Below are 144179 nucleotides of genomic sequence, written 5' to 3' on the forward strand. Positions count from 1 at the left end.
ATGAGCAGACTTTGTTCTTTGCCCCTGTCCACCACATTTCTGAGAGGGTGAGACGGGGAACCGAGCCTGGGAGGACACGGCATCACGACTCTGGTTGTGATGGTCTAGGCGATTTGTACAGGATGCATATCGCCAGAGATCGTGAGACGAGACTCCTATGGGAGTCCTGCGGGCTAGTTACTCTATTCGAGACCTCCGAGGCTATGGTCGCCTCCAGCGGGGGTCACCACGTAGTACGTGCTTTGGTGGAGTTCTTCTGGGACACCACCAACACCTTTCATTTTCCCTGGGGCGAGATGATGGTCACCCCTACAGACTTCAGTCTCATCACAGGACTGGAGTTTACTCCTGTGCCGCTGCCGTTCGACGGCGGGATCGACGTCTTTTCTTCAGAGGTCGAGGAGTTGTTGGGGCCGATTGCTGTTCGGGCCCGAGCTGAGGGCTCAGGATCTTCTTCTGAGGGTGCTCCTGCTGCATCGGTAGGAGAGGCTACCTCGACTTTCAGAGGTGGTGGGATGTACGAGGTTGGCTCGTCATCGTAGCAGCCTCCACGGTCTCAGCCTCAGGTTGATCTTGGCTGGAGTGGTCCTGTCTTGAGTTTTCCTCCTCCTACGGAGACTGGAGCTGGTGCTGAGGCTGGAGCTGGTGGAGAGGTGACTCCTCGTACGACACAATTTTATGGCATGATGGGCCTACGTCCTCTGGCGCCGTAGTCTGTTTCTGTATATGTACTTTATTTTGACTTATAGAACTTTTGCCTTTGACTCATTATTTAGACACTTTTGTATTTTTATGTTATCATAAATTTATTTGATTACTTATTATTATGTTAGTGTATCTTAGTGTGTGCAAAAGAAGTGTGATAACAATTTTGCGCAAAAATTCCGTCATTTTTATTATTGATGGAGGATATTATCCGACTCTCTCCCCCCAAAAAGAAAAAATAAAAAAGGAAAAGAAAACGGAAAAAATGCTGTTTTTTTGAAAATAATATAAAATTAAAAAAATAATTGCTATATTTAATTAATTAAGAAAAGATATTTAGAAAAAATTAAACGGGGCCATAAAGTCATTATCCGACTCAAGTTTAATATCAAAACGTAAGCTGAGCACGCGCGGCTGCCCTGTTGACTTGGCGCCAGCTGGCGCCAGACTGTGGCGCGTGGCGCCAGGCACTACACTTAGCGTGTGGCGCCAGGCACTAGATGGTGGCGCCAATGTCGGGACTTTGACGCTGATTGACGCTGACTCCGTAATTCATTCAGATTGAAATTCTTCGTAATTTGTACATAAATAGCCCCCTGCTCAGCCGAATCTTCTCATAATTCCAGCGAAAAAATTATTCTCCTCTTTAGAAAAAATAATAATCATGTCTTTAGCCACTAAAACCTTCACCCAATACTCTCATGAATGGTGTCGATCTTTTAATGCTAGAGAAAGAAAAAAATTAGATTTATTTCACTTGGGGGGAATTTATGGCATCAAAGGGGTAGATTTAGACATATACTTCATACATACCGCTTTAGAATTTTGGAACACAGATACGCATTGTTTTAGAATAGGGTATGATGAAATTAGCCCTTTGCCAGAGGAATTTGGTGCTATCTTAGGCTTTCCTGCAATAGACCTGGTAGTAATCCCTAGAGTAGATGCATATTACTATAAGGATTTTGAGCGCTTCTTTAATTTGAAGGAAAGGGATATATCAAAAATAGTAGATGGCAATGTAGTTAACTTGAAAGAATTCGCGCGCTATTATTTTGATAAACCGCTTTCTGAATCTTTTTATATATATAGAAGAAGGGCGTTCTTATTTTGCATGCTCAATCAATATTGTCTTAGTAGTGGTAAAAATAACGAGGGTCAATCAATTATAACCACTGTACTAGAACAAATTGAATTAGGGAGAAATCCAATGCCATTGATAGTTGGACAGACTATGATTAGTCTAGATGAATTGAAAAGGGACCCAAAAGCGCCACTTCGCGGCTCTCCAATTTTATTACAGGTAGAAAAAATAATATTTTTAATTACGGAAATCAAAAAATATATATTTTGTATTGTAATAATGATTTATTTGCATTGCAATTTTTTACAAATGTGGCTAATGGAGAGGCTAGGATTAATTAGCCCTCCGGACGACATTAAAAAATATACTCCCACTTGCTTCGTGAGAAGGAAGAAACGCATCCCTAAAATTGGGCGCCATGGGTGGAGAAAATTCTTTGAATCACGTGATTTTGCTATCAAGTGGGTCATCCCATGGTGGGAAATAGAAAGGATGGTTGGTGTTAACAAGCAACCTTTCTGCTGTCTCCCAAGCTTGTCTCGTGTAACATATTATTATCCCTGCAGGGTAAAAAGACAATACGACTTGCTTCAAAATATTCCTTCCGGGGACCTTCGTCCTCCCTATGAGTATCCCGTATCTCAAGAAGTAGATAGATTTGACACTTACTAGAGCGCTAGACCTTTATGGGAAGTGATTACCCAAAAGGTTCCCCCTTCTTTACCTAATGATGTAAAGAAGTGGTTGCTGAAGAAGTCTTCAATTGATCAGGGTAGAACCGATGTGAAGAATCGTCTAGGTGACAGGGTGACACCGGCTAAAGAACGCTTAGGTGCAAGAATTTAATTCAAAACACCTACGTGCTTGATTAAAAGCTAATTATATGCCTAGGAAGAAGAATACTACTAAAGACAAAGGGAAAAGGAAAGCTAACACCACGGACAAAAAGGCTTAGGTGGAAAAGAAGCATGGGGTGCTAGCTGAAGGGGAAACAATCTATTCCAAAATTGAATGTAGGTCCTCTAAAGGATGCTTTAGGGAATAATTTCAAGCTTTAAAATCCCACTAGCTTGAACCCCACTGTGATCATACACTAAAGTACCGTGGCGTCCAAAAGGGAAGAAGATAGAGCAAAAGAGTCGCCAACAAGTTTTTAAGGAACTTGTAAACCATTCACGAGGTGAAGGTTACACCCCTTAACGATCCAAGAGATCGTCAACTCCATAAGGTCATGAACCAAATAAGGGTCCGGGATCGGATGAAGGTACAAATCCAACCTAAAAAAGATTGAACCTGCCCTAATAATAGGCCTCTACTTTATTCTGATCGTATTCATGTGCGCTTTTTAATTAACATGCAATCAATAGGATTAACCCTAAACCTGTTTAATCTATGTTGGTTGAATTTAATGCACAAATAAACTATTATTGGCGATCACTTGAATTATAATCATATTAACCCTAACAAGATTATTAATTATCTTATTAAGCGTGATTACAAGTACCAATTCCCTTTAAACATGCAATAAAAAGGTGATCAAGCAATAAAATAAATATCAAGCAACATCATAATAATAATAACGATGACAATAATAATCATAATCATGAATAAAATAATCATCATCAAAATAATAATAATAATAATAATAATAATAATAATAATAATAATAATAATCATAAATTATAACAATTATAATCACAATCATGTTCATGTTAATATTAAAGCATAATAAAAATAGCAAGATCCTAGGCATGATACTAACAAGATTAATAACAAACCCTAGCATGTCACTAAGCGATAAAAATCAAATCTTTAACCCTAACATGATACTAACATGAATAAATATTAGGAAGAACATAGGAAGCATCGTAACAATCATATTTAATATTAAAATTACCCTAGACATGATACTAGGAATCATAATAACAATATAAACATGATTTCTACATCATAATATCAATTAATCAATTAAAGTACTTACTTTGATGCTTCGTACCTCTTTCTAATAATAAAATACACACGTTAGTAACTTCAAGGAAAATAATAATCAAAACAATTAAATTAAATAATTGAAAGAGAGATTTGGGACCAAACCCTCATAAATTAAAACCTTTCACGTCTAGGGCGAAGGCAACTTCGAATATGGCTAGGTGTTTCTAGATCTTGCGAATGCGGAATTTTGTATTTAAAAGAAAGAAAGAATGCTAAAGAATACTTGATTATGGAGAATTGGTGAATGAAAGATGATCGTAGATAAATGAATTGTAGATGAAAGTTGGTGAATGAAAACGGAGTTTTTGATACGATATTTATAGAGAAAATCATCCAAAAAAGATAATTTAACAAAACAGAGTCTGACGCTCTCAAAACAGCATTGGCGCCAGCCCTGGCTAGTTGGCGCCAGCACCAGTGGCTAGCGCCAGGCGCCAATGGCTAGCGCCTGGCGCCAATCCTGGTTCCAGGCGCCAAGGCCTGGGGTTGGACGCCAAACTGATTTTCAACGCGTTTTCGAAAATATGATAAATTTCCTATACTGAAGATAAAATAATATAATTCCATCGAAAATGCTATTTGATCTTGATTAAAACTCTGAAAAGTCCTAATTGAATTAGGAATGAAAAGAACCTTCTAGAATGTTCTAGAAGACTAAAACCATTCCTAATTGCATTAGGAATGATAAATTATATTAGGCCCTCCCCTAGATCATTGGGCCGTACATAAAGCTCAAACCGGACCCAGTTTAGTAAATTGGCCATAACTTCCTCAATATTCATCGGAATGGGGCTTATAATATATCGTTGGAAAGGTCTTTGAAAGCCCCATCCAACTACACTACTATTGGACCCATATCATGGACCAACCAAAATGGATTGGATGTTTTCTTAAAATAAAGTTTTCAAAAAACAGAGAGAAAAGAAAAGAAATTAAAACTATCCGCAACGCTAGACTTTCCACACTTTCACTTCATTCGATTATGATTCGACGCGAAAGGTACTCATCACTGGGTTTGGTTTTGGGGAGACAAAAATGGGTGTCTACAGAAGCCCCCACTTTGACTGAGTTTGGAGAAACGCAAGTTTCGAAAACAAAAGTCAAAGTATTGATAGGGACGGAGAATGATTCAGAACGTTCTGCGATCCTAAATCAATCTTGTAACGCCGATACCTCCAAAACTAGCGTTAGTTAAACAGATAGAAGAGTTAAGAAACGCGTATCTTCCACCGTCGAGCACACGCCTCTGAAAGTAACCGATTGTTTTGCATCCTTGTTGTTTTGATGACCTCCTACAAGCTAGAGAATGTCATCCCGCTTGAAAACTGATACGCCCGTAACCGCTTCCAAATTAGAAGATTGCTTCGCCTGAAACGATCCTCCTCCGCTTTGATAATATTCCGCGTCCAAGGGAATACTATCGAAGATTATTTCTCTTGAAACAATCCTTAGTTGTTTGTGACAACTTTCCACAATCTAAGGAACGCCACCTTGTTGTTTCGATGTTCACTCGTCTCTGAACAAAGAGCTTCTTTTTTATATGACTCTAATTTCCGCTGTGATAGTCTTCGAAAAGATCACTGCTTCTTAATGTTTGCTATGCCAGTACGTCGGTACTTTGCTGCTTGTGAACCAGTATGTCGGTGCTTTTGCTGTGATGACAATCCTCTTTTCTTTGGGAATAGTTGCCAACACAACTCTTGTATGATGTATGACAATCCGATTTAGGGAAAGTTGTCAATGCCACGTAACAATCCATCCTTGGAAATGTCGTACCTCGGAAAATTTGCCAAAATCCAATTTTTGGAAAAGTTGCCAATGCTTCGTAACAATCTTTCATAAGGACTTTGCTACGATCGACAATCCACATCTTGGAATATAACTCTTGAAAGCAATCCACCTTGGAAATTTTCCAACGCTATGCGACAATCCTTTTGGGAAAATATTGCCACTATTGACGATCCGCGTCTTGGAACATTTGCAAAAAAAAGTCGACCGACAATCCACTTCGGGAAAATTTGCCACTTACTTAAATGAATGACAATCCACATTGAGGAACTTTTGCCGATATTTATGATGAATAGAAACCTACAACAATTCTTTGGGAAATTTTCCATAGGGAACTGGGTTTATGACAATCCAATTTCGGAAAACTTGCCAGCGATGACAATCCGAACTTGGAAAAAATTGCCAAACAAAGAAGGAGCACGACAATCCACGCTTGGAAACTTTGCCAGAGATGACAATCCAATCTTGGAAAAATTGTCGTTAAAGATGATGCACGACAATCCATTTTTGGAAATATTGTCAGTTGGGGATGACAATCCAATTTTTGGAAAACTTTGTCGTTTAATAAGAATGCGCGACAATCCATATTTGGAAATATTGTCGTTTAAGTGCTTGCTTTTGAACCGATTGTAATGAGCCAATGTTTTAGGCGCTTAAGCTAAGTGAGACGATTTTTTGTCAGGTCAATCACTAACTACTATTGTAATCGAGCCGAATACTAATCATGTCAAATTTCTTATAGGGGCTAACTGGCGTACCAAGGAACCCGAAATTGCTGCATGAGGTCGAAATCACCTTTCTGAGAGGCTTTGAGCTCTGTCGTTGCTGAGATATCTCTGGCGCCAAGAATTGGAGTAGGGTCTTCCCTATTCTGCTGCACCTGTATTTATTTTTGACTATAGAACTTTGCCAATTTCTTTAATTATCTTAGGGTGACCTAAGGCTTAATGTTGCTTGACTCATCGACTTGATACGACTCAAGGTATAAACTTGACTCGATATGTTTGACTGAATCGAGGTTGACTCGACTCAAAGTGAAATGACACATGTCGTAGACTCAAATCAAAGTGATATGGTACGACATGACTCAATGTGTACATGACTCATGTGTGCATTGTAATGTGATCGTGCGACTCGAAAAATGCAAAAAAGCAAAAAATTTCCGTCAATTTTGTGGAGGGTACCGACTTTCTCCCGAAAAAGAAAGACGTGAAATAGAAAATCAAAAGTTTGAAGATGCATGTTGAATGAGCTTAGTCAAATGTTGTTTGATACTATCTCTCAAGGTTCAAGGATTAATTCATCCTAGGCTATCTCAACTATTGACTCCATGATGAAAGTATTTGGGTAACTTAGGCACGGAGGCTAAGCACTTCATACTTCGTGATGCAATGACAATTATGAGTGATGAGTGGTGCGACAAGGCATGCTTCAACGTTAAGATTCCATGACAAAGGGTTCCTAAGGGAAATATATTTGGTCATGTATGTGTGATGTGTGTGATAGGGACACTAAATTTAGGCCGCAAGAGCTAAGTATGTGGAAAAATATATTAAAAAGAGTCAAATGGTGGTGACTCTTAGGCTAGGTAAGCTAATAATATAAGGATCAAGCCCCCAAGTCTAGCTCTAAATGAAAAGAGATGAGCATAGGGAATTCCTTGATATAATCATGGTGTAAGTGTGTGAATGTGAATATGAATGCATGTTTATTACGGTCGCACCTCGATGTGAGGTTGCCTACGTATCCGTTAGGAATCAGGCTGAACGTAGCTCTAGCCAAACCTCGCACAAGTGTGTATACCTCAAAAAGGTCTTTTTAAGGGTTGTAACGTGGTTAGGCTAAAGGTTTAAAGAAGAAGGGGATAAAGGCTCAAGACCTTAGATAAGCCCCCAAGGTGTGCAACCTTGCTTTTGAATATTTATAATTTTATGCTTGAGTTTCTACTCTTTTTTAGCTCTCTTTGCTTTAGCATTTATTTTATTTTTATAAGTGTGGGAAATCCCGATCATGTGGTCTATCACTCACTTGGCATTCATGTTTCTCAGGCACGGTACCGAGCACTCGATAAGAGACGCAATCTGAGACATGTTCTTATCGAAGATACTTTCATATCAAAGACATTGGAACACTTACCCTTTTGTACACTTGTTTTCGTTTTTTTATTATTGCTTATTTTTTGCTATTGCTTTCTTTTGAATTTGCTCAAGCTTTCTTTAGAATTGCACAAGTTTCACGCCATCCCATCCCAAGGTTAGGTGGATGTAGGTTGAAAAAAGAAATGTCTATCGTTAGACGAGGCTCAAAGTGGCTTATGAAGAAAGGGTTGTAAATTTGAAAGGCGAAAGGAGATATGATGTGGCTGCAAGGGGTACCTCAAATCATTGGTATACCTTGTGCTTAATTCGACATGGATTTTTTTCCTTTTTTTTTTTTTTTGAATGCGATGTAATGAAATGATCATATATAAGGAAATAAATGCTCATTTTATTAAAAGAAAATAAATAATGATCCTACAAAATAAATCTAAAGGAAAAGAAAGATGCCTATGCTAGACTTATTGGGGAGAGGGTAAAATAAAAAAGAAATAGAAAAAAGAGGTCACGAATTCTTGTCGTTGAAGCTCGCCTCTATCTTGTATTGTTTGCTCCGTCATCATCCAGTCTTCTCGCTAGCTAGAGGCAATGGGATCTTATTTGCCTCTATGAGACCTTGAATGAGGTTTTGAAACTTGTAGCATTCATCAGTGGTATGACCGTTTCCTCGATGGTACTTGCAATCGGAATTTGGATTCCATCTCGAAGATCAATTTTCTGGTGTTGGATCCTCGGTAGGGCCGATAAGTTTGATTAATCCTCGATCATAGAGACGATCGAAAGCAGCATCGTAGGTCATTCCAATGGATGTGAACTCTCGCCTGGGTTTCCTTTTAGATCCTTGATTATCTATGGCAAAGACACCATTATGGTCAAAGGTACTAACATTATTACTAGAGTGGGCGTTTTCGGAAGAAGAAGGATTTTCGCTCTTCTTTCCTTTCCAGCCACCGTGGTTGCTATTGTTAGCAGATTTTTTCTTTGCGAGGTCATCTTCGATCTCGATACCTATGTCATAGACGGCCTTGAAAGTATTCAAGTTATGTTGATATTTTAAGTGCTTTGAATACTTTTCTTGGAGATTCTTGATAAACATCCTCACAGACTCCTTTTCGGTGGGGACCTCAATCATCTTGGTGGAAGTTTCCCTCCATTTATTAAAGAAAGAAGTAAAGCCTTCATTCTCTTTTTGTCTTAGCATCTCAAGTTGTCTATGGTCGGTTTCAACTTGGATATTGCACTTGTACCTATCAACGAAAGCGTTCACTATTGATTCCCAGGTAGAGGTTTTTTCCTTGTCAAGGGAGAAAAACCATTGTTGGCAAACGGTTTCAAGAGATAGTAGGAACAAAGAGGGAAAAACCTTCTTATCGATACCCTTAATACTCATTATTGTTTCAAAAGCTCTTAGATGGAAGTAAGGGTTATCTGTTGCCTTGAATTTAGGGATGTCAGTGGCGTTGAACTTATGCGGAAGAAGTTCCTTGTCCAGCGGGACCCCTTGTGAACTCATGCCCTGAAATTTATAGTCACTAGATAGCTTGCTTAGACTCTCTTGTATGAGATCCATCTGTTGTTGCTTCACAGGATTATCGACCTTAAGTGCGAGAAGTTTCAATGTCTCAGTCACAGTAGCCAATTGGTTCTTAAGATCATTGACTTCTTCTTGAGTTGCCATTATCTTCTTAGCCTTCCTCTTTTGACAAATCGGTTTATCAAAAAGCGAGATTTGAATAAAGAGGTTGTCCTTGATTAATCGCCCTTCTCTCCTCGACCAAGTACTGTGGAAAAGGAATTTGGGGATACTTATTGTTAATTATTTGACTCAAACTCTATTCAACATGCAATGGATGGAGGAAGTGAAGAAATATTGGGATAGAATGCGAAAGAAGATTTAGATGGAGAAATATGAAGAATTAGGAATAGAATGTACCCCCCAACTAAAATGACGAAAATGACCAACTCATGCATGAACCTAAGACATGGTCACGGTGATGTGTACTCAAAGTGTGTGCTAAGACTAGTGAGTGTAGGTGACATGTTAAGACTCGTGTCATGACCATGTGGCTAGACTATGTGACCAAGACTCGATTAATGACTTTACAAGGTGTTATTGACAGCGAAAATTAACCGAATTAATTAGAAAACTGGTTAAATAGACCCTAGGTGATGGCTAGACCAATAATCCGAACTGTCGGCCAAGCGACAGGACTGGCGTAGCACTATGGTGGTTGGCGCCACACAATTTAGTAAATGTCTGGCGCTACACACTATAATGTGGCGCTACAGCTCAGACTTTGGCGCCAATATTGGAGCTTCAGTCTGGGACTGTTTTCGGTATTATTAGTCAACTGGGGTATGCCTAAAGTCGTACTAGGTCAATTCCGATTAAAAAAACTTTATTGACTCAAATTAATTAATTAATTAATTAATTAGGTAAAGTTCTTTAAGTCATTAATTTTAGTCTCAACACAAATCAACAAACGGTTAAGAGAAACATAGAATATATATGCACAACAAATAATGCACAATTAGTCAAATAGGCACAATATGATGCAATGAGTTCGCAACCTAACCATGGCTCTAGTTCTCTAAAGTTCGGGATATGGTTTGGTCAAATAGGGTCCATGGTTAATTGTCCGGATGCACCGCGCAGAAGCCTAACCGTGAAGGGTTAGCGCGTGTGGATGGGACACCGCGAGTTTTTAGAAAAAAACTCACTTCCATGGTTTGGTGAATTCAACATCTCAGATGTACCCTTTGTTGCCAGGAGCGTTCAATCGGGTAGATAGAGCATGAATTCCCAAAGGGTTATGTCCATATGTAGAACACATATGGGTTTCAGAAAAGTGAGAAAAAAATTCAATCAGGAAGCAGGATCGAGCAAACAATACGAAAAACCGGTCGAAATTAGAACGCATATTTCTGGCTCGGTATTGGGGGAAATTGGCGCCAGCAAACAGAGACTGGCGCCAACTTTTAACTTTAGCGCCTGGCGCCAATACTGGCGTCTGGCGCCACGGCTAAAAGTTTGGCGCCAAGCTCTGGCCCCTGAAGATACTTCCCACATGCCTCAGCAGCTTTCTATGCTCAATAAAATCATCCAGTTTCGTGCGGTGTTATTTCAGTCCTAGTCGTGACAGACATTTCTCAAATTTCCTACGTGTAAAATCCTATGTTTTTGACTCATAACGGATGGTCTTTCCAATGAGAACCTTTTTATGCATATGACAATAATGTTAATCAAAATTACGCACATGAAATACTTAGAACTTTTCGAGTCTCATCCACTCATTCTAAATCATTGCCGAAACAAATTCAAGAATTAAAATAGAAATCCTCCCCAGTGGAGTCGCCAAAAACTGTGGGGAATAGTTTCAAGCCTTTAAAATCTCACTAGCTTGAACCCCACTGTGATCATACACTAAAGTACCGTGGCGTCCAAAAGGGAAGAAGATAGAGCAAAAGAGTCGCCAACAAGTTTTTAAGGAACTTGTAAACCATTCACGAGGTGAAGGTTACACCCCTTAACGATCCAAGAGATCGTCAACTCCACAAGGTCATGAACCAAATAAGGGTCCGGGATCGGATGAAGGTACAAATCCAACCTAAAAGAGATTGAACCTGCCCTAATAATAGGCCTCTACTTTATTCTGATCGTATTCATGTGCGCTTTTTAATTAACATGCAATCAATAGGATTAACCATAAACCTGTTTAATCTATGTTGGTTGAATTTAATGCACAAATAAACTATTATTGGCAATCACTTGAATTATAATCATATTAACCCTAACAAGATTATTAATTATCTTATTAAGCGTGATTACAAGTACCAATTCCCTTTAAACATGCAATAAAAAGGTGATCAAGCAATAAAATAAATATCAAGCAACATCATAATAATAATAACGATGACAATAATACTCATAATCATGAATAAAATAATCATCGTCAAAATAATAATAATAATAATAATAATAATAATAATAATCATAAATTATAACAATTATAATCACAATCATGTTCATGTTAATATTAAAGCATAATAAAAATAGCAAGATCCTAGGCATGATACTAACAAGATTAATAACAAACCCTAGCATGTCACTAAGCGATAAAAATCAAATCTTTAACCCTAACATGATACTAACATGAATAAATATTAGGAAGAACATAGGAAGCATCGTAACAATCATATTTAATATTAAAATTACCCTAGACATGATACTAGGAATCATAATAACAATATAAACATGATTTCTACATCATAATATCAATTAATCAATTAAAGTACTTACTTTGATGCTTCGTACATCTTTCTAATAACAAAATACACACGTTAGTAACTTCAAGGAAAATAATAATCAAAACAATTAAATTAAATAATTGAAAGAGAGATTTGGGACCAAACCCTCATAAATTAAAACCTTTCACGTCTAGGGCGAAGGCAACTTCGAATATGGCTAGGTGTTTCTAGATCTTGCGAATGCGGAATTTTGTATTTAAAAGAAAGAAAGAATGCTAAAGAATACTTGATTATGGAGAATTGGTGAATGAAAGATGATCGTAGACGAATGAATTGTAGATGAATGAATTGTAGATGAAAGTTGGTGAATGAAAACGGAGTTTTAGATACGATATTTATAGAGAAAATCATCCAAAAAAGATAATTTAACAAAACAGAGTCTGACGCTCTCAAAACAGCATTGGCGCCAGCCCTGGCTAGTTGGCGCCAGCACCAGTGGCTAGCGCCAGGCGCCAATGGCTAGCGCCTGGCGCCAATCCTGGTTCCAGGCGCCAAGGCCTGGGGTTGGACGCCAAACTGATTTTCAACGCGTTTTCGAAAATCTGATAAATTTCCTATATTGGAAGATAAAATAATATAATTCCATCGAAAATGTTATTTGATCTTGATTAAAACTCTTAAGAGTCCTAATTGAATTAGGAATGAAAAGAACTTTCTAGAATGTTATAGAAGACTAAAACCATTCCTAATTGCATTAGGAATGATAAATTATATTAGGCCCTCCCCTAGATCATTGGGTCGTACATAAAGCTCAAACTGGACCCAGTTTAGTAAATTGGCCATAACTTCCTCAATATTCATCTGAATTGGGCTTATAATATATCGTTGGAAAGATCTTTGAAATCCCCATCCAACTACACTAATATTGGACCCATATCATGGACCAACCAAACTAGATTGGATGTTTTCTTAAAATAAAGTTTTCAAAAAACAGAGAGAAAAGAAAAGAAATTAAAACTATCCGCAACGCTAGACTTTCCACACTTTCACTTCATTTGATTATGATTCGACGCGAAATGTACTCATCAATGGGTTTGGTTTTGGGGAGACACAAATGGGTGTCTACAGATGCCTACTAGCTAAAGTAATGGATGAAGAGGAGGAAACAGAAAAGAATTGGAAAAGAGCTAAAAAGGAGAAGAAAGATTAAAACATTGCTTAGCTTTAGATTTATTAGATTGTTAATTTTTATTTAAAGTTAATTTATTTCAGCTTTGTTTAAATTCCATTAACAATATAATTTTATTTTATTAATGAAATTTCAGCTTTCAATTAAATTGTTACTTTAAATTTATATTATTAAAGCAATGAAAATCGAAAAAAATTAATTTTCCAGAAATTCTTCGAGTACGGAAGTCGAAAATTTTCTAAAAAACACCGAAATTCGCCCAGATTTTATTGCTGAATTGGCGCCAGTAATTGCAGTTTGGCGCCAGCTATTGAGGTCTGGCTCTAGGCGCCTATGCCATCGGCTGGCGCTAATGGCTTCTGGCTGGCGCCAGACTCTGTTCTGCGACGCCAATAATTTTTCGACTTTTTGTTGACTTTTAGTTGATTCTGGAACGCGGAGATGTCGAATAATCAAGTGGCCGCACCCGTAAAGGGTTGCCTACGTATCCTTTCCTAAGGAATCAGGCCGAACGTAGCTCTCTTGAGTGTCCTACTCAAGTAATTATGGGTAGTATTTTTTAAGTTGGTCAAGATTGGTCATGTTTGAGAATTCATTTCCATCCATATCAGTTAATTTTGTTGCACCACCTGACAGGATTGTTTTGACAATGTAGGGGCCGGACCAATTAGGTCTAAACTTTCCCCTTGGATCTAAAACATTTTTCCTTAGTGCTTTTAATACCAAATCTCCTACTTTGATATTTCTTGTCTTGACCTTCTTATTAAAATGACTAGCCATACGAGTTTGATAGCACTGAGTGTGATGTAGAGCTTCTAGTCGTTTTTCGTCGAGTAGGATCAATTCTTCATATCGTGCCCTAGTCCATTCAACTTCATCAAGTTTACTATCTAGTGCAATGCGTAGAGATGGTATTTCTAGTTCGACGGGTTGTACGACATCCATTCCATATACCAAAGAAAATGGTGTATTTCCTGTTGACGTACAGATTGACGTGCGATAACCCCACAGTGCAAAATGGAGCTTGTCAGGCCAATCCTTATAGTTTTCTGTCATTTTCTCGATGATAGTCTTTAAATTCTTATTGGTTACCTCAACTGCTCCGTTTGCTGGAGGTCTATAAGGGGATGAATGATGATGTTGGATACCATATTTATGTAGCAATTCTTCACATTCGGCTTGAAAGTGAGTTCCATTGTCACTTATCATTTCATGTGGGACTCCATATCGACAAATGATATTTCTCTCGATAAAGAGTGCTACATGTTTTGCAGTGAGTTTAGCGTATGATTGTGCTTCAACCCACTTTGTAAAGTAATCAATTGCTACTAGAATAAATTCGTGGCCTCCTGTCCTTGGAGGAGTGATTTTGCCAATTATGTCAATTCCCCATGTAGAGAATGGCCATGGTGATGTGTAAGTGTAGAGCAAAGATGGAGGAACATGTTGTAAATTGGCATAAATTTGACATTTAGGGCATCTTTTCACGTATTGATGGCAGTCCCTATTCATGGTAGTCCAATAATACCCTTCTCGCATTATTTTCTGGACTAACATTTTGCCATTTACATGAGTTCCACAGATTCCTTCGTGGACTATTCTCATTATTCTCTGTGCATCCACCTTTCCTACGCATAGGAGAGCTCGACCTTTAGGTACCCTTTTATGTAGCTCGTTGTCTATGAGTACATATTGAGAAGCCAAAAGTCTCAATGCTCGTTTTGCTCTTTTGTCAACATGAGGAGGGTATTCTCCATTGGTGACATAGTTGAGTAAGTCTGTGTACCATGGTTCTTCTTCTTGTTCTTCTTCTTCGTCTTGGACTGAGTCGTCATCTTCTATAGCCTGTATATATGCTGGTTTATGCCTTTTTCGATAGTTAGAGGCATTTGGTCAATTTCCGTGGGAATCCTAACCATTGAGGCTAATCTTGCCAAGGCATCAGCAAATTGGTTTTCTTCTCTAGGTAGATATGTGTATTCTACCTTCTCTAACTGATCGGTAAGAGTTTCCAGATAAGTTTGGTAAGGGGCTAGGCTTTCGCTCCTTACTTTCCACCTTTTAGATATTTGATTGATAATCAAAGAAGAGTCTCCGAATATCCTTAACTTCTTTACTCCCAATGCCAGGGCTGTTTCAAGGCCTACCACACATGCTTCATATTCAGCAGCGTTGTTGGTAACGTCAAAATCAAGCTTTATTGAGATTGGGACGTGTTCTTCTTTAGGTGATACTAGTAACACTCCGACGCCACATCCCTTTTGGTTTGAGGCTCCGTCGAAATACAAGGTCCAAGTATCATCTTCGGTGACCATCAAATCTTCATCTGGAAATTCATTGTCTTGTATTGGTGTCGAGTCTTCTATTGGAAAGTCTGCCAGAAAGTCTGACATCACAGATCCTTTAATAGCTTTTTGTGGCATAAACCGCACGTCAAACTGGGCTAAGTTGACTATCCATCTTGAAATACGTCCATTGAGTGTTGATTTCTCGAACAAATATTTGAGTGGATCCAATCGGGATACTACGAAAACGGTATGTACCAACATGTAATGTCTCAACTTAGTTGTGGCCCACACCAAAGCGAGGCACAATTTCTCGAGTGGTGTATAGCGTGTTTCGTATTCAAGCATCTTCTTACTTAGGTAATAGATTGCATTCTCTTTGTTTTCTACTTCTTGCGCTAGCATGGCTCCCATTGTCTCTTTGGTAACCGTCAAGTATAAGCTAAGAGGTATTCCGGAAAGTGCTGGCGCTAATACGGGAGGATTTGCGAGATAGGCTTTGATCCTATCAAAGGCTTTTTGACACTCATCATCCCATATTACCGGTACATTCTTCTTGAGCTTTTTGAAGATTGGTTCACATATCGTTGTCAGTTTTGATATGAACCTACTTATGTATTGCAACCGGCCAATAAATCCTCGAATCTGTTTATCAGTCTTGGGCGGTGGCATCGACATGATTTCTTTAATCTTGGTTGGATCTATGTCTATTCCTCTAGAGCTTATGACATATCCCAAGAGTTTGCCTGAGGTGACTCCGAAAGCACATTTTGATGGATTCAACCTCATATTATATTTTCTTAGCCGTTCGAAAAATTTTCTTAAGGCTACTTGATGGCCTGGACGGTCCTTTGATTTTACAATCATGTCGTCGACATATACCTCAACTTCTTTGTGCATCATGTCATGGAGTAAGGCAGTTGCTGCACGTTGGTAAGTAGCACCTGCGTTTTTCAACCCAAATGGCATTACCGTGTAACAGTAAGTGCCCCACGGCGTGATAAAGTTCGTTTTATCCATGTCTTCTTCTGCCATGAGAATCTGATTGTACCCTGCGTATCCGTCCATGAATGAGAGAAGTGTGTGATTTGCTATGTTGTCTACCAGAATATCGATGTGTGGCAAAGGGAAGTCTTCCTTTGGACTTGCCTTATTTAGATCTCGATAGTCGACACACATCCTTACCCTTTCGTCTTTCTTTGGAACTGGGACGACGTTGGCAACCCATTCGGGGTATTTGGATACCTTGATGAAACCAGCAGTTATTTGTTTTTGAATTTCTTCTTTTATTTTAAGTGCTACGTCGGGTTTCATTCGACGCAACTTTTGTTTTACAGGTTTCATTCCTGGGATTAATGGTATAGTGTGTTGAGCTATTTCTCTGTTAATGCCTGGAATATCTTCATATGACCAAGCAAATACATCGATAAATTCTTTAAGTAAGTTAATTAAATCGTTTCTTTCCTGTTTATTCAACGTTAGCCCGATTTTAACTTCTCTTTTATGAGTTGAATCATTCGAGATGTCAACTGTTTCAGTCTCTTCAATTACTGGTGTTTTCTTTTCAAGTGTTTCCATTGCTTTAATAATTTCTTTATCTTTTTCATCGTTAGCTAAGCAATGTTCGTCATCTTGGGTTAAGGAAGAACACGAGAAATAAGGAGAATGAGAAGTATTATTATACTCTGAGATCATTACATCAAAGAGTAATATGTCCTCAGGGACTGGATTACTAACTATCCTAGGAGAAGAAAAAGGAAGGGGAGGAATTATTGCTAAAGACCTAGAAGATTCTAAAGGGAAAGACTCTGACTCGGACTCTGACTCCGACGACTCTTCGAACATTGGCCCTTGCCCTGTCGTGATCGATATCTTCCTTCCACTCGGAGTAGTCACTTTGATAGTCTTGCGCCACCCTTGCAGTGATCCTTCGGCTGGAGTAATTAGCTTCGAGGGGTCAAAGTTTTCGCTTTGTAGGACCGTTTGAATGAGTGAGTAATTATCTTCCTCAAAATCTGGCTCATTCTTTTCTCGCCCAAACAGTAATCCCATGACGTTAAAGTCAAAGCATGGGGGTGCTTTTTCCTTACGAACGGGAGTTGGGATTTCGTCAGTGAAGTAGCAATCCAAGAAAATCTCGAATCCTGGTTGTCGTATGCCATTTACAACAAATGGTTCGGGAAATTCATAGCATGGATAGTCCTCTCCTTCTTTTATAAACTGACCATTAAGCGTAAGAGGGTACTGATCCATTGGAATTGCTTTCTTTTGAATGCGAGCGTCCCTACGTGCTTTCAAATTGTCCTGGGCTCGCTTGAGATCTTTCCGAGTCGGTTCGAAACCAAGTCCGAAAGTATCTAATTTAGGGAGGCCAGGTGACTCCACCGATTTTGCTATCCTCTTCTTCTTTCCTAAGGTCATCCCAGGGAAGTGTCCTTGTTTCTTCAGCATGGTGTTGATAATCATGTTGGAATGGGGGTCGTGGCAAAGAGATGTCCTTTCATCCTCTTGGATTAAGGAGACTTCTCTATTAAAGCCCCATAGGTCTTCGTCATCTTCGTCGTGCTCCATATTGATGATTGGATTTTCTATTGATTTGATTCTCATCGGCGAAGCGTCAATAGTGATTGGAATTCCTCCAACTATGGTTTTCACTTGTTGGTGGAGAGATGAAGGGACGGCCTTTAGATCATGGAGCCAAGGGCGTCCTAACAATAGATTGAATGAGGCTTTGATGTCTACCACTTGAAAAGTAGTAGCATGTTCTATTGCTCCTGCCGTCACATTTAGGGTTATTTTGCCAAGAGCTTGACGACGAGTATTATCGTAAGCTCTTATTCCTTGTGTGGACGGATTTAAATCCTCATCCCTTATGCCGAGCATCCTCGCAGTCCTAAGTGGACAGACATTGATAGCTGATCCATTGTCTACAAGAGTCATGGGAACATTCATCCTTTTGCAGACTACCATGAGGTTTAACGCCTTGTAGTGTTTGTCACCTTCTGGGGGTAAATCTTTATCAGAAAAGGTGATCAGATTAATCGGACTGGGGAGGTCACTTGTGAGGAAGTTAGCTAGTCCCTCAGGAATGGTGTCAGAATCTATCCCAATTTTATCCAAGGCATTCACTACAGCCAACCTATGTTCTCGAGATGTTGCCAAGAGCTTCCATACATTCATCTCAACCTTTGTCTTCTTAAACTATTTAACGATGTCATTGTCTTCGATGATAGGTATGGGAACTTGTTGTACAGTAGGCATAGGTTGTGTTGAAACGGGAGGTTGCATTCTCCCGGATCTTGTGAGGACGTCTATTGATGAGTCTTCTTCAGCCCAAATGTCGTCTGTGGTGTATGATACAGAAGGTGAAGGCCCCACTATGTCCTTTAGGTAGACATCTTCTTCATCACTGTCCCATACTCCATTAACAGTTATTTCCTCTTCTTGTTGAACTTGGATTAACTCCTTTTCATCAATCATTTTCTGCACCAAATTCTTAAATTTGAAGCAGTTTTCTAGGGTGTGCCCTTCTGACTGATGGTACTGACAGTAATATCTATCTGTCCTTTTTAATGATTCAAATGGTCTCGGTTCGAGAGGTTTGACCTTGCCACTCTCGGAGAGCATTTCGAACATTTGTGCATATGGGATCCCAATTAGAGTGTAAACTCTATTGCTCCTCTTGGATTTTTCGGTGACTTGTAAGGGAAAATACTTTGCCTCATAAGTCGTTCCCTTGCTAGCTAGAGGTAAAGAGATCTTATTAGCTTCCACAAGATCTTGAATGAGGTTTTGAAACCTGTAGCATTCATTTGTGGTATGACCGTTTCCTTGATGGTACTTGCAGTAGGATTTGGGATCCCATCTTGGAGATCGCTTTTCTGGTGTTGGATCCTCTGTTGGACCAATAGGTTTGATTAGTCCTTGATCATAGAGGCGATCAAAAGTAGCATCGTAGGTCATTCCTATGGGTGTGAATTCTCTTTTAGGTTTATCCTTTGGACATGGAAGTTCATCATATTTCTTGTGAAGATCGTTCACAACTTTGAGAGTTTCACGTAATAGTTGCGATATCTCTCTCATAAACAGTGTGAGCAATTGTATGTCTTCCCTGTTTGCTGGTTCTGGAAGGTTATCTCCGACATCGAAAAAGATCTCTTCTTTTCCTTCTTTGACATTGGTCGCTTTGACGGGCTTAATGAGAGATGAGGGGTCAACTTCGCTTTCTTCATCGGAGATAGCCAAAGTATGAGCTAGAAGTGCATTGTCAATACTTGGCTTCTTACTGGCAGGGGGCAACGACAGCTTGTTATTGTCAATTAGGTCTTGGATAGCTTCCTTGAGCTTCCAACAGCTTTCAGTAGAATGGCCCCTACCTTGGTGATATTTGCAATGTGCATTGGGGTTCCAGTTAGGCGATCTCTTCTCAACTGGCGGATCCCCGAATGGTCCAATGGGAGTTATAAGACCTTTTGCATTTAATCTATCAAATGCGGTGTCATAACTCATGCCAATAGGAGTGAAGTTCCTCCTAAATGGTTTCTTTTGTCCTTGATTATGGTGAGGACTTCTCCTAGATTAAAGGTGCTAACATTATTTGAGTGGGCGGTTATGGAAGAAGAAGGATTGTAGTTCTCCTTTCCTTTCCAGCCACTGTTGAAATTATTGTTGGCAGCTTTAGATTTAACCAAGTCATCTTCAATATTGATCCCAATATCATAAACGGCCTTAAAAGTATGAAGGTTATTTTGATATTTAAGATGTTTGGAATATTTTTCTTGGAGATTAATGAACATTCTCACGGACTCTTTTTCACTTGGTACCTCGATCATTTTAGCTGAGGTTTCTCTCCACTTGTTAAAGAAAGCAGTGAAGCCTTCATTCTCTTTCTATTTGAGGATTTCAAGTTCTCTATAGTCAGTTTCGACTTGAATGTTGCATTTGTACCTATCAACGAAAGCGTTTGCTATGGATTCCCAGGTAGAGGTCTTTTCTTTTTCGATAGAAAAGAACCATTGTTGGCAAACGGTCTCGAGAGATAGTGAGACCAGAGAAGGGAAGACTTTCTTATCGATACCCTTGATACTCATTATTGTTTCAAATGCTCTTAAATGGAAGTAAGGGTTGTCAATTGCCCTAAATTTTGGGATGTCGTTGGCACTGAACTTCTGCGGAAGAAGATCTTTATCCACCGAGACCCCTTGGGATGTGAGTTCTTGAAACTTGTAGTCACTGGACAACTTGCTTAGGCTCTCTTGCATGAGGTCCATTTGTTGTTGTTTCACAGGATCATCGATCTTAAGTGCGAGAAGCTTCAGTGTCTCAGTTACAGTAGCCAGTTGATTCTTGAGGTCATTGACTTCTTCTTGAGTTTCCATTATAACTCTTGCTTTTCTCTTGCGGGCTATAGGTTTGTCGAAAATTTTGACTTTTACGAAGAGGTTATCTTTGATTAATCATCCTTCCTTTCTTGACCACGCGCTGTAAATTAAGCCAATTTGCGTTTTAATTACTTGACTCGAATCAACTTGACTTTATGGTTTTTTCTTTTAAAAAAAAAGTATGCATATTTTTAGGGAACCATAATGTACATATTTTTAGGGAACTAAGTATTATTATTTATTGGAGGATTAATATCTGACTTACCCCCTTAAAAAAAATGGCGAAAAAAAAGCGCGCACACAAGACTCTCTTAATCATGGTCAAGACACGTGTATAGGTGGGTGTATTGAGTGTAAATGACATGCTTGGACTCTTGTGTAAGACCATGGGACTTAGTGCCTAAACTCGAGCATTGATTCAATTAAGCATTATTGTCAGCAAAATTAACCGAATTAAACAGAAAACTGATTAATTAGACATTAGGTGATAACTCGACAAATAATCTGAACTGTCGGCCAAGCGACAGGACTGGCGTCGCAATATGGTGGTTGGCGCCAGAAAATTTAGTTAATGTCTGGCGCTACACACTATAATGTGGCGCTACAGCTCAGACTTTGGCGCCAATATTGGAGCTTCGGTCTGGGACTGTTTTCAGTATTATTAGTCAACTGGGGTATGCCTAAAGTCGTACTAGGTCAATTTCGATTAAAAAAAAGACTTTATTGACTCAAATTAATTACTTAATTGATTAATTAGGCAAAGTTCTTTAAGTCATTAATTTTAGTCTCAACACAAATCAACAAACGGTTAAGAGAAACATAGAATACATATGCACAACAAATAATGCACAATTAGTCAAGTAGGCACAATATGATGCAATGCGTTCGCAACCTAACCATGGCTCTAGTTCTCTAAAGTTCGGGATATGGTTTACTCAAATAGGGTTCATGGTTAATTGTCCGAATGCACCGCGCAGAAGCCTAACCGTGAAGGGTTAGCGCGTGTGGATGGGACACCGCGAGTTTTAGAAAAAAAACTCACTTCCATGGTTTGGTGAATTCAACATCTCAGATGTACCCTTTGTTGCCAGGAGAGTTCAATCGGGTAGATAGAGCATGAATTCCCAGAGGGTTATGTCCATATGTAGAACACATATGGGTTTCAGAAAAGTGAGAAAAAATTCAATCAGGAAGTAGGATCGAGCAAACAATACGAAAAACCGGTCGAAATTAGAACGCATATTTCTGGATCGGTATTAGGGGAAATTGGCGCCAGAAAACAGAGACTGGCGCCAACTTTTAACTGTAGCGCCTGGCGCCAATACTGGCGTCTAGCGCCACGGCTAAAAGTTTGGCGCCAAGCTCTGGCCCCTGAAGATACTTCCCACATGCCTCAGCAGCTTTCTATGCTCAATAAAATCATCCAGTTTCGCGCGGTGTTATTTCAGTCCTAGTCGTGACAGACATTTCTCAAATTTCCTACGTGTAAAATCCTATGTTTTTGACTCATAACGGATGGTCTTTCCAATGAGAACCTTTTTATGCATATGACAATAATGTTAATCAAAATTACGCACATGAAATACTTAGAACTTTTCGAGTCTCATCCACTCATTCTAAATCATTGCCGAAACAAATTCAAGAATTAAAATAGAAATCCTCCCCAGTGGAGTCGCCAAAAACTGTGGGGAATAGTTTCAAGCCTTTAAAATCTCACTAGCTTGAACCCCACTGTGATCATACACTAAAGTACGGTGGCGTCCAAAAGGGAAGTAGATAGAGCAAAAGAGTCGCCAACAAGTTTTTAAGGAACTTGTAAACCGTTCACGAGGTGAAGGTTACACCCCTTAACGATCCAAGAGATCGTCAACTCCATAAGGTCATGAACCAAATAAGGGTTCGGGGATGAAGGTACAAATCCAACCTAAAAGAGATTGAATCTGCCCTAATAATAGGCATCTACTTTATTCTGCTCGTATTCATGTGCGCTTTCTGACTAACATGCAATCAATAGGATTACCCTAAACCTGTTTATCTACGTTGGTTGAATTTAATGCACAAATAAACTATTATTGGTGATCACTTGAATTATAATCAAATTAACCCTAACAAGATTATTAATTATCTTATTAAGCGCGATTGCAAGTACCAAATTCCCTTTAAACATGCAATAAAGGGTGATCAAGCAATAATAATATAAAATAATATGTATATCAAGCAACATAATAATCAATAAATAATAATCATGAACAATTACGAATAAGAAATTATTATTAAAATAATCATGAACAATAACGAATATCGTAATCATAGCAATCATAATTAATAATAATCATAATAATCATAATTATAATAATATTCATGTTAAAGCATAAAAGCAAGATCCTAGGCATGATACTAACAAGATTAATAACAAACCCTAGCATGTCACTAAGCAATAAAAATCAAAGCTTAAGCCCTAACATGATACTAACATGAATTAATATTAGGAAGAACATAGGAAGCACCATAACAATCATATTTAATATTAAAGTTACCCTAGACATGATACTAGGAACATCATAATAACAATATAAACATGATATCTACATCATAAATCAATTAAAACATTAAAGTACTTGCTTGGATGCCTCGTACCTCTTTCTAATAACAAAATACACACGTTACTAACTTCTAGGAAAAATAATAAACAAAGCAATCAAATTAAATAATTGAAATAGATTTGGGACCAAACCCTCAAATATTAAAACCTTTCACGTCTAGGGCGAAGGCAACTTCGAATATGGCTAGGCGTTTCTAGATCTAATGAATGCGGAATTTTGTATGAAAAAACAAGAAAGAAAAGAATACTAAAGAATTAATGTTTATTAAAAGCTAATTAAAACTACTTGTTGATGAGAATTCGTGAATGAAAACTTGTGAATGAAGAGAGTTGATGAAAACTTAAGAATGAGGAGAATTGGTGAATGAAAACGGAGTTTTGAATACGATATTTATAGAGAAAATCATCCAAAAAAGATAATTTAACAAAACATAGTCTGAAGATCGCAAAACAGCATTGGCGCCAACCCTGGCTAGCTGGCGCTAGCGCCAGGCGCCAATGGCTAGCGCCTGGCGCCAATCCTGGTTCCAGGCGCCAAGGCCTGGGGTTGGAAGCCAGTCTTAATTCCAACGCGTTTTCGAAAATCTGATAAATTTACCGTACTGGAAGATAAAATAATATAATTTCTTCGAAAATGCTATTTGATCTTGATTAAAACTCTGAAAAGTCCTAATTGAATTAAGAATGAAAAGAACCTTCTAGAATATTCTAGAAGACCAAAACCATTCCTAATTGCATTAGGAATGATAAATCATATTAGGCCCTCCCCTATATCATTGGGCCGTACATAAAGCTCAAACCGGGCCCAGTTTAGTAAATTGGGCATAACTTCCTCAATATTCATCGGAATTGGGCTTATAATATGTCGTTGGAAAGGTCTTTGCAAGCCCCATCCAACTACACCACTATTGGACCCATATCATGGACCAACCAAACTGGATCGGCTGTTTTCTTAAAATAAAGTTTTCAAAAACAGAGAGAAGAGAAAAGAAATAAAACTTTCCGCAACACTAGACCTTTCCACACTTTCGTTTCATTCGATTATGATTCGACGTGAAAGGTACTCATCACTGGGTTTGGTTTCGAGGAGACACAAATGGGTGTCTGCACATCCCTTTTGATCCTGAGATCGAGCGTTCTTTTCATAGGCAAAGGAGACTCTATAGACAAATTCTAGCGGGTTCTGAGGAGGACAACGATCGAAGAGATCCTCCCCCTGATTCTAGTGATACAGATATTCCTTCAGATTCATAATCAGAGATGACGGCCCAGAAGAAACTCAGTGATTATTCGCAACCGAAGCTCACAGATTTCCCGCATCTTACTCCTACTCCGGCTCTAGATGGAGTTCAATTTGAGATCAAGCCCCAATTTATCACTATTATAGAGAGGAAGCAGTTCAGCGGAGCTAAGGGTGAAGATCCTAATCTTCACATCGCAGATTTCTGCCAATATTGTAACACCATTAGACAAGCCAGGGTCACGTAGGACCAAATCAGGGAGATTCTTTTTCCCTTTTCATTATGTGGCAAAGCAAAATTATGGTTTAATGGTTTGAATAAAACTACACTTGGTATTACTGACTGGGAAACTCTTGCTTTGAATTTCTATAATAAATATTATCCTGCAGAGAGAACAGCGGTGCTAAGAAGTGTTATTCAGAACTTCGCTCAAGAGGCCGACGAAACATTATATGAGGCTTGGGAGAGGTTCAAGGATCTACAGAGAGAGTGCCCCCACCACAATCTAGCACAATGGCAATTGATCCAAGCATTTTATAATGGACTTGGAAATTCTTCTAGATCAGTACTAGATACGGCAGCTAGTGGGAGGTTTATGAATTTAAATGTGGATGATGCAGGACAGGTTATCGAAGACATGGCAATACACAATTCCCAATATGGGAATCCGAGGGGGTTTGCAAATAAAGGAAAACATAATGTCGATTCCGTATCCTTTTTGCAAGCTCAATTAACATCTATTTGTCAAAAATTAGATAATCTTACTACTGCTCCTAACTCTGTAGTAATGTTTCTGTTGTTTCTAACCATGAAGCTTTTTGTGAAAATTGTGGAATTGTAGGTCATTGGGAGCAAGATTGTAGGAGCTCTATGGAACAAGTTAATGTCTTCCAAACCTATAGGCAAAATAACCCCTATTCCAATTCCTACAATGCCGGTTATAAAAACCATCCTTATCTTTCATACCGGAGTACCAATGTTCAAAACCCTCCACCACCACAACAACCACAACAGAAACCCCCACCACAGCAAAAATATTATCATCCTAATGCCGGCCAGAAAAGCCAAGCATCACCCTCATCATCTTCCGACCCTGCCATGACAGAAATTAGAGCGATGCTAGCTAATATGCAAAAGCATATGGAGAGTGGGATGCGCAAATTGATTCTATTCTATCCCATAATAAAATCATGGACAATCAAATTGCACAACTTTCATCTACCCTACAATCCCGTCGGCAGGGAGCTCTACCATCACAACCTATCCATCCTACAGATCATGCTAATGCAATCACTCTAAGGAGTGGTTCACATTATGATGGACCTCCTATGCCAAAGGAACATGGACCAGTTCCTGATCTAGATTCCACTATACCAAACGGTAATCCTGCTAGCCCTGCAGGGCTACAAAAAGATACTAACCCTACTAATGTTTCTGTGCAGGGTAAATTGCAGGATAAGGGAGGAGATGCGCAGAGCCCAGTTATCAAGCTTCCATTCCCTAATAGACAACTGAAGAGTAAGCTTGATAAACAATTCGGTAAGTTTTTAGAGGTTGTGAAAAACCTGCAGGTAACAGTTCCTTTCACTGATTTAATCACTCAAGTACCTGCTTATGCTAAATTCATGAAAGACATCCTGACTAGGAAAAGGGCCTTTAATGAAGTAGAAACTGTAGCTTTCACAGAGGAGTGTAGCGCTTATTTGCAAAATAAATCCCCTCCTAAATTAAAGGATCCTGGTAGTTTTTCTATCCCTTGTCACATTGGGAATGTTTTTATTGATAAAGCTTTATGTGATTTGGGTGCTAGTGTCAGTGTCATGCCATCATCTATCTGTGCTAAATTAAATATGGGGGAATTAAAAATTACTAATATAACTTTGCAAATGGTAGATCGTTCGGTAAAATATCCCTTAGGTATTTTAGAGGACGTACCTGTTAGAGTTCGTAAATTTTTTATTCCGGTTGATTTTGTTGTTTTAGATATGGAAGAGGATACACAAATACCCATTATATTAGGTAGGCCTTTCTTCCACACTACAGGAGCTATTATTGATGTGAAAAATGGTAAACTAACCCTTTCTGTAGGTGACGATAATGTTACCTTTAATTTAGGGAAGGTTTTGAAAGGGCCTATGTTAAAGGAAAATTGTTGTTATATTGATACAATTGATATAATGGACGATATTTGTGTTAATAGCTTGCCACAGGTTCTTGCGAAGGATCCCTTAGAGGAAGTTCTCTGCGGGAATTTATCTAGCGACAATGCAAGCATTTGGGGTAATGAGGTACAGGATATTGAAAAGGCTCTTTCCTTAGAAGAGTTAAGCCCCAAGGAGACAATGAAGGTAGTAAATTTAGTTCAGGAATCAAAACCTGCAGAGGTCAAGAAACCTGAGCTAAAACCTCTCCCTTCTCACTTGAAATATGTTTTTCTAGATGAACAGGAACTAAACCCTGTGATCATTAGTACTGCACTCACTGAACTACAATCTTCCCAACTTCTAGGGGTCCTCAAAACCCATAAGAAGGCTATAGGGTACAGTATTGATGATCTCAAGGGTATTAGCCCTGATTTTTGCATGCACAGGATTCATCTAGAGGAAAATTACAAGCCCTGCATTCAACCCTAACGAAGATTAAATCCGAACATGCAGGAAGTAGTCAAGAAAGAGGTGATGAAATTACTTGATGCAGGTATCATCTATCCTATTTCTGACTTCAAGTGGGTAAGTCCTGTTCAGGTAGTACCGAAGAAGGGTGGGATGACTGTGATAACTAATGATAAAAATGAATTAATTCCCACTAGAACTGTAACAGGGTGGCGTATGTGCATAGACTATCGTAGATTAAATATCGCCACTAAAAAGGATCACTTCCCTCTCCCCTTTATTGATCAAATGCTTGAGAGGTTAGCTAATCACAAATTCTTTTGCTATTTGGACGGGTATTCGGGATTTTTCCAAATTCTGATTCACCCTGAAGATCAGGAAAAGACCACCTTTACATGCCCTTATGGCACTTTTGCATATCGTAGAATGCCTTTTGGTTTATGTAATGCACCTGCTACCTTTCAACGTTGCATGATGAGCATTTTTTCTGATTTCATAGAGTCTATTATGGAGGTCTTTATGGATTATTTTAGCGTATATGGTTCATCATTTGATTCATGCTTAATTAATCTCGCTAAAATTTTGAAAAGATGTGAAGGGTGCAACTTAGTACTTAATTGGGAGAAATGTCACTTTATGGTGACAGAGGGAGTAGTCCTTGGCCATATTATATCTGATAAGAGCATACAATTAGACAAAGCTAAAATATCAGTGATTGAGCAATTACCTCCCCCAGTCAATGTTAAGGGAGTTAGAAGCTTCTTGGGTCATGCGGGGTTTTATCGCCGCTTTATCAAAGATTTTTCTAAAATTGCTAAACCACTGACACAGCTTTTGCTCAAGGATGCCCCATTTATTTTTACTGACGAGTTTCTTGAGGCTTTTAACAGGATTAAGAAGGCTTTGATATCGGCACCCATCATAAGTGCTCCCGATTGGAACCTTCCTTTCGAGATCATGTGCGATGCAAGTGACTTTGCACTAGAAGTCGTGCTCGGACAGAGGAAGGAAAAGGTTTTGCATGCTATTTATTATGCTAGCAAAACCTTAGATGAAGCCCAAGTCAACTATGCCACCACCGAAAAGGAGTTTCTTGTTGTTATTTATGCTTTAGAAAAATTTAGATCATATCTAGTTGGTTCTAAAGTTATTGTTTTTACTGATCATGCAACATTGAAATACTTGATAGCCAAGGCGGAATCAAAGCCACGGCTACTCTGTTGGGTTCTCTTGCTCCAAGATTTCAACATTGAAATAAAAGATAAAAAGGGAGCAGAGAACGTAGTGGCAGACCACTTGTCACGTATCAGGTATGATGAGGGTAAGGATTCTTTACCTATAGATGATTCTTTCCCTGATGACAACCTGTATGCAGTTGTAGAGCATCACCCTTGGTATGCCGATTTTGCTAATTATATAGTGGGTGGTACTCTACCTCCTGACTTGTCCTACCAACAGAAAAAGAAGTTCCTTTATGATGTTAAACATTATGGGATGACCCTTTTTTGTTTCGTGAGTGTGCAGATGGATTATTTCGCAGGTGTGTTCCCGAATGGGAGGTTCACGGCGTCCTTACCAATTGTCATACTTCACCCTATGGTGGACATCATGACCCCACTAAAACGGTGGCTAAGATTAATGAGTCAGGCTTCTTTTGGCCTACTATGTTTAAAGATGCTAACACTTTTGTGCAGGCTTGTGACTCTTGCCAGAGGACTGGCAACATTTCGCGGAGGCATGAGATGCCCCAAACTGGGATTCTCGAAGTTGAAATATTTGATGTTTGGGGTATCGATTATATGGGGTCGTTCCCATCTTCCAATGGGAATTGCTACATACTCGTAGCCGTTGATTATGTGTCCAAGTGGGTAGAAGCCATAACTTCACCAACAAACGACTCTAAGGTAGTCATCAAGCTCTTCAAGAAGATCATATTTCCCAGGTTTGGTGTTCCACGAGCTATTATTAGTGATGGGGGTACCCACTTCCATGAGAAACAATTGGATAACCTCCTTAAGAAGTATGGCGTATATCATAGAACAGGGCTTAGTTACCATCCTCAAACTAGTGGTCAAGTTGAGGTCTCTAATAGGGAAATCAAGGCGATCCTAGAAAAGGTAGTAGCCAAGTCAAGGAAAGATTGGAGCATGAAGCTTGATGACACACTTTGGGCATACCGAACAACATTTAAAACACCGATTGGTACTTCACCTTATAGATTGGTTTATGGTAAGGCATGTCATCTTCCCGTAGAATTGGAGTACAAAGATTTTTGGGCGATCAAAGAGCTTAATATGGATTCTAAGGCCGCGGGTAAGAAGAGACTCCTTCAACTCAATGAGTTGGATGAGTTTAGATTGTCGGCATATGATAGTGCGCGGATCTACAAGGAGAAGACCAAGAAGTGGCATGACAAGAGGATCTTACCAAGAGAGTTTGCACCGGGCGATAAGGTTCTTCTCTTTAATTCTAGATTGAAGATTTTCCCAGGAAAGTTGAAGTCTAGATGGTCCGGTCCCTTCACTGTCACAAAGGTGAACAAATTTGGTTCGGTAGAGTTGGTGAATGACAAAGGTGAAGAATTCAAGGTGAATGGCCAAAGGTTGAAAGTGTATCATGAAGGTGCTACCATTAGAGATGTGGAGGAGACTCTCCTAACTCCACTTCCAACATGAGCTTCAAGGTGGTGAGAAGGTCATGCGGGACCTAGATAAACCAGCGCTTTGCGGGAGGCAACCCGTATTTCATGCTTTATAGGCTAGTTTTCCTTTTCCTTATATTTTTCTTATATTATTATTTTTTTTAGAGAGGAGAGGAGAGTGATATTTCACCAGTTTTAAGTGTTGTTGTATAGGTATGAATTTGACAGGTATAAAGACTTAGAAAAAAAATTTGAAGAAGAAACGAAATCGGAGAATAAGGGCCTTTCGGGCCCGATCGGGCGCGCAAGCTACCAGAATTCAGCAGCATTTTCGCCCGATCGGGCGACGCAGCCCGATCGGGCGCGAAAGCGAGCTAAAAATCGAAACTAATTTCGCCCGATCGGGCGCGCAAGCAAGGTTGAATTCAGGGACAATTTTCGCCCGATCGGGCGAAGCTTGCCCGATCGGGCGCTTTTTTTGGAAAATCGAGTAAAAGAAAAAGATATGTCGGGCGAGCAACGGGCGAAAATTTCGTTCGCGTTCGCGCCCGATCGGGCGGAGCTCGCCCGATTGGGCGCGCAACTTGAGTTTTGGAATTCCGCACTTTCGCCCGATCGGGCGCGCCTTCAGGCCGTCCCCCCTTTATTTTCCTTTCTCTTCTTTCTTTCCTCATTTTCTCCTTATTTCATCTTCTTCATTCACTTTCTCTCTCTAAAACCTCCATTTTCAAACCTTAAACTTATACTTCAATCCAAGATCTTCTCCAATTCTTCCATCCAAAATAAAAAATTCTTACATATTCCATCTCCCCTCATCTTCCTCTACAATCTATACTAATTTTCCCCAATTTTCTCTCAACTTTTCTCAAACCCTAAGAGAGAGAAACCTCAAATTTTCCACTATTTTCCAAGAAAATGGCCTCCAAGCGTTCAAGGAATCAAAGGGGTGAGAGCTCAAGTGCACCACAACCACCAATCAACCCGGACCTTCAAATTCCGGGATGGGAGGAGGTTGTAATCACCTCGGAAGAGCAACGGGTTCGGATGGTCAACCTCATCGATCGTCAGGTAATTTCTACCTGTTTCATTCATCATCCTACTTTAGTTAGGCCAGGTCTTGACAAATATGTGGAAAAATTGTTCAAGGGCATAGGCATGGGTGGTTTTTTTCAAATGTGCCATGATACTTATGATTATTTAACATTGGAATTTATATCAAGTTTTAATGTTATTAAAATGAATGCACTTATCACTCATGTACAATTTCGATTGTTAAACAACGATGTGAGACTAACTTTAAAAGAATTTGGAAAGTTGTTTGACTTAAAATCGGATAAGCCTATTGAACCCTCTCAAGACCACACCGCCGTGGTCTATAAGAGGTTAACCGGGGAGGATTTGGTGAACCTCCAACATGCCAAAGGGACGTGGATTCAACATCCCGTCCCAAAACTTTGGCAAAGATTTATCGGCCTTACCATTTTTGGGAGGCATGAACCGGCAAATGTTCGGAGGGATGAATTGGAACTATTGGCATCCTATATAATTCCTAATGCTGAAAAATTGAACATACCCCATAGGATAGCCAATCATTTCCAAAGGGCGGCCAATGCGGCCGAGGCTAGTAGGTCTAGAGCACCTATTTACTTTGGGGGGTTAGTGACCCATATTGCTAGGAAACACTTAGGTTGGAACCCCGATGGCCATAGGAAAGTTGTGGGATCGAACCTAATGGACCTGCCCTATTTAGGGAGTTTGAACTGGGTACAACTGGTGGGGAGTGATACTTGGTGGATTGTCCACCGACAATCGGGTAGGAGGGACCAAGCCTTTACCTTACCCAACCCCGCCTTGACCAAATTTGAGAGGGGGAAGCCCTCTTATACTTTCGAGTTAAATGGTCAAGGTGAGGTTCAACCACCTTACCCCTCACCACAACCCCACCAATCCCCCATTCACCACTCACCCCACTACCAACCACCCCCACCTTTCACCTACGGCATGCCCACTTCCTCGATCGATTACAATGTCGATCCCAATGCCCCATATGGCTTTTCGGCTTTTAGGAGCCAATTAGACCGCATTGAGACGGGGCAAGGGAGGGTTGAGGGTATGATGCAAAACCTAGACTCTAGGTTAAGCACCCTAGATGGGCGGGTTGGTCTTATAGAGAGGAACCTAGGGAGGGGCATTTACCCCATGTATGATGATTATGCCCGTCGGGGGGCTATTCCTCCCGAATCACTTACTCCCGATTGGTTCCAATACCCCCAAGGAGGGTATTCTCACCCCGGTGCTTATGGTACTTATGTGGACTACTCTTCGGTCCACGGATATGGGGGTATGGGTGGGAATGTAGACCCTAACTACTATGCCGGTGGTTCGGGGTATGGTGGTGGTGGCTCTAGCCATGGAGAAGCCGGTTCTAGCCACGGCGGGGGTTATTCTAGGATGGATGAGGATGAGGAGTAGGCTACTCTCCCAAGTCAATGAGGGCATTGCTTGATTTGGCTTGGGGGTGTTCTTTCACTTGAAAAATTCTCTTCCTTTTCTCTCTTTATTTGCTTTCTAGTATAGTTTTTATTTGCTTTCCTAGTGTAGTTTTTTATTGTTTTCTTATATATGAAAAATACAAAAAAATTGAAAAATAAAAAATTCAAAAATACGTTCCAATGAATTGTAAATCATACTTCCCTGTGCCCCATACTTGAGAAAATTTGTTTTGATTCTTGGTATTTGATGATGAATTTTGTGGATTTGTTGGTCATGATTTGAAGTTTAATTGTTTGGATTCCTAAACTTGCGTCAATTTTGCCCAACTACTTGTGAATATAGTGCTTAACTAGTTGATTTGGTTAGGAAATGTGTGATAGTTCCATAATTCCTGGTATGTCAATGAATTTGAGTATTGATTTGCAACTATGAGTAGTGTTTCATGACTTATTATTATGCACATGAGGAGGACGAAGGCGTTCATTCTTTTAGGTAGCCTTCAGAGTATTTAGATACATTTGTTCCCTTCTTGTCACCCATGTTGTTGCTTGTGCCCTTTTATTGTTTATAGCCATATTACAAGTCTATTTTGCCCCATTGGTTACTAGTCCCAAGCTTGGCTTGGGGGAGCTATTAGTGAGTGAGGTGAGGGAGTTTGTAGTGTGCACATTATTTGCACAATTTGGGTGGGTTTTGAGAAGTAATTTGTTCTTGATCATATTTTTGTCTTTATGAGTTTGAAAGTTGTATATATTTGAGAAAAAAACAAGTGTGATGGGAAAAAAAGAAGTTCAAAAAAAAAGTGAGAAATTTGAAAAAGAAAGTGAACTTCTAAGAAAAAAAAAAGAGGAAAAAATGTTTGATGTTAAAATGTTCTAAGTGAAGGTTAATCAAAAGAAGAAAAAAAAAAGTTGAGTTTCAATGTAAATATTTCAAGTTATGAGTTCAAGGTTTGTTATTCACTCTTGTTCCATATTGTCATATTTTTATGAGTGAAGTTGTGAGTGTTGAGATTGTTTTTATTGTTTGGAGTATAATTGGTGGATTGTTGTTGGAGTTGGTTATGTTGGAGATGTGTATGATCACTATTTTTGATCATGGGTTTATTAGGATTTGGCTCCCTTAATGCATAGCTTTTCTCTCACATAATCCCAAATTTATCCTACCTTTACCCTAGCCTTACATTACAAGCTTAAAAGACCTTCCGACCTTGTGCATAGAAGTTATGTAAATGTGAAAGTGTTGTTTTTCAATGCAAGTTATGACTTGGCATATTTCGAGTCGACTAGTAGGATGAGCGTTCAATGTTTTTTATACACACGAGAGTGTGAGATGGGAGGGCATTGTTCACATTAAAGGGGTTGGGTGGAGAGCGATCGAGTACATTCTTTACTCGCCACGTAAATGAGAGTCGAGTGTGTGAGCACTAGTCTTGAATTCTATATGCTCTTGTGGTTTGCTCTACTTGACGATTGTTGGGGAGGAAGGGTGATTAGATGAATAAGATTGATTGATGTTGAAGCATGTTCATTTAATTTTACCTTGAATCGTTGGTTTTTGATTTGTTTATTGGGGTGAAGTATGTTTTATATGTTCATTGATGAGCTCTTTGCTTAGGGACAAGCAAAGGTTTGGCTTGGGGGAGTTTGATATGTCTATTTTATATAGTGTTTTACCCCCGTCCCGTGGTCATTATTAGTAGTGTTTTTGGCTCTTTCGGGCCACTTTTATTACTAATTTGTGTGTTTTAGTGTTTTCGTAGTTTTAGTTGTAATTTACAGGAAATTGCACTCTTGGAGCATTTTCCCGGGCCTTATTAGATCGACTACGGAAGCTAGAAGGACACGACCACTTTTGGAGCCCAAGATCGGTGAGAGCCGGTGACTAAGGGCTCGGTTATTTGGATCACGAGGCAATTGGACCATGTATTCGAGACCCGAGAGGAAATCTGGATTGGGCAGAGAAATCTAGCCCAATCGAAGTCCAAGCCTTGAAGATGAAGACCGGGCCCGATCGGGCAAGCATACGCCCGATCGGGCGGCTGCGCGCATGAGTGCCATCAAGGAAAGGCGCGCCCGATCGGGTGAGCGTAGGCTCGATCGGGCGCGGCATATCAGAAGGAGCATAGTAAAAAAGGCGGGCCCGATCGGGCGCGTGTTTTTCCTAGAGTCTGATTAAGTTTAGTTTAATTCTTGTTTTAGGAGAAGTATATATATGTTTTGTACGGAATAATTACTTATCTTTTTTTTTCTCTTAGACTTTCTCTCTCTACTTAGTATTTTTCTCTCTCTTAAATTCTCTCTAAACTCTTGTTCTTAATTCCTCCATTAATTCCAGATTTATTTTGGTACAATTTCTTCCCTTTTTAATTTCAGCTATTTTAAATTGTTTTCTTGATTATGTTTTTATTTATTTATTTGATTGGTTTAGTTATGATGAATAGTGAGTAGTTTAATTCTAGGGTTTATGGGGATCCATAATTAGTATGAAGGGATAGTTTGTTATTATTGATTGTTGATATTGCATGATAATTTCCTATTGAATTGTTTTAATTCTTTGCAATTAGATTATGAATCGAGCAGATGTAATTTGATTGTGAATGTTTAGCAATATTGAATTGATGAATCGAGCAGATGTTGATTTAATATTAAAGGCTATTTTTAATAGGAACTTAGGTCTAATAAATTGCGAGAGCCTGTTAGATCTATGTTGATTAATAAATTGCGAGAGCCTGTCAATCATGTTATCTATGCATTGTTAATTATTAATTACTTCGTTCTATCCCAGAATATTAATTATTGGTGAACCTGTGACCCTATGTTTCCTTATTATTGATTCTTTTCTCCCTAAACTCATTCTTCGTAGTATAGAATTCACATTTAAAATATTGGTTACTTAGATAATTTAGATTATATTAATTAATTAGAATTAAAAAGACCTGTTTCCCTGTGAAGTTCGACCCTACTTCCCTATCTACCTTAGTTAGTGATTTGGGTAATTATTTTTTATTAGGGGATACGACTTTACCCTGTCACTCCTTACCTCCTTTTTTTACGAGGAGACCTCCATTTATCTCCTAGATAAACAAAATTGGTAAATCCCATGGCAAATTGGTAAATAAATGCATATGAAATTGTGTAAGTTATATAAAATAATATTAAATCTGAAAATAAAAAGGAAAAAGTTAAAAAAAATGAAAGACCCACTGACTTAATTAACAGTGTGAACTTTTTGAAGCATGCCGTTATTAGTGTAAAGCCATGGAAGAGCTCAAAAAGGAAGAAGATGACGCCATCCCCCCCGACCTTCACCTTTCCTCTCCAAAATCCATCACAACCATCACCGTCAAATAGCCTCGTGTTCCAACAATTCAGCCACAAACTAACTCCATGACGCCACTTTGCGGAGGCCGGTCGAACAAATAGAAACCCTAATAGCAAAGTGTGTAAAGTAGGGCCATACAAACCCTTTAGGGAAACCATCACCTAACTGCTAACTGCCGCTTTGCGGCTAAATCAGGCAACCATTCCGCCATGAAAATATAAGAAAATGCAGATGAGGAGAGAGAATAAAAACAAACCCCATAACCACCATTTCTACCATCACTATCGTGCATCACCTATGATTGTTGACAGAATTTGCTGACGAAAATTACATTTTGATGATTTTTTCTAAAACAATTGTTTACCAAAGTGACAAACAACATTTGACGAAGTTAAATTTTCAATTAATGTCAAATTTACATAAATAACCCCAGTTTTACTGCATTTTTACGAAAGTACCTTGGGATATTCTTATCATGTTTATCTAGGAGATAAACTTGAATTTCCTCTTTTTTACTTCCCTCACATTCATCCTTACATTTCCACTCTTATTTTTTTTTTTATTTTTCTTGGACTTTTCTTGTATGTAACCAAACAAAGGAAAACTAATCTGCAAACTGCGATTGTGTTTTTCTTTGAAAATATGTTTTCCATAAAAACTAATTTTTCATTAAAAATGTTTTACATTAGGAAAAATTGCGGAAAATAATACAACCTTTGGTCCGTTCTTTTATAATAATACAACCTTTTGATTAATTCTTAATAATATAACCTTTGGGGGGTGTCAATTTTAAACAAGACATTACCCGTTGGTGACCTGTTTTTGAAGGTAACCGTGACACGTGTCATTGTTTTATTGGTTTTTCAATATAATTAATAAATTAAATAATTTTTATTATTAAAGAAATTAAAAAAAAAACCCAAACCACCTAACCACCACCACCCAGCCACCTCCTCTCCCCTCCCCCTTAACCCCGAATTTCCACCTTAACCCCAAACCACCCAACCACCACCACCCAGCCACCTCCTCTCCCCTCCCCCTAAACCTCGACTTTCCCCCTTAACCCCAAACCACCCAACCCCGACGCAAACCACTTCCCCCTTAACCCCCTTTCCTTCCCAACCACCACAAAAACCACCCTAATCCACGCAGCCGCCACCACAAAACCCCCCAAAACACCACAAAAATCACTCGATCCCTTTCCCAGATCCCGATAACCACCTCCCTCCCCTTTCGTTGCTCGAAAACCGCCCCCCTCCACTTCCCCTGTATCGAAAAAAATCCCCTGCATCAGTGTGGTGTTCGCGTCGCGATGAGGCTCGTGTGTCTGGGAAGGGATGGTGCTGGACGACGTACCGGCGCCGATGAGTTCGTCGTTGCGTGTGGGGGAGGGGGAGAGGAGGTGGCTCGAGGGTGGGAGATATGGTGGTTGGCTGGGTCGGGAAGAGGAAGGGGATGGGTGGTTTTTTTTTTATTTTTTTATTTTTAATTTGCTTAAATAATAAATTACAATTAATGTCTTAATTAGGAACTAATTTAATTTTAAACATTTTGTTAAAAATCAAAAATTAAAAGTTATTTATTTTTTTAAAAAAATTAATATTCAGACCAATTACATGACAACACGTGTCATGGGTAACCGGTTTTAAAGGTTACAAGTTTTTTGTCTTGTTTAAAATTGACACCCCCTAAAGGTTATATTATTAACAATTAATCAAAAGATTGTATTATTAAAAAAGAACGGACCAAACGGGGCCTTATGAATAAATAGGATTTCATATACTGTACGAAGTATTAAATCAATGTGGGCTAGCCACGTACAAGTTACTCCCCTGAAAAAACTCACCCAAAAAAAAAAATAAAAAAAAAATCGAAGGCAAGCATCGAAAATAACACCAGTATACAACCACCAATCTTCCACCACCACCAAGCTTTTACAAATCAAACAACAATGGCAGGAACCTCTCATCTTACCAAGAACATTTGTTCATTTTCTCTCTCCTCATCTCGCACTTCTATCCTCTTCAATTCCACCGTATTTTTCTCCAATTTCTTAGCTTGTAAACCTCGAATTAATACCAAAAACCTTGCCCTTAAATTAAATTATTCCACCAATTTTAATTTCAATTCCAATGTTAGAGAACGAACGACATTGGTTCGTGCCATGTCGTCGTCTTCGTCTTCGTCTTCGTCTTCTTTTGGGTCGAGACTTGAGGAAAGTGTGAAGAAGACAGTTACAGAAAACCCAGTTGTTGTTTACTCGAAAACTTGGTGTTCGTAAGTGCTTAGTTTGGATTATTTTTTTCATTGATTTGAGGTTTTTGTTTGAGTTTTTATCAATTTTATGACCATTTTGTTTGATTTTATGAATTGGGTTTGTTTCACAATTGGAAATTTTGATGGGGTTGAAGTGGGTTTTTGGTTCTTATATATTTATGTTTGTGAATTTTTGGTTGAAGGTATTCTTCTGAGGTGAAATCATTGTTCAAAAGACTTGGAACCGAGCCATTGGTTATTGAATTGGATGAATTGGGTATGTTTATTAGTTTATACTAAGTAATTTTTTTAATTTAGCATTAAGTATGAAATTCTATTCAAGTATTGTTGCATCAATTATGTTTATTGGTCTGTTGTTGATTGTGGTTGTTAATTTATTGTACTGGCTTCGGGCAATAGTTACTACATATGAAGAAAATATATACATATGCTCATTGTTAAAATGGTGTTTTATAAGGATGTGATTGTCACTGATTGTGCTTTAGAAATTGCCATATAGGTTCACCTTTCTTTCGAGTATGTTTCGATTTAGTGGCAGAGAATCGTGTAGGCCTGTAGGGTGAGTAGTCTTAATTTAAGGGAATAATGAACGATTGAATGTTTTAGTGAATGCAATCTAATGAGCTATGGCCTATGGGCATATTGGGAAGTGAATTGATTGGAGGAGGTTGTTAAAAGGTGTTGTGATATCAATTTTGGAGAAATGGGTAGTGCGAGACTATAAGTCATATTGTACAATTAGCTTTGAGTATTGGTGGCACTGGCAGTGATTTAGGATGAATGCCAATACTGGTGTTTGATATGTCACATTGCTTCATTGTTTTAGCATGCAATAGGCATGACACATGATTATGGAAGTAGTCGAGTTTAGAGTAGGATGCAGAATGCTGAGTTTAGTTATATGGTTTACCACGGTGCCTTTAAGAGGACATCCTTATGGGTGGAACCTTGGAAGTGTTTTCATGTATCTGTACCAGTTTATTGTAGATCAGCCTGAGTACGTGACAACAAGTCAAAAGCCAAATAGTCAGGGCCAATTTGTCAACAAATTGAATTAGTCAATTTCTGTGTGTGTTATTCTAACTAGTGAATCTTTCCACTTTTAAACTCTAGAGACCTTAGATAGGAAGAGATGAAATAGCATCTTTTGTGATGTACTTGTAAGTAAATCTTGGCTCAATTTTCAAGCATAGTGCAAATTTCTTAAAGTGAATAAAGTATATAACCAGGGGCTGAAACCGTTACAACTGCCCTTTCAGAAAAGGGTATGATTTTTGAAATTTTAGAACCTGAAAAGAATAGATTAAGAAAAACAAGTTAAAGGGGTGGTCTAATAGTTATTGGAAAATATTAGGTGGAGGATCCTGACCTTTAGTTAAACATGGAAGCTCCATCCCGCATCAAAATTCCCCAGTCTCTCAAGTAAGATAAAACGATTCTAATTTAATTCTCAATCTCGAGGATGAAGGAGGAGCTTGAGTGGTTAGATAGTGTAAATAATTGATAAGATTTGATAATTCATAAAGCTGGATTATACCACCAAATAGCAACATTAATATTTCTTGGGAAATTCTCAATTGTGACCCTTTGTGCTACACAAAAATAAATAAATGACCCTAAAATTTTTATCCCAAATATGACATTAATGAAAGTTTTTTGATTAAAAAAAATTAAACTATGAACCTATGGTTAGGTTTTTTTTTTAAAAAAAAATAAAGAAAAACAAAATTACACCCAGCTGCTGCCACCACCTCTACCCTCATCCTCACCCCAACCCGACACCCCCCACCAGACCCAAATCTGACTCCCCCATCAGACCCGACCCTGACCATCGCTCCTCCCACCATAACTTACGACCCTCCCTTTCTATCTCCTTTGAGTCTCTGACCTCTCCGCCAGCAACAACTATCAGCACCCGAAACTACCCCACCTACCCAAATCTGAAAGTGATTTCGGTTCAGGTGGGGGTTAGGGTTTCGGGTGAGGGTGGTTTCGGTTCAGCTGGTGGCGAGTGAGGGGGAGGCAAGAGGGGCTGAAAACGGGTCGGGGGAAGGGGAGGGGGGCCGGAAACGGGACAGTGGCAGGGGCTGCTGGCTGGGTTTGAGTTTCAGCTCTGGTGGGTTCAGGTTTTCGGTAGAGGTGGAGGCGGTGGGGGTGGCTAGGTTGACTTTTTTTTTTTGAAATAAACCTAACCATAGTTAATTTTAACTAATTTTTTTTAATTAAATAAGGTTATAAGTGGGATAAAATTCTTAAATGTGTAATTCAATTTCAAGAGGGTCATCATTTCCGTGTAGCACAAATTGAGAGTCACCATTGAGGATTTTCCATATTTCTTTTATGTAGTGTAGATAAATGCATGAGAGTTGATGTTAAACTTGTGATAGAAGAAGGAGAGAGAGAGAGAGAGAGAGAGTTGTTTTCATGAGTGTTTTTGATTTGTAATGGTCCCTTTATAATCCAAATTTAGGCTTGTGTATATCTTTCTTTTATTAGGATATTTTTATTTGATTTAGGATTTTGTTTTCAAATGTAGGGAAGCATTTGTTGAATTCCTTTTGAGTGTCATTATAAGTGTTTCATGGCTTCATTGTTTGTGAATTCACTCAACTGACTTCTACTTCAATAAAATCATGGAAGTCAATAGCCCAATGTTGTTGAATTGATAGCTTAGTCAGCAGAGGAGGATAGGAAAAACTCTAAATTTTTAAAACATAGAAGGGCTAAACTTCACATTGAACCTATGGTTTTTTTCTTGAATATAAATGCTATCTTTGATGACTAGCGAATGGTTTTCAGATTCCTCTGTTTGGATGGGTTTAGATCAAAATAATTAATCATTAGAAAACATTTAGTTGTTCATGGAAGATATTGTAGATCTTCAGGTGTTTTTTGCTCCTTGGATATTGATGAATGTTTTTTTTTTTTAAAAAAAAAAATTATTTTATATTGGTGGATAAGAATAGGTGTGGTGCTGGAATTTCCTTTTGTTATGAGGTCTAGTTAAGATGATATTGCAGACATTTCCTTTATATGGTCACAAGCCGATTGGTGTAATTTTCTCAGAAAATATTAGGAGACAATTTTTAGGGTGTAGGACTCTAGGTTTTGGCTTAATAACTGTATGTGCTGATGTTCCCATCAGAACTTCAATTTATTCAGTGAGAGCCTTAAACCTAGCAATGTTTTAACACTATTTTTTCAAAGATAAGATCTTATGATTGGTCAAGTGAAGTTGGGATTGAAATTCTGATTCATGATGAAGCTTATTAGTAATATTAAGATGAAGCAAGAGACTTTCAAAGATATCAATGAGGTATATAGGGTTATAAACATTGAAATCAGGAGTTTGAGAGTAAGAGATCTTTTGGAAAGCAACTTTAAAATTTTGGTTTGATGTAAAAGAAATTGGAATAAAGAGTTGTAAGTTTTCAGATTTTTTTGGAGAAGAATACAAGGGGCAGAGATCTTAATATTCCTTTCTTATTAGGCTTTGATTTTGGCTTTATCTTGGTGGATTTTGTGAGGCCTCCTTGCCCTCTAGCTGTATAATAAGCTATATTTTTTTTATCTTGAAAGTAGTTGGTATGAAGGAGTGGATGAGAGTAACTCCAACAGTTTAAGAAAGGAGTTTATTTTATTCTAAGTTGTATATTGAGGTGTACAAGTAAATAATCACACTCTGCTGTTAGGATTGTGAGACTTAGGAATCTAAGGCACGTTCAGAGACTTTTTTGCAGAACTTCTTTGAAAAGTAAAATGATGGCTGCTCTATGTTAGGAGAACTCTTGTAATATTGTTGGCCTTCTCCAATTCTCTTTTGAAATTTGTGTTTATATGCAAAATATTGCTACATGTGCTGATGAGGCATTATATATTTTACTATAAAGAGAAGGGAGCAATGAATGGATTTCAAGTTGGACTATGAAAAGACTCATATAGAGCTAGTTGTTTGTTGAAGAATATATTGTACAAAATTTAGTAATTTGGAGCATTTTAGTTGTTTTTTTTTTGTATTTGTGAATGTGTATCTATGTTTACCCGTTATCCATAAGCTGTTATTTGTGAACTTAACTGGCCATTGCTACATGTGTAATCACCCAAGCCTATATGGGTAGCCGCCCATCACTTGTAAGTTACTAGTCTGTACTTAATATGGCGTTTACTCATGACCTTTCTGAGTTACCAATCATTACTATCAAGTAAGAGCATTGCTAATGTTTAATCATGAGGCTTTCTTATAAGCAAGTGAAAATATCAAGTAAGTAGCTCAACACCAGTGGTAAATAGAAAATAATGTCTGAAAGTAGTATTAGCTCAAACAAGCTGACAGGTTGAGTTTCTTTTTTCTTTCTCTTTTTATCTTTTAATTAAGAAAAGCAAACTCCACTTAATATGTGATATTTGGATTACAAATTTTACTATATTTAATCATTTATTTATATTTTGCTAGATAATACGTGTTATAGCTAAACATTAGAGTACTTAGCAACTTGAAAGTATAGTAGCTTAAAATTTGATATGGGAAGGCATATTTCAATGTATTGCCTTGCTCTAATTTCCCATTACTTACCATGGTTGTTACTTTTGACCTGTGAAAGCAATACCAATGACAAGTTACAAAGCCTACAGTACTCTGGCCTTGCCACATCATAATTTTAAGTTGCTAAACTTTCTTTTACAAAGTACTCTTAACGGCTAGATATTTAAAAAAATTATGGCATGCAATTAAACAAATAAATTAAATAAGTTTTGTTATCCACATGTCACATTTTAAGTGGAGTTTGAGGCTTTGAGCTACTTCTGCTTTCAAAGTACACTTTTTTTTATTTTTTATTTTATTTTTTATTTTTTATCCTTCAATGGTGAGCAACTGAGCAACCTACATGATATGTTATTACTTATTTGTAAGCAGTTTCTAAAAGTAACCATTCGAGATTGACAGAACATTTAAATTCCTTACTATAGGGAATATGGTTGTTCAAGCTCCTTAGAGCGAGGAACATGAGCCTAGTGCCACCTATATGAGCCTTGTTTGCATATCTTTCCAAGTGTCAAATATAAGTTGTGTAATGGTGGAAAATTATGCTTTCTTACTTCTTCGTTTAAAACATTTTGGCTGATTTTCATTTCAAATTCCCTTAGATAGTGTTTGGAATTAATGAATTCAACTATGGAATCTAAAAGCTTGAATTCCAATTCCAAATATGCTGTTTGGGAAAAGCTAATAAGTTAAATTCTAGAATTTTCAAATACCACTGATGCTGTATGGAAGTGGCATTTTAATTATGGAATTGCCACTTATCTAAAGAAAACATTTTCATATCGAATCTTTCACAATACAAGGATGTAGAGCATCATATTCCTAGAAAACAACAAATTTGAAAAAATAAAAAATAAGTCAATATTGTAACCACAATACTATTTGTGAATTGGAAGTATAATTACTCATTAATATGGGTGAAGATGTAGTAGGGTTAAAAGGAGTTCTATGATATTTACTAGCTTTAATAGAGAGAAATGAAGGCATATTTTCTAGAGAAAAATAGTGTGTTATACGAAATAGGGAGGAGAAGCGAACCTTGAACCATCAATGGCTGAATTTAGGGGAGGAGGGAGATACCGAAGTTGCTTCCCATACAATGTGATTCAGGTGGGAGAGAAAAACAGACGAAGAGAATGAATAAAATGTGCTTTTGGTGAAAAGTTTTAAATGACAACAAACAATGTGTCATTGGAATTACATATTCATGGGCTGGTGGGCCTCTAGCCTTAAATATTCAGGCCAATTTCAGAATTGCAAATTCTTTTGTTCCAAAACACCTCAATTCACCCTATTCCAGAAATTTTGACTGAAATTCTAGCATCCAAACACAACATTAGACTAATTTTTGATATATGTTGTTTTGATTTTTCAAGCATCCGCCTGACCAGAGTATATGGATGATTGAGATTCTGCTGCTTTCTCATGCATCTCCTCCAACAATTTGTCAGAGAGTCCACATTCCAAATGGACCAAATCCTTTTCTCTACATTATAAATGATTCTGTCATCCTAAGCATGGCAACGATTGTATTTCACTATGGTTTTTGGTGAACTTGGTACTAAGGTCTAAGGACAGTAAGGCCAAAACAATTACTGGCTTTGCAATGTGCTCCAGTAGTAATGGATCAAGGAAGCACCTATTAAGACTGTTATAACAGTCTTCTTGCATGCTGATCAATTGGTTTGATGTATCTTGATTATTTATCATTTAGTCTAAATGCTATAATGCGTGATGTCAGTCGAATTTAAGTAGCTATTCACTACCCAGCTTTTATAGATTTGTCGCTTCAATATTCTTGTGTGCCTAAAAGATTGAAAGCCGAGGTGCTTGATATATGACAACCAGTGACTTGTTAAACTATCTTTTCATTCATTCAATTGCATCTGATCACAGTACTGTTTTGATTAAACATGACAAAGAATGGATTTACGTGGTTACTGGGCTAAATATATGCATATCCATACCTGCTGCTTTGCACACTCATATTCATTGTGACTAATTTTGTGGATATGGTAAAGCCTAGATCATTGGAAGAGAACACTAGATTTCTTCTTATGTTTTTGCTCTTGAAATAGATACTTTGCTCTAACCATTCTTTATGTCAGTCATCAGTAAAATTGTGGTTATATCTGATGAGAATTATGGGTGCTCTTGTTGAATGAGTACTCTTGTTGAGTTTGGCTGTTATTTTTTGTATCGCAATGAAATGATCAAGTAATACATAATGGAATATTTGCTTCACTTATTGTTGATTATTGCTGGCTGATATGTATATTGCTGGGTGAGGGAACAACCATCTTCAGACTTGTGAGCAAAATTATTCTTAGATATATAAGCTGATAAGCACCTGTAAGTGGTAATTAGTATTGGTAGAGATTCAAACTTTATGAATCATTGTATTTGATAAAACTTGATTTGCTGGCATATTAATCTCTTGATCTGTCAGGTGCTCAAGGGCCTCAACTGCAGAAGGTACTGGAGAGGCTTACTGGTCAATACACTGTTCCAAATGTTTTTATTGGTGAGTGGTCTTGAGATAAATTCTTTTGATCTGTTTCATGATCACAGTATGTCCATTACTTGAGGTACAAGATGAAACATATAGTTTCTTGATTCCAAGTGATTCATCTTCATCATAAACCAATGTTTTGTTGTTTAATGTCTGTGGTTTTGGCCTTTTGGGTATGAAATTATTTTTTTCTCCGCTTTATTTATGGAGGAAAAAAAAAAACTTACACGGAAATTCGTATTTGCATGCATCATTTTTGTCTTTCAAGATCAGCTCTCTAGCAGTGCAGTATTAGACATCTTAGCATAAGAAATTATGTTTGCTTGCAGTCAGCTACACATATTATTTTAAATAGATATGAACTAGCTTATTCAATTACTTTCAAAGGGTTGCATTTGTCGGCAATCACGCCTCACCAAACCTCATAAACATGGAAAATTTTCTTTTTTAGACTGTCTTTCAAGTTTAATCCTTTTTTTTTTGCAATCTTTATCTGATTTACTAATATGATTCAATTGCTTATACATCCTCTTCTATTGTCTGACCAGGGGGCAAGCACATTGGCGGCTGTTCAGGTAATAATAGATTATTATTTTTTGGTTTTTCTTTTTTCTTTTTCTTTTTTTTTTTAATTTTCATTTTAAATTTATTTTTTTATATTTTTATCAGTTGCAATAGCTACGTGTCTTGTGAATTTCTTTTTGGGTTTGCTTGAATTTTGAGCTCTAGGCAGCCTAATTTATTTACCTTGAAACTGATAGCCATCGCCCAATCGTCTGAAATGCTCTAAAAATTTTGTATGCTTCATAACCATCCTAATGTTTCATTGTTGGATGGATGTATTAATTATTTCCTTTATTGGTTTATGCAGAAACTGTGAAGCTTTACCATAAAGGAGAGCTTGAGCCATTGCTTTCTGAGGCAACTGCCAAATCATCATAGAGCTAGCAACTCCAAAGCCCACTTAACCAGAGGCGTTGACCTTTCCTTGCAAGATATGCTCATCTTTGCTCTCTGAGAGCTGCATGTTTTTTCATTCTTGTTGATTTATTTGTGAAAATATAGCTATTGAAACTGTTAGGCAATAATTAGATTTGTCATAGGTATCACACATTACATTTTCAAACCAATTCTTACATGAAATTGAATCATTGAGTTATTGAATATATCAAATAGTAGGTAAAATATGACAGTTTGAAAATCCATTTGAAGAAGCTGATGCTAGGATTCCGTCTGATACTTCTGTCTCTCACTTTCTCTTCACCTTTAGTTGGTAGTCTTTGTACTGGGATGAAATTTGAATGGTGGTCTTTTATCTCTTTCTTTCTTTTGACTGGCCTATTATTTGGTAATATCCTTTAATCAGGGTGCTGGAGCTGCAGTAAATCGCTCTCTTAGCCCTCTGAAGTAGGTCAACATCTTATCATTATCTGGTAAGCTCTCATTGATCTCTGGAACTTGCTTAAATCTCTTGCTCCAAGCCAGTAACTTGGGAAACTCATCAGATTCCAGTAGTTTGATTCCTGCTGCTTCTTGCATTAATTCTAGCCAGCAAGCAATCCATCCTAAGCATATATCAGCATACCCAATTTGATTCCCACCGAAAAAATTCTTCTTTCCCAACCCTTTATCTTCTATTATATGGAGTAGTTCTTTAGCTTCTTTCGCGAGCTTCTCTTGGGCTTCCCCAGCAGCTCGGAAATAAGAATAGAATGTTGGGCTCTGCATCATTTGTAAGATCTACTTAGGTATTAAAATATCTTTTGGAATCTCATGTTTGATTTAAAACAGGTGCAAAAAGTTCAGGAAAAACATGAACTGAATATTAAGTTTGGTTTTTGGATTAAGAAGTGTTATTTATTTTACTCATTTACTATCAAATTGTATTTCTTAATTCTGTAGAGGATGATCTTAGATTATGTTACTATGTGAACACTATAAGTCTATAACTAAGCTGTTAGATTGTTATGTTGACTCCTTGTATAGTTGAGTGTTGATTATCTGAGTTTAATGGTCAGATAAGAGAAATCTTATTTTAACAGAGTTAAGGGGAAAAGAAAAAACAAGAAACATTTGATTCTACCTTATCTTCTAGAAATTCAGCCCAAAATCGCGCTATGGCCTTCTCATAAGGATCAGCTGATAGCAGGGGATTCTGAGGCCAAACCTCATCTATGTACTCGAGAATAATAATTGATTCTGCTATAGGTTTTCCATTATGAATGAAGACTGGTATTCTCTGATACACTGGGTTATGTCGTATAAGCTCATCACTCTTGTTTGCTATATCCTCTTCTGTATAATCATATTCGACACCTTTGAGTTTCAAAGCCCAGATAACTCTATGACAGTAAACACTAGACCAAACTCCCAGTAGTTTAACTTCCTTCATTTCTGTTATGTTGGTGAAATTGTGGATTTTTTCAAATGAAATCTTGGATTTGTTAATTCAAACTTTTTTTTTTCAAGGTAAGCTTATGATCTGAAAGTTCTGCTTTATTGCTGCTGTTTCTTTTTGACTATTTTTATGGCTTGGACATTTTCTTGGTTTAAGAAACTGACGTTTAAGATGTTAATAAATTTTTTTTTTTTTTTTGACAACAGCAAAAGAGACAGATGTTAATAAAGTTAAAGTTAGGTTAGGTGATGCAATTTTGTGGACCACTTGTATTGTTATCTAGTTTCTCTAATGATGTGACAAACAAGGGTTTTCTAATAGGCTACAAGAATTTTTATAATTGAGTTCTTATCTGAGTTTTTTTGCTGAAGTAATAGAGAAGAATTTGCCCTTAATCCCTGAAATTTAATGCTTGTCGTCAAAGCATATTTATTTGGTGGGTTGAAATGCTAGTTTATCAGCAGAAAGCAAAGTTGCAAAGGCAAAAGGCTGGATACTTTTTCGGGTTTACATCCAGAATTAGTTGCTTTCATTGTGTTATATTAGGAATCAGGGTTTACTTTCACTTTATACGTCTCTGATAAATTGATGATTCACTAATTTCTGGTTTTAGTTCAGTTGATACTAAAGGTTCACAGATACATTTTATTCAGCAGGAAATGCAGGACATACATTTTATCCACCTGACAGTCCTACCCTCAGCTGTTGTTACCTGACATAAACATCTCCCTAATATGCTTGTAATATTCATACATTTCTTCTCGGTCAGGCAGGTTTTCCTGGATTACCGATACATTCTTAAAATTCTCTGCCCATAGTTTCAAACGAGGAAAATGGCTGCCTTCAAGTATTCTAACACCAACTACTTTTTCAATTGTTTCAAACCACCAAGCAAGCCACCCACAAGCCAAGTCCATCAGCCCTACCTTGTTGCCGCCAAAGAACTTCTTGTCTCCTAGATCTTGCTCTTCTAAGACCTTGAACAGCTCCTTGCCTTCTTCTATTGCTTTTAGGTGGTCTTCTCCCGAAGCAATGAAAAATGCTCGAAATACAGGACTGATCTGCAATATTTAAGACAGTCCTAACTTCAAGTTTACTAACTTAACACCCGTAATTAAGATAGTCCTAACTTCAGGTTTACAATTTAACACCGAACAAGCTTTTTGATAGAATTTAGTAAAGTCTTAATGAGTCTTCTGTGTTGAGTCAAGATACGAGTTGTGTTCGAATATATAAAGGAAGAAGCTCAGATCATTGGCAAATTTCTCTGATTAGATTTAGTAATTTGACTTAAATTTTGATGGGGTAAAGTGGATTTTTATAACGGATTGAACCGATTTTTGCTTTAGGGTAAGTAAGCCTATTTTTATTTTGTGAAATATACAATAATACTCCCTCTATCCCAAAATAAATTATCCATTCTCTTCGTAATACAATTTCACTATGTTCGCTAAGAATTTATAATTTATAATATGATTAAAAAAATCTAAGAAACTTGAAGGAAAGCACAAATTATAGGGAAAATGGCAAAAAGCAATAAAAGGAAGTAATTTACCGTATCCTCAACAAACTTGGTCCAAAACCGAGCAACAGTCCTCTCATGAGGATCTTGTGGAAGGAGATGATGTTGAGGCCATGTCTCTTCAATATACTCTAGGATAACATTCGATTCCGAGATCGATTTTCCGGCATGAATAAGCACCGGAACTTTCTTGTACACAGGGTTGCTCTTCAAAAGCTCATCACTCTTGTTAGAAAGATCTTCTTCAACATATTCATATTCCACACCTTTGAGTTTCAAAGCCCATATTACCTTATAACAATAAGGACTTGGCCATGCTCCCAAAACCTTCACTTCTCCCATTTTTCTTACTTATTTTTACTTACTTTCTTGATATTTTAGCTTAAATTTCTTTGTAATTTTGTCTTTAATACTCAATTAATTTTGAATTTTCTATATAAGAAGGTGACTGAATTACTTGAGTCAACTTGACTAAGTATTGTTTATTAACTTAATTTGTTGTCTAATTAGTCAAATTTTTTTGTTTGGTCAATAACCCAACGACTTTTTTGCTTTAATAATCAGCCAATAAGAAGTATCAGCTACCTCAGCTTGCCTAATACTGATCAAAGCTTTTTTGGTGCAGCAGACCACACGGTGTGGCCTGCTGGCAAGTCAGTAAAAATAACGGATTATGCGCGCATAACGTGGTTACTGTTTCACTCGTATAACGGAGTTACTGGTTTTGTCAGGGTTACTTGTATTTTTTTTTCAGAGGTTACTTGTATTTTTTTTTCAGGGGTTACTTGTATTTTTTTTTTCAGGGGTTACTTGTATGGATTACTTATTTAGAGGTTACATGTATTATTCAGGGTTACTTGTATTATTCAGGGTTACTTGTATTTTTTTTAGGGGTTACTTGTATGGATTATTTATTTAGGGGTTACTTGTATTTTTTTTTTCAGGGGTTACTTGTATTTTTTTTTTCAGAGGTTACTTGTATTTTTTTTTTTTCAAGGGTTACTTTTATGGATTACTCATTCAGGGGTTACTTGTATTTTTTTTTCAAGAGTTACTTGTATTTCTTTTTTTAAGGGTTACCTGTATTTTTTTTTTCAGGGGTTACTTGTATAGATTAATTCAAGGGTTACTTGTATGAGTTACTTATTCAAGGGTTACTTGTATGAGTTACTTATTCGACATGGGTTACTTATATGAGTTACTTCAAAGGTTACTAGTATGAATTACTTATTCAAGGGTTACTTGTATAAATTACTTATTTAAGGGCTACTTGTCATTTATTCAAGGGTTGCTTGTAAGCCCCATACCAAACCAGTAACACCCTACAAGTAACCCTTGAGCAAAACTAGTAACACCTTACAAGTAACCCCTAACCAAACCAGTAACACCCTACAAGTAACCCTTGAGAAAAACTAGTAACACCCTACAAGTAACCCCTAACCAAACCAGTAACACCCTACAAGTAACCCTTGAGAAAAACTAGTAACACCCTACAAGTAACCCCTAACCAAACCAGTAACACCCTACAAATAACCCTTGACCAAAACCAGTAACACACTACAAGTAACCCCTTACCAAAATCACTAACACCCTACAAGTAACCTACCCCTGACCAAACCAGTAACACCCTCACTAAACCAGTAACACCTAACATGTAACCCCTAACCAAACCAGTAACACCCTACAAGTACCCCTGACTAAGATTCCACGAAGAAAACGAGCTCACATTTCTTTGGTTCTCATCGATTTCACTACTTCAAATGTTGTTGATGATCTTAAGGAAAATTAATCACAATTTTTCACAGCAATTTGACACCTAATTTCTACAATTTTGGGCTTAAATTGCAGCAATTTGGCAAAGAGGAGAGAGAAAATGGGTGGAGTAGAGATATGGTTGTTGGTGATGTGTGGTTTGGGTTGTAGATGAAGCTAAGAAAAGTGGAGAGAGAAAATGGGTGGAGTAGAGATATGGTTGTTGGTGATGTGTGGTTTGACTTGGAGAAGAAGATAAGAAAAGAGAAGAGAGAAGAGTTGTGGTATTTAAAAAAAAAGAAAAAAAATTTGTGGCTGGCCACACCGTGTGGCCAGCCAAATACAAAAATTTGTGAATGTTTTTACTGATTTGAGGCCCAAATATTTGGGCACGTGCAGTATTGGGTAAGGGCACACACTAGTTACTTTTTTAAAGTAATTTTTAACTGTTTCATCTACGCTAACATTATTGTAAAAGAAAGTTTTGGAAATAGCTTATGGAGCTAGCTGAGCTTTGTTGTGTTCATCCAAATATCCAACATATAAAAATTTCTAACACTAGCAGTAGCAGGAATAATTTATTGTTCTCTCCAAGTCCTGATACATGTTTTAAGTCACCATCGCAATTGCTTTAATTTGACTATATTGTGTTTTAAAAATTTCAGAAATGGCTGCTCTAAAAATCCTTTTTGCTGTTTTTCATTCTAAGCCAGAGCAATAGGAAGGGAAAAGGAGATTGTTGGAGCAGACCGTCAGGTATATATATATATATATATATATATATATATATATAGGTGGATTAGGTGGGTTATATTTCAAATTACTATGTACAGGTGAAAAAAAAAAAAAAAAAAATCCCAAACTCTAAAGATGAAAAGTACTTATAAGAAGTAATTAAAGTGTGAAGAAAACATACTTTCAAAAGAGAGAAAGTGGAGAGCGTGTACTTTTTAGAAATAGAAAATAGAGTGAGAAAGTAGTACAAATTTTTAAATGGACTTGGTTCACACTAATTTATTATGAATCATCAAAATTAGTGACAATATGATTGTTTTATTAATAAAAAAAAAGTTACTAAATAAATATAAAGGTTATTATGTTGAAAAAAAAGTTAGTGTGACATTATAAAATTTATAAGAGATTAATTTTTTAATGAAATTTTTAATATAATGGTCAATATGAATAATAAAGATCACTATGTTAAAATTAGGTCACTATTCAACATTATGTTGTACTTTAAGTTCATAATAACATTAAAGATCACACAAATTTTTAAAAACGTGACTATGTGTAGGGAATATTTCAAGCATTACCCCAAACTTGAACCCCACTGTGGTCATACACTAAAGCACGGTGGCGTCCAAAGGGAAAGAAGATAGAGCAAAAGAGTCGCCAACAAGTTTTAGGAACTTGTAAACCGTTCACGAGGTGAAGGATACACCCCTTAACGATCCAGGAGATCGTCAACTCCAATAGGTCTGGAACCATAACTTGTAGTTCGGGGATGAAGGTACAAATCCAATCAAAAAGTGACTGAACCTGCCATAATAATAGGCCTCTACTTTATTCTGGTTGTATTCATGTGCACTTTCTGACTAACATGCAATCAATAGGTTTAACCCTAAACATGTTTATCTATGTTGACTGAATATTAATGCACAAATAAAACTATTAGTGGCGATCACTTGAACTATAATCATATTTACCCAAAACAAGATTATTAATATGTTTATTAAGCGTGATTACAAGTACAAATTCCCTTTAAGCATACATAAAAAGAGTGATCAAGCAATAAATAATAATAAGCATCAAGCAACATAATAATCATAACAATAATTAACAATTATAAAAATAATAATCATAATTAAAATAATCATATTTATCATCACTATTAGAAAAATACAAAAAGACACCGAGCCATGTCCACCGATTTTTAAAAACCGGTGGGGAAAAAATGGGCGGGAATAGGCTTTTTTAAATTGCCACCGGTTCAAACCAAACCGGTGGCATGTGTGATAAAGGCCACCGGTTTGAACCGGTGGGAATTAGCTGTGTTAAACCTAACTCCTGCAGCCCTACCCTTCTTATTTCTCCCTCTTTCCCCTATTTTTTCTTTCTCTTTCCTTCTCGTCCTCTCTCTCACTCTCTCCTCTCTCCTCAATGGCAAAACCAGATCAAACCACTACTCTCTTTCTCTCTTTGCACCATTTTTATTACCTTCACTAACCTCCATTGTTTCTCATCAATGTCATCTTCTCCTTGCTCTTCCACCTCCTCTTCCTTTGATGAATTTGACGACGATTCTATTCTCCTAATTCGAAGATGGCGAACCCCAGAAACCAAGTATATTCTATTATTTCCTTTTAATTGTGCACTTTTGATTAATCGATTTTTATTTTTCGTGTTTTCCCCTAATTTTATTGGTGTTATATGTTTTGATTCTATCAACTGAGATCTAGGGTTTCTGGGTTTCTAATAAGATGGGTGATAGATCTGGGTTAGTTGGGTGGTTTAAGGTGTTTTGGTTCGGATTAGGTGGGTTTAGGTGATAATTTTGGTTAGTTGGGTGGTTTCGGGTTAGGTTGGTTAAGGTGGGTTCGGGTTAGGGTGGGTTAAGGTGGTCGGTTTGGTGTGTGGGTTTGGGTTAGGGACTTAGGGTGGGTCAAGGTGGTCGGTCTAGTGTGTGGGTTCGGTTTGGGGTGGGTTAAGGTTGTGTGTTTGGGTTAAGGTGGTGGATCTGGTGGGTTTAGGTGGTGCATGTGGTGGTTAAGGCGGGTTAGTTGGTTAGACGTGGTGGCTGTTCAGTGAATCAAAAATTCAAAGTCTCCATTCCTTTCCCTGTTCTGCCTCGACCTTGAATATCTAAATCGTGGTATGAATCACATAATTTAGTTTTTATAGGGATTTGGATAATCAAATTAATTGTATTAATGGGAAAGCATTTGTTTACTTCTTGTTTCAGAGGTATTGTCACACTGTCCTTGAAAAGGGTTCAGAAGCTGAGTTTTTTGAAGAGTTGGGTCCTAAAGCTATGGTTGCTTTTGGTAATTTCTGAGTTTAGCTCTATCTTCCAGCATTTGAATTTATGTACTACGCATATGTTTATTTCTCAAGCTTCATAGATGCATCATTTTTGCTCAAATTATAGGCTATTCCACTTATTTGTTCTTGGTGTGTTAATTGAGGGTGGTGGAATGGGAATGGGAGCTGGTCTGTTAGAAAGAGCAATGGGTGGACTTGTTCTTGGAGAAGTGATGGATGATGCTTTTGATGTTGATTGTGATTTCTGATTGCGATTCGATTTTTGATTGCTCGTTTGCTGAAGATCTATCTTTATATGGTTTAGTTTCAATTTTGTTTTTTTTTTTTCATTGTTAATTTCTGATTGTTCTGGTCCAATGACTTTGGACCTTAGTGTATGTTGCATATATTACTGTATTCGTCCTTTAATTTTATTCCATTGTTCTTGTTAAGTCGTTTATTTGATTTGAGTTTGTCCCATGCTACATACAAATGCTCAATAGTCCACTACATTCCTCTCACATTAATTAATTACATATTAATTGTTAATACTTTGCAAAGTTTTAATGTAGATGTTCGGTATAATTAATTGAAAATATGGTAAATTATGGAGTAATTTTTTTCAACCTAGCTAATACATCATTGATTCCATTCTTAATGGCGTAAAGTAGTTATTGAAATATAATTTTCAACTATTGGAGGAAAAAGCCCCTAAATTTAGTCTTTACTTTAGGTTTGTAAAATTGCACTTATGTTGGATTTTTCCGTGATGATCAAGCTATTGTGTATAAACTTAGGTCGGCTCCTCACTTATAAGTATATGTGATTAGCTTGTCTTTTATTAGCCTGTCTTAGTTTACGAGAGAAACATTGATTTGAAAGAAAAAAATCAATTAAATTTGAGAGACGAATTAAAAAGTTGTCAAGGAAAATTTGTTACGATGGATGTTTACAATACTAATAGTAATAATAGTAAGGTGTTTGACGAATTTTACGACATGTTAAAGGTGATACAAGAATCCGGCCGTCAAAACCCCAAGGCGGCTTCCGCGGTGGTCCGTATTGGTGAGCACTACGAAGATATGTTGGCTAATTTACAAAACATGAAGATACCCTTCAGTGGTGAAGAATGCTTCGGACAATACGTAGATTTACACGAGTGCCACAACAGGTTTATTAATTCTAAATTTGGTTGTGATGGTTGTTTTTGTTATTATTAGTTTCTATGATTGGCTTTATCATTAGTGCATCACCACTAAGAAGAATATGATAAAATCAACGCATCCATTATATATAAAGGGCACTCATGTAAAATCATGTCATTACTCCTATAAAGGGTTGAAAGTTTTCGGATAATGTGATTAGTGACAACTAATGTGGTCACGTGGACAATCAACTAATTTAGTTGATTAAAGTCTTCAGGGATAAATCTTAAAAACATGAGATTGAATCCCTTCACCATTATAAAGACATCTAGAGAGGTATTTAAGAACAACTTGAATGCTTTTACCTAAAAAAAATACAAAAAGAACAACTTGAATGCGACAATTTTCTTATTTAATTGCCCTTTTACTCTGTATATGTCTAACCTTTGAAAGGAAAAAATATTTCTTATATCCAATTCAACTACACTCATTGTAATAGGGTAAGCCGGTATGACTCAATTGTAATTTGTGTGAATCTATGTAAATGCTGTATAGATAGTTTTTGACTGACGTCTTCTCGTGAAAAGAATTTTTAAAGAGAAATTTGTTGTGCTGTTTTGCTTACTACTGCCTAGCGATAATCTTTACAGGAGTTTTTACATTGCTATAACATGTCATGATTGGCAGCTTTTTAAAAAGAATTAATGTTTTAGTCTATTTCTGATTCAATTGTGCATGTGTATGTCCATTGTTACACTTTGGGAAATATTTGTTTCTGTGCAAGTTGTTAGTATAGGATTGATAATAACCCTTGCCTGATTGCTAGCTACCAAATCAGCTCGGTCAAAATCTAAATTTAGTGAGCTCGTGTCAAGCTCAAGCTTGGTCTGAGACCGTAATGTACTAAGGCACTAAGCTGTGCACCACTGCACCACTTTGCTAGGCATTGCTCATGAACTGGAATCTATGATTGATTGTTTGAATTTAAAGAGTAGATGAGATATGATTAAAAAAAAAAAAAGGATTTTACAAACTGACTATTCTGATCATCCCTCATTCTGAGCTTCTGACCAGGTGATGCTGTTGTGTGATTATGGTTCTGTTTCTTGTTTCAAAATGACTATTAAGTTCACAAAGTCTAGGGTTGTTTTATTCCAGATCCATGTACATGCACAAGCACAAGCCTTAGAATGACAAGTAGAAAACTCTCATGTTCATTACAATGTACTATTATCTGTCTTTAGTGATAAAATTACGATGTGTAATCGGGTACGATTCTTGTAGCTTTTTACTAGAATGAAGTTGAGGTTGGGGAGGCACTTGCTGAAGCTATTCAAGTTGGGCTTGTCAAAAGGGAGGATCTTTTCATAACCACTAAGGTTAAGTGAGGACAAAATTTCTTATTTTGGGAGGAACTTTGATCATCAGATGACATTTACACTCACTTATCATGTATAATCCTATTGCAGCTGTGGAGCTCTGACCATGGACATGTACATGAAGCGTGCAAAGACAGTTTGAAGCAACTTCGACTTGATTATATATATGGATCTGTACCTAGTTCACTTACCTGTAGCCACAAAGCATACTGGTAAAATTCAAATTCTTGCCTCTTGAATGATGAATTGCAATTTTCTTTTGGAAGTGTATGAGATGGACAAAAGCAATATTCATAGAGTCATAGTCTCATACTTGTATATAAAGTATGTAAATGTTTAGGAGCTATGCATGTCTACTTGTCTAGGATTTTACATGAAGACTTTTTTTTATTAATATCCTTAAGCCAGTAGTTGCTTTGCTCATATACTGACATACTGTATTATATGTTTTTAGTTTTGGCGCTTCAAAGTCACTGAAAAAGCTGATACCGATAATGTTCTTCTCTTGTGGATTTCAGAAGATCATGTAGGAATAATGCAAAAATTTGTTAAACTAAGATATGGGGCTGCTTCTGTGCTGGTGTTCCGCTTCTGTGCTGGCGTGCTGCTCCATATATGCGCTGCTGCTGCTGTTCATCACTTCTGCTACTGTGTAGCTTCATATTTTTTTTACCTTGTAATTTATTTTAAAATTTTAGACAAAAATAGTAATATTACATCATTTTTTATGAAAATATGTAACTTTATATATATATTAGTGTTTATTTATCAATTTAAGTGAAAAAAATGCAAAAAAAAAAAATATTTATTTATTTTTGCCATTATTGGCACCGGTTTTGAACAGGAACCGGTGCCAATAACCCCATAAAAAATCAGGAAAAGTTATTGCCACTGGTTAACCGGTGGCAAAAATATATATTGCCACCGGTTAATCGGTGGCCATACTTGTTTTTGCCACCGGTTTTGAACCGCTGACTTTGCATCAGACTATTGCCACCCCCCAAATGTACATCGGTTCAAAACCGGTGTCATAGGGGGGTTTTGAACCGGTGGCCAAATGCTTTTTTCTACTAGTGCATAATCATGTTAAAGCATAATAATAGCAAGATCCTACGCATGATACTAACAAGATTAATAACAAACCCTAGCAAGTCACTAAACATCAAAGATCAAATATATAGCCCTAACAGGATATTAACATGATATTAGAAGGAGAAAAGAAAGCATCGTAGGAATCACAATTGTCATATTTGATATTAGAAATTATAGTTATTACCCTAAACATGATACTAGGAAGATCAAAACATCATAACATGACACTAGTGTAGACACCCATTTGTGTCTCCCCAAAACCAAACCCAGTGATGAGTACCTTTCACGTCGAATCATAATCGAATGAAGTGAAAGTGTGGAAAGTTTAGTGTTGCGGATAGTTTTAATTTTTTTTCTCTTCTCTCTGTTTTTGAAAACTTATTTTAAGAAAACAGTCAATCCAGTTTGGTTGTTCCATGATATGGGTCCAATAGTAGTGTAGTTGAATGGGGCTTGACAAGAGCTTTCCAACGATATTTTATAAGCCCAATTCCGATGAATATTGAGGATGTTATGACCAGTTTACTAAACTGGGCCCGGTTTGAGCCTTATATGCGGCCCAATTATCTAGGGGAGGGCCTAATATAGATTTATCATTCCTAATGCAATTAGGAATGGTTTTAGGCTTCTAGATTCTTCTAGAAGGTTCTTTTCATTCCTAATTCAATTAGCATTGATAAATTAACTTTTGTTGACTTTTTAGAGTTTTAATTAAAATCAAAGAGCATTTTTGAGGAAGATACGATTTTATCCTCCTGTACGGCAATTTTATCTGATTTTAAGAAAACGCGTGATTTTCTAAATCAGCGCCAAACGCCAGCTGTAGCGCTTGGCACCTGGCGCCAGTAAACCAGCGTTGGCGCTAATTCAATTTTATGTGCGACAGACTCTGTTTTGATATTTCTGAGGGTTTGGTCCCAAATCTCTCTTTCCATTATTTAATTTAACTGTTGTTTATTATTTTCCTTGAAGTTACTAACCTGTGTATTTTGTTATTAGAAAGACGTACGAGGCATCAAAGTAAGTATTTTAATGGTTTTTATTGATGTTATGATGTAGAAATCATGTTTAGGTTGTTATTATGATATTCCTAGTATCATGTCTAGGGTAACTTTAATATTAAATATGATTGTTACGATGCCTTTTATGTTCTTCCTAATATTTATGATTGTTAGTATCATGTTAGGGTTAAAGATATGATTTTTATTGCTTAGTGACATGCTAGGGTTTGTTATTAATCTTGTTAGTATCATGCCTAGGATCTTGCTATTATTATTATGCTTTAACATGATTATTATGATTATTTTTATGATTCATGGTTATTATTATTATTTATTATTATTATTATGTTGCTTGATATATTTATTTTTATTGCTTGATCATGCCTTTATGCATGTTTAAAGAGAATTTGTACTTGTAATCACGCTTAATAAGATATTTAATAATCTTGTTTAGGGTTAATTCGATTATAATTCAAGTGATCACCAATAATAGATTTATTTGTGCATTAAATTCAACCAACATAGATAAACATGTTTAGGGTTAATCCTATTGATTGTATGTTAATCAAAAAGCGCACATGAATACGATCAGAATAAAGTAGAGGCCTATTATTAGGGCAGGTTCAATCTCTTTTAGGTTGGATTTGTACCTTCATCCCCGAACCCTATTTGGTTCAAGACCTTTTGGAGTTGACGATCTCTTGGATCGTTAAGGGGTGTAACCTTCACCTTGTGAACGGTTTAAGTTCCTAAAAAAAACTTGTTGGCGACTCTTTTGCTCTATCTTCTTCCCTTTTGGATGCCACCGTACTTTAGTGTATGATCACAGTGGGGTTCAAGCTAGGGGATTAACGCTTGAAATATTCCCTACAACTAGGGATCAAAATAATAATCTAAGCATGATTTCTATATCATTACATCAATAAATCAATTAAAGCACTTACTTGGATGCCTTGTATCTCTTTCTAATAACAAAATACACGCGTTAGTGTAGACACCCAAATGTGTCTCTCCAAAACCAAACCCGGTGATGAGTACCTTTCACGTCCAATCGTAATCGAATGAAGTGAAAGTGTGGAAAGTAAAGTGTTGCGGATAGTTTTAATTTTTTTTCTCTTCTCTATGTTTTTGAAAACCTATTTTAAGAAAACAGCCAATCCAGTTTGGTTGGTCCATGATATGGATCCAATAGTAGTGTATCTGGATAGGGCTTGAAAAGAGTTTTCCAATGATATATTATAAGCCCAATTCCGATGAATATTGAGGAAATTATGGCCAAATTACTAAATTGGGCCCGATTTGAGCCTTATATGCGGCCCAATGATCTAGGGGAGGGCCTAATATAGATTTATCATTCCTAATGCAATTAGGAATGGTTTTAGGCTTCTAGATTCTTCTAGAAGGTTCTTTTCATTCCTAATTCAATTAGCATTGATAAAAATTGACTTTTGTTGACTTTTTAGAGTTTTAATCAGAATAAAAGAATGTTTTTGAGGAAAATACGATTTTATCCTCCTGTACGGTTAATTGCTATCTGATTTTAGAAAACGCGTTAGAAATTTAATTAGCGTCTGGCGCCTGGCGCTAACTTTTTTTTTGCGCGTCAGAACTATGTTTCGGTTTTCTATCTTTTTGGCTGATTTTCTCTATAAATAGCCTTCTAAAAACTCCGTTTTCACTCATCTAGAACCTTTAATCTACAATCATCAATTCTCTAGTTCTCTAAATTTTTCTCTAAGCTAAAGCTTTTCTCTCTCTTCTAAACCTACCCCCTTTTTTCTTACAAAATTCCGCATTCACAACACCTAGATACGCCTAGCATTATTCGAAGTTGCCTTCGCCCTAGACGTGAAAGGTTTTAATTTATGAGGGTTTGGTCCCAAATCTTTATTTCAATTATTTAATTTAATTGTTTTAATTATTATTTTCCTTGAAATTACTAACGTGTGTATTTTGTTATTAGAAAGAGGTACGAGGTATCCAAGTAAGTGCTTTAATGGTTTTTATTGATGTTATTATGCAGAAATCATGCTTAGGTTGTTGTTATGATTCCTAATGTTATGTTAGAGTATTTTGATCTTCCTAATATCATGTCTAGGGTAACTTTAATATCAAGTATGATTAAAAGTATGATGCCTTTTATGTTCTTCCTAATATTTTTTATTGTTAGTATCATGTTAGGGTTAAAGCTTTGATCTTTATTGCTTAGTGACATGCTAGGGTTTGTTATTAATCTTGTGAGTATCATGCCTAGGATCTTGCTATTATTATTATGCTTTAACATGATTATGATAATTATGATTATTTTTATTTTGATGATTATTATTATGTTGCTTGATTTTATTTATTGTTATTGCTTGATCACGCCTTTTATGCATGTTTAAAGGGAATTTGTACTTGTAATCACGCTTAATAAGATAATTAATAATCTTGTTTAGGGTTAATTTGATCATAATTCAAGTGATCGCCAATAATAGTTTTATTTGTGTATTAATATTCAACCAACATAGATAAATAGGTTTAGGGTAAACCTATTGATTATATGTTAGTCAGAAAGTACACATGAATACGATCAGAATAAAGTAGAGGCCTATTATTAGGGCAGGTTCAATCTCTTTTAGGTTGGATTTGTATCTTCATCCCCGAACTACCAGTCATGGTTCAAGACCTATTGGAGTTGACGATCTCCTGGATCGTTAAGGGGTGTAACCTTCACCTCGTGAACGGTTTACAAGCTCCTAAAACTTGTTGGCGACTCTTTTGCTCTATCTTCTTTCCCTTTGGACACCACCGTACTTTAGTGTATGATCACAGTGGGGTTCAAGTTTGGGATAATGCTTGAAATATTCCCTATAGTTAGTAATTTCAAGGAAAATATAAAATCAAACAATTAAATCAAATAATTGAAATAGAGATTTGAGACCAAACCCTCAGAAAAAAAAACCTTTCATGTCTAGGGCGAAGGCAACTTCGAACTTTGCTACGTGTTTCTAGATCTTGTGAATGCGGAATTTTATATGCAAAAGGCTAGTTTAGAAAAGAGAGAGAGAGAGAGAGAGAGAGAGAGAGAGAGAGAGAGTAATCAAGAGATTCTTTGATGGGAGTTGGTGATTTTCGATGATTGAAAACGGAGGTTTTAGGAGGCTATTTATAGAGAAAATCAGCCGGATATGATAAAAAAAAAACGAACTAGAGTTTCGAAAAGAATAAAACAATGGGCGCCAAACGTTGTACACTAGCGCCAGACGCCAGATCTAGCGCCAGACGCTAAGCATGGCGCTAGGCGCTGGTCCTGTCGTCAGACGCTGGAAACAAGTTTCCACGCGTTTTCTTAATTTGATAAATTTTAGCCGTACGAGAGGGCAAAATCGCATTTTATTTTAAAACACTTCTTTTATTCTGATTAAAACTCTAAAAAGTGAACATCCCATAAAATATGTTTTACTTCCAGTTAGGCCCTAGAAGGTTTCCTCGTAAAATCTTGTTGTGTTCTTTAAGTTCCTTTTATGTTTTGTTTTTAATTTCCGCATAAGTTTCATAATTGGAACCTACTACTATTCACTCCCCTCTCATAGTAGTTCATCTAAACTAACATCCCATAAAATATTCAGTTCAGTTTAGCTCAGTTCAGTCAATCAGAACAGACCCGAACTTTCATTAATTTATTGTAAGACGGATTGTTTGGTTCAGTTGAAAATTAGAACTTCCCATAAATTGTAAAATTATGGGAATTAAATTCCTATAATCAAATTCATGGGAATGTTAAGTTATCCTTATAAACTACAAAAGTTATCGTTTTTGGAACATATTTTCCCTTAAACAACACTTATAAATTAATCATATTAGTTATCATATCAAGTGTTAATCATATTAGTTATCATATCAAGTATCTATTAGAAATTACATATTAAAATACAATCCAACTCGTTATGAATTAAAAATTACCCTTGAATGGATTAAAGCTAGTATTAAAATTGTTAAAGCTAACTTCAAATTGACTATCATACAATGAAGTTAACGTAAACACGCCTTAAACAAGATTTATTGACTTATCATTTGCGAGTATATATGTAACTGTTAAGGAGATTCATTGCAAAAAAGTAACTTTGCAAATTTGATAAATGTTAGTTTTGTAACATGCAAAACCTATCAATTTGATACATTTATCAAAACTAGGGGTGCTCCACGCGCGCGTTGTGCGCGAAGCAATTTGATAGAACCTTTATGAAAAATAGGATGATTTAGTTACGTTTGAGGTTGGTGCACACCTTGTAATAGTTTGGGTCACACACAAGAGTGTGTCCCAAACTCCCAATGTAGTGAAATGTACTGAATTTATTTGCTTAGTCGTTTAACTTAGATTTAAATTAGAAGTGTATATGTAGCAGTGGCGGATCCAGGAATTGTACCTAGGGGGTTCGAATTTTATCAAACACCCAATGTCCGAATGCACGGATATAAATCGGGTATTCAAGTATAAAATAAAGTGTTTAAATCAATAACTATATACTAAAAGACACACCAACAATGACATGTGTCGTCTCCTGGTGTGTCTTTAATTTTTTTTTTGAAAAACGCTAATTAAGTAAAGTTTTAATGAGGTAAAAAAATTGACTAATAGGTCAATTGCCTTAATTGTAAAAAATTAATTATTGTCTAAATCTTTACTTTTAGAAAGAATTAAAAAATCAATCACAACACTAGGAAAAATATCATAAATTATAATACAATCCATAATAGTAATAAAAGATTAATATAAATTATTTTTCCAAGCTAATTATCTTAATAAACAATAACTACACACGAGTAATAAACATACCAGTAACTACATGATATATCGATTGATTACTAATAATTTTTTTTTAATATTTGTATAAGATATTGCCAAAACATAATTAAAACATACCGATATTCGTTTTTTTTTAAAAAAAAACCCTACATTCAATTAGAGTTCATAACAAGAAAAAGATTGAATAAAGAAATAATACATTATTCAAAAAATATAGATTAATATTGTAAATGGCTTGATTTGAGATAAAATAATATCGTGATTTTAGTAGTGAGTACAAAGGGAATTGAATTATTTCACGAGATAGATCTATAGCTTTAAAAATTTATTTAATTGAAAAGAAAATAACGGCATCCCACTAAAATATATAAATATAATTATATGATCAAATGCATAAAAGCTAATTGGATCTTCTGAGATTATTTCAATAAATATTTTGGTAGTTTATTTCACAATATTAGTAGACAATGTTTTTTACATTAACTAAAATAGTGTAAAATTGCTGAGTTGATATAATAATAAAAGTTACCGTGCGTGGCACGGGCTAACCTAGTAAATACCAATACACAAGTACACAACACTACAATAATTAAAAAAAATTGGTGATTTTTTAGATTTATTCCAAAAATGCTCCAAACTTTTTATGTGGTCACATACTACAATAATTAAAAATAAATAAAATTCAGGAGTACTAAACTGCCCAATTAAAGTTAACAATATAACAAAACAACAAACAAAAACTCACAAACAGCATATTCAGTATTAAATTAACATTATACAATTGAAAAACAATGTATAATTGACAATAATTCAATTCATTAATCAAACAACTACAACAAATAACAAATTTACACTTAAAAGAAAAAGATTAAAATTGAGAAATTCGAAGAGCTATGCTGCCATGGCGGATTTTCGATTAAAAAAAAAACAAAGAAAACAGGGAAGATGAAAATTGAGAAAAAAAAACTTAGAATGCATCTAATGTCTATACTAAGTCTCGAACACAAGACCTTTTGTCCAAAACTAATTAATCATCCAACTAAGCTGCGCGGTTAACTTGTTGTATGATTGTTTTGAATATTATTTATATAGTTTTTCTGTTAGTTTTTTTTAAAAACCCATTTTTTCCCGGATCTAACGGGGTTCAGTTGAACCCCTTGAACCCCCGCTAGATCCGCCACTGATATGTAGCTAATAGGTTTAATTATTGTTTATTGCAAAATACTTTTAGAGATGTTTTTAAGTTTAGATTTTGTCATATACGAAGTATCATTTTAGAAATATATTTTGAATGTGATTATGTGAATATTTTTGTTCATTCCAAATTAGGTGGCAATTCTTAATAGTTTGTCTATTTGGCCCGTAATGAAGTCACGTTCCAAGCTTTCAATATTTTTGACAATATGATAAGAAACATCAAAACAATTAAAAAAATGCCTTGTTTATTACGAAGTAGATTGTAAAATATGAATGGAAATCAAAGTAATAGTAGTATTTTAAAAGTGTAATGTGTTTGAGAGGAAACTGATGTGCTATTTAAATTAAGCTATTTCCAAAGAAAATTAAAAATAAAAAAATGCATTGCCTCTCTCCCATCTCTGTCTCTCATTCGTTGAGTCAAAAAAACTCTCATTCTCCTTCTTGGTCTGATGTTCAGAGAGTGAGGTTTTCCCTCAATAGTTGCATGATAAGAGAGCAGTCCTTTTAAATTTCTTCACCCATAGTATGTGGCTTCTTTAAATGCCTATTAATATATATAAATTTAGTGAATTATTAGATTCTCTACCACATGGAAATTGTCAAATTGAAGGCATCAGTATATAACCAATGTATAGCAATTAGCAACACCTAGGAATAAAATTGATTACATAAACAGACATACAAAAGCTAAGCTAAATTACGTGAAATACATTCAAGGTTCGCAAGACCTAATCTGATGGAATAAGTTGGTGGCAAATCTGTATGAGCAATTTCCTAGAAGCGTCAAATAATAAGCTTAATACCATACTTGCTACTTAAAATATAATAATATATGCCTACATATTTTTAAAAAATGCCTAAACCAAAACCACAATGGTGAAGAAATATCTTCAGAATTGCAGAGAACTCATGTACGTACGTAGAGCAAGAAGAACTACAAATTCTCATACGACACGAATTATATATATGCTTGTTTACACAAAATAAATTATCTAATTTGTCGAGTCTCAAGGGGATTGTTATGTACATCTTTAATAATTCTTGAACGAGACACATTGAAATATAAATGCATGCGATGGCGTGATATTAACTATCTTAATCCGTTTAAATTTAGGTGATACTTTTGTGACTTTCTTTACCATACATATTTAGTCACTCATAAAAATCTCAAAAACTAATTTTCAAAAGAAGTCATATCTTACTAATAAGTCCGTAACGAAAAGATCATCCTAATGATCGATCTCACAACTTCCTTTATATACACATATAATTAACTTCATGAGATGCAGAGATGGTCTAAGATACTTTTCCATGAATATGCATGCACTTTTACAAACTATATTGGTACATGCATATGCATGTTCAAGTATCTTGATAAAATCAACTTTAACCAACACGTGCATGGCAAATTGGCAATGGAAAACCAAAAAAAAATCCCACACTACTTGAGTTCAAAGTAAGATATAATCCAACATATTACTTGGGTTATAGATTGATTAAGTTTCTTATTTCCTTTAAACGTGGTACACATAATACTCACACTTGCACTTAGTAATTTATCCTCAAATATAAGTCTATACATTTCTTCTTGAACCAAAATGGATAAATTAAACGATGATTTTTGTCTCTGTTGAGCAAGCTCTACGAAGACACCAACGCCGGGCCTTAGCTTAGCAATACAAGTCCTAAAACAAACAATGTATATCAAATGGCACATAACAACCACATTGAAGCTAACACGGATATCAATTTGTAAGAATAAATGGAGGAGAGACAAGATATATATAAAGAAGCTCGATTGGGCCTCTAAACAATTTCAAGTTAGAGCTAATGTTTAGTGTAATGTTTAAATAAAAAGGTCAAATTTGATAAATGTAATATTAATCAACTCTCATGGATGTTTATAGCTTTTGGGTTCGACTTATGGATGTCAATAGTTGTTAGGTATGTTTTATGGATGCAGGAAGCTTTTGGTCTCACTAATGATGTACATAGATCTCCTTGTAGGAGACTAATTTCGGCTGTATTTTTGGCCTATTGCATAGGCTTATTTTGCTGCAACATCAATTTTCATTGTAATTATTATGGGATGTTTGATGTAAATATTAAGGCTATAGCCTTTTAATCTATATATCTTCTAGTTATGTTAAAAAAACATTAATCAACTTTGAACAATGAATCTCCTTATTTTAGTCAATTTGGTGCCCAATCTAACTACAATAAATTAAGAAGCTTTGTTTGTTATACTTACATCAAACCCTATATATCTCATATTCTGAACCTTGCATTTTTTACTGGTTATTCACCCACACAAATTGCCCAATATTCCACGAGGAACTAGAAATGGAGGAATGTTATGTATTTGTTGGTACATAACATGATAATTCGTAAATATTTTAAAAATTATTGTTAGTACCACTAAGATGTAAAATGCATCATTGTTATTACTATAATACATTAAATTGTTAAATTAGACTAAAGATTATTACAATGGTATATTTTTTAATCTAATATACGTACCACTAGGTTGTGAAATTATGTCATTGAAGTGCAATGGTATAATAGCAGTTGTAACAGTATTTAAATGACTATAGTGGTACAATAAAAACCTAAAAAATTAAAGTGATGTTATGTAATCTCATCACCTTTTTGTTGTACTAAGTTATCATTATTCCCCTATTATATACCAATAGGTACATAACTTTCCTCCCTTTAAAATGTCTCACTATTATACTATGGAACTTGACACACATCGTGTATTCGTGTATATACATCTTTCGCCACGTTAAACTCCTTGAACACATCTTTCCTTTTTATAATAAAAGGCCTCCCCTCTCTTCCAACTCTTGAACGAATAATGGGCACCTTTATAAGTTTCCATTCTCATCGTTACACAAAATCACTCATTTCTGTTGCTCACTTAAACTTAGCCCAAACCACCCTCAAACAAAGCCCCAACATTACAATCCAAATCAAGCCTAACTCCACACTCCAACACAAGCCTAAAACCGTACACTCTTCTCCATCCTCATTAGTCATTTTTTTAATTCTACTCCCTCTCCTCCTCTAGCCTAAACATATTTTAATTTGCCTACCACTAAACTAGAGGTAATCTTGGGCAAGCCGAGCTGAAAGGAAAAAAATAAGCCTAATATGTTGGGCTGGGCTAAAAAATGCTTGTCCAAAACCTATAAAACAACGTAATGCTCTTGTTTTACGTTTTTTTTTGGCTAATTTATAGCTTAATTTGTACTCTTAACTTCTTAAGAACTAAAATGACCTTCAAAATTTCACTTGAGTAATTTTCACAGCTAAAAAATAACTACATGCAAATTGACAAATTTGTTAACATATAGGAAAAATTGTCAAAAATAATACAAACTTTGAGTAATCTGTCAAAAACAAATCAAACTTTTAATTATTTTTGAATAATACAAACTTTGAGGGTTACCCGCTTTAAACAAGTTAAAACCTATTAGTTACCTCATGAATAAGTTATATGGAACACGTGACATTGTATTATTTTTTTAAAACTATTGAACAACTTTATAAGATATAAAAAAAATAACCGGTTAAATAAGTTATAGGTAAAATATCTTGTTTAAAGCATATATTCCTTAAAGTTTGTATTATTTAGTAATAATTAAAAATTTGACTTGTTTTTAGTGGATCGCTCAAAGTTTGTATTATTTTTGACGATTTTTCCTAACATATAAGACGAGCATTTATGTTATTATTTTTGCCAAATCCAAGTGCAATTCGGTTTATTAAGATCTGAAATGACCCCAAAAATTTAACAGAAATATTTTTAGCATGTAAATAATAGAGAAATAAAATTTAATAGTTGACCACTGATGAAAACCTAATGAAAAAAGATTACTAGTAATTTTTTTTTTATGCTTTTGATAAAAGTAAAATAAAATGAAAAAGAATTTTATATTGCAAAGGTTCTTCAATATTATTTTAATAATCAATTATAACATACACTTGCTTTTCATGCTTACAACAAATCCGGGTTAAAACAGAAATCTTATATTTCATGTAACATTATGTAGTTACATACATTAACACACAACAATGCTTATCTAATACATAGTACTCCGTACATATTAATTCAATTCGACACTCAACCCCACCCCATCCCTAAATGAGAGGGGTAGGGTTAGGGTTAGAGTAATACAAGAGAACATTAATGATAATTCATGAAAAGATGGCATGGCATCAATAATTAATTAATTAATTAATTTTCTGTAGGAAATGCCTCAATAATTGAAACAAACGCAGGAATTGTGATGATGTTGTAATGAGCAAAGCCAGCTTCCTTTAAAAGTTTGTTCCACTCATGTTGCGTCCTCTCTTTGCCACCAACACAAAGTGCCATCATCAATAAATCACAACCTAACTTTGTTTCATAAAAAAGGCCTCTACCTTCCGGATTTAGAACTATGTCTACTATAATCACCTTTCCTTTGTTTTTGGATACGGCCTTTTGGCAGTTCTTCAAAATCTTGATGCAATCATCATCTCCCCAATCATGCAAAACGGACTGCATCAATTAAGAAAGAAATAAGTTATACAATATTTTAATGAAATAACGGTACAATATCACTCAAACTAAAATACAAATATGATTGGAAGGCTTAGGACTGACTTCCATATTTATTAAGTTATAACTTATAAGTTGTTAAATACGAGTCTAGGTCACACTCTTTTTTAAAAGAGAAAGTTCATTCGCTTTATCTATCTAAAGAATTAACTAGAAACTAAATGGTAAGTAGTCGAAATATATCAAAATAGCTTATAAAGTGTGTTTCCCTTTCCTCTGTTATCGATAAGGGACATTCATAGCTATGCTTCAACAAACTAGGAGTTGCGACTAATATAGGCTAGTGGAATCACAATGAGTTTTAAGAGTGTACCTTGATAAAGACGGTGTCGGCCGAAGGGATCTCCTTGAACATGTCACCACCAAACATGGGTGATACCTTGAAATCGAGGGGCGGTCGCAACAACATGAGGCTGATCAAAATTGATTCCTTTAATATGTGGGTGAGCCTCGACAATATTTGCCATAGCTTTCCCAATACCACCACCAACATCAACTAGGGTTCCTTCAAGTTTACTAAACCCTTCCTTATACCCACTTAAAATAGCGTCCAATATAGTCTTAGTAACGGATACCATTCCTGTATTAAAAAGCTTATTGAACTCATCATCCTTAGATCCCTTCTCCCAAATACTTTCACCGTAGGCTTTCTCGAAAGCGGTCCCACCTTCCTTGATCGAACGACCTATCTCTTGCCACGGGGCCATCATCGACGGGTGGGTGAAGGTGAGAAACATAGGAGCAAGGCTCAACTCATTATCATGTAAAAGCCATCTAGATGTAGGAGTAAGACCATACAAAGCCTCTCCTTCATCTTTTGATGTCGGTTTTCGATTGTAATCAACGGTGAAGATGTTGTTCCATGCTAGTAGTTGCATGAGACGTGCAAGACATGGTACATCAGGAGATGCAGACTCTAGCTTCGAAGCTAGGTGTGACAAGCTCATTGGTTGGCCGTGGGAGTGTATGATATCGGCTATTCGGAGCTCCACGGCCGATTTTATCGCTAGCGAATGGACGAAGCCAAACAAGTGATTGAACACTTGAGCTTGGCCTTCAAGGAGCTCATTAGCATCCTCGTTAACAATGTTTGTGTTTAAGTTGCTCATCTCTCTCTTTTTCTACTCTTATTATTCTTTAACTTGGCTTTTTTTTTAGCAGATGTGTATAAATTATGGAGAAGTCTGTACATTATTTATAGGACAATCTTGCTAACAATATGATGAGTTCAAGCTAGATACATCTTTTTAATGAATTAAAATATAGTAATAATAAAATCAATATGAAGAATTGCATGGATGAAGTTGATAATTAAATAATTCAGTATAATGATTTGGTTAGAATTTTCTAAACTAGTACTGCTTCGAAAATATAAAATTAATCATTCACTTTAACGTTGCAAATATTAATAATATGATAATAGTGCAATTATAATGTGATAGTACTGTACAAATCAGTATTCTAGAATGGAAAGGATAATACATGCATAATTGCATAAATTGATGTTAAATCAAGATTGGAGTGCGCCTTGTACAATAACGTCTTGGTACAAAGATTTTATAATATTAAACAACAAATTATTGTTTTCTTTTGTTTTTGAAGAACAAATTATTGTTTTCTAATACGGCTGCTTGTTCAACGAGGCAACGTTTAATTGTTATTTTTTGTTTTTATTATTGTTTATTGATTTATGTTTTTCTGATGAGACGTCTAATTGAATTCGCTAACGTTATAGTTTGGTCACACCATGTGGTTAACCATTATTGAATTCACTAACTTTTATATGTGATTGGTCACACCGTGTGGTCAACCATCATATGATTACCTGATTAGTTTTATGGGGTTTACTCGTTTAGGGTTATAGACTTATAAGAGTTACTTAGTAATAGAAGGATTACTTTTTTTTTATTATTTGACAAATAAAAAGGTTCGTTTGTAAGTATTGTAAGTGTTACATACTTTGTTATTTAAGGGTTATTCACTAAGGGGTCGTTTGGTTGGGAGTATTTAGGAAAGGGAATGGGAATCAATTGGCCCGATTCCCTTTGTTGATGTTTGTTTAGCACTTTCTTTCATTCCCTTTACCCCCTCCATTCCCCAAATTCCTTCTAAGTCCATTCCCCACCCCCCCCCCTAATTATTTCTATTCCATTCCCTAGCCACCCCAACACCACCACATCACCACCTTTACACCTACCAACACCACCGGAAACCAGCCCACCTACGTACCTGACCATCGCCGACCCTACCCCGACCACTGCTGCCCCACCCCCGATCCTCGCCGCCCTCCCCTTCCCCGCAAAAGCAACCACAACCCCCGCAAAAACAACCACAACCCCCACAAAAATAACCACCACCACCCACCCAGCCCTTCCTATCGCCGTTAAACCGCCGCCTAGCCCTCCCAAAGCCCCGCCCTGCCCCTTCCCGTCGTTGCCCTTCCCCTCTCCCCGCAAATCTGCCCCTCCCCCATAAAACGTCCCATAACCACCGCAAAACCCTAAAAACTCTTCTCCCTCCCCTTAAAGTCGTCAGCCGCCTCTCCCACCACCCTCGAAATCCGTGGGGGAAGGGTTGTCGACGGTTTTTATGGTGAGGGAGAATGGTTTCTAGGGTTCATTCGTGGTTGAGGTAAGTTTTACGGGGCTGAGGGAGGATTTGCGAGGGGCGGGGACGGCCGGCGAAGGGAGGCGTACGGTGAGGGAGCAGCGGCGAGGGGTTTGATGGCTGGGTGGTGGCTGGAAATGGTGGAGAGTGAAAGTGTAGGTGGCTGTGTGGTGGTGGTGTGGTGGTGGGACTCATTCTCTTTGTTGTAAAACAAACATCATACACAATTTTAGGTAATTTCATTCCATTTCTTGTCTTTCCCTTTGTTCATTCCATTCCGATTACCCTGTGCGAACCAAATGGCCCCTAAGTTTATTAAGGAGTTACTCTGTTAGTATAATTGGGGATACTACGTACTCCCTTTTTTTTTACAAGCTACACAGAGTGGTCGCATAAAGAATGTGCTGCTAACTAATATTTTTTTTATGCACAATCAGCGTGTTTTGTGTGTGGATGATCGCACTATGTGGCTGCTTAGAACAAAGTAACCTATATAACATTCATCGAGTAAACCCTATAATACTAATTGGGTAACCCCTATAACATTATTTATGATTAATGTTATGGTTAACTTAATATAAAAAAATCATGATTATCAATGATAATAAATTTTGTTACGCAATTCACCAAAGAAAAAAAATTAAAAACAAAGAGAATTTCTTTTTTTTTTCTAGGAATTGAAAACAGAGAGTATATTTTAATTTTTTTTGAAAAACTATTAAGAGTATATTTTATTGATACTTAATAGAGATACCCCGATTAAATAAATTAAAGCAAATTAAAGAAAATATTCGTGTGAAATTAAATATATCACTCTTATAAAACATACCTTAAAAGAAAAATTTAGGAAGTCCTATGGTTTTTTTGTTTTTTTTTTTTGAAGATATGAATGTAAATTTTTCAATATAAACAAATTACATTATTAAAGTTTTAATTGCAAATATGAGACATACCAAAATGAAATATTTTTAACTATCTTGCTAAAAAAAATAAAAAAATAAAACTCTCTTAGGCCTGTTTTCATCATTGACTGAACTTATCTGAACTGAACTGAACTAAACTGAACTAAACTGAACTGAACTGAACTTAATATTTTATAAGAGAAGGAAATTAGGAGCTGAACTAAACTGAATAGCACTGAACTAAACTGAGCTTAACTGAACTGAACTGAATTTCAACGTATGAGAACGGAACCTTAGTATCAAAGTAAGATATAAAGACATAATAATGGGAGAAGCTATAAAACGATCTTATCACCAAAAATAAAATCTCTAAATCTAACACTCTTGTGAAGTACTCCCTCCGTTTCAGAATGATGTTTCTGCTTACGTTAATCGATGCACGTTTTTTTTCAATTTTTGACCGCAAATATCTTTAATCTCACACTAAAAATAAAAGTTAGATATTAATAATATACTCATCAAGATGAATCAAACGAGATCCCACATGATTTTATTTGTTCTTATATAATGAGATAAATTTATTAGAATATTCTATCATACTCCCTCCATTTTTTAATACTTGCTCCATTTCTCCATGCGTGGAGTTTTAGGAGAAATTGGAGAAAGTAATAAAATATGGAGGTAGTGGGGTAGTTGAGAGAATAAAAACTTGTAAAAAGCAAAAGTAATGGAAGAGTAGGAAAAAAGAGAGTATTATGTTGGGTCCATTAAGTGTGAGAAATGATTTAAATATTGTAAAAACTTTCCAAAAAAGAAAATGGAGCAAGTATTTAAAAATAGCCGGAAAAGGAAAGCAGAGCAAATATTTAAAAACGGAGGGAGTATTTTTTAAAAGTAAAAAATTCCAAACAATAACATCATTGTGGAATGGAAGGAAAATTTTAAGACCCTATAGCAGTAATAGCACTAAGCTTCATCGATATTTAAGTAGTAAAATAGAAGTTATATACCTAGTATAATGTTTTGAAAATTTTGTGTAGAATTACCCTAAAGATAGGGTCATTTGTGAACAACTACCCATTTTTTTTATTTGTTTAGAACTACTCACAAGTTTAAAAACATTTTGATAGCACTACCCATTAACATTTTTCGTCCAATTAAGACATTATCGGAGCCCAATTTTTTCACTATTTCCACCCAATTAACTCTCCTAATTTGTATAAAAGTTTTAATTTACCTTAATTAACCTAATTAAGGTTTTAATTAGAATTCATTTTAGGGTTCATGAGTTTAGTATTATTTGGGAATTTTGAATTCTAAGGTTTGGGGGTTTAATTGAATTGGAGTTTTTGCTTATTTAAGCATTAATTGGCCATTGTAATTGATAAAAGTGAAAAATATAGCCAAAATAACGTTTTAATTGGACGAAAAATGTTAGTGGGTAGTGCTACCCAAACGTTTCCAAACTTGCCGATAGTTCTAAACAAATAAAAAAAAATTGGGTAACTGTTCACAAATGACCCTATCTTTAGGGTAGTTTTACACAAAATTTCTTAATGTTTTTCATAGCTTTTTTGATGCAGCAGGCCACACGATGTGGCCTGCTGCCAAGTCGGTAAAAATAACGGATTATGCGCGCATAACGGGGTTACTGTTTCATTCGTATAACGGAGTTACTGGTTTTGTCAGGGTTACTTGTATTTTTTTTTTTCAGAGGTTAGTTGTATTTTTTTTCAGAGGTTAGTTGTATTTTTTTTTTCAGGGGTTACTTGTATGGATTACTTATTCAGAGGTTACATGTATTATTCAGGGTTACTTGTATTATTCAGGGTTACTTGTATTTTTTTAGGGGTTACTTGTATGGATTATTTATTTAGGGGTTACTTGTATTTTTTTTTTCAGGGGTTACTTGTATTTTTTTTTTTTTTTCAAGGTTACTTGTATTTTTTTTCAAGGATTACTTCTATGGATTACTCATTCAGGGGTTACTTGTATTTTTTTTTCAAGAGTTACTTGTATTTTTTTTTCAAGAGTTACTTGTATTTCTTTTTTTAAGGGTTACCTGTATTATTTTTTTTTCAGGGGTTACTTGTATAGATTAATTCAAGGGTTACTTGTATGAGTTACTTATTCAAGGGTTACTTGTATGAGTTACTTATTCGACATGGGTTACTTATATGAGTTACTTCAAAGGTTACTAGTATGAATTACTTATTCAAGGGTTACTTGTATAAATTACTTATTTAAGGGCTACTTGTCATTTATTCAAGGGTTGCTTGTAAGCCCCATACCAAACCAGTAACACCCTACAAGTAACCCTTGAGCAAAACTAGTAACACCTTACAAGTAACCCCTAACCAAACTAGTAACACCCTACAAGTAACCCTTGAGAAAAAATAGTAACACCCTACAAGTAACCCCTAACCAAACCAGTAACACCCTACAAATAACCCTTGACCAAAACCAGTAACACCCTACAAGTAACCCCTTACCAAAATCACTAACACCCTACAAGTAACCTACCCCTGACCAAACCAGTAACACCCTCACTAAACCAGTAACACCTAACATGTAACCCCTGACCAAACCAGTAACACCCTACAAGTACCCCTGACTAAACTAGTAACACCCTACAATTTTTGACGTAGAATATTTGATCTAAGATTCCACGAAGAAAACGAGCTCACATTTCTTTGGTTCTCATCGATTTCACTACTTCAAATGTTGTTGATGATCTTAAGGAAAATTAATCACAATTTTTCACAGCAATTTGACACCCAATTTCTACAATTTTGGGCTTAAATTGCAGCAATTTGGCAAAGAGGAGAGAGAAAATGGGTGGAGTAGAGATATGGTTGTTGGTGATGTGTGGTTTGGGTTGTAGATGAAGCTAAGAAAAGTGGAGAGAGAAAATGGGTGGAGTAGAGATATGGTTGTTGGTGATGTGTGGTTTGGCTTGGAGAAGAAGATAAGAAAAGAGAAGAGAGAAGAGTTGTGGTATTTAAAAAAAAAAGAAAAAAAAATTTGTGGTTGGCCACACCGTGTGGCCAGCCACATACAAAAATTTGTGAATACTGATAGATTATGTTTGTGTTTTTAATTAAATAGAGATATGGTTTGATTAGGGCTGGAGTATAAATAAAGATACAAGAAATATAATTTCAAACCGGCTTTTCTCAAGATGTTGTTCAAAGCAACGTTTTCGAATGAGCGGTTTCATTTTATATATTGATTGCTCTTTAGAAAATAGGATCTTGCTAACGAACGCCCCCGGGCGTTGGATAAGCATTTAAAATCTTACTTAAAGTGGTATTAATTTGGGAAAGCATGACAAAATCACGTGTCGATCGGTGTAATTAATGTTAATTTTAATTTAGTCTTTCTACTTCTAACTAACTTATTGTTAGCATTTGCCTAGAAAATATGGAGCGAAAATAGCATTTTGACTTAACAAAACATCTAAACTAACCCCAATCCGCTCATTTACACCCAAAATACCCTCTAATTAAACAAGGCCAAAGTTTTGTCATAGGTTGCCTCTTTAGTTTTTAAGCGAAGATTTATGCAAATTCTATCATGTTCAAATTATTTTCACTTATCAATAAAAAATTAAAAATATAAGTTCATATAATTAAGGGTTAATAATTCTAAAAAATCATGAAAAATATAAGTGTAGATAAATTATTGAGAAATAAAGGTTACACATATCTATACAAAATATATAGGTAGAACTGTAGAAGAGTGCAAACCCTAAATCCTCAATTTATATTCATTAAAATTATTTCACATATCCTAATGTATATTGAAAAAATTTCCCACACAACCTTCATTTACTATCTTTAAATTGAGAGGACACAAAATAACTTCAGCTTCTCCTACCTAGATTGTCTTTCTTTCATTCTTTGCAAATTGAATAGTTTTAGTGCATTAAAATAAATACATTCTAGTAAAGAAAATCGTGTTGATAGAACACACATGTATTGTGCTTTTATAGTATTATACAGTTTCTCATGTGTAATTTTATTTTAACGTATGATATGTTATCAAGATTATGCAAGTACCCTATTATGTTAATCACTAGATAACACAATGAAGTTCGAAGCTTAACTCTATCTAAAACTCATACTAATATATCATTTCGAGACAGATGACGTATAATTACAATAAATTTATGGTGATGTCGGCATGTATGATAAGAATGGGAAACTATTGTAAAACGAGTAAACAACATGAAGTGTCTAAACCCACCTTAAGATTTGCCTACCACTATAGAAAGGGCATGACCATTTATATATCATCATTAAAATGTTTGACAAAATAGTAATCAATAATTCAGCTCTCATTCTAGTATTTTGGTATTTTTGGAAAACCTACCACTAGATTCTTCGTAATGTACACATGGTAAGCCCTTAAACTTCCCCTTAAAAATTTACCACTATTTAACTTAGTGCATAGCACTATACATTGTTGAAATTGCTAATCTAGTAACTATATAGCACGTACCATCCCATATCTTAGTGCTTAGCACTAAATATGGGAGGGTTTATTTTAACGAATACGCACTATAAATGGATGAAATTATATCTATTTAGTAATTAGAACATACACGTGGCACTTCAAAACTTTGTCAACCCATAGCTTCATTGACATTATTTATAGATTTGTGTGGGACCTAGTTTAACACGTACTTATGCATGTTCATACTATAACCTTATCTACGTCTCACTATAAATAAGGAGCTCTTGGTTAAGAATCAAGTGTAAAACTAAGCTTTTCTTCTTGCTAGTCACTTCTACATACATTAATTTAAGTTGAAGGAAAGAGAGGATAATAAGCTTAGAAAGAGAGTTATATACATTGTGTTATTGAAATAAACACTCAATCACATAGTTGATACTTTGAAGTGTAATAATCTTGAGAGAGAAAAAAAATAGTAATGGGGAGGGTTTCGTTGTATCTTAACATGCTAGTTGTACTATTATGTATGCATTTTTTGCTTATTGAAATAGTACAAGGAAGAATGGCAAGGGAAGATATTATTCTAAGGAATGAACACAATAGATATGGAGATCATGTAGGAGTATGTGTTGGTAGTGATGGGAAAACAGATGGATGTGGTTACGTAGGTGAAAGTGGTGGTGGAAGTAGAAGAGAAAAAGGTGGAGGAGGAGGTGGAGGATTAGGAAGTGGTGCAGGTGGAGGTTTTGGAGCTGGAGGCGAAGTTGGAGGTGATATTGGTGGAGGCGCAGGTGGGGGTGTTGGTGTTGGAGGTGGAGTAGGTGGTGGTGCTGGAGGCGGAATCGGTGGTGGTGGAGGAGGTGGAGGGCAAGGAGGTGGAAGAGGTGGTGGCGGAGGGGGTGGAGGAAGTTTTGGAGGAGGTGGTAGTGGTTCTGGAGGTGGAGGGGTCGGTGCTGGTGGCAGAATTGGAGGTGGGGGAAGTGTTGGAGCTGGAGGCGGGGTTGGTGGTGGAATTGGAGTAGGAGGAGGAATTGGAGCTGGTGGAGGTGTTGGAGGCGGTGGTGGACGAGGAGGTGGTGGTGGCGGGGGACAAGGAGGTGGTGGTGGACGAGGAGGTGGTGGTGGCGGGGGACAAGGAGGTGGTGGCGGTGGAGGAGGTGCTGGTGCTGGTGGTGGATTTGGAGCTGGTGGGAGTGTTGGAGGTGGAGGTGGAGTTGGTGGTGGTGGAAGAGGTGGTGGTGGTGGAGGTATTGGTGCTGGAGGGGGAGTTGGGGTAGGTGGCGGTGGAGGCGTTGGAGGTGGAGCTGGTGGTGGTGGTGGAGGTATTGGTGCTGGAGGGGGAGCTGGTGGGGGAGTTAGGGCAGGTGGCGGTGGAGGCATTGGAGGTGGAGCTGGTGGTGGTGGAAGAGGTGGTGGTGGTGGAGGTATTGGTGCTGGAGGGGGAGCTGGAGCTGGTGGGGGAGTTGGGGTAGGTGGCGGTGGAGGTGGAGTTGGTGGTGGTGGAAGAGGTGGTGGTGGTGGAGGTATTGGTGCTGGAGGGGGAGTTGGTGGAGGAGTTGGGGTAGGTGGCAGTGTTGGAGGTGGAGGTGTTGGAGTAGGAGGTGGAGCTGGTGGACGAGGAGGTGGAAGAGGTAGTGGCGGTGGAGGTGGAGGCATTGGTGCAGGTGGTGGTGGAGGTATTGGTGCGGGTGGTGGAATTGGTGGGGGTGTTGGCGCTGGAGGCGGAATAGGCGGGGGAATTGGAGGAGGTGCAGGTGTAGGAGGTGGTGCTAGAGCTGGAGGTGGCGGTGGTGGAAGAGGTAGAGGTGGAGGAGGTGGCAGTGGAGGAGTTGGCGGCGGCGCTGGGGTAGGAGCTGGTGGAAGTGTTGGGGCTGGAGGTGGTGGTGGAGGATCTGGTGGTTTAGGGGGTGGAGGTGGAGGTGGTGTTGGGGGAGGAGGTGGTGTTGGGGCCGGGGGTAGTATCGGTGTCGGAGGTGGTGTTGGAGCTGGGGGTGGTGTAGGAGGTGGAGGAGTTGGAGGCAGTGGTGGAGGATCTGGTGGTTTAGGGGGTGGAGGTGGAGTTGGCGGTGGTGTTGGAGCTGGAGGTGGGGTTGGGGCTGGGGGTAGTATCGGGGTCGGAGGTGGTGTCAGTGCTGGAGGTAGTGTAGGTGGTGGTGGTGGAGGAGGTGTTGGGGTCGGTGGTGGTGGTGGTGGCGGTGTTGGAGGAGGAGGCGGTGTTGGTGGAGGTGTTATGTCTAGGGGTAGAAATAGCCACAAAAATGTCGAAGAAGTTAATCCATAAGTGTTGTTATTGCCACGTGTTGAGTTACTACACGTAGCCTTGTCATAGTATTGAGTTACTATACATACCTGATTGTATGTATAAATAAATAATTATATAAATAAATATGGCATACAAGGCAAATTAGATAAAAGTGTTATACTATGTACAATTATTTACACCTTTATCTTTAGCTATTTCAATTATATCATCATATTTCATATGTGTTCATCCTTTACATTATTTTAAATTTTTTTAAAAAAATACTAGATAGCACTTTCTAACAGACTAACATAATTCATTAAACTTCTTCCCTCCAATTTAAAAAATACGAAATATCAATGTATTGTGGTTGATTCAGGATTTTATGGATGATAGGTTATCAATTCACCACGCACCGTCCATCAATGATAATACAAACTACAAAGTATCAATCAATAATAATACAAAATAAAAATCAATACATCACAAAGAGTCATTCTAAGAATAATACGAAGTAAGTATTACCACCTTCGTTTCTTTTTAAATATTTTTTTTTAGGATCGAAAATAAGCAAAAAAATAAAAATAAAAATATTGTTTGTACTTTGAATCCAATCTGAGTGTATATAAAATCTAAATCTTCATTTTGATATTATGCTAATTGTTAGAGATAAAGTTAGAAATATTATTTACCATTATTTATACACCATATGAAAGATATTATTGGGTGTAACTGTATATAACTATACAAGAATCAATCTCTTTAATGTGATATTATGCAAAAAAAAAAAAAAAAAAAAATTGCATCTATAACATATTGTTTTTTATATAGTTTGGGTCATTAGGTTGGGCTTGATACTTTGACTGGGTCTTTTTGAATTTGACTTAATTAGATAAAAACTAGATGAAGCCCGTGCGATGTACGGTTTGTTTGATTTTTTTTAAAATAATTTTTTTTTGTATTAATGTGCTAAAATTTGTTATATATTTAGATAAAATTCCTAATATAAAAAAAATATATAATATTTAATTAGTTTAAACTTAAAAATTGTATTCGCCAATTTTGCTTACGTGAGATTTGAATTATTTAATTATAAAAGAAATATAATAATCTCTTATTTGATTGACTACAACAAAAATTTATAATCCTATGTGGCACTCTAAGAAAATTAGATCCTAAGTGGCTCTCTAAAAACTCGGGAAAAAACTCCCCTTTATATATATATATATTAGATTGTATAACAAGGTTGTCAGAATGTCAAGGTGTCAATTTAGATCGTTAATTTGGGTTTGATTGAGTCTATTTGGATTAGGTCTGTATTGAATTTGAATCACGTTGAACCATATTGATAATACAGGTCGAAATCTAAATCAAATAATTTTTAAGTTTAAATTTAGTTAAGCTAGAAAAAGTCGATCTTTGACACCCCCATAAACTGCATGAACAAAGAAACATGGGAGGACATCCATCGGGGGTGAGCATGGGACATTTACCCGTACCGTTAGTACTAACAGTTCGGGTACCCGATAACAAAAATCACTAAAAGTGATAACTATAACCGAACCGATAAATTTGGGTACCCAGATTTTTAGATCGGTTATCGGATACCCAATAAGATATCAAATAATGATAATTAAGGTTAATAATGTAGTTATTATGATACCATTTAACACTAATTAACAACAATACCACATTATCTTGACCAAATTATTAATAATATTACTAATCATTTATATTAAAGTGATTATGAAGTAAAGTGTAAGAATTTAGATTTTAAAAAATAGATTTAAGTAGGGAAAAAAAAAACAAAAAAAAAAATGCTTATCAGATCAGATCGGATCAAGTAACTGTTAATTTTAAAATGACATCCAATAATCATATCCGATAACAAATTACCGAAATAAATACTTGAATCGCTATGGTTAATGGATCGGATACCCTAATTTTTGGAAGGTTACGGATCGAATTTTCGAAACGGTTATGGATCGAATTTTCGGGTAGTTTGCTCGGCCTTAACATCCGTGGCAAAATTCTAGTCATCAAAAGGATACAAAATTTCAGCCTCAATCTTTCTACCATTCCAAAAATAAACGAAAAACCCCGCAAAAAAAATAAAAAAAAAAATAAAAGGAAGATATGCTCCAAATCAAACTGTTTAACATTAACTTCCACCATTGATGAATCTTCTTTGCTGATGTACTTCACCTTCACTTTATACTCCATAAATCCATGGCTTCCGTGGCCCCATTTACCCTTTTTCTGAAATGGGCTCCCCATAATTTATCTCTCCAAAGTTGTAGGAGTAATTCCTCCAAATTTTCACAAAAATTTCTGGGTTTTGGGAAGGTTTCTTCTCTATCTATTTATGGTAATGGGTTTAGTAGTAGTAGAAGAAGAAGTATTTTTACTTGCTCTGCTTCAAATAATGAATCCAATTCTTCAGATGAAATCAGGTTTTATTTGGTTAATTTTGAAATTTCCTTAATTTTTATTTTATGTGATTTTATTGTGGTTGTGTTATTTTGAGAAATTGTTTTTTATTTCACAGTAATGTGCTAAAAATGTTGGATTATGATGCTGTTTAATGTTTACAGAGAAGGGAATTTGAGATTAATTTGAATGATCATAGTTAAGAAATAATTTAGTGAAAGGTTTAGATGAAGCTTTTGACTTGTTTAAGGTTGTTTGTGGAAATATTATGGGTGTATTGATAATTTAAAATGTCGAAATCTTGTACGTGGGGGACTTATAATAAATTATTGTAAGTTCGCCTCACCTAAGACTTGTTAAAGCCAGCCAAAAGGTGTATTGCATATATATGCTTGCTCTTCTGAAATTTGTATCTTGTAATTTTGGAAATGTTCCATACATTTCTATATAGACAATTCAGAGATTAGTCTCGGTAATGTTACTAAAGCTTCAAAGGGTCCAATATTTCTATGTCAAAAGGTACTGTAAGTTGAAATGATATGGAGATGATTATGTATTAATATGTCTATCATGCCTTACAAGTTACAAACAATAGCCACTACTCAAACAGAAACAACTATGTACTTCCTAGCCATTCCTTATCAGAACCAGAAACCTTCTTCCCTAATATGCCACTGATCTTCTAGTTGATCTGAGTATGGAACTATGGATATCGTGATAAATCACTTATTGTAGTCATTTTATAGATGCGGATTGCATGTCCGATCCCACATGGCTTCATTACAGTCACACTGCATTTTATACAATGTCGCAGCTACAACAGCTGCAGCAATATTTCTTCTGCCCTGGGATCTTCTATTCCTCCTGGTTTCATTTCATAAGCAATTAAAAAGTACTCGTAGTGGTTTCTTCCTTGATTCTTTTCAGCCTAGGACATATGTCAGTCTCACTTGTATGGAGGTGAACCGTGAACTCTTTGCCTACTTCGTACTTTGAAGCCTTCTTTAACATAGCTAGCCAAATAATATATATGTGCCAAGTGTAGAGAAGTGATTGCAAACATACTTGCTCCATTGCAACTTATTCCCAGGACCTAGAAATTTTGTATAGGTTCTAGCAATCTTATACAAAGTAATATTGATCACTAGACCATCTATCATCCCTTAGTGCCACTATCAAATATTTAGATACATTTTCAGGTCCTTGATATAGACTGTATGAATGTAATTGTGTTGTGACATGTTGAGTTCTAAGCTGATATACATGTCTTTCCGACAGTGTTGCTGACTTAAATGCTTGCCCTTTTGTCTAACTTGATTAATGCTTTTCTTATCAGGTTGTGATTTCCAAGTATGGCTTCCCTGTATTCATGATTTTATTTGTTCTTCAGTTCTACAGCCAAGATAAGGAGTGAAGTTCTTACTCCTTTCCGCTCTGTTCGAATGTTCTTTTACCTTGCTTTCATGGCAAGTGGTGGCTTGGGTACTTTAATAGCTGTAACACAACTGATTGGTGCTCTTGCAAATCCATTCAGAGCAGATGAAGTCCCTGAAATTCTCAAGGGTCTTGGCATAGACGTGGCCGCAGTTTCTATCTTTGCCTTTCTATATAGTAGAGAGAACAAGGCCAAAAATGCACAGATAGCAAGACTTTCAAGGGAAGAGAACCTCTCTAATCTTAAGGTCCGTATTGTTGATCAGAAGACGATTCCAATTAGTTCATTAAGAGGGATTGCTCGCCTTGTTATTCTTGCCGGTCCTGGTTCCTTTATCGCTGAGTCCTATAAGCTTAGTGAACCTTTCACTGAGAGGCTTGTGGAGCGAGGGGTACTCGTGGTTCCATTTGCAACTGATGGAGAGCTTCCTACCTTTGAGTTTGATGAGAGTGAAGATATGAAGGATTTGACTAGCAAAAGGAAGAGGCTTTGGCAATTGCTGCCTTTTAATATATCTGAATGGTCCAAGTAAGGATCTATTTGTGGAGTCCATTGTTTTCAATATTTGTTACCCTCCTCTCTTTTGTTTTCTTAAAATTTTTGTTTTTCTTCTATACAGGTGGATAGATGAACAGAAGAAGCTAGCAAATGTCTCCTCTGATTCTCCAGTGTAAGTACTGTAGCACAGAGCCCCGAAGAAAGCTCCCCTCCCCTTCAGACTACATATTCTTGACTTTAGCTTTCTGTTGCAGCCTGCTTATGTTTTTCCTATGTTTGGAACAGATAATCCTTTGTTATTGTTGTAGGAAATCTAAATGCTTTTGCAAACAAAGAGTCCCCCAAGAGGCCCAAGTTGATCCTTTTTTCCTGTAATCATGATCTTTTTGCCCCGATGAACTCAATAGTAATTAATAACTACCAGAATCCACATGAAGTCTTGCTACTTTATGAAAAATCCTACATGGCGTCACCTATCCTACAAAGCAACTTTTCTTAGGAATGTTATCAATGAATTGTGCACTTTAATGGAGTGTTTGTCTTGTTAAGCCACCATACACCAGCTATGTTAATAAATTTTATGAATGAAAGGAATTAGTCAAACTACATAATAAAACTCAGTTTATGGTGTGTAGCTTTGTACTCTTTGGTCTTTGTTAAGCACAAATATTGGTGAACCTGCAAAGTATCAGAACAACTGAACTAGGCAACCCATTCTGTCCTGTATGTACTGTGCATATACAAGCTGATACTATGAGGCTTTGGAAGATTCTATTATTTCTAAATTCTCAGAATTTGCATAAAGGCTTATATGCATCATTTAACATCTACAGGTATATGTCCCTACGCATGGATGGTCGTGTCCGTGGAAGTGGAGTTGGTTACCCACCGTGGAACGCTTTTGTAGCACAGCTACCACCAGTAAAGGGTTTGTGGTCAGGCCTTCTTGATGGCATGGATGGAAGAGTTTGATAGGGTATTCTTATTCTTTGTTTGCAAGGTTAGCTTTTACTTGTAAATTGTATCAATTGGCAACAGCCATTTGTATGTGTCGAGTCTGTACTTCAGCTTGGTAGTATCCACCGCCTGCACAAAACACTAAATGCAACACTTAATTTATTAGTCATTTATTGATACTGGACTCCACCAAAAACAAAAACAAAAACAAAAATCTTTGTACACAAAATGCAATTTGGTCAATACTTCTGACCTCCCAACTGATCTTATAGCTCGTGTATGCTTTCAACAATTTCGTTTTATCTGTGCTATCTGGCTCTATGTTGCAGACTTGCAGTATCTTCAAAGTAGGCAGGATAAGTATATGTGTTTTAAAGACAAAAGAATTATATCAGCTGAAAGTCCTGTAACAAAGGTAGGATGAGATATCGAAGGGTAATTTAATTATCATCTTTAGGAAATTCTATAATCAAATTTCAACTTAGGAAGAAAATATATAGTGGTCTGGATTCTGAAATCTAGACGTACCATGTAATCTGTGAGTAAAATGTTTGGAATTTGTGAGTTCTGGATTATAAAACAGCCAAACAAATTGTAGATATATAATGTTTGGAATTTGAGAATTCTGGAGCTCCTTCATTTTACTCGTATATATCCGCATTTCTGAAGCCAAGATCTTAGTGTAGGCTTGTTACCTCAATTCTAGGATAAATTTTTTGTTATGACATGAGTTTTAGCAGCAGAGCAATGTTACAGAATTGACGATGGTTTTGCCTCTGACCTCTTTTCCTCAAACGAGAACAAATTCGTTTACGAGATTATTAATAAGGGACATAGGGTAACACGAGAATTCTTATGGCCTAGTAACCAACTGTGTGCGCCTCAAGTTACCGAGTTAAATGGCAAATGAGGCTTGGCTCACAGGGGATTGTGAGCTGATACTAGATAAGATCACAAGACTGTTAGTGAGCTTGTTTCTTGTGCACATTGTAATATTTTATGCTAGTCGAATGCAATGTAAATGAAAAGTAAGTGTCGAACTTATCCCTATCTGTGTTGCACTGCTGCTGCTTGAAGAATGCGGCATATTGTGTTGAAAATTCATTAAGATGTACAACAAGAATAAGTGTTACCAGTTTGCTACTGATTTTTTTAGAGTTGCTATGAATACACGGGGAAGTTTTGGGGTTTTCTTGGTTAAATTATGGGTAATTTAGGAAGAAAGATCCCTGAGACTCTGAATTTGATCATCTTTGAGATTATTCCCTGAGACTCTGAAATTAGAAATTGCAGAAGAAGATTTAACTCACAAATTCCTCTGAAATGTATGATATCATTATTCTGCTATGTCAGAATTGTTTTCTATCTGTTTTGCATAATCTTGTTAGTTCTTCACTACTCCTGTACTGCTACTAACTCTGTTGAAATAACTTCTGACCATAAGCTACTTCTACAACTCCGCACCGCTTACATTACAACAAATCAAAACTCAGAAGCAGCATTTATAACAGATTGACAGTTCAGTTCGACTATCTATCGCTTTCATAGGAGTAAATAGCAGCACGCGACAGGTTAGAGATTGCTATAAATATGAAAAGAATATGGTTAATATTGTGGATGATGAGGAGCATATATGAGCAGTTTTCATGGGCAAGAAATTGATATTCAAAAGTAGTAGATTTACATTGGATAGACAGTAGAATAGCTCCTAATTCATCTAAATGTTTGGAAATTTCACAAACTTATAGCAAAAGCACATATATTAATATAGTTTGCTTATGCAACTTCAACTTCTTGAATCTCATCCAGTGCATAGTTGTTGGTTGATACATTCGCGTAGTTCACCTTGTTGAATCTCACCACAACTGGGTATCTTGTTTTTGGGTCCTGCATATTGAAAATTACCTAGTTATATACATGTGTTTTCGAAAAAACTGAAAAACTGCAGTGATACCGAAGAGGCCTGATAATAGATGAAAGTTCGAGGGCAGAGATTATTAACCTGGTCGACAGCAACCACGTTGCCAACACCCTTGTACCAGTATGATTCCTTCCTCAAGATTCTCACCTGCAATGTACCAATTTTGAATGCAGTTAATCATCTCTTTTATGTTCATATATTAGTACACAAATATTTCAGGATGCTTTTTCTTCCTGAGGTAGTTTTACTCCTATTCTTCGTGTTCTGCAAACTGAAAATCTTAGTTTTTCTAAACAGGTACTGAACCATGACAATCAGGAGTTCAAGATGCAGGAACACCGTGAGATCATCTCACTCGAAAACTTATTACTTTTCTATAGATTGTTGTATTGATTTCATATTGGCAGTTACCTCTTTACTTTCAAATTCACAAGTTCATAATACAATATGTTACGAATCAACAACTTAAGCTATTTTAGTTCATAGAATCATCAGGATTAATATTCTTTGATATGTTGTATGGTCAGAAACTAACTCAGCAGTCAGCACCTTTGTTATTATTAGTATAAATCATTCCAAAGATTTATATTATAAATCCAATTTGACAACCGTTTTAAGCTAATTGTTTTTTTTTTGGTTCATAAGATCGAGTAGGATGTAAGCAAACATAATCAAGAGAACAAGTCGAGCCATCTAATACCAATCTGATAACACTAACACTTAACATAGTAATCAATATGTTTATATGATACCGTATCATCCAAACATATTATATATGCGTAGTGACAAGAACAGAATACTAACATGGTATCATAGCCAAAGTTAACTTGATATACAACAACTAATACAAGTAGCAATTAAAAAAAAAAACAATAAATTTACCTTAGAACCCCTCTTAGGTCCAATTGGAGGTGGCTTAGCAGCAGCTTTAGGCTTGGCCTCACCTTCGGGTGTGGCGGGAGCGGGTGCAGGAGCAGCAGCAGCCTCATCAGCTGCCCGAACAACCAACCTAGTACTCCTTGGTGATGACAAGTTTTTGTTAGACAACACAGGAGCAAACCCAAGACGAGCAGCTACTGATGATGCTATACTAGCCATTTTTTTTTTCTTTTTTTTGTTACAAGAAAATAAAATTTATGTAAGTTGAAGAATTAAGTATGTGAAAATGAAGGAGTGCCTTGAACTAGAACTAGTAGTTGTAGCAATGTAGTGGCGTTGGTATTATTCATGATCCAAAAGCTTTTTTCTGTTTTGGATTTTTGTTTTGGATTTTGGTTAAAAGATTAGGGAGGAAATATTATTTCAACCATTGGGAGTTTGCCATTTGTCTTGCCATATCTCATTTATGTGGTTTATCTTATTGCTGTTATCTTTTTCTTTGCTTTCAGTATGGCCACGGTGCTCATTATTATGGTTCAATTTTGTAATTTTAGATTTTTTTTACTTATTTATTAATTTATTTTTATATACAACTTAGGCTTTGTTTACTTCACCTTAAAAAATAATATTCAATAAAAATAATTTCATTGCAGTAAAAATAAATTCAGTTTAACAAAAATAATTTCAGTTCAGTAAAAATAATTTCAGTTCAGTTTGAATACAAATTAATTTTAGTTCATTAAAAATAATTTCAGTTCAGCAAAAATAAGGTGAAGTAAACGGGCCTTTGTCAGGTTTTTTTTATATATATATATATATCAAAATAAAATGTATTATTCTATATTGTGAAAAAAATTCACAAGTTGCACTCACTCCATTCTTGAAAGTTTGACTCGCTTTGCAATTAAGTGGTATCCAATGTGCATTTTTGACCAATAATAGATTTAGATATGTGTAAAAGAGAATTATAATAGTTAATATATAGAGATATTACATTAAGGAGAATCTAATAAGATCTCGCATGCTAATTTATATCTATAATATAAATAAAAAAAATATGGTTAAATTTATTAAGTCTTACCATATAAATAGTAAATGAGTCAAACTTTCGTCAACGAAGGTTGTATATAAAGTTTTTTAGATTAAGTCATAGTAAAATACAAAATATTATATTTCTATTTCACTTTTACAATTTGACTTGGATAGTTGGATGCATAATGCATTATGAAATTTTATATATGTACACTAATCTTATGATCCGTGTGTTAGTATAACAACATAAGTATGGTTGGTTAAAATTTATGTTGGAGTTGTGAGAGCAAGGTACAATCCAAGTATCCAAAACAAAGAAACTCGATAAGTCGATAATTTTTTTTTTTTTTGACCGGTAAACTACGGGGAGGGGGCCCTATCCCTATCACAGGAATGGGGCTGTGAGAAGTCGAACCTTCATCACATGGGGGGAGATGGAGGGACTAACCATCCCTCCATCCCCTCACTCCTCACTCGATAAGTCGATATGCTACAACATGACATGTTACTAACTTACTATATTCATTTTTGGTTGTGAATATGCGAGCCACATCTGGAAAAACCCAACATGACATAAACTAATGAACATAATTACATAAGCACCACACATTTTGATACATTGGGTATGTTTGTGCTTGGTTGCTGCCCTTTTGAAATATTAGGTGCAATGTATTATTGGACTATTCCGTGCCTTGCCTAGACAACCCTAAGGCATGCAAGTTTGGCACGCATGAGCAGAACACGATATAGTCTAGATTTATCTTTAGAGGATAAACATGTGGCAATTACGGTTATTAGCCACAATTTTCATTAAGTATTTCCTTAGATTCTTAGCATTTTGACTTTTGCAATATTCATATATTTTACTTTGACTTTATTTTGTAATATAGTTTCGTGTACTCTAGTACGTTAGCATTAAGTTATACTTTTACTTTTAACAAGTCAACTTCTTAATATTCTATTTAGTGACAATAAAGTTCATCAGATATTAAAATAATGTATATTCACAAGTATAAATGGAAGTGTTTCAAATATTATGAACCGTAGGGTCGGTGTATGCATAATGGGTAGAGCCGTAAAAAACTGACCCGATACTACAATTCTTCAAAAATCAAAATACTGAATCCATAAGTACCATTATCTAATCGATCAGTGTAACCGATCATAGACCTAGTTTGGTGGCTTTACTTATTATGATGGGAGGAGCTTTGGGGAGGGGACACAATTACACAAAGGACTATTGACTTAAAGTATTTGGGTCTTGTAGAATTGATTTTGGATCTTATTTTCCCCATTAAAATTCCTAATATATCAAAGCACTCATATATCTAACTTAGGGTCTGTTCTCATAGACTGACTGAACTCAGCTGAACGAAACTGAACTGAGCTGAACTGAATTGAAATGAGCTCAACTGAACTGAACTGAATATTTTATAAGGGAAGAAAATTAGGAGTTGAACTGAACTAAACTGAAAATAAACGTATGAGAATAGACCCTTAATTAAAATTGGATCCTATTTTCTATGGATTACCTTTGCATTAAATATCATATGAGAAGCAATATTTGTCATCACTGTCATTGCACACAAGAAAGGTGGACAATACTACAAATCTACAATAGTGCGTTTACTTATATAAGATGTTCCTTTTTTTTTTTTTTTGGCTGGCTGCAGATGTTCCCTTAAATTTAAGATGATATTCCACACTCCGAAGTAACCAGTCTTAGATGTATACTTGTATGTATTAAATGGGTCAAATAACAAGATTAACAACAATGCAACTCATTGCCCAAAAATAAAAAGTGATGAACCCTACCCTAAAATGCTACTCATTTAAGTGTGGAGGGTTAAGTTTAAGATGTATTCAAACAGTTATATAAATAATCATAGTGTATCAATTTTGATTTCAAATCATCTATGGAGTAATATCAAATATAGATTTTAGAGATGAAGTGTTCAAGGTTTAAACCCTATATAATTCACCTATAAAAAAAAAAAAAAAACCGTAAAAATAAGTTCAGTTCATTAAAAGTCAGTAATTTCAAATAAGAAAAATATAATTTTAGTATAAGATGAAATGAACGGGACCTTAGACTAGACATTATCAACACTATAAATGTATAATCAATACAGTCAGTCACACATATAATTTTTATCACGTCTATTAATTTCTCAAATGAAATTTGCTACTCAAGTCTTTAAGTACCAATAATGTACCATGTATGAAAATATTCCATCGTTACCGCTCTTTGTTGCTCCAATGCCCTTCATTAGGTAGATTAGACGACTAAAATTTGAAATATTAACTTAAAATAAACATTATTTATACAAATTAATACGTGATTTTGACATGTATTTCAAAATCAATATAATTTCAGAAAAGTATAGTAATTTGTTATCAAACGCCCCAAAATGCTGATTAACATGTTTCTTTATATTGAGTATTAGAAAATTTCTATTTAGGGTCTGTTCACACTTACTTAATTTCTGTTCAATTTAGTTCAATTCAGCTCTAATCAGTTCAGTTCAATTCAGCTCTTAATTTTTTTCTCTCATAAATATTCATTTCATCTCAATTCAGTTTAATTCAGTTTAATTAAATAGGCCATTAATCCTCAGCGCATAACTTTATTAAAATTAAAATTTTATACGTAACCGCTAGTGTTGCCCATTTTTACAAAAGGAGAGTAATTACACCCATGACCATGTACCAAAAAGTCGGACATTCAACATAACTCTCCTCTTTCTTTCTGAGTTTCCCATTGAAACGCACTGAATGTTCTCCATTAGAGCGACTTGTGATATTTGTATCTTCCATTGAAGCAGCTTCTGAGGTAATCATCGTATATCAATTTCACAATCTAGGGTTTATCGTTTATTTAATTCTCAGTATACTCAATTCAGTGTTCTTCGCTTGATTTGATACTTGAATCTAATTTGCCTTTAATGTTAGAATTTAACTATGAAATTGGACCATTTCTCCCAAAATTTGATAATTGAATCAAATTTGACTGCTAATATATTGCACAACCTTTTATGAAATTCCTATGTTCAAATAATATGGTTATTGATGATTAAACTTTTTGAAATTGTAATTGCATTTAGAATGATCACATTGGAAAGTTTTTGATTTTAGGTAATTTCTCAAGATAATGGTGTCTAAGACTGTAATCTTCACATAATATGAATGGAGTATGTAAACTACTTTATTATTCTTGGATGCTTGATACTTTGAATTTCACACTCTACTTTGTTAACGTTCTTAACTAATTGCCTGCTCTGATTCTTAAAGATGGTTTTGTATTATAATTCATGTTAGCCGACCCCAAATCATTTTAGAAATATCGAATATGACGTTGTTGTTGTTGCTGTTATTGTGTTACTAAATAGCTTTCCTATATTGATTTCAATATTAATCAGCAATCACATACATACATTGATGAGATTCTTCTGGAAATGCTTCCTGGTTTAAGAATTTTTCAGCAATCAGGACATTGATTGCTAATATTACCACAGAATATCACGTATTGTCGTTCTGCATATTGAGATAACATATCTTGTTGGACAATGTATGTGGGTAATTGGGGTATAGCACAAACATAATGGTTGTTACTTTGATCTTTCAAATAGAATGAAGGCGAAAAGAGTGAGGTTCAAGGACTCTGAAATTGAACCGGTTGATTATGCAAGCAGTAGATTTGATGCTTGTTCTGCACCATGTGAACCAAGAGAAGACCTGACAATGTATGTATGATATCTAGAAACCGAGTTACTTAGCATTGCTTTCAATTTCAGTCTTCTGATTTTGTGGATGTAGTGAGGCATTTGTGTTGCACCTGTAACACGCTCTTCATCTGATGCATTTAGGCCACCTGCAGCTTCAAATGAACCAAAAACCTCCGAGTTTGCATTTTTTAAGAGATTAAAGAAAGCTGTTGGCCACACTTCCTGTCAAAATACACTGAACAGACACAGCATGCCCGTGAGGAATTGTGGACCGACCAACCACGCTAGAGGTAGCTACCTCACTTATGCCTTCTTAAAAATAGTTAAGAAGTTCAAAACAATGAGCTTGCAGTGGGATCTTAGTAAGCTTTTTCGGTTTTGATGATACCAAATTTATTATATATGATATGCTATGCAGAGTTGGATAAAATGAAACTTACGGATGTAAAATCTTCACAGCACAGTAAGAAGCCTACAAATGGTGAAACTAACTCCTTCCTCTCTTGTAGAGATGCTGCTGTGGAAAGTTCAGGTGCGGGGCATTGAATTAATTTGTTTTTATACCACATTTTGTGATCTAAGCTACTCACTACTCAGTGGTATGTTTTGATAGCTATGCCCAGGAAGGATCGTAGCAATGAGGGATTCAAGTGCTCATCTCCTATCAAAACGCCCACTAGTATTAGTTTGGATTCCTTCCTTTCTTCAACTGCAAATGCCTCTGTGAACCCAGGTAACTCTTTGGAACTGTAATTATTGGAGAAATTGTTCAGAGAGGTAGTTCAGTGGCATTTATGCTGCTCTATAATATTTGGCTGTTGATGATTCATGTGGGAAACGTATATTGAGGTAGTATAGTGCTAGAGATTAGCTTGATTACAGCACTAATAATGGCAGAGAATTAAGAATGAAGATGATGATTATAGTAATAAGATGAGAATTACAACTAATTGAACGATAATTCCACTTTCGAGAGGTGGATTCTCTTCTAATATGAGCTTTTGAGAGGCTCACTCTCTCCCAATAACAAACTTCAACAATATTAACATATCCTAATTCTTCCTAATGAGGTCTATTTATAGAAAATCCCTCTTAACAAATCTTTAACTTATTCCCCAAGTTACTACTAATAGGCTATGACTAACATACCCTTCCCCTAATATTGATTCCTTGCATATAGATGGATGTAATTCATATATTGGTCACAACATTCTTATTGTCCAGAACTCCAGCAGCAAGATGGAGATATATTTTCGTCCAAGAGGCTGAAGTTACGGCAGCAGATTGCCAAGACCTTATTTCCTGAAACATATGAAGTCCCAAAGGAGTTAAGTGCCTGATACATCTTTATTTTTTGCTTTTCGTCTTTTTTTTACATATTTATTTTACAAAAATTCATAGATACTTTGTCAGGTCTCAGGTGTGATTTGGTTTGTCTGCTCCTGAGCCGACTGCTCCCTGAGAATTCTCAAGAAATTGTACCATCCTTGACCTTTACTGATTTAAACTATTGCTTTTACTCCTCTATCCATAAACCCCATCTTGTTTGTTTGTGCTAAGGCTAATTTTTGTGTAACAGCTGTCACAAGATCCACAACAAAGGCTACAAGAAATAAAAGAGAAAAGTCTGTTGGATCTTGGCTCAAATATTCTACTTGAGGAGGCTTCGGATACTTCAAGAAAGGTTGTGAAGGCCTCCAAGGATCACTTCTTAGATAGCCGTGTCTCTTCTTCTCAGTCCCACAGAATCTGGGGAACACATCCTGTTGATCAAATAGATGAATACCTTGATGCCTCTGCAGCTAGAAACTCTTATAGAATGCTTCTTGAGCACAAAGAAGAGAATGAGTGGCGAAGCTCTCTAAATGGTATTGCTTCTGGATGTTGGTTGAACAGATTTGGAGACGGAAATCTTTTGACATGGGATAATGAACTTCATGATTATTCTACACCAGGAAGCACTGTCCATAACATCGTCGAGAATGCAACATTTAAGCATTATCTATGTGATGCATATGACAGTAGACAGTTATGCAGATTTAGAGACCAGAATCATTCATATGAGCTTCTCAATGGAAATTATGACTCCGTTGCAGCTACTGAAAGCAGTGGTAGTCTAACATATGAACATGAGATACATGACTTCAATTTAGATAGAGGAGCACATTCTACTTCAAATTGTCAATATGATTCTCATTCTCTTGACACTTTTAAAAGTTCCAGACCTTCTGTGCTGAAAAATCTCATGGATTGCACTGAACCTAATTATCCGAGTGACTTTGAGATTAGAAGAGAACCCCGGCCTCTTTTACTTGGTTGGGATACTAATGAATTGGATATGCATAACTCGGCCCATTATAGTCATATGGAGCTTGAAGTATACTGTCCTCCATCATCTACATACAGTGAAGATCCTCAGGATAGTCCAGACCTTGATATATGTTGCGATCCATCAACTACATGGAGTAAAGATCATTGTGATAGTCTGGAAAACAGTAATTTGTTGCATTGGTCTACCTACACTTGTCAAGAACATGATTTTCAGGGACATTATTTCCGGCAAAGAGATTTAGTTCCAAGATCACCATATGTCCCATTTAGACTATCATACGGTCCAGAACAATTGAACGCAGATGATTCTGGTCTCTTTAAGAGTCTCTCAAAAGATGGCAGTTTCTTTTTCATCCCTCAGAAGAGTAATTACTCAATGGAAAACATGATTTCTGATAGGAATTGTCCTGCTGTAGAAGCTTTTCCTTTCTTTAAAGACTTAGAATCTGAAGCAGAGTTAAAATGTTAGTCACTAACTGGTATTCTGAAGGAGCAATATGAGTATACTGATTATGCACTTGAGCATTTCAGAAGGGGATATTCAAGCTCACCGTTACTCATTTCCAGTGAGAACAGCCTCACTACTATACAACCAGAAAGCTGGTCCTTGGCTCGGGTGCATGTGCCTATTGAAAGTCAGGAAGATTCACTTCCTTTGCAGGTACATACAATAGGATGGAAGTAACAGAAGTTGCTACTTACAGTGAGGACAAGGGAACAACTACTTGTAATAAACTCTTCTGGTGATTTCTTAACTCAATTAATATCTTTTTTGGTTTCATTGCTGGAATGTACATATCTTTTTCCTCTGTGATTCGCACGTTTTTGAAAGGTATACCAATGTGTTGTGGAGGCCTAATTAGTTAAAACTTCTGGCTCTGTATTTCTGCATTGCATTTGCATCTGCATCTAACAAAAACATATGTCAATTACACTTTGCCGGTTGCCACTTTGGTCATCCTTTCTTCCATTTTCTACTAAATGCTGTGAGGTAATCAATGTGCATATGTCCAGATTTCGAAATATTCTAATGCATCAGGTATAGGGAAGGGGCGCCTCGTGCCCTCGTTAATTATCATTATGGTTCAGTTAGAGGTAGCTTTAGCAAGAAGGAAAATCAGTTAGTCCCTAGTGAAAAGAGAGGGAAGTATATTAATTAATTAATCTTGACTCGTAACGTAGATTTTATTTTACAATATTTTCTGTATAACAAGCACTGAGTTCTCAACCTTGATTCCCTTAAGGATAGATTACTTGAATCCAGGCGAACTTCCTGCATATAAACTAGTATTTGACTTGTGCAATTACACCCTTTACTGTCTCTTTGGGGCGGGGTGTGCTCGAGGTGGCAGATTGTGGTCGATACATGCAGTACAAATAAGATTAGATCTCGAGTACGACGTCCCTAGAGACTTAACTATCTACAGAAAGTCAGAAACTGATGGTCGAAGTTTATAAACTATGAGTACGGGTATATTACTGTAAAGAATACATAGTAAATTATTTCTCTGGCCTATTAATATTATTACAGTATTATTGTTTCTTTCTTCTCAATTTCTTACTTGGGTTGTTCCAATATTTTGTCACTTTTCAATGTTAAAGACAGTGATTTAATCTTTTACATATACATCAGGGTAGTTAGTCTCACTCTCATCTTAACCTTGATCCTCTTTTTTGACAGGTTATTAACCTTAATCCTTAGACAAATACAACTTACTACCTTCGGTTCTGGTTATTCGCAACTAAGGGGTATTATTTGTAAGACATAAAATATTCTTTTGTTGAGAGTAATAATAACTAGAGGTAATATATTTTGTCACTACATTTAACTCACTTCTCACTAGACTCTAAGTTGGATTACTAATGTGATTACATAGGGTTCTAATAAACGCTCTTTTAAATTCAAGCAACCCTGCAACAACAAAAGCCATCTAAATTATTATTTTTTTAAAAAAAAAAAAAAAAAAAAAAAAAAAGCATTTTTGCACATAATAACTGTATCTAAAGTTCATTGCTTTCTCATTAAATACTTGTTATCCTTTTGCTAAAAAAAAAAAAAAAAAAAAAAAAAAAAAAAAAAAAAAACTCTTATCCTTCGTACATTTGATGATGGGCCAAGCTTTATTACGCACTGTCTTCATAAGATGCAAGAAAATTCCAGTACTACTTACTGCCTTACTGCAAGAGATTTTCACTTTTACAGATTTTCTGAGTCACAAAGTGTAATTATTGTTGAATTATGGGTAACAAAAGAAGCTTTAATTCACCTTTCCTTTTCAGTATAAAATGTCTACCTTGTACTTATTTCTTCATACAGCATTGAAGGTAGACATCTCAAACAATACATGTAAGTGTCTTATATTAAAAAATGTTATGAACCTCAATTTTATAAGGCTAAGGGACTACTCCCTTTATTTCTATATGGTTTTGAAGTGGAAAGTGGACACTCATGACGAGTGCGGTCCAAACCCGTTTGACATAGAGTGATAATGTATTAATGGTGGTCATGCTAAATAGTGGCAGATAGTCACACACAAAAAATGCCTTAATGCTTAATCTACTTGTACCTTATACTTCCTATTTGTGAAGTAAATGGTGAAGCATGTGGGGCAATGGAGTATACAAATGTTGTGGCTTTTCTTTTTAGTTTTCTCTTCTTTAATTCCTACTTGCTTCTAAGTAATACCAAATTCTTTACATGTAATTCACTAATGTATAATTAGATTATTTTATGATGTGAGAATTAGGTTCTCCGAAAAATTAAAAGGTTATGGTATGAATCCAAAATAATTACTCCTAGGATGTGTGCATAGAATGTTACCTTATACCAACTACCTATGCATTTAGTTAAGTGTGTGGAAAGGTATTCAATAATAGTTCTAACTTTGAAGTTAAAAGCTTAGTAAATAAACTACTAGTATTCAAAATAAAAATAAAGGTGATCAAAACATACCCTTAGACTATTGTAATTACCTATAATCATATTATTTGATAATAACATATTAATAAAATAAAACACCAATGGAGTATAATTTTGTAATGTGTTATTAAATTACTCAAGGTACAATACTCCGTTACTTACAACACCTACATAGTATAAGGAATGGAGTATTGTATCCATTCCTTTACGTATGTGCTATTTGTTTTGCACAATTTTTAATGCATACATGTTTGACTAAAAGTTTAAAATATCTGTAAACTGTAATTACTACATGTGTATAAGAAATACTAAGTACTCCCTAAATTAAAAACTTTTTTCTCTTTATTATGTGAGTAATAAATGCTATAAAGAGATTTTATATTAAGAGACGAAGGAAATAGCAAGCATTAGTAATTTAAATCATTGAGACAAATCTAACTCAAACTGAAATTATTTTGTATTTTTATTCCAGTACTATTAAAAAAGAGAATAAAAAATAATTAATTAAATATTGTGGGGCTTCGTGATTTGGGAACGTTAAAAGAAAGATCCGTTGGAAGTCCCATCAAAAGATCTTCTAGTTGGAGGGCCTTTTGATATTTGACCAGCCATATTTCCTAATCCAGTCATTTGATCCAAGATCACACCCTTCCTGTTCTACTGATTTCTTGTTTTGTTGCCCTTGATCCTTGATTAATATAAGACCTTGTAACAAAATACAACATCATTAGTTCATTGTGTTGGGTGTGGTTTACATTTTTTTTTGTTCTTATCTCCTGTATCGAAGAGTATGTGCACGCATATTCTAGAATCTTTCGGATAACTAGGAAAGTTAACACGCGTTATGCGCGCGTCATAGCTAGCCTTCTTTCGATTGGCCTTAAATCACAAATAAAATAATGATATGTAAGCAGCTATGTTTAGAAGTATAAATGTCCATGACAACTAACATTAATGAGAGAAAATAGTTAAGTAAATAAACATTTTGGAGGGTATAGTTGTCAAACACTATTCATTTAAAAAAAAACTTGTACATATTAATGAGGGTATAATTGTCAAATGCACAATTTCAAAGGGTATAATTGGCATCACACTATTCATAAGAGCAATCATATACTTTTTATAAGGTAGGGAAGGGATCCAAATAAGGTTAATGCTTGACATTGATTTTCAAGAATTATTTACATGCTTGTATCATCCCTGAATATTCTAGACAATATTTGAAATCGAAAGGAAATAGAAACAATGGCTTATGAAATTTCCAGAACATTACAGCTACAAGAATAATCAAGATAATTAAGAAATTTTCTAGACAATTTTATTTACCCATCCTCAACTATAAATATTGGTGTTGGACGCATTATTTGAGAGCAATCCACCACGAGCCACGATGATACTTTGAGGGTTTTTTACACACAATCTCTCTAACTATTATTCCTATTTCGGGTGCTCATTGTTTTGTAGGTTTTTTTTTTCTAAGTTTTATCACGTATCACGTATGTATAAAAGTCATTTTTATGTAGAATGATATTTGTATGTTAACTAATGATATTTCTTAATTTACCAAAAATGTTTTTTTAAATAGAAAGAAAGATGTACTTGTATTAATTATTTAGCTATCTTACCAACAATAGCTTCACTTTTTGATCAAAAAAAAGTTGTCAAAGTTCTAATCATTTTAAAAGCAAACGTTAAATTTTAATTATTAAAAAAAAAATTGTACATATTAATGAGGGTATAATTGTCAAACGCACAATTTCGAAGGGTATAATTGGCATCACACTATTCATAAGAGCAATCATATACTTTTTATAAGGTAGGGAAGGGATTCAAATAAGGTTAATGCTTGACATTGATTTTCAAGAATTATTTACATGCTTGTATCATCCCTGAATATTCTAGACAATATTTGAAATCGAAAGGAAGTAGAAACAATGGCTTATGAAATTTCTAGAACATTACAGCTACAAGAATAATCAAGAAATTTTCTAGACAATTTTATCTACCCATCCTCAACTATAAATATTGGTGTTGGACGCATTATTTGAGAGCAATCCACCACGAGCCACGATGATACTTTGAGGGTTTTTTACACACAATCTCTCTAACTATTATTCCTATTTCGGGTGCTCATTGTTTTGTAGGGTTTTTTTTTCTAAGTTTTATCACGTATCACGTATGTATAAAAGTCATTTTACGTAGAATGATATTTGTATGTTAATTAATGATATTTCTTAATTTACCGAAAATGTTTTTTTAAATAGAAAGAAAGATGTACTCTGTATTAGTTCTAATCATTTTAAAAGCAAACGTTAAATTTTAATTATTTTGTTAAGAAAATTGTATATGTGGCTAAACAAAATTAATGTCAAATAATCATTTATCTATGTACAAAATTTAGCTCAACTTAAACAGTATTAATATATTTCCTTTTTCTCTAAAAAAAAATATACAAATATAAAAAAATAAAAAAAAATTGATTTTTTTTTTCTTTTTGGTAAAGGTAGTGGTGAGAAAAAATAAGTTGAAAAAGAGAGCACTACCTTTACAAAATATAATGAAAAATTCTTGCGTAAAAAGTTAATTTCATATCAGAATCAATTGAGTTTATTATATTCCGATTCTCTTTTAATTTAATTTATGAACGTATCTCTTGATCGAATAACTTCTCCCAAAATTCACATTGTCCCAATTTTTTAAAATTTTTTAAAAAGAAACATATAAACCACTAAATAAACATATCAGCCAACAAATTTAATAAAACATATAAGCGAACAAAATAAACATATCAACCAATAAAATAAAGATATTAGCCAATTAAAGAAATTTACCAAACAACTGATGTCTGATAGCAACCAACAAAAGGAATTCATCAGACATTAAAAAAATATCAGGTAACATATCAGCTAACAAAAGAAGTATAAAACCAACGTAGAAACATATTAGCAAACAAAAGCAACATATAAGCCAACCAAATGAACCAATTAAGCAACAAAAGAATCAAATAAGCCAACAATAGGAACATATGAGCAAACAAAATAAGGATTAACATGACAGATAAATCATGCATGTATACATTGGTTATATAATATCATATTTTTCTGCTCTACAATACAGAGTAATTTCTGGATTAAGTGTTAGGAATCCATCAATTAGCCCAAATACAATTATGCTCCACACTACCAACCTAAGCCATCATGTCACACCTCTATCAACAAGAACCCATTTCACTTCAAAAATTCCCCTCCGAGTGTAGCTTGGGTCATAACCCTAAATTGCCTTTAAAAATGAAACTTTGAGGAAAATAGTGTGTCTTAAGATCACGATGCGACAACAAATTCGGGTTTGAGGTCGACCGCCAAACTTGTTCGCTAAGCTTGCTAATTTTCCCAATTAAACATCCCAATCCCCCTTTTAACTTTAGTTTACACAACTTTTTTTCATGCTAGACATGCAATGAAGCTTTCTTTCTTCTTTCTTTTAACCCCACCAAAAATAGGAAATAAGAGAGCAAATCTCATCACAAAAGGAGGACGGGAGTATAAAAATATTTATCATGTAAGTAGGGATAGATTGGGTCACTACCTTATTAAAGATTTCCCTACTCGCTTTTGAAATCCCCTCTCACCTTTATAACTTCTTTCATAATTTCTCCTTTATTCCTTAGGTGATGCACTTTTTTGATCTTCACACCACCAATGGTAAACCTAAATATTTGTCATGGATGTCCACATTTTTCATTCCAAACGACGAACCAATAATATGTCTTCTCCCCTCATCAACTAACCCCTCTATTGAACGAAATCGTTGTTTTGCCAAGATTTACCATTTGACCAAAAAACCCTCTCATAGAATTGAAGGACTTAGCTTTTTTTTTTTTATCACATTTGCTTCTTCCATCATGGCTTTACCAAATATGACACAATCACCTACAAACAACAAGTGAGAAACAAAGGAAGCCGAACTAGCTGCAACACAAAGCCCATGTAATGCCCCCATTTCTAAAGACTTCCTTAACAAACCCGAGAGGGCCTCAGCCACCAAAATAAAGAGATATAGGGAGATAGGATCCCTTTTTGAATGCCCTGATCTGACCTAAATTCCTGATCACTCGGTTGCCCGTCCCATTCACCTACACTAAGAACTACACTCGTCGACCGAACTCATTCCTTGACCTATTATCCACCCCGACCCTCTTCAAATTCATCGTTACCAAAAACTCTTCTTGAAAATCCTATTCCACCCTATCATCATAAACTTTCTCCACATTCAACTTGAGGGATAATTACCTTTTTTTAGCCTTAGAAGCCTTCACATGATGAAATATTTCAAAAGCTACTAACAAATTGTCGACAATTAATCTCCCAAGAGTAAAGGCGCTTTAATTTGATTTGCAGTGATAATATCATTAGGAATAATTTTAATCTATTTGCTAACACTTTCGATACTAGCTTATATATTATACATTACACAAATTTATAGGGCAAAAATCGGAAATTTTATAAGTGTTTTTCCTTTTTGGAATCAAAATTATATAAAATACCTATTAATGAAGGAGGGTATAGAATTACCTCGTAAGATATCAAGGACAAGAATATAAATAGATGAAACAACAATGTGCCAATATATATGTTTGAAAGGGATTAATTTTTACAATTATTTGTCATTTTCCGGCAAATCAGCCCAATTATGACATTATCTATCATCACATTGAATATAATCTACATTTAAGCTAGTAAAGAAAATCATTGATAAGTGATTAAAAAATATTAAATGACATAAATTACATTTTTTTTAGCTGATTAATGATATGTCATAAATTTATATTTTTGGTTGATAATATAAGGTGTTTATTAATCAGAAAAATTGTCAAAAATAATACAAACTTTGAGCGGTCCGCCAAAAATAAGTCAAACTTTTAATATTTCTAAATAATACAAACTTTGGTGAGTATCCGCTTTAAGCAAGTTATTTTACCAGCAACCTGAATGACCGATTAATTTTTTTTTCATTTTAATATTTTTTTTTAACAATGTAATTAACTCTTAATAACAACTTTAATTATGGTTAATTAAAAATTAAAACTTTTTTTTAAAAAATTAACAACTAAAATATTTTTTAAAAATTTTCTTAAAAAAAAATCTCCTAATTCCTCCACCAGCCACCCACCGCCGGCGCCCCCAAAACCCTCCTAGCCCCGACGCCGGCCGCTTTCAAACCCTCACTCCCCGATGCCGGCGCCGAATCCTTCCCCCGCGATTCACTACTGTACCCCCTTCCTTCCTCCCTTAACCAACTAACACCCTTCTCCAAAACCCTCCCTCCCCCGCTAAACCACCAAAAACCCATCCCCCACCCCCGAAAAACCCTAGTCGAACCCCTAGAGGTGGCTTGGGAGGTCCGATTAGGGTTTTTCGAGGGTGGGAGATGGATTTTTTTGGTGGTTTTGCTAGGGAGGGACGATTTTGGGGAACGTGGTTTGCTGGTTGTCGGGGAACAGGGATGGGGATGACTAGCGGCAGGATGGTCGGTTGGTCGGTCGGCACGAGGAAGTTGGGGGAGTCTGGGCGGCGAGCCGTCGAATAGAGGTGGAGGAGGAAGGTGCTTGAGGGCTGAGCTGTGGTGGTGGGTCGTTTTTTTCTTTTTAAACAAATAATAATAATAATAATGATTTTTTAAAAAATAGGAGTTTTAATAATAATGGGTGGCTTTTTTTTATAATAATAATTAATATTATTCAATTTTTTTTTCAATATTAAAAACATTAACTAAATTGAAAAAGATAAAAAAAAATTGCTTAACCAATAAAACGATGACACGTGTCCCATACAACCTATAAAAAAAAGCAACAGGTCATAACTTGCTTAAAGCGGATACTCAGCAAAGTTTGTATTATTTAGAAATAACTAAAAGATTAACTTGTTTTTGGCAGATCACCTAAAGTTCGTATCATTTTTGACAATTTTTCCTTATTAGTAAGTCACAAAATGAGATTTTAAAAGGCATAAACTACACTTAATTAAGGTAATTAGTGATGTCATAGTTATGTTAAGGCCCTGTTCTTTTCACCTTAAAAAAATAATATTAAGTAAAAATAATTTCAGTTCAGTAAAATTAAGTTCAGTTCAGTAAAATTAATTTCAGTTCAGTAAAAATAATTTCAGTTCAGTAAAAATAAGTTTAGTTCAGTAAAATTCAGTTTTCTTAAAGAAGAATTATAATAGAAAATCAGTAAAAATAATATCAGTTCAGTAAAAATAATTTAAGTTCAGTAAAAATAATTTCAGTTCAGTAAAAATAAGTTCAGTTCAGTAAAAATAATTTCAGTTCAACAAAATTAAGGTGAATCAAACAGGGCCTAATACAGAGTATATTGGAAAATTGTTGGAGGTTTGTAGATTTTTTTTTTTTTTGAAAGAAGAGGTTTGTAGATTTTAATTATTGTTAATTATTTATTATTACTAATTAAGTAGATCAGAGCAATCCTGTCAGAAAAAAAAAGAGATCATAGCAGAGCAAAGCAGACCATGTCAAAAGAACGGGGCCTAAGTTGTTTTCGCTGGGCTTTGTTTCAAAATCAAGACACCCTTTTTGGGTAATGATTGTAAAATTATCCTAATTAAATTTCTTGGTTCGTGTTTTCCTCAAAAAAATAATCATTTAAAGTTTCATAATATCAATATTTTTATATGTTCTTAATACGTAGTAACATTTTATGTAATACCCGAATATTTTACGAATTTATATAATATATTATATAAAAAAATTATAGTTTATTTTTATTTATTAAATAACTTTATTTCCTAATCTCATATTTTTATTTAGCGTTCGAGAAGGTTGTAAAACCCTATTTTAATTTAAATAGGACAATATATTCGTAAGGGTATATAAACTATTTCAAACCCTAAAAATAGGCTTATTTATTTGGGAAATTTGCCGGGAATAACACCACCTTTGAGCAGTGTTCCAAAAAAAGCACTGCCTTTCAATTATTCCAAAATAAAACGACCTTTCACATACTTCCGCTATAAATGGTACAAAAAACTTGTAACCTGAATTACAGGTTACACCGTGACACATGTCACAATATCTATGGTTCAATTATATTTTTACAATTTTGATTTTAAATAAAACTAAAAAACTTAAAATTTAAAGTTTTAAACCCTTTGCCCAACCCCTCCCCTGCCAGCCCAACCCCCCTTTGGCCCTTTCCCTGTTTCAGAACCTCCCTCCCCTTCCATGCCCCTTCTCCTTCACTGTTCCCGATTTCAACCCCCCTCTCCTCCCCGTAGCAAATTCAACCCTTAGCTTCTTCTCTTCATTGTCTCCAATTTCAAACTCTTCCCCTTTACACAACCATGACATGAAGAATGTAAGAATAGGTGAAATACTCCCTTGAGGATATTGTCATCCTTCCTTCCCTTTATATAATCGTGCATTACAACCTATAGAATCCACTATATATGGAATACAAGATTACACTTAATTACAAATTTATCACTATCAACTACACTGATTTCTAGGCATAAATTAAGGCTTAAATTATTTACATAATTACGGAGTATATGCTAACAGAGTAACAGGGGCCGTAAATGGTAGCGGAAAAGGAAAGGGGGCCAGAAACGAGGAAGGGAAGGAGAATGGGGGGCCGGAAATGATGACGGAAAAGGGTAAGGGTGTCGGAAGGGGGGATGGGGGCTAAGATGGGGTGGTTTCAGGAGGGGTGAGTCGGTGGGGGTGGTGGTTCCGGTGAAAAGGGTGGCTGAGCAGGGGGTTTATTTTTATTTCTTTGATTTTAAGGTTTATTTATTTATTTTTATTATATTTTATTTATAAATCAAAATTGTTAAAAAAAAATTGGCCAGTAATATTATGACACGTGTCATAGGTAACCTGTAAAACAGGTTACTAACCGGTCACGTACCATTTATAGCGGAAGTATGTGAAAGGTTGTTTTTTGGAATAATCGAAAGGTGGTGCTATTTTGGGAAGATTGCTCAAAGGTCTTGTTATTTTCGACAAATTTTCCTATTTATTTAAACTAATCTACTAGTGCAGCCGTGTGAAAATTGTTTTGCTCTTTGGATTGACTTTGTTGTGTTCGTGCGTGAACTAGCTGCAAGATTCCTCTCTTTGATCTTCCCTTTCAATTCCACCCAATATAAACTCCATTCAACTATTAATTCTCCATCAGTTCTTCTTCAATCCCACCCAATATAAACTCCATCCAACTATTAATTCTCCATCAATTCTTCTATAAACATTCAACTCTTTGAGAGGTAATCACACTGACACACTCGGAGTCGTTTGATAGTATTTTGGTTGTATTGCTTATTATGTGTAATCTCACGAAATTTTGGGATGCTTGTATTATATTTCGTATTATTATGTGTGATATGATTTGTTATTTGTACTATGTATTATTATTATGTGTAGATTTTATAATCGTAAATTGTGTGATCAAGGTTGTATATGTATATGATTGATTATTGGTATTATATGATTTGATTAGATATGAGTATCGTATTACTTTTATTGTTTATGATTGATTATTTCTAGGGTTTTAATGTTGTTGCTATAGGGAGTATTGTTTTATCGAGGTTTAGAGTTATTCATGTAAAGTATTATTTTTGGGTTGAGAATTAATTAATTTTGAGTACTAGTATTAGCCCTATAAGAGTTAAGATATTTATGAATCGAATTGTCATATAATTTGGGGCATGTGCCATTATTGAGATATTATCTATTAGTTGTGAATGATTATTTGATCGATGTATGAGATCAAAAGGTTGAGAATTATATTTTGTTCTTGGTTTGAGGCTCGGCGTTACATACCTTAGTCCTTGGCATGTTGGTAAGAGGATGATAATCATGAGTCAAAAAATGAGGTACAATCTTTATTATTTATTTTTCTATGGTCCCCTACAGTGGGAATTGACCTGTATGTGGTCTGGTTCAAGGTGTTTTCTGGTTATTGAGAGTATTCAAGTTTTTATACTTGTTGGTTTGTTATTCGAATTACCCATGTCCAAGGCTAGGTATAAAACAAAGAGCATGACACATTTATTGGTTATGAGTTAATTGCGTGAAGGGTTGTATTATTATTCGAGGTTGAGTTGATAAAGGTTATTTTTTTCAGAGTAGAATGTGTAATGTAGTTTTGAACTACATTGATTAATTGATGAGCTAGTAATGTTGCTTTTTTTTATATTATTCTTCGTACTCTAATATGTGATGATTACTCAGTTATTTTTTTGCTGACGTGTATGTTATTTTGTTGTGCTACTTGTGTTTGCGGCCATGTCTTTTTCTTATGGTGGCCCTGCGACAATCTATTTTGGAATTTGTCCTTAATGGTGAGCAGTCAAGATTGTAACAGGTTGATCAAGAGATGATCGTAACTAAAGGAGCTCAAGTGTTTCGATTACTTTGTTATAACCAATTTAATTTATAGAGTTGTATAAATAGCTCACTTAGATTTATTTGGTTGTAATTATTGAGATTTTTGTAATCTTTAACACTTGACATGTTGTTGAGTGTGGCGGTAATACCTCTGATTTAGGTGTATGCTTCCTCAATTTTATTTAAAGGTTGTTTATTTTTCCTTTAATTCTTGTTTATTATTAGTTAGTAAATCAAGGGTGTTAAATTTTATGTCAAATTATTTTTCCTTTTCTCAGCTTCTTTTTCAAGCCAAGCCACACATCGCCAACAACCATATATCTACTCCACCTATTTTCTCTCTCCTCTTTGCCAAATTGTTGCAATTAAAGCCCGAAATTGTAGAGATTGGGTGTTAAATTCCTGTGAAAAATTGTGATTAATTATCGTTAAGATCATCAACAACATTTGAAGTAGTGAAATCTTTGAGAACCAAAGAAATGTGAGCTCATTTTCTTCGTGGAATCTTATATCGAACATTCTACGTCAAAAATTATATGGTGTTACTAGTTTGGTCAGGGGTACTTGTAGGTGTTATTGGTCTGGTCAGGTGTTACATGTAGGGTGTTACTGGTTTGGTCAGGGGTTACTTTGTAGGGTGCTACTGGTTTTGGTCAAGGGTTACTTGTAGGGTGTTACTGGTTTGGTTAAGAGTTATTTGTAGGGTGTTACTAGTTTTGCTCAAGGGTTACTTGTAGGGTGTTACTGGTTTGGTTAGAGATTACTTGTAGGGTGTTACTAGTTTTGCTCAAGGGTTACTTGTAGGGTGTTACTGGTTTGGTATGGGGCTTACAAGCAACCGTTGAATAAGTAACAAGTAACCCTTGACTAAGTAATTCATACAAGTAACCTTTGAAGTAACTCATATAAGTAACCCCTGAATAAGTAACTCATACAAGTAACCATTGAATAAGTAACTCATACAAGTAACCATTGAATAAGTAACTCATACAAGTAACCCTTGAATTAACCCATACAAGTAACTCCTGAAAAAAAAAAATTACAAGTAACCCCTGAAAAAAAAATTACAAGTAACCCCTGAAAAAAAAATACAAGTAACCCCTGAAGAAAAAAAAAAACAAGTAACCCCTGAAAAAAAAAATAATACAAGTAACCCCTGAAAAAAAATAATACAAGTAACCCCTAAAAAAAATACAAGTAAATCTTGAAAAAAAATACAAGTAACCCTTGAAAAAAAAATACAAGTAACTCTTGAAAGAAAAAATACAAGTAACCCCTGGAAAAAAAAAATACAAGTAACCCCTGAAAAAAAAATACAAGTCCTGAAAAAAAAAAATACAAGTAACCCTCAAAAAAATACAAGCAATCCTGATAAAACCAGTAACCCCGTTATGCGAGTGAATAGTAACCCCGTTATGCACGTATAATCCGTTATTTTTACTGACTTGACAGCAGACCACACGGCACAAAAAAGCTCTCAATCTCAAAAGTTTTTATTGAAACACATTTCCATTTTTACACTCCATAAAATGAAATAAAAAGTCTACAAAACTTGTATCACTCCTTTTCTTCTTCCCCTTATTCCGTAATCAAAATTTTACAATAAATCCCAACTAAACTCATTAACTAACCCCACATCCCTCAAATGATCAAATCCTCACACGTTATATATTTCACTCACAAAAAAACAATCAAATTAATTTAAAATTAAATACCTAAAAAATACACGGTTTATACTAATGTGTTCTCAAAGTAAGTAAATAAGACAAAACCCAAACTTTGTTATTACTTCTATTATTTATTTAATATAAATATTACTTGTAATAAAAATAAAATAATACTCCATAGAAATATAGAATAGAATAAAATAAAATAATAAAATAAAATCAAAACAACCCTCTTTTCTCACAAACACACAAAAAAATTAGGAGAGAGAAAGCGATAAGACTTGTAAGAAAAAGAGTAGTGTGAAAGAAAAACTTAACTTAACCCAAACTATTCCAAATCCAAAACAAATACCCAATTTTATTTTCTAGTTTTACTCTCTTCATTCCTTTTACTACCACCACCATTTCCACCGCCGTGTAATCCGCTGCTACCTACCCACCGGAAAACAATGTTAATTGATTCTTCACTATTTTTCCTTCTAAAAACTGCATTTTTCTGGGTTTTCTGAGAATTTTTCTGGGTTCGATTTAATTTACTCTAATTTTACTGGATTTGTCTTTACTCATCCGATCTCACTTCTAGCTTTTCTGAGGTGCTTGCAGAATCTATCCCCTTTTTAATTTGCATTTTTTTTCTAGTTGTTTAGTGTACTGTCTTTATTTTACTCTTTTTTTGGCTGCTATTTGGAAAAATTCAGCTTTTCTTGTAATTTGCCTTTTCCCCTTTATTTTTTTTAATTTATTAATAATAATAGTTTTTTTGTTTTTTTTGGGCTGGTTATCATTGTATACTTTACCGATTATGCAATTGTGGGTAAAATCAAGCTAATTTTTTCAGTTTTTAGTGGCTAGATTGGAATGCGGGTTGAGTAATTTGGGGATTTCTGGGATTTTTTTTTTAATTTTTTTTTTTTGAGATTTCTGAAATTTGATGTGTAATTTTTACTGGGTATGTTCTTAAATTTACTGGGTATGTTCTTAAATTTACTGGGTTTGTGCTTCAACTCACTCCAAATATCACTGAAAAGGTCTCAATCAACCAATTTTTTACTGGATCAATTCTTTTCTTTTTTCTTTTTAGTTTTTTAATTTTTCAATATGAATAGTATAGTTTGGTTTACTTTTAGTTATGATTTGTTAATGATTACAATATTGGGGTTGTAAAAGTTCCCAGAATCAAGCTAATTATTATTTTTTTCATGGTGGTTGGATTAGAATGTGGGTTGAATAATCATGCTGAAGTTGGGTTTTATTTATTTAAATCTATTATAAATTTTGTAGGATGGTCGTTGATTGATTTCCTTGAGATTTACGCTGGCGGGTAGTTGGTTTTCTATTTAGCTTTGATGTGAAATATCATTTGGGTATACAGTAGAAATCAGTGGATTAGTCCCTATAATTCTGATTAATCTGCAAAATTCTTATTTTATTCTTCTATGCTTTTGTTCCTGTTTGTTCCCTGCCTTTTTTCTGGGAGTTTTATCAGCTGACACTGAGAGGTCTTTGTTGAGGAGGAGGTTTATATGGGGTTTTGTTTTCCTGGATACAAGTTGTGGGCATTGTATTTGATCTTTCTCGAAACTTACCCATCTGTGTTTTGAACTAAATTCGAGATGTTTTACCTCTTATTCTTTGCTGTCTGAGCTGCTGTTTGTTCTTTCATTCTATGCGGGGGATGTCGAGTACATGCATTTGTGATGGAGAAGGTTGCGACTTTGTTAGTACTTTCAATGGTTACAGTTTTTATGTGATACTTGATCTTAGTTATTCTGTGTGTTTTGTTTTGGTGTGCAAAATTTATGTATGAATTGATGCATTGTTTTTCTAAGGGCTGAAAGATCATAAATTTGAATACAATGTGTTAGATGCTCTGATTTGGTTCTTTGTTTGCCCTGTAAAGTGATTTCACATTGTGCTTCGGCTACTACTATCTGATATAGAGGGATTAAGGTTTGAAACATGTTGTGGCAGGTGCTCAAATGAATGGGATTCAACTGAATGGTAAACCTCGTGGTTCTGAGAAACCTGTGCCAGGATGTTTGGGAAGAATGGTCAACCTCTTCGACTTAACTTCCAGCATGTCTGGAAACCGGCTTCTCACTGACAAGCCATATAATGACGGTGATTACTTTTACTCATACTGTCAAATATTGTTTCTTTGGCAACCAACTTATATGTTAACTTAGGCTTGTAAAAGTTTAGCTTGGATGATGCGAAGTCCAAGTTTCTTGGCTTAATTACATGCAGGGGTGCACCATACTGCTTTTTTGTAGCATGCTAGCATCAATTGAGCTATCATGAGTCCATGTCCATTATTTGTAATATGTGTTAATCTTAGTTTATGCAATTATGAAGCTGTTTAAAAAAAAAAAAAAATGAAAATTAGAATTTCATTTGTTTCTTGAATGTTAGCAAGTTTCTTCTTCTTCTTCTTCTTCGGTTTTTTGTAAATAAAAAAAAAAAATATATCATTTAATATCATTTGAACATGCTATATGTTTATCCTGACCTGATTATTTACATCTTCTTCTACTTGATATATATATATATTGTCATTCATTGCTGCTTTTGTGGAGTTTGTGCTGTCAAATTATTATTTTCCTCATAAAAAAGGTTGCAAATCTATATATTGGTTAAAGACTATGGGGCTAGCTCTAATGACAATAAGCTGATTAATTTTCAGGTTCTTTATCAAGATGTCGATCTGATGTCTCTAGGATGTCGAGCATTAACGCAGATGAGATGGAAGATAAAGTGGTAAATAGAATATTTTTGTGATGTTTAATCGATTCATTTTGTTGCCCCAAATTTTTGCATAATTATCATGTGTAGCAGTGTAGTCAAGTTTGTATTCTAATCTTATTATTGTGGTTTGTTTGATTTTCAGATGGTCTCTGACTTAAGGAGGTCTTCATCGAACAGAAAAACTAATGGAACTCCTGTAAAAATGTTAATAGCTCAAGAAATGTCAAAGGACTTGGAATTAAAACAGAAGCCACCTAATGTGGTAGCAAAGTTGATGGGACTTGATGTGATTCCTCAGCAACAGCCTGATTTTGCTCCCCAGAGGATTCAATCAAGAGGTTATTATCGAACAAGTCATTCAGAGATACCAGTAGGATATTGGCAAGAAGAACCAGACTTTCTCAACAAGCAAATTGATAGTGAGGCTTATCCCTATCGAGATCAGGATGAATATAAAGACATATATGAGATCTGGCAGCAATCTCAAAGAACAAACTGTAGAAGAGATAAATCTCCTCAAAAGGGTAGATTTGCTGAAAATGTGAATGAAAAAAAGTTGGCACTCATTCGTCAAAAATTTATGGAAGCAAAACGTCTTTCCACAGATGAGAAGCTACGACAGACCAAGGAGTTCCAAGAAGCTTTAGATGTGTTGAGTTCCAACGGTGACTTATTTCTCAAAGTTCTTCAAGAGCCAAATTCTTTGTTTTCTCAGCAGTTCATTATTGGGGAATCCATCTCTCCATCTCCAGAAACCAAACGTATTACTGTCCTTCGACCTTCTAAAATGGTGGGCGATGACAAATTTGATGCACCTGCTAAGAGGAACGAAAAGCAAGTAAAGAAGAAAGTTTCGTTAAACCAGGTCAATGCATGGGATAACCAGCATAGGGGATTTCCGCCTACTATATCGTCCTGGAAGGTTAGTGATAGTCCTCCTATTCAGCCCACCCGAATAGTGGTGCTGAAACCTAGTCCTGCTAAGGGTAATGAACCTAAGGCAGTAATCTCTTCAACCCCATCCTCTCCGCGGGTTCTACCGAGTGAAAGTTTCTTTGAAGAACCAGAGGATGAGGAGGCCCGAGAAGCAAGGGAAGTGGCAAAGGAAATCACGCAACAGATGCGTGAGAATCTGGCAGGTCATCGAAGAGATGAAACATTACTTTCTTCCGTATTTTCTAATGGCTATACAGGGGATGAAAGTTCTTTCGAAAAATCTGAAAATGAATTTGCCGCTGAAAATATTAGTGATTCTGAAGTTATGTCGCCAACGTCAAGGCATTCTTGGGATTATGTCAATAGATTTGGTAGCCCATTTTCTTCGTCATCTTTCAGCCGTGCATCTTATTCCCCAGAGTCGTCAGTTTGTAGAGAAGCCAAAAAGAGACTTTCTGAGAGATGGGCCATGATGGCATCACATGGAAACAACAACAATAATAATCATGACCAACGGCACATTCGAAGAAGTTCCAGTACGCTTGGTGAAATGCTCGCACTTTCTGAGATCAAGAACTCTGAAATATGTGAGGTTGAGGACAACAATAAAGATCAAGATCCTAGGGGATCAACTTCATGCTTGAATAGCAATATGGATGCAAGAGAATGTGGTTTTGATTCTCCCAAGAATCTTTTGAGATCAAAATCAGTCCCTGTTTCATCTACAGCTTATGGAGAAAGGCTGAATGTTGAAGTTGCCAATCCGGCACATTGCAAGGGGGATTTTTCGAAGGAAATAATGAAGGCAAAGGCATCAAAAACCTCATTCACTGGGAAGGTCACAAGCTTGTTTTTCTCAAGGAATAAAAAGTCTAGGAAAGAGAAGTCCAATAAATCACTTTGTAATGATGAATCTCAACTGGCAGCAGCCGAAACTCCTGGAGTCCTGGCACCTCCTGGAAGAACTAGCAATGATCACTCTGAGGGTGTTCTCTCTCCAACTTCGCGGTTGCATAGTGGGGCTGTTATGACAAATCTTAGTGATACAAGACTTGGACAAGGCATTTCTTCTCAGCAGGTAAATATGATTCCTATATGACTTGTAGTCTTGTATAATATATGCCTTGCTGCTTTTGCATTACCAATGCTTTATCTGAAAGTTTTTTTTTATCTCATGTTTAAATCATTAAATAACTTCTGTTTGTGATTATTAAATAACTTCTGTTTGTGATCTGGTTATGCCTTTGAAGTTTTTGCAATCACAAATAGCATTTTTATAAGTATATTCTGTGGTTTTGTAGGGATTTGCTGTATCCCAGCCAGGGGCACCTGTAACTCAAGGGGAGAATCAGGAACAACAACCTAGCCCTAACTCAGTCCTCGAAGGTCCGTTTGAAGAGGATGACAGTGCCTTACTTGGCTGTTCTCGTAGCATTGATTCTCATTTGCATGGTATTTAGCTTTTCTGTATTTTGGACATGATTTTTTGTGTTTACTGCCAATTATCACTGACCAAAAATTCCTCATTCGTTCATAAAACAGGAGAGCATATTCCTCTGAGTCTTGGCAAGTCTAATTTGATTGATAAATCACCACCAATCGGATCAATTGCAAGGACCTTATCATGGGAAGAATCCTTTGCAGAAACGTCCACCAATTATCCTCTAAGTTCTCCATTTGTATCCCCAGGAGCAGAGGATGATGAGGTCGAATATCTTTACTTAGTTCAATCCCTACTAACGATGGCAGGTCTCAATGATGAGGGACAAGTGGGTTCAAACTTGGCCAGATGGCATTCCCCGGACAGCCCATTAGATCCCCTCTTGAGAGATAAGTACATTGACCTGACCGCCAAGGAGCCACTACACGAAGCGAAAAGGAGGCAGCTAAGATCATGCAGAAAGCTCGTATTTGACTGCGTTAATGCGGCACTAGTGGACATTACGGGTTTTGGAACCACTGCTAGCCATTGGGGTGGATCATGTGTTAGGCCTAGCCATGGGTGCTTGGAAAGTGACACAGGGACAGCATTGACAGACAAGGTGTGGTCCTGGATGAAGGAATTGTTGCCCGGCGAGGTCAAGTTCCTTTCAATTGATTGTGGGGACAACCACAGTTTGGTAGAGAGGCTGGTGAGGAAGGAAGTTACAGGGAAAGGGTGGAATGATCAAATAAGATTACAAGTTGACAGTATCGGCAAAGAAATTGAAGGGAAGCTTCTTGAAGAACTTGTAGAGGAGTCTGTTGTTGAATGGACCAGCTGAGAGCGCGAAGAAGGGTGCTTTTTTCATCCCTCGTTTTTTCCCCGTAATCTTTGTTTATTACATCCTAATTAAATTATTATTCCAAGTTAATTATTTTGTGTATCAATGATAACTAACTCAACATTGCTAATCTGTTTTTACCCCCTCATTTTCCTGATCTGTTTAGATGGAAATTGTTGCAAAAATGTGTATTTATTCTGGGTTAATTATATATCTTTTGTACTTGAGATGGAAAGATAAAATAGAGGTATTAAGATCTGTTTCTTGTCATCTGTCCCCATCATTTTATATCCCTAGCATATGTCATGTTTGGTGGCATTAAATGATCTTGAATTGCTCACTTTTTTTTTTAGTTTTTATTTTTTAAGATTATATCATCTGTTAGATTTATAATTTTCAAAAAAACTATCAACCTTTGTATTCTCCAGGTTCGTGCTGGACTGTTGGGTTACTTCAGGTTCGATACAATAACTTCAGGTCGGGTTGGTAGGCTGGTAGGCGGTAAGAACCATGGGTTCTCTTGGTCTCGCGTCCAAACTATCCAGCTTTGGCTGTGGATTAACCGAGGTCTAATTTGGAGCAGACTTGGACCAACCCACCCCTAGTCGTATAAACCGAATTTTAAATTTAAACTTTCATCATAGTATTACAAATGTGCAATAACAATAAAAAAACAACAAATTGGGTTGGTGGGTTTAGAAGCAGAGTTGGTTCATCAGTATTCGGATTTACTTGTATGAATCTGTGATTGGAATCAGTTGTTTGGTGAACCGGGTTAAAGAAATGAGCGCCTCAAATAAATTTCAAATTATGATATAAATACAAAGTACTATCTCCGTTACATATTATTTGCAACGATTTAAGATAAAGTAGAGAGGAAAAATGTCTAATCGTCACAAATAATATATAACGGAGGTAGTATAATTTAAAGAGTGAAGTTTACCTCAGATTTTGGGAATACTTGGTAAATCTATCTAATAACTCCAGAAATTTGAAAATTAATAGGATTTGCAATGTGTCAATTGGCTTGCTTGTCATTGTGATTAGTGTTTGTCTATTTAACATACAAGTGTGCTCCAAGCGATTTACCAATTTATTTCTTATGATTTTGAATACTCATAAGTCATAACTAATAACTGGGATTTATGTGTGTTAGGAAAAGTTAAAAAAAAATAAAAAAAATAGTACATTTATTTTTTAGAAAAGAAACAAACAAAAGTATTAAGTGTTACCAATAAAATAAAAAGGTTATTTTCTCCCTTATTTATACTCGCATACTACTAGAGGGTGAACCAGATGGAACATCAAAAAAAAAAAAAAAAAAAAAAAAAACAGTATTAAGAATTTAAGATGTAAGAAGTTCTTTTGTCCATTTTTTATAAGTTAACAGTACTATTATAGTATTATGATATCATATACTTGTATATGAATAATTGAATAGAAACACTAAATTTGAAGGGAAATTGTAATTTTTTTACCGAATATTTATTTATTTGAAGGTAATTTGTACGAGTAATTTTTTATTTTTGAAGATAATTTGTACTCCATACTTCCGTAGTAGTGGTAAAGAAAGTGCTTTAATTTACTTATATACTGAATATTCATTTGATTTTATTAAAGTGAATATTCATAATTCATTCATTTGATTTCTTACCTCCCTAAACGAGTAAAAGTTTTTTTTTTTTTTTGAAACAAAATACAGCTTTAATTAAAAGTCTCAAAGGGTCATTATATTCATTAATGAAAATTATGACTTGGACCAAATTAGTTATTATATTGACAGTACAACACTACAACTGTACAGTAGCAACTAGCAATGTTTAATTTAATTTAAATTAATTAGTTACAGATTATATATTGATTGTAAAAATACAGATAGATACAATTTTCTTATTTCAAATTAAATAAATTCAATGCAAAGTTAACTACTACACCGTACTACATTCGTGTGAATACTGACTAAGCTTTAACTTTTTTTTTTTTTTTTTTTTTTTTTTTTTTTTTTTTTTAATGTAAGAAAGTCTACCGTAACCTTCATTATAATGAAACAGAGCAAAAGTCAAAGTTAAAAATAAATTTATTAATAAAAAAAGTGCTAATTGTAGATAGATGCAAGAGTCAACAGCTTAACAAAAGCCAAACAAATGAGTAGTAAATGATTATGTACTTTACAGGAAGTTTATTTCTCCAATCAGAAAAATTATTATATTAAAGGATAAAAAAAAAAAGTTATAAAAATGAAGCCATGCACATGACAATAATGGCCAAATTATTTGGTAGGTGTTATATTGTCTGTGGTTGCATTTCACCACCACCTTATATCTTTCAATAGGAAAATACCTAAATTCTACATTAAGGTTTTTTTTTTTTTTTTTTTTTTTTTTTTTTTTTTTTTTAGCTCAACACATGAACAACAAAATATGCAAAAGATATTGAAGTAGATAAATGGACAAGTCATTACTTTTTATTATTCATCATAAGGAAAATAAATGTCAAGGCGTTATAGTTTAAATTGTTCTAATGAAAAATGTATTTCACATGTGTTAGATTTTTTAATCTTTTTCTTAAATTGTATTTCTATATGATGAGTTACAAGTAAAAAGAAATGGAGCGGAATTGGGTAATAATGAGTCAAATGTTCAATATGATAAGTGACTGTATTATTGCAACTTCTACTACACAATATAATGTGCATGAGATATGGCATATGGGTATGTTTTGGGACCTTCAATTTTGCAAGTTATATCAATAACAAATTTTTTACTGAGGTATGGCTTTAAAATGTTTTGTTGGTAAATTTTGATGTCTCAGAGAACTCTTTGCGCATAGCTGTTTACTTGCCTTGTAAATAGCATGAATATGACAGAAGAGTCGTGGATGATACATGAGTTGTAAATATGAACATAGGTATATAAAATACCTTTAAATAGGTAAATAGTATCATTAAATGTTTTAGGGTCTGTTCACATTTACCGAATAGAGCTGAACTGAACTGAAATGAACTGATTGGAGCTTAACTGAACTGAACTAAATTCAATTGAACTGACTGGAGTTGAACTGAACTAAATTGAACTAAGCTGAAATAAATATTTTATGACAGAGGGAAATTAGGAGTTGAACTGAACTGAACTGAACTGATTGGAGCTGAACTGAATTAAACTGATTAGAGCTGAACTGAACTGAAATTAAGTAAATGTGAACATGCCCTTAGTACTATAAATGTTTTTCCCTTAGTACTATAAATGTTTTTCTAGTGGTACATATAAGTATATAAATTGTACATCAAATATTGTATCATTGTTACCTATAAATATGATTCCTGAGACAACATGTACTCTTATAGTATAATATGCATGTGTAATAGTACATCAAAAATACAAGTGTAACCATAAAAATTACAAATATCATCCAATGTGATACGAATTTACAAGTTAGTTCTCCTATATTTATCCCAAATAAATAGTTGCTATGCGCTTAAGTGCACTCCATAAATATTACTCCGTAGTAAGATAAGTATGTTATAAATATTGTAAGATAGGTGTAAAGTTATTTTCTACTCGTAATTTTTTTTCTTTTTCAAATAATTAATTCGTTAATAAAAAGTTATATGACATTTACAAATGAAATCTAACATCTTCTTTGCATTATTTAACGACTCCTCGTTAGCAAAAGTAAAATTATTTTTAAATGATCAAAAGACAAAACTCACCCAAACATAGTTAAAGCCACTTTGTTTTCTTTAATCCTTTGTTTTTGCTATCCCATTATTTACAGATTTAAGAAATTTAATTGATGGACTAACTAGCAAGTCCAGAATTCATGGAGTATTATTTAATAACAACATGCAATCAACTTCATATGAATTCACGGATTTTATTTTTTATTTTTTATTATTATTTTTTTTTATCAGAAGCCTGACTAGAAGAGTAACAAAAACAATTGAATTAAATTATAAATCACCGATTTTTGTTATCATTACATTTGTTTTGTTGTCCATTTATTTGATTATGCTAAAGTCTTGTAATCTTAGCAAACCCCACCATTTAAAAAAAAATATATATGTATATTTGTAGTGACTTAATGAGTATTTGCCTTTTAAAACTTGGTCCTAAAGTGTTGCCTTTTTACAAGAAACTACCAAATCCATTAATATATATAGGCCTACATTAGTTAATTTTTTTTTTTTTAATTACTTTGTTTGGAATTTTGCTAGTTAATTTAGAGGGCCTACATTAAAACCAAAAAAAAAAAAAATATTAAATGGTAAGAGAATTATCAATGTGTAATTTCATTTTTTATGAGGGTTTAAAGAATGATTATTAATTAATTTGATTTTCTTTTTTAAAATTTTCCGATAATGATTAATTTGGGGTCCACGCTCGAGAAATAGTAAAATTAAAGAAAATGATTCTTGCACGAAATAAAAACATTCTTATGCAAAATGAGCATATAAAAATCACATTATTATTGATTAGAGGTACCAAAGTATTAGTAAATCATAGACGATGTGTTTCGTGCCTTTATGTGTTGTGGTGATGCCGTGATGATTATTGGCGGTCTACTCCTACGTTGTCAAATGATTTTCCAATTTCCATTTAGGTATGTTCTTCATTGATATATCTAATTACCGCCTCATACATTCATTTATGTTGCTTTCTAGTTCTAGTATACCAAACGGCTAAAAAAAAAGTCTTATTTTCTCTTGTTGGTTTTGTTACAATAAATAAGAACATCATTTAAGAAATGCCAGAACAAAGAGTAGTTCTTTAACTAAGAAATAATTTACGTAATTATTACTTGGCATAGAAGTTCATTCACAGTAAACATGTAATTTTTTTTTTTTTTATGATTTTATTCCCATAACTAAGCATCCCTAATTTCGTAATCCTACTAACTAAGTAAACTTTGATTGTGCTTAAGAGTTCATCAAATATTTGTCATAAGAGGGGCATGATCATGTGATACGACTCTACGAGTATGATTTTGATACTTCTAATTTTCTGAATACACAACAGCCTAACCATCGAACTAATCCTGATACATCAATATAAGCAAGACATGCACACGAATCAACTCATCGAGTAACATTTTGAGCCTCTTCAATGTAATAGCCACTCTTCGAAATTATGGTCCCAGAAGAACTAGAAGGGATCTAGAATTAAAGAAGAAAAAAAAAAGCAGGACAAAGTTGCAGGTGCAAAATGAATGTACGAGGGGTTACAGACTTGCAGTACAGTGACTTCTGTGGGCCTATTTTGTTCTGGGAACGATATCATTTCGATGGGCTAACCCAGCTGTCTGAAAGAGATGTATGCAAATCTTGCTTCTTAAGCTAAACATGCACAATTCTATCAACTACTTTAATAAAACCTTAACTAGAATTTGCAGGTAATTAATAGCTTCATAGAGGTTGCTCTTTATCAGGCAAAGAAAGAAACTGACTCGTGAAATTAACCAACTGTAATTGCAAGATTTACAACCAGACTGTTATCGAATTAGTTCTGAAGTTTTTACTCTGCATCTCCATCTATTTGACAAGTTAACAATAGTAGTGATAAGCAGATACATTACAAGCTTAATCAGAGAGTAGTATTTATTCTTTCGTATACCCTGCATACAGTAGAAATCGCTTGATTATATATTTAGCCATCAGGGGGGAAGAGGGGGTGGTGGTTGATCGGTAGTTGTATGGATATAAATGAAGTAATAAAACAGTCTGTTATAATGGTGTTCACAAAGTACATTTGAGTGATTCCAGATGTTCAGAATGAGACTGCTTACCAGAGTACAACCTCCAGCAAAAATTTCTGCGTAGTCTCATAAAAAAAACTTCTGCGTAGTTGATTGATTAAGGACATGAAAAGGAGTTAACAGGATTGCTTAAATAAGGCAAACAATGAATGACCCATGAATTTATGACTTTCCTAGAGTTCATGAGTGTGCGTACAACAAAATACAGCTGCAAAATTGCAAGTCTTTTCTCCCAGAGTCCCAGTTTTTCCCTGACAATTTGCAGTACCTAAAAAATGATTTTTTTTTTTTTTTTTCTTTCTAAAATTCCAAAACTTCACACAGAAGTACTTACGCCGTTCAGTAACTTCAAAAATGGGGAATAGAACACCGCTTGATTAGATTTATATCACAACAGGCCGAAGGCTATTTCCAGGAATCACAAGAAAAAATGAAGGTTATTGGATAACTGTACACTGAGAAGGTCAATTAGCTCTGCTCCGAACATGAAAATTACAACTTTTTTTTTTTTCTTCAGGATGATGCTTATTGAGAATTAGGAGTTTGCACTAGATGATGCATTCAGAGACTGGTTTTGGGATGATTCATTGTTCAGTCCATACTGTAGCACATTAAAAAAAATGATCTTAGTATACCCCAAAATTTAGATGCAGGGACAGCATGCTCCATTGGCAGTGCACATTGAATATAATTCCAAATAAAATAATTTGGAAAGACATTGCGCCACAATACAAGTATGAATAGTTGATACACAAGAGTAGTACAGCTACCACAGTAACTACAACATATGCTTATTCAAGAATCTATATGCTTGAAGCAAAACAAGAATAATGGAATGAAAAACAAGAAAAGATATTCCAAGTATACTGATTTCATCTCTAAACACAACAGGTACTAGTTGTATCTAAACAATATTTCCGTATAGAAAGATATTCATGAAAAATTCTAGAAACATTGCCACAGTTCAGTGCAATATGGCTAGTTGTGAATATTAGCACACATAATAATTGTTATGTGAAGGGAGTTAGCCAGTTAGGAAAAGGGTTTAAAGGACAGGTAAGCCAGGGACAGGAGAAAACTTCATGCCCGGGGGTGCCAATTCATCAAGCATTACCAAGTCATGTATGTGATTAATAATCTCTGGATATATTTTGTCTTGGGAATCCTAATCACATTTAAATGAGATATATATTTGGTCACTTGATGAAGATGGTATCAAACAGGGCAGTTATTAATCAATTTTTTCTATATAAAGCATAATCAAACTCCATTCCTCATATCCAGCATATATTTAGTCTGAAATCATTTAGATAAAAAAAATTGGTTTTTCCATTTCTCATATCTAGCAAATTCAATAGCACTAATCAAGAAGCATCAAAACATGTGTTATACCACTTCAGCAAAAATTATAAAAGGTAAACTCCCAACAGCCTATCACTTCAGAATCTCAGCCTGTCAAGACTCAGGAATTATGTACTCAGAACAACTTAATAAGAATTCCAGTAGAAAAACAAAAAAAGTATCATTAATGCAAAAAACTCATAGCTTCCTTTAAAGCAAGTACCTTCTGTCTTATCCGGGTCGTCCACATGTCAGAAAAAGTTCCCCTTCCTTCACCCTTCAACGACGATTGATTTGATTGAGAGTAAAGTAGTGGCTCCCTTATTCTACCTCTTCCAGCAGCATTACCATCCTCAAGATCAGAGTCTTCTCTTGGAGTATGAATCATAGCTCGTAGGACCAAAGATAACAGGACCGACAATGCCTAAGTAAAATAATAAATGGACTAAACATGGTCAGAGAACTGAAAGCTTGAAAACCAAATGGTACAAATGCAGTAAAGTCCCAAAAGATATCGACATCATATAAAAGCCAAGTATCATTCTATGCAGGACGTCCCAAAATAAACTACAAATTACTGTATTGGACTGTACCCAAAAAAAACTCTGTTTTGGAAAAAGGTTTCAAAGCAATGAGCCAATACGGCTATACACGAGGCTCATCCCCTCCCTTTTCAGCTAGCGCGCACTACATATGTTATAAGCAAATGGTTTAACTAAAATAATATTTTCCCCTTTTATCTCTACCTCAAATCAACCCTGTTTTTTCTTTCTATATCATAATACTTACTGTTCTTAAAGAAAGTGCAAAAGGGAACTAACAAACTTATTAGGGACAGAGAGCGTAGTAATTCCATTTGTATTCAGCTGCACAAGTCTGTTCATGATGTTATGACACGATACATATAGTGACAGTAAGAAAAGAAATGTACAGTTCAATACTCCTTGCTAAGGTTTGAAATCTATTATGAGTTTTGATCCCAAAAAATGATTACCATCATAAAACTCAAATGATTTTTAGATTGCCGCCTTGGTACAAATATGCACACCGATTCATAAATGTCAACAATCATGAGGTGTGTAATGCCATCATTACATGATTCTTGAATTATTCACATCTTGACTATTGGCTAGGAAATATATAATGACAGTAACATTTCTCTTTCCCTTCATGTAAAATTTCAGTTGTATTTCCTATCCTTCCTAAATGATCACTCCCTCTGTTTTTTCTTCAGTGTCCTGCGTACAGTCTGCAAATTTTGTGAAAACTTTTCACTGGTACTTGTTTAAAATTAGAAGTGGTAAATTTCAAACAAAAAAAGGTTTTAATGTACATCAATTTTATAGTACTACCATTCATTGGATAACCTTCATATACAGTTATACCCTTTCCTTCAGTGTGAATCTCAAATGATTTCCTATAAGCAGTCAATATACTGCTTGATTCTATGTTATCACTAATGTATAAAAACATGTGAAGACGGAACATTTTTTTTTCAATCTGAAACTCCCAGTAGCACAAAACTGTATAAAATCATGCAAAAGCTAGTTTCTAGTACATATGCAGTATGTATAGCTAACAACTATGCATATGTGAAAAGAGACCACTTTCTAGTGGGTGAAAGGTGGAAAGTAAGAATCATTGTATACATGACAATTATCAAAATCTACAAGACACAAATGAGAAAAAAAAAAAAAAAACACATAAGGTCTACAGTTACATGATGCAGCAGGACCAATGAAGAAGAGATGCATAAATACAACATGGGAGTATGGGACAGGTCCAACATGCATTGAGGCGGTATCATTGCACATAATTGCAAGCTGAGAACAATACAAAAAAGTATATTTATGATCAATTCCATAATTCCAAAGCACAAGGCTATTAATATTGAGGAATTTTACAATGGTTATTATTTCAAAGGGGGGAAAGATGTAAGAAAAAGAAATCAACTACAGTAGCAGAGAAAGCGCATCTCAAAGAAGTTTCATCATTGAATGCTGCAGGGGCCCAGAAGAAACATTTTGTGTATTATTTTACTACTTCAATGTGCAGTACATAGCAAGAGTATTTAAGAAAACACAGAGTGCTTGGGCCATTTTTTCTTTATTGCATGTCCTCAGTATTCAAGTATCCAAACCTATTCAACATATTGAATGCACAACATTGACAAAAAAAACCATCCTCAAATTCTTCAAGCTTTTTTCTCCTCAGGTAGGTGGTTTTCTACCTCAATTCAGACAATATAACTTGGACACCTCACAACCATGGAACAGAAGCTTTCATTCACTTCTCAGTATACCGATAATGGAAAGATATTCCAATTCCAAAAGCCCTTGGAGTTTCATGTTTGCAGAACTGCCATATTATATTTCCAACTCAAGCCTCTTTCTGCAACACTGGCTCATCCTTAGCGTGCCATAACTTCCATCTTGAATGTTGGACTACTCTTGCATTCCTTTGACAAATGTCTTACTAACAAACAGTATATAGTTTAAGCTCTACACTACAATAATCTATCTCATAGTAAATGCATTGTTTACCCTCTAAACCATAACATAAAACTTTATTCTTAATATTCTTTGTCAATATCTTTAATTATCCAGTGCTCTAGAACAGCTATCCAGATGATTTAACTCATTGAAGTGTCCCATTATGAGAATTCATCCTCATCTTGACAAGTAGGAAGTTCTGACGCATGCATGGCAGCATGGGCTGTTAGCATATATGATAAACAGTACCACAAAATTATAGAGCTCAAAATATGAACTCTGAAGAATTAAACTCTTCTCAATGCAATATATATGCACCATCCTAAATTCTGGTTTATCAACAACTCTTAATCAAAAGAGCTTCACCACTTTCCATTATCATGCCCCCATTTTCAACAAGGAATCACATTTGTGTTCCTTTCTTGATTGTTCACAACTTGTACATCAACTCATCAACCAACTTCACTTCTCAAAGGTGCTCTCACTATTCCATGCTTATTCAACCTCCTTCCAACAGCAAATTTTATTCAAAGAGTATATGCAAGTTATCCAACTTATCCAATTCAAAATCCACAAATACAAGTTTAGGTTGTGTTATGCTGAATAATTAAGCCTCATAAAGAAAGCTTATTGCTGTCAGGGGATCATGTCTTGATTCAACCTCATATTATAATCAAGTTCTCGTTAGAGACACTTATAACTTTTGGTCTTATCTTCTGTTCAAGAAATAACACATCCTCATCAATAAAATCAGTGTAAACTATAGAGACAATACTTTCCTCCCCTATTTCTGTAGTGGAATTATTGAAAATGAACTATGATCCAATTGTCAAAAGAATGATATACCTGGACACTGAGCAAAGTTAGGCCAAGCCACTTGCATATATCAATATTCTCTTTTACAAAAGATTTAAGCTTCTCAAGCTCCCCAGTTGGATCATATGGAAGATCCTGAACAACAAAGAAAGACAAGTAAATATGCTATGAGTATAGACCCAAACAAAAAAGACCTTTAATATATGCATCATACAGGTGCCACTGGTTATTTAATTGTGTTAAATGAACTAACCTTGTCCCAATGTTGATCAATTGCAATAAAAACCACAGCAGCTGCTTCAAGTAATATTAGCAAAATTGAAAGGAAAATGTACTGAGGAATTTAAATGTTAAGGAAATGTCACATAACTACCGGACAAACACCTATTCTATTTGCTTTTCACTATATCGTCTAAATTGTACCCTGTATCAAACAGCAGAGAGATGTTCAAGGCAGTAATGAGTATCACATGCCATTAGAGCGACATATAGTAGCATTGAAGAATCTAAAACATATTATAGAACATTAAATGTTTGACTTATGCCTGCTACAAAACAATTCACCATTTGCTATAAGTAGGCATCAGATTATTTACATTTGTCCAAGGATACAAAGCAGAGGCAACATCCATTGAATCCTTCAGCTGCAATGTGACCAATGCAAGACATGCAGCATAGTATAACACCAACCACCATTAAAAAGTATATGAACCTGCCAAAAAAAAAATCCCGATGAAACCCATACGTTGCTCAATCACTGTGGCTTCTCTATCAATTCAGGGAATACAATTTCATGTAATTAACCAGTAATGACACATTTGAGTAGAATAATTATCTCAAATGAAAGGTATAAACTTATGATAAAGAAAGATGATTACTAATAAAGTAATAATTGTACACTACTGCTTGAAAAAATTGCTCTAGCTTCAACCAACAAATTTCTGTCATTGTTTGATTACAAAAGATTGTCCATTAAAGTGGCTTTGGCAACTTAAAATTGTTTTGTCATCAAACAAGGAAGATATATTTATCATACAATAAGCAGAAAATTCAAATCAAGAACAATGCATGTAACACATGAGCAAAATAGAGGAATACAACTACAAATCTATTTTAATGGAAAAAGAACAGCATTAAAGTAAGGACATTATAAATATTGAAAGAATATGAAATCCATACTGAGGTAACTTTGGTTCCCTTACAGAGTTTACAAAGTTGAGGTACTGAGAAAACCCTAAAGCAAAACTCCCAACCCCTAGAGTTACTAACAGCCAACCAGGCAGAAGTGAGGTATATGTCATTTAATTATAAAAGTCAGAAGGTTAGTATGTGTATATAGATACCCTTGGTAGCAGTGCTATGTACCCTCAATATTCAGAAGAGGCAAACTTAATCTTTTAAGATATAAATGACAATTTCTACCGCCAAGTTGGCCATCATAGAGAAAACTTTCATACTTAATAAATCAGCTAACAAGAATGTTTCTCTTGTTTCCTACATCCCATCTCTCACTTTCCAGCAAATCCGCTTGGCAATGGCAGAAATTTAATGTCGACCCATTATTTCTAAACTTGTCAGAAGTTGATAAGCTATTTATTAGTGCTGCAATTAAGTTGGTTCATTATCAATACAAATGAAAGTGCTCTTTCTGTCATTCCTAACAAGATAAACTGATATACATGCACCAGATATGGTTGGCCAATTTACAATAGGCGTAGGCAGAAGCACTAACGCTTTGAATTGTCCTACTCCCACCTTCCCTTCTAGTACAATCCGACCACCCAATCGTAGAGCCTATAGTTGAATGGTTTCGACTTTCAAGCATTCGGCCACTTATCATAAACTAATTAATGAATGAAAGAACACAGCAATATGCCAACTCCACAGCTTAGAACATGACTATTGAACACCGATAGAAGGAACACATATATAGAAAGAATACTTTAGCCTTTCCCATCAGAATTCAGAAAAAAAAAACTCTGTACTAGTTAAAGTTTTTACTGTTTTCTTGGCGAGAAATTCTTCGGGTCATAAATTTCGGGATACTAGAGTTGATGCATTACTTCTCATTGTGGTACATTACAAGAATTCTCGCTTCCTATTTTTGGGATAGAAGACTTTATGCATACATTATGACAACAAAGCTTAGCACATTGATGAGCTTAACACAAATCAAGAAAAGAGGGAAAACTTCCAGCAGTTCCACATTTCCTCACATAATCTAAATGCATTGTTAACATTTCAAGAACAATTAAATATCTTCTATTAACAATCATATAATAAATTAACAATAGACAAAATGCCAAATTACTGAGGTTTTGAGAAAATTATACCATGGTGCAGGAAGCTGAATGAAATGCAAGTGCGAATCCAAATCGATTTCGGACCCCGAAACTAATTTTACAGCAAAATCAAAAGATTCAATCTGATCAGCAACTTCGAGCGATCCTCGATTGTTGTAAATAGAAGGAAGATAATTCGACGGCAGAGCTGAAGGCGGAGGCGAAGGAACAACCGGAGCTTGATTTTGCCACTGATTTAGCAAGTAAGCGGAGTAGATTACGGTCGAAAATCCGATGAAAAATTGCAAGAAATTGAGGAATTTCAAATTGAATGCCAGTAATTTGTGACAACAATTGGTTCTCATTGTTTGTGTGGTGAAATTTTTGAGGATTTTGAACGAGGAAATGAGGAATTTAGGGGGAAATTGAAGGATTTTTTATTTTTTGAAGAACCCTAACCCTAAAGTTTGGGATTGCAGAAAAAGAGCGCGAGAAAAAGTGAGGAGAGCTTTTAACGAATTTGGGAGTGGAATGAATTATGGTTGAGATTTGTTATCTGGCTTACGTAATGATGACTGATGAGAACGAAGGGCAACTGTTTTTCAAATTTAGGATTTGGCATTAATGTTAAGAGGATTTCGATACTTGGAAATGTATTCATCAATTTCATATTGAGTTTATAAATTGAGTATACTTTTTTTTTTTTTGAACATAAATTGAGTTTAGGGTCTATTCTGATTGACTAAAATGAGTTGAAATGAAGTAATTAGAGCTAAACTGAACTGAACTAAATTAAATTAAATATTTTATGAGAGAAGAAAATTATGAACTGAGCTGAGCTGAACTGAACTAAATTAAATATTTTAAATTATGAACTGAGCTGAACTGAAAATAATCTAAATAGAACAAGCCCTTAGTTGACATATTTGAAAAAAAAAAAGTTTAGTTAACATAGGTATGAGGTCACGAAGAGTATGTGGGAGGTAGAGTGTGCTGAGGCAGCAGCTATGCGTTTTGGGCTCTTGGTGGCTAGGCGCTTGGGTGTGTCGCAGGTCTGGCTAAAAGGTGATTCTTCTTCTGTGTGTTCAGCAATCAAAAACGGTTATAGAGGTTGCTCGCTGATTTGGTTAATTTATGATGATATTAGCATGTTATCTAGTGTTTTAATGCTTTTATTTCATCTCATGTCAGAAGGGTAGGTAACACGATCGTCCACCTTGTAGCAAGATGGGATACTCGTGGTTGCCCTGAATAGCATAATATTGCTGCTTTTCGTTTTCCTAAAAAAATAATAAAAAATAAAGAAAAAGGTATGAGGTCACGAATAACCTAGTCTATATTTCAATTTATATTTGCTAAGTTTGATTTATAAAAAGTTTAAAAGATAAAATAAGTTTAGTCAAACAAAGTTGATTAAAAAAAAGTCAGATTTAAGTTTAATGAGCTTTCTTTTAAGAGCTTGCAAGTTATGGGTGAGATTTGGCAAAGCAACGACTAGCCTTCATAGTAGAAATTATGATCCATCATTATCTGCTATTGAGTTCAGATTTTCTTTTATTTATAATTGTTGCAATCCTAAACTCATCTTGGTGATTTATTTGTTGAATACTAACTGATTGAGATTTCTCATTTTCTTAGGAATGAGTGTTGCAATAATTATAGCTGAATTCATCTTTATATAGGTTAATGAGATGAAATATAATAAGATATGTAAAGATAGTACTTTATTATTTTACTCAAATACAGTAAATTATAACCTTGTAAGAAAATATTCAACATATATTCTCTATTAAAACGATGAGAACTTAACTCTTTTAAAGTTATAGAAAATAACCTAAGCCTGGTCATTGCGCATTAATGAATGTAGCAACTCCTTTTATCTAAATAAAAATACACAATTTTTTTACAAATTACTTGTATATAGATGCAAGGGCTTTTCCTCTCATACATCATCGATCCTTGATGTATACTCACTCTTCTAAAATATTCATATTTTCCTCAAGGATAAGAGTTTTTAAACTAAATATCATCATTCACATCAAGTGCATACAAGTATATTGTGAGGGTATAATAGTGGTGTTAAATTAAGGAAATAAATGAGTGAACCAAATCAATTAATCATAACATTTGGCACTACACAAATATTAAATCATAAGGCTTATTTGAACAAGTGTGTATATATATAAGGCTTTGAGGATAGTTAATTGAATTGAATGGTGTAAGAAAAGAAGCCGAGGAGCGGCCTCTCTAAGAGGTGGAGACATTATGCCTTGATCGGACATAATTGAGGCATAAGTTCTAGAAGTTTTAAAGAGGCCTCTCCTAAATGGTGGAAAGGTTGCGCCATTCATTTAGCTAGAGAGGCCTCTTCTATAAGGTTCCTACAAAAGATGTTACACTTTGAGGCAATAATAACTTCTTTGTCACCATGGAGAGGTCTCTCCAACATGGAGAGGTTGCACTAGTCACATGGAGAGGTCTCTCCAAATAAATCCAGAGTTTCTACAATTTGAAGCAAATATACCATTGATGCGTAACATGCATGTATAATGGTAATGGAGAGACCATGCGAATAAAGATGGAGAGGTCGCGCCCCTTCACATATGTGAATTGAATGTGTTGTTTTGCATACTATATGTCGTGACTTATTTTTATTGTCTGATTGATTTATATTAGTAAGCTTTAAGCTATATATACGTAGTTTAATTTCTCATTGCATTTATTGAAATGTAATCATTATTTATTTTTTAAAAAAATGGGTTAAAAGCTAGGGTTGGATTTAAGAATTAAATTAGTTCGTTCTTCCTTAGCTTGTTACCCTTGTGCTTAAGATCGAGAGAAATTAAATGAAAGAATTTGTTTATTGATGCTCTTATAAGCAATTAGTCATTGTTATTACAACAACAGTCTCATTGCTTGAGTGTAAGTGTGTAACATACTAACATCATATTGTCGCGATGATGACTAAACTTCATTTAATCATGTCATGTACAAAAAACAAATTAAAATAACAATCTAACAAAGCTAGACATGGAATTATGCGGTGGGGTTTTATATACAGCTTGGGTAGATATATATAGAATGATGAATTGATGATTGATATGAATATAAATAGCCCAAATAGGGTGATTTTTTTTTTTTTTGACAATGAGAACTTCATAAATAAAGGCAAATTATAATCTAAGAGATCTAAAACAAGAAATTAAAAACAACAAAACCCACTTAACTAAACCAGTAGAGGGAAAGAGAAATGAATGAATACACCCATTTGCATCATACCAAACATCTCGGAGCCCAGATAACCAAAAGGTTCTTACCAAAACCTTTTGTTGGACCAAAAGTTGCCAAACAAACCAAAACCTTGGAGAAGGACATATAATGCAAGCGAACACTAAAGAAGGGAACCGAAACTTAGCATAATCCTTATGAAAAATCCCGGCGGAAGAAGTGTAGAGACAATACACCCGAAAATCAAAAGCCCCCTGTTGCTGAAAAAAGGACCCATCACCCGACTCCACTCCTAGGGATTCACCTCCTAAGAGTCCGGGAGCCAAACCATGAGAGTCGAATTTTTTCACGACTCTACCAAGAGAAACCTTACACCAAAATGTAGGTTTCTTTCCTGCAATTCTACCTATATAGAATGCAAGAAGATGGAGGACTTTGCTTACCCCAAATATTAAAGATGGGGAGCCTCCTTCAAGATTGAAATAGCCCAAATAGGTTGGACATTAGGATAATGCATCATTGATTTACGCTCAAATTTACTTTAAAACTGTTTTGGAAATAACTTTTCATACCCAAAATGTATGTATGGACTCAGGATTCATGCATGATTGAGTCTATTTCCGTTAGTGAGTACAGTTATAGTGCACAATGTAAACCAACTCATTACGCTACATTTTTTTTTTTTTTTTTTGGTGTTTAGAGAGCCACAAGGATGGATGATAATAATCGATCCCAGAATCAACTGGAATCGGTAGGGAGAAGCTCAAACCACATGAATTATCCCTTACTCTCTCAACGCATTATGCTACATACACACGCCACTTATGCACTAATGATTTCGGAGCATGAATCCAACTATTTATTGCTAACTATTTGAAGGACAGTACTTTGATTCAATTTGAGTCTTGTTCGAGTATACTATATTAGATCGATCATGATATATAAAATGACCTTCATTTTCAGTGTTGATGAAATATTTCCCTTAATGACCCTAATCTATATTAAGCTACATTATATACAACAGCGTATATTATAAAGCTGGCAATGAAATAATATATGTAGCAAAATTGCTATTAATGGTCCATAATGTTGGTACATATAATTGTTGGATCCATCATTATAATCGATTAAATTCAGCAACTAAATTGGAGTACTAATTAATTTTTTCATGAATTAGATTTCCATCATATATCTTATGTCCAAAACAAACAATTATCACTTAGTTTGTGAAGACAACACTTTCAAGATGCTAAGGCAAGCAGTAAACACCGTTGCCTCAACTACTTGACTAATCAGTCACGATGAAGAGCGTAGGGTTCTAGTATATACTTCATACATTTTACTACACCACAAATATTTGTATTTAATGTGTTTGTAATTAATTATAATTTGTACTAGTTTAATGAATTAGGAAATATAGTCACATTTTATAAATAGAAGTAGAACGTGCTAATATTATTAGTCTTGTCTTTCACTTAAGTCTTGCTCTGTTCACCTTATAACTTTTAAACATTGATTTCAATAAAAATAAGTTCATATCAATGTTATTAATTCAGGTTAGATATGTTCAAAAAAACAAAAAAGAAAAAAAAAATCAGATCACATAAAATGTGGTTAGAACTATCTAAGTATAATGCCCTTTTAAGATATGTTTAACAAGTTAAATTAATTTAACTAAATTCAGATAAATTCAATTCACCCGATTTTCAATAATCTAAATTAAATAATGAACTTAATGTAACCTATGTGAACTTATCAAAAACCTTATCAGAACTTACTTGAAAGATAAAATAAATTTGAATAGCTCTTATCAACCCGTATATCTTAAACTTACTAGGAAATTTTGTGAAAAACTACCTATTATAATCCAGAATTTGCGAGAAACTACCTATTAAAAAAAATGTTGTAATTGACTACCTAATTTTCGAAAAATGTTGTAATTTACTACCTTACGCCGGATTATGAAGGAGTTTGACCAAAGTTCTCCGGTGTTGACTTGGTCACGTGATCATCATGTGACACTTAATGACCCTTTTCTTTCACCAAGTGTCACGTGACCAAGTCAACGCCGGAGAATTTTGGTCAAACTCATTCATAATCCGGCGTAAAGGTAGTAAATTACAACATTTTTAAAAAATTAGGTAGGCAATTACAACATTTTTTTTAATAGGTAGTTTCTCGCAAATTATGGATTATAATAGGTAGTTTTTCACAAAATTTCCAACTTACTATATGTAGAAAGATGAATTATTGAACATAGCCTAATTTTATAAGTTCACGTGCACTTGAAAATAAAATTAAGTAAATAGAATGTAGCTTAGTTAGTTGTGATCATATTAAAAATAAGTGGCCTATTAATCAAGGATATTCAGGTTGGTTATGGTTAATCCGATCTAGTGACCATCTCTACCTGGGCCGACTCGCTAATAATGCACTTATCAACCCCGGTTGACTTCTCTTGTGAGAGAGCAGTGGGAAGTGTTGAGGAGTTGTTTGCCGACCATAGTTTCAGTCACTTGAATTTGTTGATGTTACTATTTTGTACGAGTACCATCACTATTTAGCATGAGATATATATTTACATTTTAACTCACGTACATAATATTTCTACTCCGTTACAAAATAGTACTAATAGCTTCCAACTAAAAGGTGACATTTTATTGGAGATTTAATTTCAGTGTACTATATAGTGTCAGTTTTTGAAAATGACATAATTTAGCCAATGTACAAGAAGCTTAACTAACTATGTGGACATTTATAAGTGCTTTTGCCAGAAAATTTATTAAAAAAAAATCAGATGAATAATGATGAGTTGTCATTGAGATCCAATATGATGTAAGCTAGGGGCCATTGGCCATAGTAAAAATTTATTAATTTTTTTCCTTCCAAATTTATGTAAGAAACAATTTACAGTATTTTAAGAGTAATTTTTAGGAAAATGCATGCATGTCCTCATGTGTTAGTTTTCGTAAGAAATAAGATTCCTCTAAAAAAAAGTAAAAATAATTTAAAGAAACTTTTTTCGAGTTATTATCAATAATTTAAATAAATAAATAAATGGAGTCACAAAATTATTATGATGTTGTGTTGATCCAAAATATGGATAAGAAGTTTTATATAAAATAAAGTATAATCCATTCATATTGATTTTAGTGTCTTCTTGAGTCGTAATAACTCAATTAGCTTCATATCTGATTAAAATATTTAATTAGGTATTTGATGATCATATCATAACCCTCACGAATTTTTGCTTGGTCGGAGACTTAATTTTCATCTAGTGAGTCAAGCCTTATTTAGTATTATATAGTGATTTGATTATGTGGTCATATTGTTTAGGTAACACGATCGATACATTACGTAGTATATGCAAAGTGCATGAGTTGTACTACTCCGATCTAATAATAAGAAAAGAAGAATTCATCTCATCTCATCACTCTAAATAATTTAAGAGAAATTGTGGCCTACACATTCATCTCACAACTGTCACAAGAAAATCCACCTTTTAGTTATTCCTATTCCAAGTTCTTTAATAGCAATGTAATAAAAGAATTGAGCGCTTTAAAAAGTTCACATATATGCAATGAAATGAACCTTGAAAGAAAGAAACCTAATAATAAGTCTCACATATAATTGCTAAGAATAATGCTTAATTAAAGTGCCTAAACAGGCTAAACTTATTAGGTAAATAGGTACTACTTAGGGGTCTGTTCACATTTACTGAACTCAGCTGAATTGAACTGAATATTTTTATGAGAGAAGAAAATTATAAACTGAACTGGATTAAACTGAATTGAAATTAAGTTGAAGTGAACAGACCCTAATATTTAAGAGTGCCAAAAATGGGGTTGAATGAAGTAGTGCTCCAAAATGGGGTGAATTGGTTTAAGCAAAATGAAAAGGTGGGAGACAAGAGTAATTTTTAGCTTCCTTAGCTAATAATTATAATTAGAGTGACATTAAATTAAATGACTAACGGCTAGCACCTTAAGACTCAATAAAGATTATTTATTCCCTCACTCGTAATACATCCGGCTTCAACATCTGGCGATCCACCTCACGTTCTTTTAAGGATAATCTTCATTAAAACAGTTGTTGTTTGGTGGTTAATGTTGTAATGTTCGGAGTAATAATTAATCTTGATTAGAGTTAATGAGTTAGCACTTATTGGTTTTAATGCTCTACATCTAGATCAATGATTCGTGAATTTCAAAGAAGAGTCTAAATAATCACCTCATTATTATTACTACTTAAAGGACAGACCAAACATTTTTAGAAACATAGAACATGTTTCCCAAAAGCCTTTCCATAGTTATACATAAGTAGAGATTTTAATTGTGCAAAAGAGAAAGAGTGCGTGGTTAAATAGCAACTATGTAGATTCAATTTTCCAAATTTGTCTGCTCTAAATTTTCATCCATAATAATTCTTCATTTTCTACAAGTAGATGGATGTTCGTTAATTATTTATTAATTAAACATCTTTCGATATTGTAAATATTAGGGTTATAACATATATAAGACATGTAATTAATATGGTATACTCGAGATCTTATATGATCTTTTTATTTTTCTAATAATATTTTTAAATAGCAACTTTTTAAAAAAATGAGATTCTAAAGTGAAATCAGAGAAAGTACTTTAAAGTTCGATTCTAGAACAACAATCTTATGGATAAACATGTAAAATTTTGTTGTATGACTTGTATCATTGGAATAAATTAGGGAATCTTAAAAAATTGTACAATTTATTTGGTCTTAAAGTCTGTCTTTTCTAAGTGTCGATTTCTTACTTAAAAAAAGTGTCGATTTCTATATTGACCCTTAATAAGCTATTTATCGGAAAAAAAAAAGAAGTAGAACATATTGTACTTTGTTAATTTCGTGTACATTCATCTTTATAAAGTTGATTGTTTAGTCCTTTTACGAAACTTTTTATTATTTGCAAGTTCCTCTAACAAGAAAATTATTAAGGAAAGCATGGTAGTGATTTAAACATTTTGTCAACTATGTTATAGCTGCATATATATATGCCCCCTAGTTGTCTATTTCTTTGAACAAAAGTTTACTATTGTGCAATGGCCAATTTATTGGCCAAATCATCGGAAAAAGGGTACAAGCTAATTAAATTGTTGCTAATCTTAGCAACAAAAGTCATAAACAATTAATTTTGTTCGAAATATACCAATAACATGGACATGTTACTTTCCAAATAAGTGATGATCATATACAGCCCATCTTCAGATCATATGTTCATAATCTATTGAGTATTGAGAATAAAGTATTGTTAATCATTAAAGTAAAGTACTTTTACTATAAATACATAAATGGTTACAATATATGCAATCATAGGGATATGTTATGTATGTTCACCAATATTAACTAATACGGAGTATAATCTTAGAACAGGTATACACATGAATGAAATTCGCTAGTATTTAACAATTTTCTTTATAATGCAATATATATTTACAAATTAATGCAAGATTAAAACAAGCCTATATTATTGCAATCATGGAAAAACAAATGAACACAAGTATATTAGATATATATTGAAAAAAACTCCAAAAATTAATTAAGACATGCTAAAAAAAGGTTAAGTAATTAGTGTCCAAAGAATCTCCACTTGAACAAGCCAATACAAACTTACATAAACTTAACACATGGACCACACTTTGACACACACAAACTACAAAGTACTACAAGCAAAATCAAACCCATTGATATAAAAGTAGTACATAATATTAGTGATAATGTTATATTCGAAGTTACCTTTATTTTGGTCACAATAATTTTGGTATATATGTAAATGCAATATCACAATTATGTACTATTACATCAATGGCTTTGAAGAAAGTTAGTAAGAAAATAACCAAATAAAAGTATAACAGCATTAAAATGACAAGATTGTAACACTTATTTATGTCCACAATTTGCTATATACCTATAATTGACCACCTTTATCATTTAATATTTCATGCAATTTTATTTGTTTCTCCCTTTTTTTTTTTATTATTAATTTATTAATTTTCTTCTTCATTTCTCTAGCCCCCCTTTTTGCTACGAAGTTGTTGGCATTGTTAGTACACTATACAACTATGTAGGTGGTAGAGAAGAAGGCCATTTAATAAGTCTCCCATACTTTTGATATTACTATTTCTTATATTTTTCATCTATAAAATCCCACTTAGCTCATAGTGTTACTCCACACTTCAACACTATATTTTTATACAATATAGTTTTTATACATTACTACATATTTATACTAGATAGTTTTTATATACATTATTCCAAAGTGAGTAACTTAACTAGCTTAGCCATGCATTGTGGTGTTTCATTCTCTAGGGTTATGTCCTTGAATGCTATGTTGTGCATTGCAACATTTTTTTTAACCTTGGTTTCAACTCATGTTGAAGCTCAAAGAGCTTTTTTCGTGTTTGGCGATTCACTAGTCGATAATGGCAACAACAACTACTTGGTCACTAGTGCTAGGGCCGATAGGCCACCGTATGGGATCGATTCTCCGAATGGACCGACCGGCCGGTTCTCCAATGGCCTCAACATCCCGGATCTCATTTGTAAGTCATCACTTAGCTAAAAGAGTACAAGTACTATATAGAAACTATCGTTATAAGACTTCTAAAGTAGCATTGCATTGCATGTATAGGCTTTTTCAGGGGTCCCCCCAACAATTTTAAAGGTCTTTTTGAGAAAATAAATAATTGAAACATCTTTTTCTAAGTAGAAAATTCTGAATTTGTTTGTAATGGATATCTTCCCAACGTAGATTTGCAATCATTATACCCTTGTATAATAACTATATAATATCTAAAAATAATAATAAAAAAAAATATTGTTGTAAATTTTGTTGATGTTACTCAAGAAAAAATAGTGCCCATCATACAAATTCAATTCATAGCATGAGCTTTAATATCCATTTAACAATGCAATATAATTTTTAGTTTTATTTTTGAGCATGGACATACAAATGTATAAACTATTTATCAAGCTAGGCTTATTGAATTGCTTTAAATCAATTATATGGAGTAATTATACATAAAATGACAATTATTTTCTTGAAAAAAATTACATAAAAAAAATGTTACTTTATATTTTTTTGTTTTTTTTTATTTTATTTTATTTCTTGACTAAATTTGCTCATTCCTTCTTTTTTCACTCCTTTGGATGTAATCAATGCATCAATACGGTGTTAAATAATGATGATTTGGTACTTAGTATTAAGGTTATAAGTCTAATGCTTTAAATATATAGGGAAAATATGTCATATATTTTTTATTATTATTATAACTACAACATTTTATAATCATCATCAAGTATATAAACTTTTTTTTTATCTTGTTTAAAAGTAGCATCTTACATTCTTTCGTATCATACGTACAATGTATGTATATCATATGACCTTATTACAACTTTTTTTGATAATTCATGACCTAATTAAATAAAGAAAAGTAGGAGCTAGTATTTATGATTATTAAAAAAAAAATGCTTTATTGACTTAAACGTGGTTGATGGAATTGCATTAGGTGAGCAAATTGGAACAGAGCCACTACTACCCATCTTGAGCCCTGAGCTCACCGGAGAAAGACTTCTGGTTGGCGCGAACTTTGCTTCTGCCGGAGTTGGGGTTCTTAATGACACTGGGATCCAATTCGTAAGTTTAAATCCTTTAATTGGATATACTATATGACTACGAAACAAACTTTTCTCATTCCATATTATTCGTCTATTATAAACATCAATGCCCTATCATTGTCAAATGTAAATAATACTCCGTAACTAATACACTAGCATTTTCAAAACACTGAAAAATATACACCGTTAATTAATTAATAAAGTACTAACCGAAGAGTGCGTGACGTGTTTTAGTGGTCTAATTAACATGCTTAACAAAATATTTGCTCTCTATAATTATAGTACAAATGTACAATATTACATTTCTCTCAATGTGTCCAAATTATATGTCTCGCTATTTATTGATAGACAATAATCTTCATTTTTAGTTTTAGTTTTAGGGATCATGTGCATGTGGTGTACGTATAATAATATCAGTATACGTAACTTTCATGCATTACTTTCTTTGCTGCTTCTTTTTTTAGCTAGCTATTTAATAGGGACATTATGGCAATTTACGTTCATCTCACCAGCAAAAAATAGACTAATATAATATGTATATAAATACCAAAATTGCATTTATTAAATGGATCTATCCTAATAAAGTTGTGCAATAATAATTTTGGTGATATATCCTAGCTAGTTGTAGAATAGCTCAAATTCTTTTCCAATTTTCTATTTATCACGGCTATAGGTAGCACTAGAAAGTGACGGCCTCGCTCCCCTAGAAGGATTTTTTTGTAAAATGAACCAATCATATACGTGACTTATTATTTCGAGACATGAAGAATAATTTAGTAATCACGTTATTCTAATTTCTTACTTTCTATATTAATTGTTTTAGATTAGCTTTTGACCTCGTAACAAAATTGACATCATGGTGATGAGATTTCGACTCATCAACCAATCCCTTTGTTGATCACTCGCTCAATCTCAAAACACGTCAATTTCATATCCTATTTCTTAAAATATTGTGTAAATTGACACTTGCCAATATTAATTTAGATAAATAAAATGACATTTTTTGCATATGATTAGACAATTATTGATAATTAATATTCTTTATTCTAAATTGGGAATGCTATAGGTGAATATTATAAGGATAGGCCGTCAATTGGAGTTGTTTGAGCTATACCAACAAAGATTAGCCGGGCTAATTGGAGAAGAACAAGCACAAAGCCGAGTGAATGGAGCTCTTGTGCTAATTACACTTGGTGGCAATGATTTTATCAACAATTACTTCCTCCTTCCAATCACGGCTAGGCGTCTTCAATTCCCCAATCTTGAAGACTATGTTGATTATGTCATCGGGGAGTATAAAGGGGTTTTATCTGTAAGTTTTTATATCATAATAATTGTCCGCTATTCTATATTATTTATTTTATTCATAAGGCAACGAAAAGAAATCTAAATTAAATAATGCACGTGACAATTGTCAATGTATCATTTATGGACGTATGGTAGATTGATAATGTATCATCAAGTGATAACTTTTACTAGGCAATATTTATTGGTATACCGAGATACAAGTAATTTTAGCTAAGTTAATATTATTCTATCAGTAGATCGGCTAAACTTGTGTGTTGACAAATACACAGAGGCTTTATGAGTTGGGAGCAAGGAGAGTATTGGTTACCGGAACTGGACCAATTGGATGTGTCCCTGGTGAGTTAGCCTCACAAGGTAGTCGAAATGGCGAATGTGCCCCTGACCCGCAACGAGCCGGTGCCCTTTTCAACCCAAAGTTAACCCAAATGATTCAAAGCCTAAACAGCGAAATTGGCTCTGATGTTTTCATTGCCTCCAATACCGGTGGAATGTTGAATAATTTCCTTGAAAATCCTCAAGCATTCGGTAAGTTACGTTATCAAATAATGTTATCTATTTGTTTTAGGTTACTAAATTAACCTGATATAAGCATTAAATACACTGTCAACTCGAATATCCAGTTCACTTTTGTATTTTCTATCATAAGAATATTAAAGCATTGTTCTAGTAGGGCTGAAATAATTAAAGGCACATAGGGTTGGTTATGGAAAGACTAATGGCTACGTAGCCTACATTTGATGGGGGTGGTTATAAATAATAAATTCTCTTTTTGGAATTTTGTAGTATAGTATGAAGAACCATCATTTATGAGGGAATATTGGTAAATTTTACTAGTAATAATAACATTCTTTCATATATGCTTGTTCTAATTTTTCTAGAATTAAAATCATATAAACTTGATGTATAATTATATGTAGTTGATATATTACCCATTTAATTAAGTAAAATGATGAGTATGATCACGTATGCTTTTCTATATTATATTAGAAAAAATATTTTATATCATGTAAATTATCCAGTAAATAAATATAACACGCACTTTGAATAATTTTATCATGATTGCTTCATACTGCTTTGATTTTATTGACACGACCTTGATAGATAAGAAACCTTTTTTATCCTCTAATAAATAGCCACCAAAGTTGGTGATTCTACCCCAAATTAAATGCATTAATGAGTAAATTATTTAATTGTGACAGGATTTGAAACATCAAAGGTAGCATGTTGTGGCCAAGGACCCTACAATGGGTTAGGACTATGCACAGTTGCATCAAATGTGTGCCCTGATAGAAATGTCTATGCATTTTGGGATGCATTCCATCCTACTGAAAGGGCTAACCGGTTCATTGTCCAGCAGATGATGATCGGGTCTGTCGACCACATGAGTCCCATGAACCTTAGCACCATCTTGGCTGTTGATGCTGCTAAGAAACCTTAGCTAGCTTAGTGTTGCATTGGTTGCTTAATTGCTAGATTGATAATGTCATTATATTATTACTATTCCTAGCTATATATGTACTTTTGGTGCTATCTATCTTCTTTCAAGTGTAATCATCTATATTTAGGTTGCAAAATTAGTAAACTAAAAGTGGCATGAAAAGTTGTTATATTAGGCATGCATTGTTTGTCGTCCTTCTTTATGGATTGATCGAACTACAATAATGTTGTAATCATTCAACTTTTATTCAATCAAATGTATCAAATTTCGATTCTGAATGAGTTTTGTTACATTATTTATTTTCGTTTATATAATTTCTTTTTTTTTTTTTTTGAATAGATATAATTTCTTTTTAACTTTGTGCAAGTATATTATATTTTTTACACTTAAAGTACTTAAATTAAAACACTTTTCTTACAAAGTACGTATTTGTTTTTAAAATTTGGACCAAAAAATCACAAATATGTTTGTTCATAGAAAAAAAAAATTCTTAATATTAAAAGTGCAACTAAGTTTGGCAGTGTGTTCTATGTCGTATGATAGAAAAAAATAAAATAAAAATTAAAAAATAAAATAAAATAAAATAGTTTTGGACCCATTAAGTGACTTCTACTTATAAAATTTTGTGAGTTATTGCTAAGGTCTAAATCTTATGCGACTAATTAGCATAGAGGTCCTTATTATTAATCATATACAAATATGAACAAACACGATGTACAAATTTTATAAAAGTTTGATCTAGAATGAGCAACTATATATTTGGTTAATCACGAGATTAATGAAAATGAAAGGTCCCTTTCACTATTGGCTTAGAAATTAAGGATCGTTTAAAGGAATTAAGTAGCAATGTGCTTAATTAGGTAAGGTTTAAAGTTAGTTGTAGAAGGGGCCGGGGTGTTTGTTTTATCTATGGTGTGTAGTTTGCTATCAATCAAAAGATTTCAAGGTAACATTACTAAATTAATGACAAACAAGAGTTGGCTCAAGTGGTAAGCTGACTGATGTTGTTTAACGGAGGTTTCGAATTCGAGCCTCATCGAATGCTTACAACTCTTGTTGGGAGACTTATCCACCATAAGGCAGGTGTGCAACTCGAGTCAAATCTGAATGTAATTAGAGCTAAGCTCTGATAAACCGGGTGGGGAAAACTCAAAACTAAATAAACAATGCTAGTTTTCTAAATTAAGAAGATCTAACAAATCCATGCAATTATATCAAATTGTAATTACTAGCAAAAGTAGGGGTACGGTTTGAATATTATTATTAAAATTGAGGTCATCATTGAATGTATAATGATATGTGAGAGTAAGATTTGAATATAAAAGTAAAATTAGGGATGTGATGTCAACGTGGGTTGTTATAAGCATATAATGAGCTTTCGACTTGTAGCAAATTAAACCGCAAGTTTATGTCTAGAGGTGTTTTAGCAATATCCTTGAAAAAAGTGGTTCGAGTGGGAGGGGGCCAAGAAAGATATGATGAAAAAGCTACTCAGATCATACTACGTTTTGACTTACCTAATATAATATCAAATCAACTACAGTATTTTTTATTTTAGGCGGTATTTAAAGCACGCATTAACAAGATAGTCAAAAGTTACTACAACTATTTAATTTAAAACTTTTGGAGAGACTAACACATTAATCAATAACTACTCCTTATGACCTATATGTGTATTGATCTAGCTTGATTGTAAAAGTAACTTGTTCTAGCTCATTAATCACTTATAATGTACAAATTTATAAATGCAATAGTATTAAATATTCCAACTCGAAAATTAAAAGCATGTAGCACAAGATTATCAACACTACAACTTGCTTGGTTGATTGTTGCCATTGCAACAATCTATCATCATATCATACCATAACATTATTTGAATAATGATCTACTAAAAATACTATGTAGGGCTAAACAATTTATGGTAAAGAGCCAAAGAGGGAGAGTAGATCTAGGTATTAAATTGTGCTTGAAGGTTAGTTGTGATGCTATATCATATACTCCATAAAAAAAATTTAGTTTATTTCTTAAAGTAGATCCACCATTAAGATATTCTTGATTATAGTTTTCTTCTTTCATTTTTAATTTATCCTGTTGTCTTTTTAACTTGAACTATGCTATTTTTTGTCAAACAAAATTGTAATCACTCCCCCACCCTTTTTTTTTTTTTTTTTTTTTTTATTAATAAGTATGTATTCATAAGGTGGAGAACAATTTTAGAAAGATGAGAATCTAAGCTATATACAAAAGATAAATTCCTATCAAAGTTAGTTTCTTTAAAACTTATTGATGATAGGTGTACGTGGTAATCCCAACAAAATTATATGTTAATGTTCCTCTTCTTCTCTTCAACTTGGGATTGTTATTCTCAACTCAAATGTGAATTATTATTTTTACACTTCTACATTTACCTAGTACATGAATTATCTGTTTATTTACACGTACGTTTTGCATAAGACGTACATAAAATTAAATATAAACTTTATATCCATGTGAAATGGTCTAGTGGTAGTCTTGGCAGATAAGAAACTCTTTTGTTCTCTAATCAATAGCCACCAAAGAGTTGGTAGCATCACTAAATACATTAATGAGTTATGTACGTTAAATGTGATAGATAGGTTTTTAAACATCAAAAAATCGAATAGCATGTTGCTGTGGGCATTGGGCAAGGACCCTACAATGCTACAAATGGGTTCGTATGCCTTTTGGGACTCATTCCAAATGGACCCTACAAATGGCTAGCTAACATATAGTCAAGTAACTCAAGTACATTGTTGAATGTTGATGTTGAGAATAGTGGAAGTAAAAATACTAGCATACTAGCAATAGAAAAAATTGTACAAACAAATTAAAGGTCATAGACATTAAAAACAATAACAAACGATATTTATCACAAAAAAAAAAAAAAAAAAAAAAAAATTCTTTGCAAACTAATAGGGAAAAAGTCATAGTTTCTCGATACTAACTAATTAATATTTTTACAAAAAAAAAGGGGGGTGAATTGAACTCATGATGAGTCTAATTAATGTCAGATATTAAATTATTAATGTTAAATGTATTGGACTCGCGGTAAGTCCGATCTCACATAAAACGTTCTCATATCTTTAACAACCCTCACCACACCCTTGAATTACAACTCACACCCATCAAGGAGGTAAAGGTGTTTGTAATTTGTCCCTTCTGAGTCGCACCCGCAACCAAAAGATAGTCAAGACGACAGGAGGTTCCATCCCAAAACCATACGACGCGACAACAGGATGAGTAGCCCCTTAGCCTTATACAATATTTAAGACTCTCTTCTTTTTCTTAATATAGAACACTTATATGTGTTATTTGGGAAGTTTATACTTCAACATAAAATCCTACCCTTTCTCCCAATCTCCCACTAATTATCTTTCGCAATTAATTACAAATATGAATTGTAAGTGCCGTAAAATCTATATCAATATAAAAGTTACGCAACTCCACGCCACTCTCGAATCTTGGTTGCGGGTTAGGTCATGATGTGCCTAGTTGGCCATGGTTAGGTCCCGAACTAGCTTAGGTAGCCCAACCCTAGCCTGTGAACCTCTTTTTGCTCACCAGCTTCATTTCTTCACAATCCAAAAA

The 144179-nt window shown here is 34.9% G+C and overlaps 10 protein-coding genes, 1 long non-coding RNA gene and 1 pseudogene across 14 annotated transcripts; 7 read left to right on the plus strand and 5 right to left on the minus strand.

Moving 5' to 3' along the window:
- The first annotated feature begins 36993 nt into the window (after positions 1 to 36993).
- On the plus strand, positions 36994 to 46179 carry LOC110728062 (monothiol glutaredoxin-S10-like). Its single transcript, XM_021907678.1, has 5 exons — positions 36994 to 37958; positions 38141 to 38214; positions 44951 to 45025; positions 45562 to 45588; positions 45885 to 46179. Exons 1-5 carry the CDS (start codon positions 37633 to 37635, stop codon positions 45953 to 45955), a joined length of 573 nt encoding a protein of 190 aa, XP_021763370.1. The 5' UTR covers positions 36994 to 37632; the 3' UTR covers positions 45956 to 46179.
- Positions 46091 to 47570, minus strand: LOC110728059 (glutathione transferase GST 23-like). Of its 2 annotated transcripts, none has more exons than XM_021907674.1 (2): positions 47097 to 47570; positions 46091 to 46753 (listed from the first exon to the last, which is right to left on the minus strand). In XM_021907674.1, exons 1-2 carry the CDS (start codon positions 47403 to 47405, stop codon positions 46376 to 46378), a joined length of 687 nt encoding a protein of 228 aa, XP_021763366.1. In that variant the 5' UTR covers positions 47406 to 47570; the 3' UTR covers positions 46091 to 46375. The 2 variants fall into 2 exon arrangements, with proteins under 2 accessions (XP_021763366.1, XP_021763367.1); XM_021907675.1 differs by having other exon boundaries at positions 46091 to 46735; positions 47097 to 47560.
- A 23-nt stretch (positions 47571 to 47593) lies between these two features.
- On the minus strand, positions 47594 to 49346 carry LOC110728060 (probable glutathione S-transferase). The gene is made up of 2 exons (XM_021907676.1): positions 48967 to 49346; positions 47594 to 48472 (listed from the first exon to the last, which is right to left on the minus strand). The coding sequence occupies exons 1-2, from the start codon at positions 49273 to 49275 to the stop codon at positions 48110 to 48112; spliced, it is 672 nt and encodes a 223-aa protein (XP_021763368.1). The 5' UTR covers positions 49276 to 49346; the 3' UTR covers positions 47594 to 48109.
- A 3428-nt stretch (positions 49347 to 52774) lies between these two features.
- On the plus strand, positions 52775 to 57010 carry LOC110728063. Of its 2 annotated transcripts, none has more exons than XR_002512637.1 (6): positions 52775 to 53557; positions 53648 to 53729; positions 54714 to 54877; positions 56136 to 56230; positions 56321 to 56442; positions 56685 to 57010. It is a non-coding gene; the product is annotated as an uncharacterized LOC110728063 (long non-coding RNA). The 2 variants fall into 2 exon arrangements; XR_002512638.1 differs by having other exon boundaries at positions 56749 to 57008.
- An 11254-nt stretch (positions 57011 to 68264) lies between these two features.
- On the minus strand, positions 68265 to 70065 carry LOC110727785 (annotated as a pseudogene).
- Positions 70066 to 77447: 7382 nt separating this feature from the next.
- LOC110727701 (glycine-rich cell wall structural protein 1-like) lies at positions 77448 to 79166 on the plus strand. The gene is made up of 3 exons (XM_021907281.1): positions 77448 to 77958; positions 78118 to 78780; positions 78886 to 79166. Exons 1-3 carry the CDS (start codon positions 77448 to 77450, stop codon positions 79164 to 79166), a joined length of 1455 nt encoding a protein of 484 aa, XP_021762973.1.
- Positions 79167 to 80940: 1774 nt separating this feature from the next.
- LOC110728064 (protein LOW PSII ACCUMULATION 1, chloroplastic-like) lies at positions 80941 to 84755 on the plus strand. The gene is made up of 4 exons (XM_021907679.1): positions 80941 to 81580; positions 82948 to 83520; positions 83612 to 83662; positions 84324 to 84755. Exons 1-4 carry the CDS (start codon positions 81357 to 81359, stop codon positions 84460 to 84462), a joined length of 987 nt encoding a protein of 328 aa, XP_021763371.1. The 5' UTR covers positions 80941 to 81356; the 3' UTR covers positions 84463 to 84755.
- Positions 84756 to 86034: 1279 nt separating this feature from the next.
- On the minus strand, positions 86035 to 87600 carry LOC110728065 (photosystem I reaction center subunit IV, chloroplastic). Its single transcript, XM_021907681.1, has 3 exons — positions 87251 to 87600; positions 86450 to 86515; positions 86035 to 86334 (listed from the first exon to the last, which is right to left on the minus strand). The coding sequence occupies exons 1-3, from the start codon at positions 87464 to 87466 to the stop codon at positions 86224 to 86226; spliced, it is 393 nt and encodes a 130-aa protein (XP_021763373.1). The 5' UTR covers positions 87467 to 87600; the 3' UTR covers positions 86035 to 86223.
- Positions 87601 to 90974: 3374 nt separating this feature from the next.
- Positions 90975 to 95293, plus strand: LOC110728066. Of its 2 annotated transcripts, XM_021907682.1 has the most exons (8): positions 90975 to 91112; positions 91909 to 92022; positions 92146 to 92294; positions 92423 to 92536; positions 92618 to 92737; positions 93229 to 93331; positions 93425 to 93482; positions 93584 to 95293. In XM_021907682.1, the coding sequence occupies exons 2-8, from the start codon at positions 91910 to 91912 to the stop codon at positions 94802 to 94804; spliced, it is 1878 nt and encodes a 625-aa protein (XP_021763374.1). In that variant the 5' UTR covers positions 90975 to 91112; position 91909; the 3' UTR covers positions 94805 to 95293. The 2 variants fall into 2 exon arrangements, with proteins under 2 accessions (XP_021763374.1, XP_021763375.1); XM_021907683.1 differs by lacking the exon at positions 90975 to 91112 and having other exon boundaries at positions 91939 to 92022; positions 92157 to 92294.
- A 13246-nt stretch (positions 95294 to 108539) lies between these two features.
- Positions 108540 to 114539, plus strand: LOC110728067. Its single transcript, XM_021907684.1, has 6 exons — positions 108540 to 108917; positions 110296 to 110445; positions 111008 to 111081; positions 111212 to 113083; positions 113307 to 113457; positions 113548 to 114539. Exons 2-6 carry the CDS (start codon positions 110304 to 110306, stop codon positions 114267 to 114269), a joined length of 2961 nt encoding a protein of 986 aa, XP_021763376.1. The 5' UTR covers positions 108540 to 108917; positions 110296 to 110303; the 3' UTR covers positions 114270 to 114539.
- A 5551-nt stretch (positions 114540 to 120090) lies between these two features.
- On the minus strand, positions 120091 to 127782 carry LOC110728068 (tetraspanin-18-like). The gene is made up of 6 exons (XM_021907685.1): positions 127003 to 127782; positions 125282 to 125381; positions 124923 to 125003; positions 124700 to 124804; positions 121585 to 121785; positions 120091 to 120621 (listed from the first exon to the last, which is right to left on the minus strand). The coding sequence occupies exons 1-6, from the start codon at positions 127314 to 127316 to the stop codon at positions 120556 to 120558; spliced, it is 867 nt and encodes a 288-aa protein (XP_021763377.1). The 5' UTR covers positions 127317 to 127782; the 3' UTR covers positions 120091 to 120555.
- Positions 127783 to 136364: 8582 nt separating this feature from the next.
- LOC110728069 (GDSL esterase/lipase At4g28780-like) lies at positions 136365 to 140851 on the plus strand. The gene is made up of 5 exons (XM_021907686.1): positions 136365 to 136752; positions 137719 to 137846; positions 138894 to 139139; positions 139405 to 139660; positions 140335 to 140851. Exons 1-5 carry the CDS (start codon positions 136494 to 136496, stop codon positions 140571 to 140573), a joined length of 1128 nt encoding a protein of 375 aa, XP_021763378.1. The 5' UTR covers positions 136365 to 136493; the 3' UTR covers positions 140574 to 140851.
- Positions 140852 to 144179: the final 3328 nt, after the last annotated feature.

Source organism: Chenopodium quinoa, unplaced genomic scaffold, assembly GCF_001683475.1.
Source record: "Chenopodium quinoa cultivar QQ74 unplaced genomic scaffold, ASM168347v1, whole genome shotgun sequence".
In the NCBI taxonomy this organism is placed as follows: Eukaryota; Viridiplantae; Streptophyta; class Magnoliopsida; order Caryophyllales; family Amaranthaceae; genus Chenopodium; species Chenopodium quinoa.

Coding starts and splice junctions, on each gene's coding strand:
- LOC110728062 (XM_021907678.1), top strand. CDS start 37,633: ATGGCAGGAACCTCTCATCTTACCAAGAACATTTGTTCATTTTCTCTC. Junction 37,959..38,140: donor TACTCGAAAACTTGGTGTTC/GTAAGTGCTTAG, acceptor TTTTGGTTGAAG/GTATTCTTCTGAGGTGAAAT. Junction 38,215..44,950: donor TATTGAATTGGATGAATTGG/GTATGTTTATTA, acceptor TTGATCTGTCAG/GTGCTCAAGGGCCTCAACTG.
- LOC110728059 (XM_021907674.1), bottom strand. CDS start 47,405: ATGAAGGAAGTTAAACTACTGGGAGTTTGGTCTAGTGTTTACTGTCAT. Junction 46,754..47,096: donor CTGAATTTCTAGAAGATAAG/GTAGAATCAAAT, acceptor ATACCTAAGTAG/ATCTTACAAATGATGCAGAG.
- LOC110728060 (XM_021907676.1), bottom strand. CDS start 49,275: ATGGGAGAAGTGAAGGTTTTGGGAGCATGGCCAAGTCCTTATTGTTAT. Junction 48,473..48,966: donor CCAAGTTTGTTGAGGATACG/GTAAATTACTTC, acceptor TAAATATTGCAG/ATCAGTCCTGTATTTCGAGC.
- LOC110727701 (XM_021907281.1), top strand. CDS start 77,448: ATGGCAAGGGAAGATATTATTCTAAGGAATGAACACAATAGATATGGA. Junction 77,959..78,117: donor AGGCGGTGGTGGACGAGGAG/GTGGTGGTGGCG, acceptor GTGGTGGAAGAG/GTGGTGGTGGTGGAGGTATT. Junction 78,781..78,885: donor AGGTGGTGGTGGAGGATCTG/GTGGTTTAGGGG, acceptor GGGGTGGTGTAG/GAGGTGGAGGAGTTGGAGGC.
- LOC110728064 (XM_021907679.1), top strand. CDS start 81,357: ATGGCTTCCGTGGCCCCATTTACCCTTTTTCTGAAATGGGCTCCCCAT. Junction 83,521..83,611: donor AATATATCTGAATGGTCCAA/GTAAGGATCTAT, acceptor TCTTCTATACAG/GTGGATAGATGAACAGAAGA. Junction 83,663..84,323: donor GTCTCCTCTGATTCTCCAGT/GTAAGTACTGTA, acceptor TAACATCTACAG/GTATATGTCCCTACGCATGG.
- LOC110728065 (XM_021907681.1), bottom strand. CDS start 87,466: ATGGCTAGTATAGCATCATCAGTAGCTGCTCGTCTTGGGTTTGCTCCT. Junction 86,516..87,250: donor GACCTAAGAGGGGTTCTAAG/GTAAATTTATTG, acceptor GGTACATTGCAG/GTGAGAATCTTGAGGAAGGA. Junction 86,335..86,449: donor ACGTGGTTGCTGTCGACCAG/GTTAATAATCTC, acceptor TTCAATATGCAG/GACCCAAAAACAAGATACCC.
- LOC110728066 (XM_021907682.1), top strand. CDS start 91,910: ATGAAGGCGAAAAGAGTGAGGTTCAAGGACTCTGAAATTGAACCGGTT. Junction 92,295..92,422: donor ACCGACCAACCACGCTAGAG/GTAGCTACCTCA, acceptor TATGCTATGCAG/AGTTGGATAAAATGAAACTT. Junction 92,537..92,617: donor TGCTGCTGTGGAAAGTTCAG/GTGCGGGGCATT, acceptor ATGTTTTGATAG/CTATGCCCAGGAAGGATCGT.
- LOC110728067 (XM_021907684.1), top strand. CDS start 110,304: ATGAATGGGATTCAACTGAATGGTAAACCTCGTGGTTCTGAGAAACCT. Junction 111,082..111,211: donor ATGAGATGGAAGATAAAGTG/GTAAATAGAATA, acceptor TTTGATTTTCAG/ATGGTCTCTGACTTAAGGAG. Junction 113,458..113,547: donor CATTGATTCTCATTTGCATG/GTATTTAGCTTT, acceptor TTCATAAAACAG/GAGAGCATATTCCTCTGAGT.
- LOC110728068 (XM_021907685.1), bottom strand. CDS start 127,316: ATGAGAACCAATTGTTGTCACAAATTACTGGCATTCAATTTGAAATTC. Junction 125,382..127,002: donor ATTCAGCTTCCTGCACCATG/GTATAATTTTCT, acceptor TTTTTTTGGCAG/GTTCATATACTTTTTAATGG. Junction 124,805..124,922: donor TTGATCAACATTGGGACAAG/GTTAGTTCATTT, acceptor TTTGTTGTTCAG/GATCTTCCATATGATCCAAC.
- LOC110728069 (XM_021907686.1), top strand. CDS start 136,494: ATGCATTGTGGTGTTTCATTCTCTAGGGTTATGTCCTTGAATGCTATG. Junction 136,753..137,718: donor CAACATCCCGGATCTCATTT/GTAAGTCATCAC, acceptor GAATTGCATTAG/GTGAGCAAATTGGAACAGAG. Junction 139,661..140,334: donor TGAAAATCCTCAAGCATTCG/GTAAGTTACGTT, acceptor TAATTGTGACAG/GATTTGAAACATCAAAGGTA.